The sequence below is a fragment of the Amblyomma americanum genome, chromosome 6, assembly GCF_052857255.1.
Source record: "Amblyomma americanum isolate KBUSLIRL-KWMA chromosome 6, ASM5285725v1, whole genome shotgun sequence".
NCBI classification, from domain to species: Eukaryota; Metazoa; Arthropoda; class Arachnida; order Ixodida; family Ixodidae; genus Amblyomma; species Amblyomma americanum.
In genome coordinates this window covers 94334590-94477612 of record NC_135502.1, presented here as the reverse complement: position 1 = coordinate 94477612, position 143023 = coordinate 94334590, and the positions used below count along the sequence as shown (strand labels likewise).

The following is a 143023-nucleotide window of genomic DNA, read 5'->3' as shown; positions in this document are numbered from 1 at the left end:
AATTTTCTAGTTCGCTTTCTCCATTTCGTGTCAACATTCTTTATATACAGGTACCTGAAAACTTTCCTAGCCCACCGCTTTTCCTCCATCCTTCTCAATCGTTCCTCAAATGCTATCTTACTGCTAGCCTCTCTGCTCTCCAAAGACGCCCATCCCATATCACCCTGTACACCCTGATTTGGTGTATTGCCATGTGCTCCCAAAGCTAACCTCCCTACTCCCCGTTGCCTAATTTCCAGCCTTGCTTGAACATCTGGCCTCATACACAGGACCGCATTCCCGAAGGTCAGGCTAGGGACCATCACCCCTTTCCAGATCCCTCTTACCACCTCATACCTATTGTAATTCCACAGTGCCCTATTTTTCATGGCAGCTGCATTCCTACTAGCTTTATTCATTACATATTTTTCATGCTCTGTCAGATACTCAACACTGTTATTTATCCACACCCCAAGATACTTGTACTCATTCACTACCTTTAGCACGAACTCCTGTATTCTATGCTCGCCGCCCTCTTCATTAAATGTCATGACTGCAGATTTTTCCTTACTATACTTGAAGCCTAATCTATCTCCCTCTGTACTGCATATGTCTAACAACTTCTGCAGGTCTTCCTTGTTGCCAGCCATTATCACTATATCGTCCGCATATATTAGTCCCGGTAATGTCTGTTTAATCAATTCCCCTTGCTTGGAAAAAGATAGGTTGAAGCCTAGTCCGCTCCTTTCTAGCTTGGCCTCCAAACCTTGCAGGTACAACATGAACAACAAAGGGGACAGAGGACATCCTTGTCTAAGCCCCTGCTGTATCTCTACAGGCCCTGATACATTTTTTTCCCATTTTATGAGCACTCTGTTACCTCTATATATATCTTTTAAAACATTAATTACTCCATTTTCCACATCGAATGTGCCCAATATGTCCCACAAATGCTCCTGAGTAACGTTGTCAGAGGCTCCCCTAATATCCAGAAATGCTAGCAATAAGGGCCTATGTTCCTTTTCCGCAATTTCTATACACTGTGTCAATGAAAATAGATTGTCCTCCAACCTCCTTTGTTTCCGGAACCCATTCTTTAGTTTTCCTAACACCCCCTCGTTCTCCACCCAAGCCTGCAGTCTATTCTTTATAATTTGCATCACCACCCTGTAATCCACAGATGTCACTGTTATGGGGCGATAGTTACTTACGTCTGCTTTGTCCCCCTTTCCTTTATATATCATGTTCATTCTACTTAATCGCCATTCATCGGGGACTTTCTCATCCACTATCATTTTGTTCACTACCTGTATTAATGTTTGCTTGGATTTTGGTCCTAACTTCTTTATCAACATAATCGGGATACCATCTGGTCCTGTTGATGTGCCACTAGGAACCTTCTTCTCTGCCCTTTCCCACTCTCCTTGCTCAAGTGAAGCTATTGCTGTAACCGGTCTATCCTCCTTCGATAAATTATGTACCACGTGCTTTGCTGAAACTTTTTCCGTCATCCTTGTTCCTATGTGTTTTATTGCTTCATCCCCTTCTAGTCGAATACCCTCATCTGTAACAATAAACCTTTGTTCTAGCCTAGTTTTATTACTCATTGCATTTAGATGTTTCCAGAATTTTTGGGCTGCTTTTCTATCCTTTTTATTTACTTTTGACATCCATTGGGCACCATTTCTTCTAATTTTCTCATTAATCAAATAGGATGCGTTCCTTCTACACTTTATGAAGGTATCCCATTTTCTGTCTACTTCGGGTTTTGGTTCCACCCTCTTCTTGGAATATCTGTGTTCGCTGGATGCTTCCTTGCGCTTTTCTATTGCCCTCTTGACCTCCTCATCCCACCAACTCTTGGGTTTGCATCTTTTCCCTTTTAGCTTTACTCGCACCTTAGCTAGCTCTAGCTCCAGTAATCGAGTTAATTTGGTATAAGTCCATTCTGTTTCACTATCCTCAAAAATTACTTTCTCGATTTGTTTGGCTGCTACTTCCAATTGCTTTTCTGAGTAAAAATTTCCCCCTGATTGTTTATCTTGCTTCAGTCCTACATTGCTTTTTCTTCTGAAGCTCAACTTGATACGCTTGTGGTCACTACCTAGACTTCTGGAACCATCTTCATCTATGCTCATTACCCCTAATCTGTTATACATCCTCTGTGACATTAGTGCATAATCTATCGTCGAGTGCAGACTCCCCGCCTCCCATGTTATGAGCCCTTCACACTTCTCGGTGCTGTTGCATACAACTAAATCATGCCTGTCACACATGTCCTGCAGCATGCATCCTGTCGAATCCGTGTACCCATCCAGGTCTTCTATGTGTGCATTCATGTCGCCTAACATAATTATCTCGCCCTGTCCTCCTAGCTCATCAATGTCGCTTGCAATACATTCTAACATTTTCCTGTTTTCCTCTTTGGCATTAACCCCTGTCCACAGGTATACAAAGCCAAGGAGTGTTTGCTTGCCTGCCACTGTTCCTTTTAGCCATAAATGTTCCCTGCATCCCAGTCTAACCCTTTGAAAATTCATACTTTTATGAATGAATGCCCCAATTCCACCTCCCTTTCCGCTACCCTCTGTTCTATTGCAATATTCCCATGCGTAGTCTGGGTTACAGGGTGGTTGCTCCATGTCTCTAAGATGTGTTTCCACTAAACCATATACCATTAATTCCTCCTGCCTTAACTGTTCTTCTATTTCCTCCCATTTCAGTCTATTCCTGCCACCTTGCATGTTAATGAAACCTATATCTGAATTAACTTGGCCCTGGCGCTTGCGTCTCTTTCTTCCGCTATGGTTCCATTGTCCCTTTGATCTTAATTCTTCCTTTTCTACACTGGTTCCTTCAGAGCTCTGGGTCCCCCCAAAAAAGCTGTTGCCTGGCGACCTATCCTACTACCCACCCTCTTGCCAGTGGCACCACCGTAGTGGATGCCATCCTGGGTAGAAGGGTGGGGCCTAACCTCGTACACTTCCCTGTTGACTTCCATCACCCCGTATCTTAGTAGTCGACTCAATAGCCTAATTACACGGTTCGCCTCAACGACCCCCTCCTTTCCGCTTCGCGAGCCTGCCTCTGGACCTCTGGGATTGTACATATGGTCACATGCACACTCTCAGAGGCCTCTCTAAGCCTACGCATCCCCACCTCCAACTGCGTCTCAAGATTCTGGCTCCTCCCCTGCAGCACATCATTGAGACCAGCATGGATGACGACAAGGTGTTCGCCATCCATGCTGCCCACCACCACCTCCCGGGCTCTGGCCATTGCATCCACCATGCACTTCCCCGACTGAGCCTCCACCTGCACTCACCTGTCTGCCTTCACTGCCGTCAGAACGCCTCCCTCAACCCTCGCTACGTTCGAGTCTCTGACCACCAGAACCCTCCTGCGCCCTAACCGTTCGCTTCCTAACTCCATCTGTTGGCCTCCGGGTCGCTCTAGCTGACTCTCCTGCCGCTGTACGCTATTGTCGCGAGTCTCCATGCCCGCTTTAACCTCTTTCATCTCTTTCTAATTTTTCTCACTCAATGCTCGCTGCGCTAAAGCACTATAGGATCGACGAGCCTCGCCCCCCACCTGACACTTCTCCGAACTGGGGTGTCCAGCCGGCCGCGACCTGAGCGCTTCAACCTGTTTTTCTAGCTGGGTCCGCTTTTCCCGCTCTTCTTTAATCTCGCCCACCATTCGCTTCAACAGGGCGGCATTATTCTCCTCCTTTTTAATCAAATCGACGACCTGAGCTTCCAGCTTAATCCGTGCCTCTCGTTCGACCTGCCGGTCCGCATTAAGTGCATTAAACCCAGCTTCCCATTCCCCTTTTAACGCATGAACGGCGTCCCCAAACCGCTTGCACATCTTACACACGAAGCTAGCCTCATCCGCCTCGGCTAAGCTCCCGAACCCTGTCTCATCTAAGTAACACCAACGGTCGCACTCCTGGCACTGTACTAACTCCCCGTCCTTGTCCTCCTTAACTTTCCTAGCTTGCCGACCCATCGTCCGGCCGACTACGCTTTGTGAAAGCCCGCCGAAATTCCTATGCGTAAAAGCCCGCCAAGAATATTACACAAACCTTCGGCACTACGCAACGTAAAAGCCCGCCAAAATTCCTACAGAAGAAACCTTCGGCACTAGTCAACGTAAGAACCCGCTAAAACTCCTGCACAAAAACCTTCGGCACTGCGCAACGTAAAAGCCCGCCAAAATTCCTACACAAAAAACCTTCGGCAATACACAACGTAAAAGCCCACCAAAATTCCTACAAAAAACCTTCGGCACTACGCAACGTAAACGCCCGCCAAAAATCCTACACCAAAAACTTTCAGCAATACGCAAGGTAACAGCCTTCCAAAATTTCTACGCAAAAACCTTCGGCGCACCCACTTCCGCTAGCCTTTCTACCCTTAACTCGGTTTAAAACTACTGCCCGACAGCATGTACAAGCGCAAACACCAAAAAGGCACTTAGCTTCAGACGTAGTCACTGGAGCTCCGAGAAAAAGCGTCCTCCTCCGACGGTGGATGGATGGATGGATGGATACGGCTGAACCCTTTACATCGGGCGGTGGCTCAAGCCACCTAGCCATGTCTTGTGAAATTTTACTCCTGTCTTGCTTTTAGCCACCAATCAGATAACCTTCGCTTGGTTACTTCTAACCTCTTAAAATCCACTTTCCCTTCACTATCCCTAAACCCCAATGCCTTGGGTAAGTCAGCCCCGCTGCCTTCCACTGTAGGGTGAAGCCCTTTACAGAAAAGTATCAAGTGTTCAGCCGTTTCCTCCTCCTCTCCGCACGCAATGCACAAAGTGTCTTTCTCCTGGTACCTGACTCTATACTTCTTAGTCCGCAAAACTCCAGTCCTGGCCTCAAACAACAAAGAACTTCCCCTACAATTATCATAGATATTTTCTTTGACAATTTCTTGTTTAAAGGTCCGGTATGTTTCTAGTGCCGATTTCGTCAGCATCCCTGTTTTCCACAAAGCTCTCTCTGTTCCTTTAACCTTTTTCTTAACCGATAATTGCTGATTTGCCCCCTTACTGCTGTCCAGATATTTGCTTGTCAATTTTCTAGTTCGCTTTCTCCATTTCGTGTCAACATTCTTTATATACAGGTATCTGAAAACTTTCCTAGCCCACCGCTTTTCCTCCATCCTTCTCAATCGTTCCTCAAATGCTATCTTACTGCTAGCCTCTCTGCTCTCGAAAGACGCCCATCCCATATCACCCTGTACCCCCTGATTTGGTGTATTGCCATGTGCTCCCAAAGCTAACCTCCCTACTCCCCGTTGCCTAATTTCCAGCCTTGCTTGAACATCTGGCCTCATACACAGGACCGCATTCCCGAAGGTCAGGCTAGGGACCATCACCCCTTTCCAGATCCCTCTTACCACCTCATACCTATTGTAATTCCACAGTGCCCTATTTTTCATGACAGCTGCATTCCTACTAGCTTTATTCATTACATATTTTTCATGCTCTGTCAGATACTCAACACTGTTATTTATCCACACCCCAAGATACTTGTACTCATTCACTACCTTTAGCACGAACTCCTGTATTCTATGCTCGCCGCCCTCTTCATTAAATGTCATGACTGCAGATTTTTCCTTACTATACTTGAAGCCTAATCTATCTCCCTCTGTACTGCATATGTCTAACAACTTCTGCAGGTCTTCCTTGTTGTCAGCCATTATCACTATATCGTCCGCATATATTAGTCCCGGTAATGTCTGTTTAATCAATTCCCCTTGCTTGAAAAAAGACAGGTTGAAACCTAGTCCGCTCCCCTCTAGCTTGGCCTCCAAACCTTGCAGGTACAACATGAACAACAAAGGGGACAGAGGACATCCTTGTCTAAGCCCCCGCTGTATCTCTACAGGACTTACAGCGAGCGCCCCTCGCGGCAGCGGCGCGCAGCTGCAACATGGAGGATTCGCTGGCACGATCGCGACGAGCCGAGTTAGGGTCCCACTTTTCCACAGCTGGTATGACGTCACACATAGGTCACGCTAAAGGTCAACGGTGGATTCTCCGGGACGACGGCCAAGAGCGGAAACCTCGAGCATTATTGCTTTCGCAATCAAAATAAAGCAAATTTATCACCTATACTTTTGCTTATAGGTGGGGTGCGACGAAGCGATGTGCCGGTGTCCGATTTATGGCCAGTGAACGCGCTGAACAAGGCCGCAACAACGACGAATTCATTCCGAGGCGAGGGCCCTGCGTCGAAGGGCGCCGCCATGTTTTTCGCCGCGGCGGTGAACGCGGAAAATTTGGGTCCAGCCCGATCGCCCCCGTCGCGCCGCTTTCCGCCTCGCTCGGCGTCAAAAGCGGCCGAATCCGCTTCCATCGCAGGATTTTTGGACAAGTGTGAACGGGCCCTTCGTCTGCCCGCCCCTTTTGATCCAGAACACGGACTATTCGCTTTGTGTCGCCGGCGCGCTCCTCCGTCACCGGTCCTGACACGCGTGAGCCATCGGCGCCGGAATCCTGCGAGGAGCCGCGCAGCGGCGATATACGAGCGCTTCCCGTACCGCGCCTTTTGATGCAGCTCCCTTTGAGGCGGTGTTGCCTCGAGTGCTTTCGCACGTCCTACTCGGCTTAACTTTAGTTAAAACGTTAAACATTTTTTTTTACCTGCGTGATGCCTTCGAAGGAATTCTCGTCGAATCTCGACGACAGCTTTACAAATTATCTTGACGGAAAATTTATAATAGAACTAAGGTTTTAAAGACATTTGTTCGCGATTGAATGAGCTGTTTATTTAGAAAGGAAGGCGACAGGCCGCGCTTTGGAGAATTGGGGTCTTAAGGAAGGGAAAAGTAGAGTTCTATTAATACATGAAGGGGCGGCATTGGTGGTCTAGCTACGCCCTACACTGCTTTGTAGAGGCCACCTATCTTAGCATATTTGCAAATATCTTCCCAGATGCCGTTCTCCGTGGCTCTGGTCAATGCACGAAATTCCTCGCCATCGGTGGGAAAACCATGCTTGACGAGGAGGTCGTCGCGTTCCTTGCGGAAGTCTGACCAATGCCAAACTAGGTGGTGCAGGTCAGCACAAAACTTTAAGCCACAGTGCGGCCACTTTACAACTTCAATATTGCCCGCTCGAAGCCAGCGAGGGCCGGTAAGCCATTTACGGATGATGTGCGGCGTGTGGGCGGCATCGGCGACGATCTTAATAATGAAGATCTGCTCATGCCGTGGGAGAGCAGCTGAGTTATCAAGGTGACTCACAACGTGGCTCAGGAGAATGTCTCGTTCCTTCTTCAGCTGGAATACCCCGCCGTTACCGACGAACCTGCTGATATGTCAAACAACTTGGCTGTCCTAACGTGCAGACTAGAGCGTGCCAAACAGAGGAGCAGTGCACGACTTACGGCCGTTACACCACCGGGTTACCTTGTTAGCGAATAAAATCTGCTCCGCGGACTTTGAAGGAACCGCTCAGCACAATTTTTTGGGAGGTGCCCACGACAGCTCTCCTCCTCTTGCATTCGTCACTGCCAGGCTCTGGCGTTTAAAGAAATCAGAACACAGCAAGCCTCCGGTAAAGGACGTGGCTCACTGGAAAAATATGTCGTAAAGGGGACAAGTGTTCATGCTCTACCGAGAAAGTCTTGCGACGCAGACAAACAGCGACGGTCTGCAGCATGAGTAACAGATCAAGCCTTACGTGCACGCAAGCTTGCGATCCTGTCGGCTTAGAATTCAAAATGTGTTGTCACGGAGTTTTATATTTGTGTTGTATGCACGTGTTAAGCAAGTAATGTAAAATTGTTATCGAGGTTGCTACAAGCAGATCCGTTCGCAAGCTGGGCGAGGTATCTTGCCTACGATTGAAATATCGTTGCCAGATGCCGCTCCCTTCTATGCATTATCAGCAACTGAAGCTAGCCGCTGATGTCATCGCTATAAATACCTGTGTTGCGCTACTTGCTGTCTGAGAACCACCCTGCAATAGAAACACAGCGCACTTCCAGCCTGCCCTTGCCTACTGCGCGTGCAGGAGCAACAGTTCCAGATCCGGCCAGCTATCCTCGTAGCATCAGTGTTTGACGTGCTGCATCCGAGAGAAGATGTCTGAGCCTTCGTCCCATCTGGAATACTTCTTTCTTCCCGTCGATGTTTGGCTGAGCAATGTGGTTTACCTCGACGTCGAGTCACTGCAAGCCCTTCAAGAAAGCGATGTGGCCCACCGGGATGTTTGGCACGTGCCGACGCTTAGCCGAACGCTTACGTTGAGCCGTCACTCGGATGCGTCTGCCCTGATTCGCCATTTACAGCGTTGTGATGCACGTTCTGTCAGGACTCTGCGTCTCACCGGCTGCTTGATGGCTGTCCCTCAACAGGTACTCCAGGCACTCTCTGCATGCGTACACCTGCCGGAGCTGTACTGCGTGAACTGCATTCTAAGTCCCCGGCACCTTTTCGACATCCTCACCACATCGATGGCCTCGCTGGTCCGGCTAGAATGGTCGCTTTTCAATGAGCAAGCCTATCTACACAGGTTCGACAATATCGCCGCCTCAGAGAATGACGTCGTGCCGAAATTACGCCGTATGTATGTAGAAGTTGATTACCATTTTGCAACCTGTGACCTTTTCAAGAGAATCAAGAAACGCTGCGTGAACTTGGAACACCTACACGTCCACGCGCTCCACGTAAAAAAGTCTGACGCATTAGGCCCGTTTCACATGCTGCGAATTTTGCCGCACCGACGCTGCGAATTCGGTTCCGCCGCAGACGCCGCAATGCGATTGCCGCTCAGTCCTTTCACATGCAACGCAGAACCTGCGAATTCGTTCGGTTGTGACAACAGGATTGCTAGATGTCTGCTTATCCAACCTGCGAACAAATGCGGCAATAATGTAACATGGAATGTGTTTATGTTGTTGTCATGTGCACTTTCAGATACAAAGTAACATTTCGTATGTTTTATCAAAGTAAACAGTTCCGAATTATTCGAAAAGTACACGATGGCCAAAGCTAAGCCTGGCCAAAGCTGGCCAAAGCCAAGCCCGAGAGAAAGCCAAGCAGTGGATGCTCCCTATTGGTCAGTCGCAGAGCGAACACACCGACGCTGCGAATGAATTCCAACCGGACGGAAATCGTTCGCAAGCCGTCTGCGGTAAGAGTGGCGGCCCTCTCTAGCCGCAGACCGAACGAATTCGCAGTGCCGGACGGTGAAATTCGCAGCATGTGAAACGGGCCTTAGACGCTTTCAGGAACCGGGTTGATCCCGATTGGAAGCTGGAAAGCTTTCCCTTCACTAGCCAAAGGTGCTTCAAAGATGGTCAATGGTTCCCCGTGATGGCGCTGGAACTTGAAGTGCCACTGCTGGACCTGTGCCTCGCATCTACCGTTTTCGGGAGCCTCACTTATCGCATGCGCCCGATTTTCTCTTGCACGTGCGTGCACCTGAAAGACGTGATCGCATCGGCAGAGCTACCAATTCCGGAAAAGGAGCTGAGCTTCTGCGTCGAAGGCTATCCCGAAGCGCCAACGCAGCTGGCAGAAGTAGCCGGCCGACCGTGGTTGCAGAGGCTGCGGTCGCTGACGGTAGTCTTGCTCCCCTCCTTGGGGGAGTTGTACTCTGGCCGTCAGAACTATTATGTGACCCCGGCGTTCTCTTCGGCTTTGAACATGCTTCTCAACTCATGCAACAGTCTTACCGAGCTCAACTTCAGCTTGGTTCATTTCGAGCATGGAACGGAGCTGTGCCAGATATTCCCATTGCAAGCCCTTCCTCTGCTTCGAGCCATCGCCCTTCCGCAGTGTGCCCTGCAGACGAACGCGTCTCTCCAACAACTCTCCGCTTCCTGCGCAATGCTCGAAGAGCTTGACGTTGTTACGTTTCGCCTACGACGCGCGGTATAGCCGGTGCGGATGCAACGGACGCCGGGGCTTCGTTCAAAGTGGCGGTCATTTTGGGCCCGTTCAGTGCTGCCGTAACGCCTCCCGCCAAGCGCGTCCAGGCAGGTTTCAATGCCACGTGTCGTCGTGTTTGCGTGTGTGTGTGTGTGTGTGCATGTTGGTGCCCACGCTTTGCAAAGCGCGGCAGCCGGGGAGAGGAGCTCCCCAACTGGGAGGCGAGGAGGTCTGACCGGCGCCGGCCCGGCGGACGCGTCACTTCACGTCTCAACATGTCCGTGCGTCGCCGTCTAGTGCGACTCATCCCGAGCCGTTCCTTCTTGCCCTCGACTCCGTGGGTATAAAAGCAGCTGCCCCGGACGCCAAAGAGAGACTTCGTTTTCTTCCTTCGAGTAACGTGGTCGCCCTGACCGGCTGCTCTTTTGCGATGCCAGAATAAACAAGTTGTTCTGTTGCCAGTCGACTCATCCTTTGCCGGGACCTTCGGATGTTTCCAGCTGTGCCCCAGGCCGCCAGGCCAACGCTACCCTTGGGGCTTGCAACTCATTTGCAACAACTGGTTGCCAGCGGTGAGATCGCGACAACGGAGGCCAGCAGCGAAGATATGCGGTCGACTGTATGCTGAGCAGCACAACGACCATCCGGGAGCAGTGCAACGAGCCCTGTGTGATGACTGGTTGCCTGCAGCGGAACGACTGCGCTGAATTCTTGGCTGCGAGGTTTGGTGAGTGCGGGACTTTTCTTCTTCTGAGTTTTGCCAGGCTTTTGTTAGTGTCAGAAACAGAGCTGGTAATTGTGTTGCCGTTGCTGCCGGGTTAGTTTGCTGCAAGACAATAGTAGGCAGTAGAGAAAGCAGCATTCGGAGCAGCCATGGATTTGAAGTCGTTGCGCAAACCGAAATTGCTGGAGCTTGCAAGAGAGTTGGGTCTGGATGTCTCAGACAAACTCAGAAAACCAGAACTGCTAAGGGCTATTCTTGAGTTGGAGGCTGAGGATGACGAGCTGTCGGAATGCCTTGAGACCATTGAGGAGAGGGAGCAAAAAGAGAAAGACGAGCGCGAACGTAAAGAGCAAAAAGAGAAAGACGAGCGCGAACGTAAAGAGCAAAAAGAGAAAGACGAGCGCGAACGTAAAGAGCAAAAAGAGAAAGACGAGCGCGAACGTAAAGAGCAAAAAGAGAAAGACGTGCGCGAACGTAAAGAGCAAAAAGAGAAAGACGAGCGCGAACGTAAAGAGCAAAAAGAGAAAGAGAAAGAAGAGCGCGACCGTCAACACGCTTTGGAAATGAAGCGTCTCGAGGTAGAGATGGAACGCGCTCGTAATGGAAGTCAGGCACACGGTGCAGGAGAACGAGTATCGTTCAAAATGACTGACCTGATGCGGCCGTTTAAGCTTGGAGAGGACATTGGTTTGTTCCTGGTTAACTTTGAGCGAACGTGCGAGAAGCAGGGGTTCTCTCGGGAAACGTGGCCACAGCGCTTGCTCACTTTGTTACCCGGCGAGGCGGCCGACGTAGTCGCTCGCTTGAAAAGAGAGGAGGCAGAGGATTTCGACCAAGTGAAATCGAGTCTGCTAAAAAAGTACAGGCTGTCAGCGGAGGCGTTCCGTCGGAAGTTTCGGGAAAATGAAAAAGGCAGAAGTGAGTCATATACAGAGTTTGCCTACAGGCTTATGTCAAACATGCAGGAGTGGCTCAAAGAAGAGAAAGCGTTTGGTGACCCCGAGAAAATTCTGCAGTGTTACGGGCTAGAACAGTTTTATAGTCGGTTACCTGAGAACGTGCGGTACTGGGTCTTGGATAGGCCAGACGTTAGTACAGTGGCTAAAGCCGCCGAGCTAGCCGAGGAGTTTGTGACGCGTCGGGCTCGCGGAGCTAAGGACGGTCAAAAGGGTGAATTTGGCTCCAAGTCTGAGAGGCCGAAGTTCACACCCATGAGAGCAAGGGGGAACACACGTAGTGCGGTTGCGAGTGAAAGCAGTCCGACCGAACGTAAGGAGACGGCGGCAGCCGAAGCCGAACGCAGAAAGCGGTTCGAGACAAGGCAAGCGCGCGTGTGTTATACGTGCCAGAAGCCGGGTCACTTTTCGGCGCAGTGTCCAGAAACAAAAAGAAAAGTCGTGTGTTTGTCATTATGTAGCACTGACGAGAACATGAAGCCTCTCGAGCCTTACATGCGAGACTTCCTCGTGAACGGGAAAGAGTGCCGAGTGCTTCGTGATTCCGCAGCTACAATGGATGTAGTTCACCCCTCTTACGTAGAACCCGATATGTTCACGGGCGAGTGCGCATGGATCAAGCAAGCCGTGGAAGCTCATAGCGTGTGTCTGCCCGTAGCAAAAGTGCTTATTGAAGGACATTTCGGAGCACTTGAGACGGAGGCCGCGGTGTCATCTATGCTGCCCCCCCAGTACCCGTACCTATTTTCGAACAGGTCCGATCACCTCCTGCGCGAGAAGGGGCTTTTGTTTGGTGAGGCTAGCGTTCAGGCCTTAACCAGATCGAGAGTTCGGGAGCTCGCTGCAAAGGCGGTAGTTGCGGGGCCGACGTTGTCGAACAATGAAAAAGGGTCGGAGGCGCAGCAAGCTGATATTCAGAGCACGTCCGAACTGAATAAAATTGAGCCTGTAGCGTTGAAGGCACCAGGTACTGGAGAGGAAATGCCCGACACGGGAAAGTTAGAAGAGCTTCCGGTCGAGCTTACGGGACTAGGCTCAGTGACGAACAGGGAAGACACCGATCAGGACGCGCGGTATAGCTGGCGCGGATGCAATGGACGCCGGGGCTTCGTTCAATGTGGCGGTCATTTTGGGCCCGTTCAGTGCTCCCGTAACGCCTCCCGCCAAGCGCGTCCAGGCAGGTTTCAATGCCACGTGTCGTCGTGTGTGCGTGTGTGTGTGTGTGCATGTTGGTGCCCACGCTTGTCAAAGCGCGGCAGCAGGGGAGAGGAGCTCCCCAACTGGGAGGCGAGGAGGTCTGACCGGCGCCGGCCCGGCGGACGCGTCACTTCACGTCTCAACATCTCCGTGCGTCGCCGTCTAGTGCGACTCATCCCGAGCCGTTCCTTCTTGCCCTCGACTCCGTGGGTATAAAAGCAGCTGCCCCGGACGCCAAAGAGAGACTTCGTTTTCTTCCTTCGAGTAACGTGGTCGCCCTGACCGGCTGCTCTTTTGCGATGCCAGAATAAACAAGTTGTTCGGTTGCCAGTCGACTCATCCTTTGCCGGGACCTTCGGATGTTTCCAGCTGTGCCCCAGGCCGCCAGGCCAGCGCTACCCTTGGGGCTTGCAACCCATTTGCAACACCGTGCGCGGTGGAGACGGCAACAGTTTGGATAGTTCGCAATGTCCTGTGTGTTCTCTGCCCTTTTCTGGTATCAACAGACACACTTTCTCCGCTTTGCACCGTGGGACAAGGCTGCAGGCTGCGCTGTTGTTTTTCCACGGTCTGGAGTGCTACAAATTCTTGGCTGAGTGTAACTTGGTGCGCCTTCGTATAACCTGGCCAGAGAAGAGCATGACTTCCTGCGCTGGACGATCTTTCCTCGCGGGGTTCAGTTCGAGTGAGCACTTGCGTTCCCTGACCCTGTACACTTCTAACGTGGGCCTAAGTGCGATCTGCAGCGAACTCAGCACCGCAGACGTGTTGGGTCTACGGACACTATGTATCGTTTCGGGCGTCGAAGCAAGTGGCAGCGCTCGGGAATTGATTTCAGAGCTGTCAAGACGGCTACCGCTGCTTGAAACTGTCCATGCGCACTACTTGGATGAAGGTCGGCATCAGAACCGTGTGACCTGGATTCGAAGTTGGCGACACAGCAGCCCGGGTGAAGGGAACGCCTTGGAGGGTGGTGCCTTTCTTTCGAATGCACCGTGCTCACTGCGTTATGACGACGTTAATCGGATTGAAGAAACCGCGACACGTAGATGACTACACGTTTAGACAGAAAGCAGGCTGATTAACTTTACATTTGCATCCCTATCGTGAAGATTTGGACAAGTAGCACCTATATGGACCAAACAGCGAACTGCAGTGCTCTTGAGTTTCGGCAGAACTTGACGTCGTTTACGAGACATCGCTGTAGGTATTCCTATATGCCTCCAGATTGGGTCGGTGGATGAGATAATTCTGTTGTCATCGGTTTTCGTATTTTAGCGCATTCTTCTTGTACGAGGTGTGGACGTTGTATCTTTCATATTGTTAGTGGACCTTCCGATGCGCGGCGAGCGCGCGCAGCGGAAAAAGCGCAGTTGTCCGGCAACCCTGGGCGAGCAGGCGGCTAGCAACCCCGGGGAGGAAGACAAGAGACGCAAGATGGACGCTGGACCGTACGCACCCGTGTAATCGCTCTAAACGTAACCTTGTTAATAAACAGTTTGAAAAAGTAATAAGGCATCCTGCCGTTAATTCGCGCCCCAACACAAAGATAGCCTACAAATCAGAAGTGGGATTACCGCCTCCGAAAGCCTGGAGCGGATTACCGCCTCCGAAAGCCTGGAGCAACGGGAAAAAGGCAACCGCAACGACGCCGACTGCGTGAAGACGGCACCAGTGAGCCTCCTTCCAATACTCTGATTCCTCGAACTGAAGCGGTCAGCTAGCAGCAACCCCTACAGCATCGCCATGTCCCAAGACAGGGAAATAATCAAGTCGCTGACGACGCTCACCGAACAACTAGCCCACGTACAGCTGTTGGCAGCCCAAAACCAAGGCAACGCGCAAGTTACAGCAATGCCGGACTTGTCGGCATCCATTCCCGCCTTCTCGGGAACCGCCATTGCGGGGACCGGAGCGAGAGAGAGCGCAAGGGAGTGGATATCGAATGTCAAGATGGTGGCGGGGCAGGCCGGCTGGAGGGACGGTGTCGTTTTCGCTGTTGCAGCGTCGAAGCTCAGCGGCACTGCCTTGAAGTGGCACAGAGCAAGGGGGAAGCAGCTGGAGACCTGGGAGAAATGGGCGGAGGAGCTGCAGAAGGTCTTTCCCGACGACGAGAGCAACCCACTTGCCCTCTACTAAAGAATACTCCGCCGTACGCAAGGTCCACGCGAGTCCGTTGTCGACTATTTTTTCGACAAGAGTTACCTCTGCACAAAGTGCGATGTCAAGGAGGACACTTCGCAATGGAAGAATTTGATCATTGCGGGCCTGCAGAATGCAAACCACGCTGCGATACTGCGGCTTAAAGCAGCAAGCTTCACTACATCCTTGGAGCTGCTTGAGGCGGCAAAAAGCCTCGAAGCAGGGGAGGAAGCCTACCTTAGCTCCCATGGAAGCCACCGGCCACCCAGCCAGGGCGGAAGCAAGCATGTGTCGGCCACACCAGAAGGCGTGGAAACGAAGCCGAAGCAGCTCGCGCACGGTAGCGCTGAAAGGGCCGCAGAACCGAAATGTTACAGATGCCGGAAATACGGTCACGTTGTTAAAGACTGTCCGATGCCTGCTCACCGCACCAACAATGAAACCACAAAGCCGGGGGCTGGACAGCCATCACAATACGTGTCTGCGTCATCGAGTAGCGAGCTACCCAACATTAAGTACGTGAAGACTGCGGTGGTCAACCAGAAGAGCTATGATGCGCTCGTCGACACCGGAAGTTCAGTCTGCACGATCAAGGCATCCGACGCCATGGGTTGTTGCTCTTGCTTCGAGGAAGACAACCTGGAGTTGTATGGATTTGGCCAAAGCCCTGTCAAATGCCTTTCAAGATTCAGAACAACAATAGAGATAGATGGCGTAAAAGGCGAAAACGTCATGCTTCATGTCGTGCCGGATACAGCACAGCACTTCTCTCTAATCATTGGTCGCACGTGGACGGAGCTGCCTAATATCGCTTATGTCAAGGTAGACGACACCTTCAAGATCATGGACAAGAGAGACGATACATTCGGGCATCTCGAACCCTTCACCCAAAAACAAGCCTTAAAAATCACTATAAAGAACGACGTAGCCCTCGAGCCACGTTCAGTGAATTTCATCATGGCAAGTGTAGACCTTGAAGGCGAGACTGACGTCCTGTACCAGCGAAAGGGTACGATGACTGGAAGCGTGTTTCATGTTGCCAGCAAGCAGCTCAGTGTACCTGTGGCAAACACTTCCAACTGCGAGAAGCTTCTGAAGAAAGGGATGAGCCTTGGTCGAGTAGAAGAAGTAAATATAGACACGGCTAAGCTCAGTACAACAAGCGAAACAACGGAAGTGAAAACGGCAACTGCGGATCCGATTCACGAGAAGGATGTTGCAACAGGCAACGACGTGACGACGAAGGAACGACAAGACCTACTCAAACTCCTCAACCAACACCGCGAGTGCTTCGCAACGAATATTGAGGAGCTAGGCTGCACCAACCTCATTGAAATGGACATTGTCCTGAAGGAAGGAAGTATGCCGGTTTCTTCTAGACCCTACCGAACAAGCAAAGAAGAGCGTGAAACTATACAGAAAATTGTCAGCGAGTGGAAGGACGCAGGAATTGTGACGGAGTCACGGTCACCTTACGCAAGCCCTGTACTTCTCGTGCGCAAGAAAAACGGCGAACCGAGACTTGTAGTCGATTATCGGAAGCTGAATGCACAGACAGTCAAGGACAAGTACCCCTTGCCACTAATTGATGACGCTGTCGAGCAGCTCGCAGGAAGCAGGCTCTTCACAACGCTTGACCTTGCGCACGGCTTTCTTCAGATCCCTTTGAAGGAATCTGCGAAAGAGAAGACCACCTTTGTGACCCCAGACGGAACATGGAAGTTTGAAAGACTCATTTTTGGACTTTCGAATGGACCAACAGAGTTCCAGCGCCTTATGAACACAGCTCTGGGAAATCTCCGCAATACTATAGCAGTATGCTACTTGGATGACATCCTTGTACCTGCGAAAAATTTTGAAGAGATGCTAGAAAGGCTGACGAAAGTGTTCCGAGCTCTCCGCGACGCAGGACTGACACTCCGACTTTCAAAGTGTAGATTCGCAGATCACCGAGTCGAGTACCTTGGCTTCGTCATCGGTGAAGGTGGCGTGAGACCGGGAACTGACAAAGTAAGGGCAATCGATGAGTTCTCAGTGCCGAAAGACCTTCATGAAGTCAAGAGGTTTCTCGGGCTCACCAGCTTCTTCAGACGCTTTGTCCCGCGTTACGCAGCGCTGAGCGAACCGCTGAGTCGGTTAACTCGAAAAGGCGAGGCATTTCACTGGGACCAGGATCAGGAGGACGCATTTCAGGCCCTGAAGAGCGCATTGACATCACATCCTGTGCTGCAGCTCTACAATCCGAAGGCGAGAACAGAGGTGCACACCGACGCCTGTGCTAACGGGTTGGCGGGCATTCTTCTGCAAGCGGACGAGAATGACGTCCTACACCCCGTCTACTACATCAGCAAAAAGACCAGCCCAGCTGAGAGGTTCTACCATTCGAGTAAGTTGGAGCTGCTAGCAATAGTGTGGACCATCGAGAGATTGAGACCGTTCTTGATTGGAATCGAGTTCACCCTTGTGACTGACTGTCAGGCTCTCGTCTACCTGAATGCCACAAAGACGCTCAAGTCACAGATAGCCAGATGGTTTTACATGCTTCAAGAGTATACCTTCGACATACGCCATCGACCAGGTTCGAAGATGGAGCACGTTGACGCAATGAGTCGCGCTGCAGTTGAAGACCCAAGCGATCCGTGGGATAACGTCATCGCCGACAAACTGGACATGTGGATGACAATCAGTTTGCACGACCAAGCTTTGATAATTCAAAGGTCAGACAAAGAAATTCGTCGGATAGCTACAACTCTAGAGAAAAAGTCATGCGATCGAACTGCAGAAGAACGCGCCTTGGCACAGAACTTCGTGCTGAAGGAGGGACGACTGTTTCGCGAAACAGAGGCAAACGGCAAGAAAAAGTTGCTATACGTTATGCCTAATTCCATGCGAAAAAGCCTTTGTGTTAAATTTCACGACTTGGAAGGTCACTTCGGGCTTGATCGCACAATCGCAAAGATCAGCGAAACATACTGGTTCCCAGGGATGCGCAGGTACGTCCGTGAGCACATCAGACGGTGTTTTGAGTGCCTGATCTGCAAGGTGCCAAGTGGCAAGGAAAAGGGACTCCTGCACCCCATCCCTCCTGGGCGGCGACCGTTCGAGACCATTCATGCAGATCACCTGGGCCCATTTGTGAGAAGCAAAAAGGGAAACAAGTACATCCTTGTCGTCATCGACAACCTGACAAAGTACGTGAGGCTCTTCCCTTCACGAGACACATCGGCAAAAAGTGTGATAAAGTCTTGTGAGGACTTCACCTTTAGTCACGGTCTGCCGGAAAGGATAATAACCGACCGAGGAACGTGCTTCACATCAAAGGCATTTGAGGAATTCTGCAAAGCCAGGGGTATCCAGCACGTGCTGAACTCAACGAGACACCCTCGCGCGAACGGTCAAGTTGAGAGGGTCAACCGAACCCTTGTTCCGACCATCATGACCACCGTGGACGGAAACGACCAGCGAGAATGGGACATTGGATTAAAGGGTGTCGAAGCTTTCCTCAACACGTCCTACAAAAAGAGTACCGGAAGGACTCCGTTCGAGGTGCTTTATGGCTACAACCCGAAATTTCATGACGGAGCGTTGCGTGAGATTGCAGAGACAGAAGACAATGTCGGCTGGACGAATCCAGAACAACTTCAAGCTGAAGTGCGAACGCGTATACTGGATTCTCAGGCAAAGTACAAGAAAAGGTTCGACATGCGTCACTGCAGTGGAGACACGCTCAAGGCTGGCGATGTAGTCGTCATGCGATGTGCGCCTGAGCACACCGGCGAGCCAACAAAGACGCAGCCTCGCTACAAAGGGCCGCTGGTTGTCACCGAAGTTAAACCAAACGACACGTATGGAGTCGCAGCACTGAAGGGGACACGAAGCAGGTACTACGCAACAACGGCTCACATCAGTTCGCTAAAAACATGGTCCACGTCGAACAAAGACGTTGAAGACTTTGAGGAGCCTTCGGACGAAAGCGAGGGCGCTTCTGATGCCAGAATGGCCGAATGTTAGCGGACCTTCCGATGCGCGGCGAGCGCGCGCAGCGGAAAAAGCGCAGTTGTCCGGCAACCCTGGGCGAGCAGGCGGCTAGCAACCCCGGGGAGGAAGACAAGAGACGCAAGATGGACGCTGGACCGTACGCACCCGTGTAATCGCTCTAAACGTAACCTTGTTAATAAACAGTTTGAAAAAGTAATAAGGCATCCTGCCGTTAATTTGCGCCCCAACACAAAGATAGCCTACAATATGATGCCAATGGTCCGACCATATTTCACTCACGTTTTGCATGTTATATCAGGGTATTTCGTCGAACTTTGGCTGTGCTTGTTAAAGATCGCGGAGCAGATTCCAATCATACTTGGCTTCCATGAACTATGCATTTTAGAGTTGTTACGGTTTTTGCTTTTGACAAATGGGGGCGTATTCCTCCGATGTGCGATTGACGTCACTTTGCATATTTAGCGTAGCGTTAGCATGTGCTCACCTTGCATTGTAAGAGACTTGCAAGTTGTGTCAATCCGTGCACGGCTCTCTTTTTTCTGCGTGAACTGTCGATGCTCCTTGATTATTCTGGCTTTCAGTTATTCCCACATTTTATTAAAGAGTCAAAACCATGTGGCAGCAAATTTTTTCATGTTTGTTTGTTGGATTGTTTTCTTCTTCATCGCTGATATTGCACGACGTTATAAAATGTTTAGGGAAGAGAGGTTTATCATGTGTATGTGCGTACACACGATACAACGTTGCGCCGAAAGATTCAACAGTAATTTTGGGAAGGAATTGCCGAGCTTTTTAGGCCTTATATGACAGACAAACGCACGTAGCTCATTCAGTATCTTCTGGTTTGTCTTAAGATAGCATGCGCTGCCAAATATAATTCGTTATGAAAGAGAAGACTCAGTATTCATTCCACTCCAAGTGGAGTACAAAACCGCAGCCGGAACGAATGGAGGGGGAGAAATCTTTATTTTTCTCTGCAGTTTTGGGAGCATCTTGAGCGACGTTGTCTCCATGGCTGCATCCCCAGGAGTCTTCTGTGTCGAGCTTGTCCACTTTTAATCAATGGCCGGTTGCCCTCAGTCTCGGGCTCCGCCAGCCACTGCCGCCTGTTGAGTTCGCTGTACCAGACACTGTTGGTCTTCACAGGGGTCGCTGAACAGCAGAGTATCCCATTGCTCCGCACTCAGGTTTTGTATTTCGGGGACCACGTAGATGTTTTGACAGGTGCAGCAAAGTGGCTTGCCAGATAGCAGAGCAGCGTTGCAGTACTCCCTCACGAGCCTCAGCGTATGAGGAGTGCAAAAACATAGGCGCAGAAGAAACACTTCAACAAGTATTTTGTTGAATGTGTGGTTGCGTGAACAATGTGGCGGTTGGTGCAACCTGCGTTTCAAGTTCGCAACGGTCGTGGAGCCAGGCTTCTACGGGGTACCTTTTCTCGTTTAATGCTGGTCGCAAAAATATTTGTTTTGTGGTGCCGGCGGTGCCTCGCTGAGGTTCGTCCAAGTTCTGCTCGGCCAGTATTTCTCCCTCGGTGTGCGCTCAAGCCGCTGGGTTGGTCCATCGGATCACTCCGGGTTAATTTTCGACCACCTGGCGTTTCTTCACGTACAGTCGCCTGCTCTCTTAACAGGAATCACGGACAGGCTGACTCAGACAGACTCCAGCGCCACGAAGAGTTAGGCGCTGGGTGCGAGATAATGCTCTGTTTGTTTTCGGCGACTGTAAATAGGTGGCGCGCAGTTAGATTGTACTGCTTTTTACGCCGGTATTCAATTGCCGCGTAGCAAAATCCTCAAGGGGACGTTTTCCCGAGTTTCGCTCGCGGTTGAGGCTAGCGCGACCAGGGAGTGCTTTGCTGTTTTCTTATCGCGTGAACCCGATATTGCGCGCGAAGTTACCGCAGCTTGCGCGCCTTTCTTGTTTGGTCCTAAGACTGCCGATCTAGCAGACCAAATGCTATGAATAGTGCTAGGAACTCAAGGTCGGGTGGCATACCGGACTGGTTTGGCAATAATCGGTATGAAATAGGTAAATTTCAATTAGATTCATTCGTCGTTTTTTACTGGGCCGCTCTCTGCTCTAATAATGAGATGGAGAATTTGATGTTAACTCAATAACGATGATAATCCCGCGTCGAGTTGAGGACACATCGGCACCAGCTATCCGACTCGTTTTATTAATTCCTAGAGTGTTCTTGGTTTCAGTATATATATATATATATATATATATATATATATATATATATATATATATATATATATATATATATATATATATATATATATATATATATATATATATATATATATATATATATATATATATATATATATACCTTCTTCAACTCATAGATGTGGCCGAGATATGGTCTCATTAGTGCCTTGTTCAATTGGTTGCATCGTGTCACGTGCCTTTTTTTTCAACGTAACAAGTGGACATTTAGCTGCAATGAAGGTGTTCCAACACGCTCGCGAAGTTCTTTTTGTGTGTATGTTCAGTGCTGTCCAGATTAAAAATGGAATGGCAGAAAGGCTGCTTTCAAGCTGTGTGCTAGTACGCAATAAAACGTGAATCTCATTTCCTGACCGGGGTGCCTTGTCTTAAATGCTTTGAGTACGAGGTTGGTGAGACTGAAGCGGGAAACGTGGTATCACGGTTTCGCTTGGTAAAGTGTTTTTTATTGTTCATATGTTCTGGTTCAGCCGGCAATCGTGCGAGAGTAGTGCTGTGGTGTGAAACTACTAGACGGGGAATTGACGGGCCGGTACGTGCCTCTCCCTACAGTTTAGAAATGCCCGTATTTTGTGGGTTCTCATATTTTTCTGGTTCCGAAACTATGAGGTTCAAACTTAATGAAATACGTCAATTGTGAATGCAATTACACTATATTTGACAGAGATTCCTTTATCATTATCCGGAAGCTCCAAAGCAGCGCGGACAAAGAAGGAACAGACATGGACGAGCGCTTTCGAAAAATGCCAGGCGTGCATCAACTAGCCCGATTCGCCACTCTTCTGAGCTTCCATAATGTGTGTTACGTCTTGTCAAATCTGATTCGCAAAAAAAATAGTCTTTAAATAAAATTTTCACAAGAGTTACTAATATACTTGACTCCAAAAAGGAAAACATCTTAAAGAAACTTTAGAATATAAAAAAAAACTTTCGAATTTGACAGTAAACACCTCGGGAAAAAAATTAACTCTTACATCCTTTCAGCTAGAAAACTATCAGCTTAGACTGTACATCACCCTTGTTAATGCGATAGCCTTAAGGACCCCATTGGCAAGAAAATCCGGCGTTGGCGTTGTCAGCGTTATGAGCAAAATACCACGGGCATCCATTAGACAGGTGATCCCAAGTCAACCTAGGAAGCAGGTGGGCCACCTAGGTCACGTGACCTTGTGGCGTCATCACAATCTGCCTACGGTACAATGAGCTAAATGTCCACCGTGGCAGGTGGCAGTTAAATTAATGATTCGCCGCCGGGAAGAGCGACCTGGATCGATAAAATTCTACCATTGGAAGCACCTGCCATCCCACGCTACTGGTGCACCGCTTACCAACTGCGCCACAGCGCCAGGAGTGGTATGCGGACTCCAGGGTATCTGCGAACCTTAAGTAGAGAAAGACGAATTCTGCATATATGGGAACACGTTAGCTATCGCGTCATAGCCTTAAAGAGGACCGCAGGTCGCGGTAGGACGGCAAATGCCTTCACGAAGTTAGCGCACATCAGAAGGGGTGCCAGAAAGGGGGCCATACGTTGAACCATCCAGAGGTAGAATTTGCGGCGGCGTGACATCGGTTACAGAAGCGCCGTTGCGAGCGGCGACTGCGTTCATAAAGCGAGCAGGCGGGCTTATGCTCACTCACACCGATACCCCCTTTCAAACATCAAGTGCAACGCTGTAAAGGCTACGGAAGTAGTCTGCAAAAAAAAAAAACAGAGCGGTGTATCACTCCGCGCTGTTCTATGACCATGTGCTCTAATGCGTCGCTCCGGAGAATTGACATTCAACTGGGGGTGCTTGGGTTCAAATCCTGCATGGTGGAACTTTTATTTAGCACATTTTTTCATCGCAAGTTGCATTTCGCGTGACTTGGAATGAGAAATCTCGTTTGGTTCAGAGTCGCATGAATATTATGCCACGTTCTGAAATAAACTGCATGCATCTGTTCATTTGATGCATACCGCGTTAATGCGAGCTGTCCCAAATCCGTTGTCAGTGAGCTCGCACCGGCTTTTGGTCAGCAGTGGCGGTTTTCTTCCAGATTCTGCAGAATTGTGACTATACTTTTTAGATGCAAGCGAGAGATTTGCGTGAAAAGATGGCGTTCGTTCATCGTGCTTAATTAATTAAATTAGCACAGTGCTGAGTGCTCCGCCGTGGCCGGATTAACAAGTGGCCGTCTGCAACCTTCAATTTCAGCGTTGCCAAGGAACCCACTCCTTGTTGGGCCTTTCTTAAGGTACCTGACATGCTATGAATTGTTCCGTGCAACCGGTTAGCGGCGGATCCAGTCTTCGGCAAAAGAGTCTGGGACCGACTTTGGCACTGTGCTGTAGAGTAGCCCAAAGGACTTGGCGAGAGCAATTATTTTTTACTGATCGTAAAGTTCAACCGGGAGATGTCTCTTAATGCGGAAAGCTGATTTATCATACAGGAGCGCAGAAAACATATTCTAACCTTCTTAATCGCCTATTTTCTGACTGTATATATGCAACATTCTTGTGCATATCTGCAATTCTTTTGTTTTTGTTAAGATATTTTTCGTTGCAAAGCAAAGCGCGTTTTCCTTTGTCATTGAAAAGAGAGCTCTTTAACTGGGCTATTATATGCGGTAAAAGAGCAGTACATTTATACTGATGGTCAAATTATTTATACACATAACACCCCAATATGGCCTGTTTTCCCGTAAGTGTTAAATTTAGAACATAGTCTTGATTCACACAGTGACAGAAAAGGTACTGCCTCAAGAGTTTAAGATTTGTTGTCTTGCACAAATGTATATGAATGTATATGACAGAGGCAAGTCAGCTTGTCTCAATTTCTCTGCTCTCCTAGAAGAGTAGAGACTGCGCAGGCAGGATTTACATGCAGTCAGGCGAAAAGAGCTCCGAGCAGCTGGAGCGCCAAGTAAGGATGCAGTATAGTTGCACAAGGCTATGAGGGAATATTTCGAAAGAGTAAACAATAAATGAGACAGGAAAATAAAGAATGTTGACCACGCAGTGTTTCCGAGAAATGGTTTATTCTGCAAACAGCCAGTTTCATGGATCACATTGCATACAGTGAGAACCAGACCAATGTCTGGACAGGGTTCAAAAAACAGTGCATTTTCAGTCAACAAAATCAAACTCCTGGGACGTGTACAGTCCGCGTCACCCTTGTGTAAAGCGCTCGAGCAGTGCGTACCTGGTAACAAAAAGTGAAATTACAGAGCAGCCCCCGATTTCTGGGCAAAGTGGTCGTGTCTACTTTTGTTTGCGGTTGCATCTGGCACTACTTCAGCGAAAGTGTTTCCTCTGGAACCCAGCCGCTGCATCAAGATCTGGATTTGTTTGCACGGTAGTGCACCACCCGAGCACTCTACACAAAGGTGACGCAGACTGTACTAACAAAGATATGACTCGAGAAGACGAATTCACACTGAACCGAGCAAGAGCCAGCTTGAAATCATTCACACCCCCCAAAATAACATACAACATTGGGTACCTCAACACTCTCACTGCAGCATTGCATAACATGTAGATTTGTTCTTATGAAAGTCGTACTGATTCGGAGTGATAACCTTTAGGCTGTCTAAAAATGCGGAAAGCCTCCTGTAGATAAAACGTTGGACAACTTTCGAAAAAACACTTAATAGAGATATTGGCCTATAGTTATTTAGGTAATCCTCTCCTCCTTCTTTAAGTATTACTGTCACTAGTGCAACCTTTAGTTGTTCAGGGAAACAGCCGTCACTCAGAATACAATTACAATTATGAGACAAGGGTGCTGCAAGAACATCAGCTACTACTTTTATTGGCAAGGCTTTAATACCACCTGGGCCAGCTGCACCGCAGCTTTTTAATGATTCAATAATCTCATTAATTTCAGCCTCATCAGAAGGTGATAAAAGTAATGAATATTCGACATTTCTTTTTATGTATGTTGTTCGTTTAGGTGATAACCCAGCATTTGTTTGCCTATTACTACCTGCGAGAAAATATTCATTAAACTTTTCACAGAGCTGTAGCCCTGATTTAATTTCGCCACCTAAGTTTGTCAGACGAAGCAGTAGCCATCCTTCGAGCATTTAAAAGTTCATTAAGAACCCTCCAGAACTTATGTGGCTGATCAATATTTTCAAATTTACTGTTCTCATAGGGATGTTTCGCTTTCTTGATCCGGGAGTTAATTTCCTTGCGGAATTTTTTAATCCTTGAATTTTGATTGGTCTTTTGTAATCCTAATCCTAAGGTAATCCTCAAAGACCTTGTTTCTTTGTCTTATTCTATGATAAATATCCGCATTCATCCACGGCTTTCGGGCTTTTTTAGATTTCTTTCAATAGCAGAAAAGAAAACTTTTATCATATATGTCCCTAATTTTACCGAAAAATGGTAGAAAACCTTTTCTGTGCGTCGCTTTCGCAAAACACGCCAGACCAATCTGTCTCAAGAGTAAGGATATTAAAAGTGGAGAACGTACTTTGATTAATTTTCAGGGCTTTATACCCTTGAGCAGTCAGCTGTCTTGAGACACGACCTTTTAATATAAAGAATAAAGGCAGATGGGGGTTGATGACTGCAGACAGAAGTGCACCGGAGGCGGTGTTTCCTCTCTCGTAATTTGCAAAGCAGATATAAATCATAGTTTCAGAAGTGCCAGGTATTCGCGTGGGACAAGTAATAGTATTTCTGAAGCCATGATAAATCAATGTTGATAAAAAGTCACTCTGAGCATTGCTGGCACTTGTGAATCAATATTGATGTCTCCAAATACAATATCCTTTCCATAAGTTTGGGATAATTCCAATAAAATTGTTTCTAAATATTCAATGAAACAGGGTATTTTCCCTGCCGGAGGTCTGTTGACAAGTACCACAACTGCATCGTTACATCTTAAGTTATTATTTCATAATCACTGTGAAGTGTAGAGAATTCCTGTAGCACTGCAGTGCATTCGAGCCCAATCCTAACATATGCAGAAACACCACCACCTTTCTTGTCATTTCTAAAAAAAACCAAAATGGCTATAACCGTCAAAAGTATCTACATAAAATTCATTAGCAAACCAGGTCTCCGTAAAACATAAAACATCGAATTTGAGGGTAAGCTCATAAAAAAAAAAGCTTCGAGCTCTTTGCCCTTATTCCTTACACTGCGACAATTGAGGGCAAATATAGAAAGCGATTTACGTGTCCATTTGTTGTATGAAATATACTGATTAAAGTATTTATAGTCTCACTTCGTTCCGTACATAGCCCGTACAATAAGCAGCTCTTGAGAAGCAATAAAAATAACAAGCAGATAAGGCCACACGTGAAGCTATTTCTAGCTTTCTGGCCCGTGCCCGTTTCCACTTGACAGCCGAGGCTTTGCCGTCATGCTATCGATATCGCTAACATTTGCGATACGCAAGATAGGTGTTGACTCGCTTCGACGTGCAAGGATCTTTCCATTGCTGGTCCAGACAAAATTCCAGCCCACTTCTTTCTTTCGTAAGATAGCAGCGCCTAACAGTTGCTTATTCTTTCGAGTCAGGTGCTCGTTCACGAACACGTCTTGGTGTTACCTGATAGGCAAAGTTAAGCGATTTTTCATTGCCTTAGCCAAAACAGCACTGCGTTTGAAGCGGCGTGTGAAACGAACAATTACATTCTTGTTCCTGGATTTTGCTTTTTGCCTAATTCTTTCACAGCTGCAACTTCATCGCAGTCATTCGGTCATAGCAATAGGCGCAGGGTTCATTGATTGGTCAACCGCTCGCAATCAACCTTTAGTTTAACTGCCAGGGCAGCAGGGTGGGTGCGTTGCCTATCCACTGTGCGGAACGCACTCAACATTAGAGACACAAGGCCGCGTCTAGTTGCCCGATACGCCAGTTTTCGCTCTGTAACCAGGTTCAGCAGGAGTTAAACCGCAGCTAATTTTGTCTGTTTTGCTGAATATGCAAAAGCGATTTTAATTTTTTGAAGCGAAATCTTCACTACACTAGGTGAAGGTAATTTCACCTTGCGTTGCCGGTTGACATTCAAGTTAGCCAGAGGTCGTGTGTGTATAGGTCTTACCATATGTGGTACACCATGGTATCGCACCATTTGACTTTTGACCTAACGATCCACCGGTAGAGGGCGGTAGAGTAGGCCGTGTCGTTCACTGGGTGACCAACGTCTCGCGATCAACCATTAACTGGCACCTACCGGCATGGCAGTGTGGCAAGAAGGCCGCCCTGCCTATCCAGTGTGCGAAACCCTTCACGTTTCTAGTGCTCGTCTGTGTCGGCGGTTGGTTGTCGCCCCCGTAGCTGTTCTTGGACGAGCGACTCTGTAGTCCACCTGGATGGGCCATCAAGCGCCCCTGAACCATGGCGGTTGAGTAAACAAGGCTTAATTTTTGTCCAATGTATTCAGGGAGAGAGAGATGGTTAACACCTTAATTGAAGCACCAAGTAATGTGTGCAGAGCTCCGTATATATCTCTCTCCTTAATGAGACTTTTCTTCTATGTGCGGAGAAGCCTTGGTGCAGCGAGGTCCACAAGAAAGCAGCCCCACATCCGGCGAAATCCATGCCGCCAATAGTAGAAAGCAAGATGTTATGGCCTTCTCCAAAAATCGTGACACTGGTATTTGAGGCAGTCTACTTTCCCGTACACTACCTTGCAGTATAGTGATTGATTAAAGATTTACCCTAAGTTTTAACTGCAGAGAGACACTGTCGCTGCGACGTACACCTGGGTGGTTCCTATAATTGCTAGTTAAGCCATCTGAGCTTCTCTTACGTTATTCCTCAGGCAGTTTGCCTACCTTGTAATGTTGCCTTCGCGGCCAGGATCGAATCCAGGAACACGTGGTCGCCAGGTTAGGGCTACTGCAGCAGAGAAATCCAGGCAATGAAGAGCGCTGAAAAAAGCGAGCCCGACACCTTGTCGAGCGGCTGCATGTCATAAATTGAAGGAATAGGTTAGGGGGAGATGGTGGAAAAATGTGTATTGTTCCATGTGGTGAGACGGGCATCAAGCTATAAACTATGCAGAGTATTTTATGAAACGGCATAGTTTTTCTTTATGTGGTCATTCAGCGGTGAAGGAGGAAGATGCGACTCTCCTCTGGCACACCCCCAGTACGTGCAGTTCTCGTGTCAGAGAGAACGATGGGATACCGGTATTACGATTTTGTCATGCTGTCACACGGAAACAGAACTGAACCGTAAACCGTAAACGAACTTCTATATTGCCCTAAAAAGGAACCGAGCCAAGCAACTTTTAAATTTTCGAACTTTAACCGAATTAATGGTAGAAACCTTTGCTCTTGGGTTTGGTCAAAGATCCGGAGGATGTTTACTTACTCAAACCGAACATTTGGATTTTGGCCAAAGACATTATTCTCCTGTAGATCGCCAATTGATGACAGCCATTGATGACAACTGAGTACCGTTTTGAACTTAGGGCACCAAATTATTCGGCATTGGTGATAACAGGCACAGAGCGAGATCTAATTCAAAATTAGGATGGCGATTTTGACGAAGGTCCGGAGCGTTCACGTACGCTTAACGCTACTTGTTTAGTTGTGTACGATTGCGATAAAGATACAAAGGAAGGAAAGCATGGTCACATTTGCTGCTTTCACGGTTGTCGCATCATATGAATACACGGGACAAAATATATAATTATACTTCACCGGATAATCCACTCTCTTTATTTTCCGTTTCATATGACCACCGCGAAATGCGTGCTGCTTGCAGCACTGATGTGCCGCGTAGTCGGACGGAAATCGATAAAGGAGCCAAAGCCATCACTTCACAACTTAAAGGGGTTGTGAAAAGAAAATGAAGCCGCCCGGTTGTAATTTACATTGATTCAATAAATATTGTACATGCCGATTCCAAAATATTTCAGCGCAATATTGAGTCTGCATTTAATAAAGCCCGTTGGAAATCGTTGCCTTTTTGCGCTCGTGAAACGACCATGCGACCCCGGCGGCTGACAGAAGTACTACCCAACTACGTCACATTAAGACGCTTAGAAACTGATACACCTTTCAGTTTCGTTTACCCCAAAATAATAGATTAGTATGAAAGTTAGAAAGCCAAAAAAAGTGTGACAATTATTTGCACACGGAACTTTACTCGGCAAAGAACGGCACGTGATCCTAGATCAGTCATTGACCTGGGATCAGTTTCGGTTTCGGTTACGCTTCTCCGTCCTCCGTGGGGTCTTTCGTTTACATGAACTCGATAGCGGGTGGTTCTGTCAGGGCATCGAGTTGAGAAAGGCCGGCCAAACTCGACGACTCTCCGTTTACATGCGCTCAATACGAGTGAGTCAACTCTCGTGGCGCGCCCTGCGAGGTGCGACTACACGAGTTGTCAACCGGCTCCCGCTTCTGTTCTCACCTCCAAAACAAATGTTTTCGGAAACCTAAGCGTGAATGATTGTGTATTTTGCGGAGGCGGTTGCTTGTCAACGCACCCTTCGGGTGGAGTGGAAGGGTCGAGTTCAGTCCGACACGACTCGCGGCGTTTTCACGATCCCAATAGCCGGTTTGTGACCAAACAACTCAATCCAACCCAGGCCTCCGGCTGCACGCTACAGTAGCTCGCTGCTCTTTGTGTCGTGGCAGTTCCATCCAGGCTGTGGTTTTCAGCGTGTTATCCGCGTTTCAGTGCACGCCATGCCAACTGTGTGCCTTGTGAGACAGTGCCGCACGACTTACCAGAATGGAAGCAATGTGAGATTTCACAAGTTGCCCGGAGACCCGCAGCGAAGAGCCCTGTGGCTTCGAGCCATTAACCGCGATATGGGCAGTCAGACCGGGTACGTGTGCTCCGAGCACTTTCTACCGGGTGACTACGAAACGAACCTGGATGTCCTTCGAAGCCTCGGTATGGATTTGAAGAATGCTCGCATCAAGCGAGACGCCGTACCGACGCAAAACCTCTCGCCCGGCGCACCGCCAAAAAAGCGAAGAAGGTCCGAGGTAAGTTCGCGAGACGAAAATGATGAACTTTATTACAGTTTGTTGTCCTTTCTTTCGGTTGCTAACAGCGTTTCCTTTTTTAGGAACTACCCGAACCGCAGGATGTGGAAGCAATTTTGACAGCCGAAGAGGCGCAAACTTCGCCTCAAATGGTTGACAGCTGCACACAGACCCCAAGAAACACCTTCACTGTTGCCTGCCAGACTGACGGCCGTGATGTGCGAACACGATGTAAGATTTTCCTTGCAGCAGTGGCGCGTTCGTGTTCTACCCACATTCCACAAGAATAAATTGGGTCGCAATAATTTTTTCGCGGTTTAGGAAGAGGGAAGGAGCACTGTTTGATGCATTCATTGTTCACTGGTACCACTGAATGCTTGACAAATTCTGGAGGAGGCATTCGTGTTGTCAGTTCCAATCTGGGGAAGTGATGGAATAATGTATAAAATTTTTTGGGCCTCCGAAGGAAGCCATCACGTATTTCACATGCAGGTAGTGATAGCATAACTGATACCAAGTTTGCCAGTCGCATGAGTATTAGTTGATAATGAGGAATCCATAACTGTGTGATATTAACATTGTATAAACAAACAGCTCTTGGCATTGCATGAGTTTCATTTTCTTCATTAACTTTCAGATACACAGGTGAACCTCCACATTTCCGTGAGAAAGGATATCCACGTGCAGACAGATGCCGGGCAGACCACCAGCGCACACTGTGAAGCTTGCACGAATACAAGCACAGCTCCAGCCTCCACAACGCAACCTGTTTCTTCTCCTATACCACCTCCTCCCTCCCAAACAGTCCCCTCACTACCAATTGATGGTCGAGCACCGTCTCCCATCTCATTCGCTCCACGACAGTCATCCAGCCCCATAGAATCCGAAGCCTCAGACTGTGAAGAGGAGCATAACACTCTGCAGAGCTCGGAGTTTTTCCCATCACTTAACGAGACCTTCTTGGGGTAATAATTATGACTTAATACGTACCCCTTTAGCATGTGCACTGAATGCCGTTCCATTATGATGGCGTGACTAAAAATCAAATCAGTCATTTAGTAGGTAGAAGAGCACATAAGGTTGTCCTCCCTTTTCTCGGGCAGGGGCAGGTATGAGTATCGTACTGTCTGCGCTCGCATAATTTCGTTGTGGTGGTGCACATGTCCTCTCTCCAGCTGGCCAACTTCGCACCCTATGAATATTCATAAAGCAGCTCTTGATCCATTGAAATGCTTTTGCAATATTCCATGGCACAAGCAGCTGCTCATGCAGCATCAATGAGACAAAAAAATTTGCAAGCTTTGCAAACCTGTCATAACATTAATTACAAGCAAAAAAATGCACAGAATGGAAAAATGCGCACTACAACACAGAAGGCGCAGTGTCGGTGTGGGCAACCATTACATTTACTGCTCTTTAATGCTGTTAAATTCTAGCTTTCAGTTATCTCGGCAGCATCACATGACTATTTAACCATTGCAACTCACTTTACTTTGTTTCAGACTTGACTCCAGCACTGAAGAAGTCCTTCCACAGGATGATAAAAAATTTATAATATTTGAAAGTTGCCTGAAAGAACTATTCCAAGTGTGCCGCAAGTGCTTTGCCGCTTGCAAAAGTGTAAGTCATGTGTCTGGGACTTGGCTTCAAATACAGACACTGTGTGCAAACCACCACGTCCTGACATGGTCAAGCCAACCGATGATCAATGGCAAGGCGGCGGGCAACGTGCTGATGTCAGCAGCTATGTTGTTCGCTGGCACCAGTCCCACCTCAGTGCTCCGGATGTTCAACTATGTGAACGTGCAGGTGTTCACGCCACGAACATTCTACAATTACCAACGAGGCTACCTGCTTCCTGCAATCGACAAGGTAGGAGAAAGGTTGTGCATTGTAAAATGAATTGCTGAACCAATATTTCACAATTAGTTACTTCAGTTCAAGCAGTAAGTCATCCAGTAAGTCATCATTTGGAGTCAAAACACTGAGAAACTTGATCACTCTACCTTGCTTATAATATCGAACAACCTCTCATGAGCTGATCCCCCTCTCGGGTGAAGACCCTGGGTCTGCCCATGTGCCTGTCAACATCAAAAACCCCTCTCGTTTTAAGACACAAGGTTCTATCTGTATGTGCTGATGTAATATCTGGTCTGTGAGGCATGTGTTCTGGAGGGTCCACATACTATCGCAATCAAAAGTTTATTGGACACGAGTACATGGGAAAAAAAATTGTGGCTCTGTTGCGTAATCCAGTCGCCTGAAATGTGTCACGGTATGTGGGGGCAAATATGCTCTATACCCTGGCAGCAATACCACGCAGCTTCCTCACAAGACAGAGCTGGAATAAATTTTTTTTTCGAGAACACGTGTCCCATAATATTTTGATCGTGAATTTACATAAAGGGTCCATGAAATGATTTTCTGACAGAATGACCCCAAAGCAGCTTCAATTTCCAAAAGACTCAGCAACAGCTATTCATTTTCGATCCACTGCACTCACTTTTGAAGAAAACAAGGGTAGAAAATTCCAGACGCCTTTTCTCCTCGACTCTCCAATGAATGGTGCGGCCCAAACCGTCATTACAGTGACAAGTCCTGAAGTCGACAGTGCACATCTAGAACATAGGTAGCACCAGACGAGCACAATAATCAAAATAAAAGAGCAACGCTGTTAGCAACATCTGCTGCAAAACAAGTGAAGCAATTAAAGTTCTTCACGCATGCGTACAGTACTGCCCAGAGATTTCTATATGTCCCATTTTATTCAACTATGTATAACACATTAATTGCTTTTGGTTGCGAATTGCAATGGTTCTTCACCCTCATATCTTAAATAAGGAAGAGTTCTGAAAAGAGGTTCTCAAAATCATTTCATGGTACCTGTCAAGAACAGAAGAAGCAGCGTAATAGTGTTCTGCATTTGATGTGATGTTTAAAAACTGCACCTTTGTCATACCAGATCTGGCAACAACAACAGGAGGAGTTGTTTCGCCAGTTGGAAGGCTGCACTGTGGACTTGGCTGGCGATGGACGCTGCGATTCGCCAGGATTTTGTGCAAAATTTTTAACTTACTCTTTGCACATTGCCCAGCTAAACAAAATTCTTCACTTCGAGCAAGTGCAAGTCGGGGAGGTAGGTCACAGCTTTTTAATAAAATGGCTCTGTGATGTAACTTAGCTTTTTTTCCCGACAAAAGTGTGCAGATGTACAATCAAGCACCTCCATGGAGAAGTTCGCCTTTGTGAAGAGCCTCAACATGGTGAAGGAGCGGGGGCTGAAGGTGGCGTCAGTGACAACTGACCGGCACGGCCAAGTCACCAAGTATATGCGGACGCAGGAGCCCACCATCCGACACTACTATGATTGTTGGCATATCTCAAAAGGTAGAACCGAATGAACCTACGCTTCGCAGATAAGACTGTTTCCTGCATCATGTTTTGTAGAATGTGGCGAAATTTTAGACTAAATTTCATTGTTCCAAGCAGACTTTACAACAAGAAAAGCGGGGCGGACAGCAAAATTGTAGTGAATATAGTGAAGCAGTGGGAGAGGTTCCTGAATTTGAAGAGGCAAGAAGATGGGGGAAGTTTTATCTGTTTGCTGTCCTTTTTGGCTGTGGTTTATGTCAATGACTATGAGGGAAAGGCCAGCCATGCATGCACAGGTTGCGGATGGGCACTGTGGTGTGAAACCGGATTCCTTGAGTTCTGCAGGCTAGAGGAGGGAAGGTGGGTGTTTCGGGGTGGAAGCTCAAGAGCCAGGTTAACATGTAATGACTGAAGGATTAATCTTCATTATTACACCTCCATTCCAGGCATCAAGAAGAAGCTGGCTGCCCATGCAAAACGAGCTGGATGCAGTGTGCTAAAAATATGGATTCAGCCAGCCAGTAATCACCTATATTGGTGTGCAGCCCTCAGCGATGGCAGTGCAGAGCTACTGACAGACATGTGGAAAAGCATGGAGCGGCACGCTGCAAATATACACACGGGACATCCAGGCCTTTACACGCATTGTGCACACGATGAACTTGGAGAAAGGGAATGGCTAGTTCCTGGTGAGTAATGTAACTATTTGAAAGCAAGATATGCTCTCTGCAAGGAACTGAATTTGTTTCCTAAATGTTCATTTGCTTTCCACATTAGAATCATGTTCTTGTGATGAAGTATGGCATGCGACATGCTTCGTGAAACAGCGAAGTTGCGGGCATCCAGCTAATTTTGAACCTTTCCCAAAGAATTATTTGTTGTTGTCATTGGAAGTTATGCCCGCCTAAAAAGATGGAGAAGGCTTTTTTCGGAGAAGGCTTTCCTGAGAAATTGATTTGTCAATGCAGGGACAACTGCACACAACAAGTTTGTAGAGGTTGTGAGCTCACCTCGTATCCTGAAAGACATCAGGCAACTGGCTCCCTGTACACACACCTTCAGCTTGGAGGCTTTCCACAGTGTACTGATAGGCTTTGCATCAAAGTCTGTATGCTTCTCACCTGAGGGCATGCGTGCAAGGTAAGTAGTGAATGATATTATGCGAAAATTTACATCTGATGACCCGCTCGAATTATTTGTCTGGTTTTTCAGAACACAACTGGCAATACTCCATTTCAATGAGAATGCCAGCAAAGGACAGGCCACCACAGCTGAAGGACTGTCCAGATGGAAAATAAAGCACCCAAAAGCAAGGAAGGGTACAGCCGTTGCTTGTCCCGTGAAAGCGGAGCCTACATATGGTAAGCAGTTTACTTAGCATTACAAAAACAATTTTTTGTAAACTCTTTAAGGTCCAAGACCTCAAAGGGATACAAAACAAAATGTGGGCTAAGAAAACAAAAACAGAAGCAACTAAAGTGTAACTTCTAATATCGGCAATAAATTCTTTTCTTTAATATTTGAATCTATATGCTCCAAACCATTGTGAAGCCATATTATCAAGCACAGCGTGCCTAAGGATATCCATCATATATGGGCATGACTGCTCTAAGCCACCTGGTGGTGTCAGTGCAACACAATATCGCGGGTTGATGCAGCCTGGGACCAGACAACCCCCAACGACAGCAAACTTGAAAATGGCCATTGGCCACGCTACTATATAGAGTACATTACAGGCCTCGCTTTATGTATATACATTAAAATTTTACTACAATCTTTCACACGTGTACCAGCATCTAACTTTCAACTTTGTATTTAGAATATAGGCTTGGCCAGCATTTTGGTGGCATATTCATCCAACCAATCAAAGTACAACCTTTGTCCGTAACGTTTTGAGACTGATTTATTTTCTTCTCTAGAAATGATTCCTGAAAGGAAATGTTGGTGTGTATGTGCCATCTTTCCAAGCTAACCTGAGCAATTTACATGTAGGAAAATACGTTGTCACTGGTCGTCTGTGTATTCTATTGTGACGAAATGTGGAGATGGACGTCCACCTCGAACAGCGTGCAAACATTAAATTCTGAGTGAAGCTTGGCACGACAGCCACACAGACATATGAGCTCCTTCGTGACGTTTACAGCAACTAGACATTTTCACGGGCGCAAGTTTTCGAGTGGCACAAGAGATTCATTTCGGGGAGAACATCGGTGGAAGACAACACAAGGCAGGGACGGCCTTCAACCTCACGGACTGAAAACAACGTGGCTCGGATCAGGGAAATCGTACCGCGATGACGGAAGGCTGCACACTGCTCTCAGCGTGATAAAATTTCTTGCTAAGCACAGCATTACTGTACTTCCCCATCTGCCATACTCGCCTGGCCTCTCTCCATGCGATTTTTACCTGTTGCCTCCTGTGAAGAGAGCCCTAAAAGGTAACTGAATTAGGAGCGTGGAGGCCATTCAAGACGCCACGACAAAGGAGCTGACAACCCTGCCAAAAGAGGCATTTTCCAACTGTTTCCAAGACCTCAAGAAGCGTTGGGAGCTGTGTATAGACTGCAAGGGAGATTATTTCGAAGGGGTGCTGCACAAATTATTTCAATGTTAAACGCATTTTTTTTAATGGACTCATTCTCGGAACATTACGGACAAAGGTTGTATTCAATTTCAGCCACCAAGTTCTATTGTAGGCGTTTCCAAGAAAACCTAAAATATGGGTGTGTATGGGCATAAACAAAGCAGTATCTCCTATACCCTCTTTAGTACGCTTCAGCACGCTCTTTTTGTATAACTGGTTAGTGTCAGGAATGTTGGCATTAATAATGCTGATGTTATTATATGCACGCTTGTTGTTTTCCAGATTATGTTGGCCTGCTTCTGAAGGAGACAGTCCATTGCTGTGAACAGTGGCCGTCTTTCAAGGCAGCTTTTGCGGAAAACCTTTCGACTGCCCCACCCCCCATGAGTCGCTCTTTCCCGAGGCCCTCTAAGAATGAACTCGTGGCAGCAAGAAGGTCTAGGTTTGCCAGTAGCATGGGGAGCACCACTGTCTAGTACAGGTGCGTATTCCCTAAAATTACGAAATCAGTGTTGAAGGATAGGCCCATTACTTTCAAAACAAGTTGTAGAATGGTCGCATGTTAATACGCATGAATTTATGCAGGGCGTGTTGCTGGGCTAGTTGTTTTTTGATCAGACATCGTGGATTCACAACGCTTGCATACGAGGGCACAGAGCGGACATGCAAAACTGTGCAGCTGTCTGTGTGTCCTCTCTTTGTCCCCGGCTATAAGTGCTGTGATTCCATGATGTCTGCCATGAAGCATGGCAGAGGTTGAAGTGTAGGTCGTCACACACTCAGACAAAAAAAAAGAAATACTCTCCATCTCTCAAAAGCATAGGTTGGGATAGAGTGCGAAAATGCAATCAATCTGTCCCTACCTATGCCTTGTACGCAACATCAGCACATTAAAAATAATAACATGATAACAAAGTGGATGCAGATGAAACTTTATAAAAATATTATTCAGAAATGGATGGATACAAGTATAGGATTTTTAAAAGCAACCATTTCACAAAAATAATGAACACCTAGGGGGTGCTACTTCTTTCAAATGCTCCCATCTGCAGCGAAACTTTTCTCACTTTGAAGTCTCTTGTCCCAAATGTGCATTCCCCTCTTCCATACTTTTTGAATTGCATAATACAGTGATGTGCGGTTAATATGGACACTTTTGTTCCCAGAAAAAATTATTTATAATATGAGTGGTCAAAAATAACGAATGAAGGTCAAAACTCAGCTACTCAGCCAGAGTACCCTTGTTCGAACCTGACCGTGGCGGCTGCATTTCGATGGAGGTGAAACACAAAAGGCGTCAGTGTGCTGTGTGATGTCAGTGCACGTTAAAGATCCCCAGGTGGCCAAATTATTCTGGCGCCCGCCACTAAGGCACCTCTTTCTGTCTTTCTTCTGTCAGTTCCTCCTCTAACCGTTCCCTTACTGCATGGTTGGACACCTAGACATGAGACACTGCGCCATTTCCTTTCCCCAACAACCAATTTTCGACTGCATATTATACCCAATGAGCAAGGTCCCAGAGGACCAAAGCAATGTCTGCAAAACTGAGACAAAATGTATCTTTTTTTGCTTTTGGTTTCCAAATAAGCTGTCCATAGTCTACGCAGAGAGTTTATATATCACCAAGGCAGAATGGAATGGGAGGGGATCAGTCCTTGAAAATTGTCCTTATAGCAAGGTGTCCATGTTAACAAGACATGACTGCAAGTTCACAAGCATTGCTGAACAAACTTCTAGAGCCCTTGTGCATACTGGAAACCAGTGTAACCTTCCGATTGAAATCTCTCCCTTATTTGGCATACAGCACAAGCAGGGAGGACCTTCCGGTGATGTCTGCCCAGGCGTCCCCAAAGCCAGTGTGCAAGCTGGCTGTAGCTGATGTAGCGGTACCTCCTGTTGACAAGAGAAAAACAAGAGTCACTATTTTTTTCAGCATAGCAAAATGAAAGTTCAGTTTCAGGCTTTTACAATGCTGAAAGCTAATCATGTTATCAGTGTCTGTACAGTTAGTTCCAACGTCATTGTTTGCAAGTTAAATCATGTGATTGTCACTGTGTGTTCTTCCTGGCAGCATTGTGAACTCTGAATTCTATTGCAACATTTTGAAGTTACTGACAGAGAATGGTAGACAGCAAAAATGCAACAGTGGCATGACCCCAATTTCGTGGCAGCATTGAAACTTTTTATTCATGGTGCCACGGTTCTCCACAGGCAGCACAGGCAAATGTTGCTGAACTACTATATTGGCGCGTGCTCATGGGAGCGCGCCGATGATGAAGACGAAGTGTGCGTGTGCCGGTGGACAAAGACGAAGTGTGTGTGTGGTTCAGACAGCCATCTTGTGAGTTCCCTGCTGTGCGTTGGACTTCGCTGAGACTGTGATCTGTGCCGGTCCTGTCTTCGTTACATTTTTGGTGGAGGTGCTGGGTACTTTCCAACATCTACGTGCCCCGAAGGCTCTCAATGAACACGGATTTGACTCCGATTCATCGCAGTACGAGCCACCGAATCTAAGGTCAGTCACCAGAGTACGGTCCGTTATCCCCTAGGACCAGGGCTCCAGCTGCGACGCGCAGGACTGACGCGGCACCTATGGCTAGCAACGGAGACGCAGCAGCTATGGCTGACAACGGGAACTCAGCTGCTCATTTCCTGGTCCTCCAGCCGCGAACGCCGCCGACCTTCCATGGCGAAGTGTTTGAGGACGCGGAGGACTGGCTTGACCAGTTCGAGCGCTTTGCCAGGTACAACGGCTGGGATGCGGAGCGGAAGCTGCACAATGTTTACTTCGCTCTTGACGACTCGGCGCGGACGTGGTACGAGAACCACGAGACAACGTTTCCTTCTTGGGAACGGTTCCGTAGCCAGTTGCTGGCGACCTACGTCAACACCGACCGTCGGGAACGAGCTGAGTCGGCGCTGCAGTCAAGGAACCAGCGACCCAATGAGAGCGTCGCAATGTATTATGAGGACATGACACGACTGTTCAGAAGGGCGGATCCAAACATGGCCGAGGACAAGAAAGTGCGCCACCTGATGCGCGGGATAAAAGAAGAACTGTTTGCTGGGCTTGTGCGAAACCCACCTAACACCACTTCGGAGTTTCTATCGGAGGCCACTACCGTCGAAAAGACCCTGCAACAACGCGCCCGCTATTACAATCGCGCCGTGAACATCGTATCAACTGCCGACTTTGCGCCAGCCTCCAGCGACTCCGCTGACACCCTTCGGGAGCTGGTTCGATCTATTGTCAAAGAAGAGCTGCACAAAATGCGCCTCTCTGCCCAGTCGCAGCCGCAGTGTCCATCGTTAGCACAAATTATCTGAGAGGAAGTGCAGCAGGTGGTTCCTGAACCTGTTGCCCCTGCTGCCCTTACACCGACGCCCCCGCGCCAGACGTACGCGTCGGTACTCCGACAGAACTGCGACCTCGCCCCTTGGAGCACCAGCCCATCTGCATCTGCTTTCCAGCCGCGGCCCCCGCCTGTCCCTGTGTTGCCCGAAGCCAGGCTGCGGAAGACGGACGTGTGGCGGGCACCTGACCAGCGGCCCCTTTGCTACCACTGCGGTGAGGCTGGCCATATCTTGCGGTGGTGCCCTTATCGTCGAGCTGGAATTCGCGGATTTCATCCACGAGTCCCCTATCCGCCCAATGGCGAACGGTCCCGCGAAATTGAGGAGCACCTGTCAACGCGCCGGGATCATACTCACACTGATTTCCCTCGCCCTGACTACCGCCCACCAACCTCTACCCGCTATCGTTCGCCGAGTCCCCGTCCTCCGACAAGCCGTTTCAGCCGCTCACTGAGTCCTCGCCGGGGAAACTAGACCCAGCGGCCTGCGGAGGTAAGGCCGCTGACGAGCGAACAGCCGAACATCCTCCATCGCGTTCCCGACCAGACGAGGACACGTGACGATCACAAAGGATGTGCAGCTTCGAACTTACCGGTCGATATCGACGATTTAGCGGTTACGGCATTGGTTGATACGGGAGCGGACTATTCGGTTATGAGCAACGAGCTAGCAAAAGAACTGAGGAAAGTTTTAACCGCGTGGACTGGGCCTCAGATTCGCACAGCTTACAATCGACGGATTTATTTACGTTTGTGACTTTGTTGTCCTACCTCACTGTTCGCGCGATGTCATTCTCGGCCTGGACTTTTTACAAGCTAACGGCGCCGTTATCAATTTACAAGAGCCGCGCGTGACGTTTTCGCCGACGCAAGCAATTGAAATAGCCGACCCAGACGACTCCAGGATACCCGCCCTGCGTATTGCTGCTGATGACGTGACGGTGCCTCCGCGGTGCAGCATGATGGTCCGTGTGCAAAGTGACTCGCCCGGTGATCGAGACGTTATGGCAGAGAGAAACGTCAGCCTTCTACTCGAGAAAGGAATCTGCGCTGCAAGAGGGCTTGTTCGCTTACGGGATCGCTCTGCGACGCTCTTGATCACCAACTTCGGAACAGAGTTCCAGCCTATTGCGAAAGGAACGGCCGTCGCATACGTTACCGACTTCGTTGAGCCCGCAGAAATATGTGCTCTGGAGCTACCGTCGCCGGACGGACGCGATGCAGCAACCGTTCTGTCTACCGTGGACATTAATCCCGGCTTGTCGGTGAGTCAGAAGCAGCGCTTGTTAGAGCTCCTTCACGATTTCGCAGAGTGCTTCGCCACGACATCAAAGGTAGGGCGCACCCCGGTAGCCAAACACCGCATCATCATCAACGAGGAGACTAGCCCCATATCCCAACACCCGTACAGAGTGTCGCCGGTGGGACGGGAGGCTATACGATCCCAAGTGCAAGAAATGGGACGGCTTGCGAGATGGAGCCTTCGCCTCCAGGAATACGACATCACGGTAGTGTACAAGTCCGGCCGTAAGCACAATGACGCCGATTGCTTGTCACGTGCACCTGCCGACGTTGCTCCGGCCGAAACGGAGGACGACTTCCCGTTTCTTGCTCTCGTCACGTCGTCCGATATGGCCCGGCGTCAACGGGCTGACTCAGAGTTGCGTCCGCTCATCGAGCATCTGGAGGGCCTTAAGACGTTAAGCTGTTCCGCGGCTTTTCGTTCGGGGTTTGGGTTCCTACAGTCTCCGAGATAGCGTCCTTTACAAGAGGAACTTCGCCCATAACACGGAAACCTTTCTTCTGGTTGTGCCATCCGAACTCTGTCCAGAAATCTTGCACGCCTGCCACGAAGAGCCATCGGCTGGCCATTTGGGTGTTACGCGGACGTATGCCCGCATTCGTGCGAAGTATTACTGGCCAAAGTTGCTCTCATCAGTCCAGCAATATGTGAGGACCTGCCGTGACTGCCAGCGACGAAAGACACCACCAGTTAAACCCGCAGGGCTTCTCCAGCCCATCCCACCGCCTACAACACCTTTCCAACAAGTGGGCATGGACTTGCTGGGCCCATTCCCATTGTCTTCCTCTGGGAACAAATGGATTGTTGTGGTGACGGACTACTTAACGCGGTACGCCGAGACACAGGCGCTCCCCCACGCTAGTGCTCCAGAAGTGGCTCAGTTTTTTATGACATCAATCGTCTTGCGTCACGGTGCGCCATCAGTCGTCATCACGGACCGTGGAACCGCCTTTACGGCGGCATTAATGCAATCTCTCTTCGAACTCATCCACACCAGTCACCGGAAGACAACAGCCTATCATCCCCAAACAAACGGCTTGACTGAACGCCTCAACCGGACGCTTGCAGATATGCTTGCTATGTATGTCGATGTTGAGCATCGTACGTGGGACGAAGTTCTTCCTTATGCAACCTTCGCCTACAATACGGCAGAACAGGAGACTACCCGTCTTACACCTTTCCAGCTGGTCTACGGACGGTGTGTCACTACCATGCTGGATGCTATGCTACCCGCTGCTCACAACGACGGAGACATCGGCCCCTACGCTGACGTTGACACATTCGTCCAGCGGGCTGAAGAAGCCCGCCAACTCGCGCAAGGTGCCGGATTCGACATCAACAACAACTCGACGCTGGTCGCTACAACCTCCGCCACCGATGCGTTCGGTACGAGCCCGGCGACTCTGTATGGGTATGGACACCTGTGCGCCGCCGCGGACTCTCCGAAAAGCTCCTCCGACGCTGCTTCGGTCCGTACGAGGTGGTTCGTCGTATAAGTGATGTCACATACGAAGTTTTTCCGCGGGACACAACCTCCTCACCACGTCGGCGCCATCCGACCGAGACTGTCCACGTGGCGCGCATGAAGCCCTACCATGACAGGCTGCAACCCGCCGCTTTACCAGCTTAACAGCTCTCTGTATTCTCTGCCGTCCACCGTCTATACCGAACATTACCTTTGCTGTCCGTGTTCGTTTCCGGCGTTGGGCCGCCGCCTTGATGGAGGGGGTAATGGCGCGTGCTCATGGGAGCGCGCCGACGATGAAGACGAAGCGTGCGTGTGCCGGTGGACAAAGACGAAGTGTGTGTGTGGTTCGGACAGCCATCTTGTGAGTTCCCTGCTGTGCGCTGGACTTCGCTGAGACTGTGATCTGTGCCGGTCCTGTCTTCGTTACAATATTCATACGAAGTTGCGAGAGCAGGAAAGCATTTATTTACAAGGCCAAAGCGGGGATTGGGCACGTCACTGAACAGTCAGTGGCGAGCACCATAGCTCATTTTTGCGCCCACCGAGTCTGTCGTCATTTTCTCACTGCACTATAGCGCGGCTTAGCATTTCGCCCCAGGTCAGTTGAAGCTTGTCCTCAAGCAATTTAGACAGCATTGTGATGGCAGCATTTGAGGGAGGCTATGTGAGTCCATTCGGCCGTTCGGCCAGTCCATTCGGCCTTAGACACGCACCAAGGCTTCTGTCTGATGGGCAGAGCAGTACCAGTGTTAATCTATAGTGTTGCATGCCATAAATTGGCAGCGGAGAGGAAGTGGCTGGCTGAGCAAAATCAAACACTGACACATACTGGCTAAGAACAGCCTGTAATGCAAGCAGTTCGGACGACAAAAGCGACTTGTTAATCATGCGATCGATATTGACGGTGAAGTCTGTGGCTCGACTGGAATGCTCACACTTAGATATGGATCTGATAGTATGAATGTCATAAGCATCAAATCAAGCGAGTTTAAGCCCCAACAGGATCAGAACAGGTTCTGATGAGGCATTCACTGTCCACACTTGTGCGCAACCGTCATCTACGATAAGAACGACCTGTGGCACGAGAACATTCTGTTTCGCAGTGTTGTTCACATCTGGCTCAAAAAGCAAGGCTCAAAGCACTTTTTGTGCGGTGTTCAATGCAAAGCTATTTGTGTAATTAAATAATTCTGTTTTTGTGATACCACCTCTTCTGTCACGCTGGTCGGCCCTACCACTTTACAACTTTAGAGCTGGTGGGTGGAGCTGCGGAACAGCTGGGAGTTTCAAAGAGGTATGCCTTGCACCGTCAGCACATGCAAGATGCCAGTGTCGACACGTTTAAGACAGCTTTACTGTGTGACTGCTGAAGATGCGGATTTTATACACCATGCTGTGGCACAAGCATCCACACATTAGTAGAAGTGATGATGGATGCAATGAAGTCTATCAGCAAATTCTTTTTAATTGAAACGATTTGTATGGCACACTATAGAATGTTACCACCTAATGCACGTTGCCAAAAAATGATGGCAATGAGGACAGCGTTGGAATGGTGATTGTTCTGGCAGTGAGTGGGGCTAGGTTACTTTGCTATGAAATTCCATTTTGTACAGTCTCCTGCGAAATAAAGGATTGATTGTTTTGTGCTGATTTTACTGCAGTTCTCACAATCCTTTCCATTGCAATCGGCTTCTCTAGTGCTGCACCTGTTAAAGATGTAAACTCAGCCAATAAAACAGAAATGTGTCTGGCCAGCATCCTTACAACTATGTGCATGATCTTCAACTGCATTATCCAAGTTCACACATGCCAGAAGACACATCTCATCTGCTTGCACGTTTACTCGAGAATATTTTACCGCCTGAGTAGCAAAACATCGTGATCGTCCACGCATATGAAAAAAGACCACCGATGTTGTGTTCGCACTCGCGTGCCGCGATGTGTATACACACCGTGGCACCTAGTGCAAACACATCGGCGCATTTACGCATTTTCCTAGGGAGCGATGTCATCCCAGAAGTTATCGCTAGGTTGAAGTCTTTGATGAGCACTGGCTCCCCGTTTGATTACAGCGCTTCGCATGTGAGAAAAGAGCAAAAAAAGGCGGTCGCTTGTTCATGCTGCGTCTCCCTTTGAGCATTGTTCTTACCCTGTGTGCTCGACGCGTAGCCCATGATCCAAAAGCATTTGCAGTGCCACCGTAAGCACCACCTCGTCGAGGCACAGGGTGTAAAAGTGGGGGTGCTCCGTGATGCACCCGGACGGCTGCTTCACAGTCGCTGCAGGGATCTCGCGGCAGCAGGTGCTCTCGAGTGCAGTGGGCATCGACACGCACCGCCCGCAGAAACACCTATTCGAATGCTTCAGTTAGCGATTGCACTCTCTCGAAAACTGCTCAGCGTAAGCAACAAGATTCGGACATACCAGTGTGTATTCCCGACACGACCGGGTTCGGGAGGCTCACGGTCGGGGCTTCCGAAAGTAGCGGTTGTGCCGCGGGCTACGACCGCTAGTTGCTGGCCGCACGCTCCGTCTTCGCAGCCATTGTCACTGCCACCGCTGTCGTCCTCTGACGACGGCTGATCTGGCACCCGCAAAGGTGTGTCGCCGTACGGCTCAAACCCCAACAGCCGACTCCTTTCCAGCAAGCGACGCTGCAGCTCGGGAAGATCGGCCATTTTTAAATAACCTTCTGCGCGGGATGCAGCGTGACGTCATTTTGACGCCCCATTTGAGTACATATAGTGCTCTGACCTCGGTCAACTATGGGCCAGCAGGCCTCGCTAAGCCGCCATGTTGTGTCGGCGACAGAAGCCTCGGATTGGCTACTTATGATGACGTTTCCTGTAGAGTTGAGGAGGACGCGTGCCGGGAAATCGAAATTAACTTTTTTTCGCTATTCGATCAACCCGGACGATGAAACGAATCACTGTACGCTATAGAATGAAGGGTCAGAATTCCAAATATACACGTCGTCCAAAATTTTCGGAAAACACTTCACGACCCCTTTAAGGTGTCGGCTGAAAGAAGATGCATACCCATCACTAATATGGTGCGTTGCTATCCTCTCCTATTGCTGATATGCCGCAAACTCTGAGAAAAAGAGAAAGAAATGCATGGAGAGTTCGATTTCGAAGCAAAGCATGGGTTAAGAAGAAGGTCTGGTTTAGTCTCATTGCACCACAGGAAAGCCACGTTCTGAGTTCTCCTGAGTAATGACGTCTGCGGACCGCAGAGCACAGACGGGCCTCACACGAGCTTCGTACATACGAGCTCGACGTTGCGGGTCGACTTCGGCCGCACCAGATGTGGGAAAAAATCGCATAGAGGCATGATTGGACTGACTCTTAAGAGGCCGGCCCTCACAAACATTTGGAGGCGTTCCTAGTATGGGACCCCAGTGGCGTCGGCCGCTGTGGAGGGCACGCTCAATCAGGGCCTTTTGGGCCTGTAGGTCAGAGCAGCCGAACAGGGTCAGCTCCCAGTCCTCTCCGGAGGGGTTAGGGTGAGGGGGCATAGAAGAGCTGTAGGGGCAGGCCCACACCTTGTGGTAGATGTCCGAAGATTTCTCCAGATAGGCTGACCTAGCGTCGACCCTACCGCGTTTATATAAACCGGTTTTCTGTCAGGCAGAGATAGCCGCTACTCCTAGCGTCCAACAAGCAAACCACTCGCAGACGCTAGAAGAGGAGGAGGAACGCCAGGGCTTGCGCAGCGCCGCCAGACCACAGAGGAGGGGCTAAGCCGAGGCGGCAGCGTATACATTCTTCCTCCATCCAGCTCGGGACGATTTTACTCACCCCCTGCGGTCGGGCTGACCCAGCTGAACTCGACGGTCACCTAGCTCGATCGCCTAGCGTATGCCTGAGCCCGACAACCGGTTTTCAGCGCGACTGATTACTGGACCCTTCTTCTGTCAGGCTCATGTAAACCCAGAGATGAATCCAGCGCCTTGGCCGGCTGTGTGAATTTCGCCGCCTGTAGGTAAATTGTCGGCGCCAGATCACCTGGGATACGGTATTATAGGTGACCGCGACCCATAGAGGTCTCTGCTAGAGGGAGAGAATCGGTTGTCTTCTGAAATTAGCTTGGGCTTAGCCTTGGGCACGGGCCAAGCATCGCAGGTGGTTAACGATAAAATATACACCAGGGTGAGTGGGCGACGAAATAAAGTAAAATGAAACCAACTGCCAGAAATAGTGCCTCCATGTTTGTAGTGGGCTAGGCCAGAGGGAAAGGGGGGTGGCTAAAATATTTGACCAGCGTGGTGCCTTCATAGCACTTCTCCCCAAATAAACTTTGTAGATAAGCTGACAGAAATCTGAATGCACGTGTGAGGCATTTCTTATGGAATAAAATTCATTGTTAACCATGCAAGGAAGCACCGGGCAGATTTTTGATTAGCTCTCCGCGGTGACCAGCCGCTCGCGCCGAAGGAAATCTGCACGCCAGATGCCTGCGGTAAAGCGGCTTCGCTGGCCGGAAGAAAAATTCGGTTTCAAGAAAACACGCGTCGATGCTGTTTCATGACAGCCGACCGAAGCGGAGACGAAACGGTCTGCAGCATGAGCAACATATTCCGCCTTCCGCGTTCGCATGCGTGCGACTGGTTCTGTTGCTTTAGCTTTCCACAAACGTGTTGTCACTGTGTTTTATATTACGAGTGCAGAAAACACACTTCGATAAGCGAGCGACGTCAACGTACGTTATCGACGCTGCCACCAGCGGATCCTTCGCAAATAGGGACGACGATGTACGCAGTTTTTCAAAGATCATCGTTGCCAGATTATGAGGCCACTCCCTTCTGGGAAACTATCAGCAACACATGCTAGCCGCTGATGTCCCCACCCTAAATACCGGTATTGCGCTACTTGCTGACAGAGAAGTGCCATGCAGTCTAAGCACGTAGTCCAACATACTTAGAGCGTTCCAAAGGGTGGCTGCGGGCGCAGGCGACAAAGATTCGTAACCGGAAAGCTATTCGAGTCACATCTGGTTTGAAGTGCTGCTTCTGGGAGAAGATGACTGAGACTTCGTCGCAGCCGGAATACTTGTTTTTGCCCACCGATGTTTGGCTGATAATTGTGGCTTTCCTCGACGTCGAGTCACTGCAAGCCCTTCAAGAGAGCGATGTGGTTCCTTGGGATATTTGGGTCATGCCGAATCTTAGCCGAACGGTTACGTTGAGCCGTCACTCGGATGCATCTGCCCTGCTTCGCTACCTGCTGTGTTGTGATCCACGTTCTGTCAGGAGTCTGCGTCTTACAGGCTGCTCGATGGCTGACCCTCAAAAGGTATTCCAGGCACTATCTGCGTGCGTACACCTGTCGGAACTATACTGCGTGAACTGCATTCTAAGCCCTCGGCGCCTGTTCATCATCCTCACCACATCGTTGTCCGACCTGATCCGGCTAGAATGGTCGCTTTTTGATCAGCAAGCCTACGGGGAGCGATTTGACGAGATCGCTGCCTCCGAGCAACCTGTCGTGCCGAAGTTACGCCACATGTACGTAGAAATCGGTGAGGACTGGGCAAGCTGTGACCTCCTAAAGAGAATTCAGAGACGTTGCATAAGGCTGCAACACCTACACGTCCACGCGATCCACGAAGACAACTCGGACACCATAGCTGCTTGCTGTAACCTGCTTAATTGCGACCTTAAGCTGGAAAGCTTCTCCTACACGAGCCAGGGGTTCCGGAGAAATTACGAAAGGTTCCTTGCGATGGCGAGGGAACTTCGTGCGCCGTTGCCAACCGTCTGTCGGGCCTCTGCAGTTTTCCGCAACGTCACTTATCGCATGTACCCGGTTGTCTCTTGCACATGCGTGAGCCTGAAGACAGCTATCTCTTCTGCAAAGCCAGCAATTCCGGAAGATCAGCTGATCTTCTGCGCCGAATGCTGCCGCGACGCGCCAAAGCAGCTGGTAGAAGTGGCTGGTCGACCGTGGTTGCAGCGGCTGCAGTCGCTGACGTTCGTTTTGCTTCCTTCGTCGACGTGGGTGGACGCAACCCATCCGAGTCATTACGTCAGCCCGGCGTGCTCTTCGCCTTTGAGCATGTTTCTCCGCTCATGCAGCAACCTGACCGAGCTCAACCTGAACCTTGTTCATTTCGAGCCTGGAACAGAGTTGAGCCAGATATTACCAACGCAAACCCTTTGTCTGCTGCGAGCCATTGCCCTTCCGCAGTGCGGCCTGCAGACAAACGCGTCTTTCTACCACCTCGCGGCTTCCTGCGCAATGCTGGAAGAGCTTGATGTGCGCGGCGGAGATGACATGAGCTCCCCTGACATGGAATGTCCTCTATGTTCCATGAACTTTACTGCTATCAACAGAGACACGGTATCCGCTTTGCATCGAGGGACAAGGCTCCAGAGGCTTACGCTGGTTTCTTTCTACGGCCTCCGGTGCTACAGATTCTTGAATGAGTGTAACTTGGTGCGCCTTCGCCTGTCCTGGCGAGAGAAGCGCTTGACTTGCTGCGATGGACGATCGTTCATAGCATGGTTCAGTACGAGTGAGCACTTGCGGTCACTGACCCTGTATATTCCCAACGTGGACCTGAGGTCGATCTGCAGCGACCTCGGCTGCGCAGGCGTACTGCGTCTGCAAACCTTGCGTATAGTTTCCGGCGTCGAGCCAAGTGAATGCGCTCAGGTGTCGATTACTGAGCTCTCAAGGCGGCTTCCACTGCTAGAAACTGTCCACGCGCACTATCGGGATGAAGACGACTGTGAGCGCCGTGTGACTTGGATTCGATGGCGGCAACTCAGCTGCCCAAGTGAAGGGCAAGACATCGAGGATGGCGCCTTTGTTCCAAATGTACCGTGCTCACCCGATTGCTCTATGACGATGTTTATCGGATTGAAAAAGCCGCGCCACTAAAAAACAGCACTCTTTGGCAGTGGTGCCGTACTGGGGCAAGAAACAGGTTGAGCTACTTGTGCAGCTATACTGTGCAGATTTGCATACGCATGTAACTGCGAACAGCGGTGCGGTTTACTTTCTGCGCAATTGGCGGCGCTGACATGATATGGCTGTAGCGGTTCCTATATGTCTTAAGCTTTACTCTGTGGAATGAGGGATTTCGGTTGCCACCGCTGTTCCGATGTTAGTGCATTCTTTTTGCACAATGTGTAGTTGTATTGCTGGCGTCAAAATTTTGATACCATGTCAGTGGGCGCCCCTTGTTCCACTCATTTTTTCCATGTGATCTCTTAGTGCTTCGTCCGACTTTCGCCTTGGTTGTTAAACATCGCCGAGCATATTTCTATCATATGTTGCTTTTATGTACAATGCTTTTGCAAGCTCTTGTGGTTTTAGTTTTTGACGAAGGGGGGAGGGGTATTCCTCCGGTTTGCGAACTTCATGCTATTTCTTCGTTTCATATTTAGCTCAGTGTCAGCATTTGTTCTCCTGGCATGCTTTTCCAGTGTACTGTATTCTACCGCTTAGAGACAACCTGGCTCGAGCATTGCACAGCGGTTTTTGCTGTGTGAGCGGTCGTACTGCTTTACTTCGTCGGTTGTAATTTTATTCCTCATTCTATTAAAGACACAATGTATACTGAAACGAGCTTAGTTGTTTCTTTTATAGATGGTGTGCTTTTTGGTTGCTGACAATGCAAGGGCTTATCGTCAGTTTGTTCCCCGGCAGGATCGATCTGTCTTTCTCATGGGCGTACAGACAATACTGCACAAAGATTGAAGAGTGCTTGCGGGCAGCCATTTCAGAGCTGTTTGCGGATAACCTAGCAGATTAACCCACCTAGCTCATTCAGTATCTTCCGAGGAGTATTAAAATAGAGTCCGCTGCCAAAAATCATTTCTAGTGATATTGAATAGGCAGTATTTATTTCGCTGTTAGTGGATGAGAAAACCTCAACGGTAATGTATGGAGGCAGTGAGTGCAGCAAAGTTGAGCCCCGTGTGCATTTCAACGTGCAGTAAATGGGAAATGCGCCAACTGTAGCGCAGAAGTGCTTTATGGTTTATTGGGGTTTAACATCCAAAAACGCCTCAGGCTATGAGGAACGTAGAAGTGAAGGGCTCCGGAAATTTCGACCACCTGGGGTTCTTTAACGTGCACTGGCATCGCACAGTACACGGGCCTCTAAAATTTCGCCTTCATCGAAATTCTGCCGCCGCGGCCTGGAAATGTTTCAAGGTGTATTTTTTGAGTGTGTGTTTGCGCGAAGGATGCGGCGCCTATTGCTACGTGTATTTAAAGGTCGCGCCGGCCGAGATGCCCGGCGTGAACTTGGCCCGTTTGCTCGTCTACTGTTGGCCGCAACTATGTCTGCACTGTGGCTCCGGCGGTGCCTTGCTGAGGCTCGTTTAATCCCTGCTCGGGCTATGATTCCCACGCTGCAAGACCTGCGCCTTGTTATATGGGGATACTTGTCTGACCAGTCAGCATCTGACGGCGAGACGTGGTTTCTGCGGCGCTGCCACACACGGTTTTCGTCATAGCAGACGGCAGGCTTGAAATGACGTGGTTACCGTCGTATCCTGACACCCCTCCTCCTGGTCTAGTGTTCTTAGAGCAGTGTGATGCTTTGAGCGTTTGAGGGTTACTTTAGATTCACTTGTGCAATTTGTGCTGGGTGACTTGGTTGTCGAGAGGCAATTTTGATCACAAAGTGAACAAGGGAGGAAAAACTGACGGAACGAGGTAGGCCTCCGCCCCCTTCTTTCATTGGCATATGTAGCTTTGTTCTCTCTACCGGGGAATTGAGAGACAATATTGTGCTCTTTCAGTCCTGTCTCTCCCCACTGAGATGATTTGCTTTCTTTTTCGAATCTTCGAATCGCCATTGCTTACACGGTTGTACTTCAGTGTGTAAGAGAGTAATAATTTTGCTGCATGTGTACTGGACTGTTCGGGTTTTTTTAGACACCTTGCAGTTTCTTGACGTACTGCCGCCACCACACTTAGAAAGAATGACGGACAGCCTCGCTGAGACAGTTTTAGCCGCGGGCTGCGAGACAATCATCTGTGTATGTGTGCGGCGGCTGTAAATATCTCGTGTGCAGTTCGATTTGACTGCTTTTTGAGCATGTACCCGACCGCTGCGAAAGACGCGGGTTCGATCCCGGCCGCGGCGGTCGAATTTCGATGGAGGCGAAATTCTAGAGGCCCGTGTACTGTGCGATGTCAGTGCACGTTAAAGAACCCCAGGTGGTCGAAATTTCCGGAGCCCTTCACTACTGCGTCTCTCATAGCCTGAGTCGCTTTGGGACGTTAATCCCCCATAAACCATAACAGCGTGCTCGTGAAGGAGGCCTTTTTTAAGGCGAAAGGCTTCGATAGCTCATGGTTGTCCGTTCGTCTTTCCGCGAAATATTTTATACTATATCTTATTCAGATAACATTAACTCGATAACAAAATTAATCCTTGTGCACGGCGCGACTCGAACGACTGTCCTTCCGTTCTGCAGCCAAGCTTGCTAACGACTACGCTACTTCCTGCCAACGGATATGTAGTTCTCTTTAGTGGCGTGGGCAGAGATACTTTAGTTTTCATTCTTTTTACAGTCCCACAATAACTTTTGTCTAGCGCAAGGATGATGGAGAGTTTTTTCGGAAAGGCGCCGAATCATACGGATGCCTCCCGAACGCCCTCCAGTGTCTCCAGCATTTAAGGTCTGCAAACAATTGTGTACTTAATCAACATCTTAACCACACATGAGTCACACAAGCAGCAACACCGCTCTAAAGGCCTTCGCCTCACCACACTTTAGGCCAACAAAGTTCCTCCTGAATATTTTCACGTTTCGCTCGCGGTTGGGTCCAATGCAAACTGTTGTAGTTTTCTGATTACGTGAACCTTGTTTTGTGCGCAATGTTGCCGCAGCTCGCGCACCTTTCTAATTTGGCGACAAGGCTAGCAATATGATAAATTTTGTGTGTTGTGTTGTGTTTAGTGGCACATACGCAACTAAGGCCGTCATACGCCAAGCTCAAGGCATGTACAAAATAAGTGATTTGCACAGTGCTAGGAGCACGAGCTCAGGTGGCGAATATGGCAACGGCTTAGAAGAAATTGGTCTAAAATACGTAATTTTCAGTTAGACTCATCGGTGCTTCTTTACTGGGATGCTCTCCGATAATCAAAAGCAGCGTCTAATAATGAGATTAGGAACGAGATCTTAACGTAATGATGATGTTGATCACACGTCGAGTTAACCGATAATGCAGCAATTTCGGTAATGACAGGTCGAATTAAGCTATTGTTATTGATACGGCTGTGAACACGCTTTGATAATGAGGAGCCAATCAAACAAGGAGAAGGACGCGAAGAGACGCGTACACCCCGACGGCTGTTTTTTGTCCACCAGACGTCGTGGTGTACGTCTCTCCTCTCGTCCTTCTCATTTTTTCATGGGTTCTCCTCTTCATAATGTGCCAGGCGGCCCAGATATGCACTCTTCTTCGTTTATATACTTAGGCATCTCAGGCCGTGAAAATAAATTAGTTTGAAGAAACATCAACAGGTAACGTAACGTTTTAATAGGTATGTATGCAACCGGTTTTCTTTGGCCCTCCGACCCACGGGGATACTCATACACGACAGCGCTATTACAACAGCCAAACAGAAGCAGAGGCTTCACTTCATCATCTTGTGTTTACCGAAACAATTTCTACAAGTTTTATTGTCATTGAGTTCCTTTGCCTGCTACATCTCCATTTTTCCAGTAGGAATTTACTGCACACAGTGAACAATTTGCCTCTTGCGCTCCTGGTGGTGCGAGACAGGGCCGGGCACGGGTCGGGCCTCAAGCCCGGCTTGGAGGGAGGTTGGGTGCATGTTTTCATGCGGTTGATGATTACTCGTTTTTATACTTCAGTCTTTAGATCTACGCCATGCCATTATGTTTTTGCGCTATCAGCGATATATATGTCGGCTATGAACTGCCTCTACACACCAAGTTATTCTATACTCCGTTTTATACATCAGGTTCAACGCTCTAATTGAGGCGAAATTCCTTTGCGCTGTCTACATCCTCGATCAAAAAGTAGTGCATTTCTTGGGGTTGGTGGTGCATTTCTTATTTCTCTTTTGCCATATTCTACAATATTATCAGCATGAACATCACCGTTATCCATCCCCAGCGAAAGGACTTGTGAAAGTAGTCCAACACGTGCTCCTCTTACTTTAGGCGAATAGTCTTTTATGTCCAGCTATAATGAAACTGAGAGGTTTAAGGTCTATCTTAGTGAATACAACCTGCTTGTCAGACACTGAATGAAGTGCTTGGCAGATTTTTGAGAAGATGACCTCCATCACCGCTTGCCTCCCCTTGCCGTCATCACTGGCAGCTGCGGGCACCGAAACGAATTAGTACAGAGGGTACCCGATGTAAAGCATGTTGGATCACTGGACGGCAACAGTGGCTTTAAGCGCACGCGTGTTCATGGTCCACCGAGAAAGCAGTGCGAAGGAGACAGAATACGACGGTCTGCGCTACGAGCCACATATCCCGCCTTGCGTGGTCGCATGCTTGCGACCTTGCCGCGTTAGTTTTCAAAATGAGCTGTCATGGAGTTTATTTCCGTCATGTATGCATGCAGTAAGCAAGCGCCGTCAGATTATGTTATCAAGGCTTCTGCAAACAGATCTTTACGCAAGAAGGACACGGGATCTTCGTTGTGACCGAAAAATTATTGTTGTCCGATTAAGGGCCACTCCCTTCTATGCATTATCAGCGACCGAGAAAAGCCATTGACGTCCTCGCCATAAATACACGTGTTGGGCTACTCTCTGTCTGATAACCACCCTGCATTCGAAACATAGGGCACTTACAATGTTCAACAGCCAGTTGCCGGCGCAGGCGGTAAAGTTCGAGATTCAGATACAACTCGAGATACAGTTCGATACAGATACAGTTCGAAATACAACTCTGTTTGACGGGCTGCTTTTGGGCAAATATGGCTGAACCTTTGTCCGAGACCGAATGCTTCTTTCTTCCCTTCGATGTGTGGCTGAGCATTGTGGTTTACCTCGACGTCGAGTCACTCCAAGCCCTACAAGAGAGCGATGTGGTCCACTGGGATGTCTGGCTCATGCCGACTGTTAGCCGAACACTTACGTTGAGCCGTCACTCGGATGCGTCTGCCCTGCTACAACACATACAGCGTTATGATGCACGTTCTGTCAGGATTCTGCGTCTCACCGGTTGCTTGATGGCTGCCCCTGAAAAGGTATTCCATGCAGTATCTGTATGCGTACACCTTGTGGAACTGTACTGCGTGAACTGCATTGTAAGTCCCCGGCGCCTTTTCGACATCCTGACTGCATCGAAGCCCCGGCTCATCCGGCTGGAGTGGTCACTTTTTGATGATGGAACATACGGAGAAGGGTTCGACGACATCGGCGTCTCGAAGACTGACGTCGTGCCGACATTACGACGTATGTACGTAGAAGTCGTCGACGACTTTGCAAGCTGTTACCTTCTCAGGAGATTCCAGAAACGCTGCGTGAATCTGGAACACCTACATGTCCACGCACTCTACGGAGACAAGTATGACGCACTAGCCGCCTGCTGGAGCCTGAATGATCCGCTCTGCATGCTGGAATGTTGCGCCTATTCTGGACAGGGGTTCTCGGAAAATGCAGATTGGTGGCTTGCTACGGCGCTGGATTTTCAAGTTCCTCTGCCAGCCCTCTGGATGATTTCTGTCCTTTTCGGGAACGTCACTTATCGCATGCATCCGGTCGTCTCCTGCACGCGTGTACTCCTGAAGGACGTTATTGCTTCGGAAGAGCTAGCAGTTCCGGAAGAGGAGGTGGTCTTCTGCGCCGAATGTGTCCGCAACGAAATAACGCAGCTAGCAGAAGTAGCCGATCGATCGTGGTTGCAGCGGCTGCGGTCGCTGACGTTCGTCCTGATCACCCCATTGGACCGATTGTGTGTTGGCCTTCGCAGGCATTACGTCAGCCCGGCGTGCTCTTCGCATTCGAACATATTTCTGCGCTCATGCAACAACCTGACTGAGCTTAACCTGAGCTTGGTTCATTTCGAGTGTGGAACGGAGTTAAGGCAGATATTCCCATCGGAAGCCCTTCCTCTGCTGAAAGCCATCGCCCTTGCGCAGTGCAGCCTGCAGACGGACGCGTCTCTCCAACACCTTGCCGCTTCCTGCGCGATGCTTGAAGAGCTAGATGTGCGCGCCTGTGACGGCAAGATCTCTCCTTTTATGGAGTGCCCTGTGTGTTCTCTGCCCTTTACTGCCATAAACAGAAACACGGTCTCCGCTTTGCACCGTGGAACAAGGCTGCAGAGGCTTACGCTGTATTCTTATTACGGTCTGCGGTGCTACAGATTCTTGCAGGAGTGTAACTTGGTGCGTATGCGTCTGTCCTTGCCTGGAAGAAGCATGACTTGCTCCCATGGCCGATCGTTCATCGCATGGCTCAGTTCAAGTGAGAACTTGTGTTCACTGACCCTCTGGGCTCCAAACGTACCCCTGAGTGCGATCTGCAGCGAACTCGGCACCGCAGACGTGTTGCGTCTACGGACGCTGTGCATCGTTTCCGACGTCGACGCAAGTGGCTGCGCTCAAGAATCGATTTCAGAGCTGTCAAGGCGGCTGCCGTTGCTAGAAACTGTGCATGCGCACTACTTGGATGATCACTATAAGCGCCGTGTGACTTGGATTCGATGTTGGCGACACAGCTGGCCGGGTGAAAGGCGGCACGTTGAGGCCGATGACTTTGTTCCAAATGCACCATGCTCACCAGACTGCACTATGACGACGTTCATCGGATTGAAAAAGCCGCGTCACTAAAGAAATAGAACGCGCTTTGACAGCGCAGCCGCATAGGGGGAAAAAGAGGTTGAACTACATGTGCAGCCCTATCATGCAGATTTGCATACGTAGCACCAATCTGCGTGTAACTGCGAACAGCGGTGCGCTTTAGTTTCGGCACAACTTGACGTCTTTCACCAGCCATGGCTGCAGGGACTCCTATGTGCCTTCACCTTCGCTCTCTGCATGAGCTATTTCGCCTGTCAGCGGTGTTCGGATTTTATTGCGCTCCTTTTGTACGATGTGTGGTTGTTGTATCATTAGCATCAGCATCTTTGATACTGAGCTTGTGGCGGGAGCATGTTTTATTTATTTACCTCATGTCATTCCATGGGACATCATCCAGCGTAGACCCTGGTGGTTTAATATTGCCGAGTAGATATCCATCATACGTGGCTTTTACCAACTACGCTGTTTGAAGATGCTGTTATTTTAGTTTTTGACGAGGGGCCTGTTCCTCTGATGTGCGAATGATGTCATTTCTTCTTTCCATATTTTGTGCAGTGTCAGCATGTGCTCAGCTTGAACGCGTTACCGCTGTACTGCGTTTTATCGCCAAGAGAAATGGAAGCTATCTCGAGGCTTGCACAGTGGTTTTTACTGTGAACTGTTGATACTGCTTTACCTTGTGTGTCTTCATTTTATTCCTCAATGTATTAAAACGACAAACTATTCAGCAGCGAGCCTTGTTGTCTCTTTTTTAGGTCTTGTACTTTTTTGGTCGCTTGCATTGCAGGGCCTATGGGCGTACAGACGATACCGCTCAAGTTTACTAGAATCCTTTCGAGCAGGCATTTCTAGGCTATTCGAGGTTTATGTGCGGATAAACATGCCTAGCTCATTCAGTATCTTCCAAGGCGTGTTAAAAATAGCATGCGCTGGTAATAATCATTCCTTATGAAAAGGAAGAGGCAGTATTTGTGTTGATCTTTGTGTACGACCAAACCACACCTGGGTCGGATGAAGGGAGTGAGTGCAACATGGTTGAGGCCCATGAGGCAGTACAGCAGCGTTGCTTCACAGCAGCGTACACCAAATTAGCAGTGCCCAAACTGTGGTGTGCAAGGAAGTCTTCAACATGTGTTTTAGTGTGTGTTTGCTCGAACAATGAGGCGGCTCTTCCAAAATGAGTTTCAGGTTCGCGCTAACCGTGAAACCGGGTCTCAACGTGAGCACTTTCCTGTTCTGTTCTTGGCCCGAGCTATGTAGAGTGGCGGCGGCAGTGCCTCACTGAGGCTCGTCGAATCCCTGCTCGGGCTATGATTCCGACGCTCTAGGGTCTGCGTGTTGTTATATGGGGAAATGACGCGTTTGTCGTAGCATTTTGACCCCTCGGCCTTCCTGCCGTTGTGCTCAAAGAGCAGTGTGACGCTTTGGGCCTTTTAGTGTTGCTTTAGCTTGTTCCAGATGATTTGGATGTCACGAGCCAGTTTTGTCTCTTTTGTTTTTTCTTGTCCCATTGAGATTATCTGTATTGTATTGTCCCAAGTCTTAAACGTATGTATTTGAGTGTGTCAGAGAGTAAGAAACTTGTTCTGGTACGCAGTAGATTGCTCCTCGTGATTTTACAACGTACAGCTGCATGCACATTTAAGACGAATGAGGGACAGCGCTGCTCAGACAGGCTGCAACGCCATAATGTGTTAGGCGGGGTTTGCGAGATAATGACATGAGTAATTTTGCAGCTGCTATAAATAGCTGGCGGGCACTTAGATTTCACAACTTTTTGCGCCTGCACTCGATCGCTGCGTAGACAGCGTGCTCGTGAAGGCGCGTTTTCTGACGTTTCGCTCGGATTTGGGCTTTCGCGCGCCCAGGCGCCGCGTTGCAGTTTTATTATCGCGTGAACCGAAGTTTTTGGGTGAATTTTCCACAGCTCGCCCGCGTTTCAAAGTTTATCTCACAGCTTGTGCGATCATGCGCCAAGCTCAAGGCATGTAAAAAACAAATGCTTTGAACTGTGCTCAGAGCACCAGGTCCGGTGGCGAATGCGCAAATGGTTTCGAAGCAACTGGTCCCAAGTAGGTCATTTCCAGTTAGACTCGGTGCTTCTTCTCTGGCTTGCTCTCCGCTAATCGAAATTTGCATTTCATAATGACATGGGCAACGAGATGTTCAGAGAATCTTGATGGTAACGATGATTCGAGTTAACCGGTCATCTGCATCTGCCCTTCAACTGTAGCCAATGTTGCTGATACGGCTGCGAGCAGGTTTCAATAATGAAGAGGAGAACGAGACAACAAAGGACGAGTATGGAGAGGTACACCACAGGGACTGTTTCTTTTTTCACGCCAGTATTCGTGGTGCGCGTCTCCTCTCGTCCCAGTCATTTTTCGACTGACTCTTTTCTTGATGACCCAACTGACCCAGATTTCCACTATTCAAAGTTTTGATGCTTAGGCAACGCAGTCCATGAAAATAAATTACTCTGAATAGTGAACTACGGTTAATGCAAATTATTTTATTTCGTGCGTGTGCAATCCAATAAATCGAGCTCTGACCTTACAGCTGATCTTCTGCGCTGAATTCTGCCGCGACGCATGAACGCGGCAGGCAGATGTGGCCGCTCGGCCGTGGTTGCGCCGGCTGCGGTCGTTGACGTTCACGTTGCTCCAGCGCTCGGCCGGTCGGACGATGGCCGTCGGAGCTATTACGTAAGTCCGGTGTACTCTCCGCCTGTGAACATGGTTCTCCGCTCATACAACAACCTGACCGAGCTCAACTTGAGTTTGGTTCATTTCGAGTTTGGAACGGAGTTGTGCCAGATATTCTCTTCGGAAGCGCTTCCTCTGCTGGGAGCCATCACCCTTTCGCAGTGCATCCTACAGACTAACGCGTCTTTTCGCTACCTTGCGGCTTCCTGCTCAATGCTGGAAGAGCTTTACGTGCACTGTGGAGACGGCACGAGCTCTGCTAGTTCAGAATCTCCTGTGTGTTCTCTGCCCTCTACTGCTATCAACAGAGACACGGTCTCCGCTTTGCACTGTGAGACAAGGCTGCAGAGGCTTACAATATTGTCTTTTTGCGGGCTGCGGTGCTACAGATTCTTGGCTGAGTGTAACTTGGTGCGTCTGCGTTTGTCGTGGCCAGAGAGAACCATGATTTGCTGTGATGCACGACCGTTCATCGGCTGGTTCCGTTCGAATGAGAAGTTGCGGTCACTGACTACGTGTAGTCCCAACGTGGCTCTGAGGGCGATCTGCAGAGAACTCTGCTTTACAGGCATGTTGCGTCTGCGGACCCTGTGTCTCGTTTCAGGCGGCGAGCCAAGTGAATGCGCTGAGGCGTCGATTTCTGAGCTCTCCCTTCTAGAAACTGTTCACGCGCTCTACTTGGATCAAGATCGCTATCAGCGCCATGTGACATTGATTCGATATTGGCCACTCAGCTGCCCGCGTCAAAAACGGGACATCGAGGACGGTGCCTTTGTTTCAATTGCACCGTGCTCTCCAGATTGCTATATGACGACGTTCATCGGATTGAAAACGCCGCGCCCCTAAAAAACAAGACGCTTTGACATTGCAGCCGTACTGGCGGAAAAGAACAGGTTTGAACTATTTCTGCATATATATCGTGCAGAGTTTTATATGCATGTAAGTGCAAACAGCGGTTGCTAGAGGTGTGCCTTCACCTTCGGTCGGTGCATAAGGGATTTCGGTTGTCCCCGCTGTTCGAATTTTAGCGCATTCTTCTTTTGCGAGGTGTGGTAGTCGTTGTATCTTTAGTGTCACCATCTTTCATACCATTCGAGTGTCTGGATCATGTTTGCTTCATTTTTCGCATCTCATCTTTGGGTAGTTCTTCCAACTCAGGCTCTGGTTGTTAAACATCGCCGGGCACTTTTACGTCATACGTGACTTTTATGAACCACGTGTTGGAAGCTCTTGTGGGTTTAGTCTTTGAAGAAGAGGGGCGTATTCCTCGGGTTGGCGAACTTCATGCCATCTCTTCATATATTTTGCTCAGCTTCAACATGTGCTCTCCCTACATGCTTTGTCGGTGCACTGTACTTTATCGCCGATATGTTTTGTTGTGTGAATTGTCGTACTGCTTTACTTCGTCGTTTTTAATTTTATTCCTCATTCTATTAAAGATTAACGCTATATTGCAACCATCTTCGTCATTTCTTTTATAGATCTTGTGCTTATTTTGGTTGCTGACAATACACGCCTTCATCGTCAGTTTGTAATCCTCGACGTGCAATCGGTCTGGCGTGTAACGGTACAGACAATACGGCCCAAAGATTCTAGAGTGCTTGCTAGAAACATTTCTGGGCTGTTCGGGGCTTATATCGCTGATTAACGTGCCGAGCTCATTCAATATTTTTCGAGGCGTTTTAAAATAGCGTACGCCGCCAATAATCACTCCTGACATTAGGGAATACGCAGTAATTATTTCGCGTTCTGTGGACGACAAAACCACAGCGGTAACGGATGCAGAGAGTTGGTGCAGCAAAGCTGATGCCTGTGAGAGTGTAAAGCAAATTTTGTGCGCTCCAGCGTACAGTAAATGAGCAATTCGCCGACTGTGGCGCCCAAGAAACGTTTGAACGTGTGTTCTTTGAGTGTGTGTTGGCGCGACCGATGTGGCGGCTACTGCATCGTATACGTCAAGTTTGTGTCGGTCGACGTGCCTGGCGTCAACGCGGCTTGTTTGCTCGTCTAGTGTTGTCCGGAACTATGTCTGTCGTGGGTCCAGCGATGCCTCGCTGAGGTATTCGAATCGCTGCTCGGGCTATGTATCCGGCGCTGCCCAACCTGCGCCTCGTCATCTGGGGATATTTATTTTACCAGTTAGGAAAAGATGGCATGGTTTCTGCGGCGCTGCCACACAGACTTTGTTTTCATAACGCACGGCAAGCTCCAAATGACCTCATTGCCGTCGTACCCTGACCCCTCCCTCGTCCTGCTCTAGTGTTCTAATAGCAGTGTTACGCTTTGAGGGTCAGTGCTCCTTTAGTTTTCTTGTACGATTTGTGCAGAATGGTTTGTGTGTCAAGGACGAATTTTGATCACAAAGTTTGTTTATGGGCTTTAACGTCCCAAAGCGACTCAGGGTACGAGGGACGCTGTAGGAAAGGGATCCGGAAATTTCGACCACCTGGGGTTCTTTAACATGCACGCGCATCGCACAGTACTGTTTAAAAAGTGAACAAGGGAGGGAAAACCTCAGGGTAGTTGCCAACTAAAGTGGAAAAGGAAGGTGAAACCTCAAGGTGCTTGCCAACAAAGTGAAAAATTGAGGGAAACTATCGGGGTGCGTGCCAGCTACGTGAAGGGCGGGAAAAGCAAGTAAACAAGGGCGGGAAAAGAAAGTGAACCAGGAAGAGAAAACAAAGTGAACAAGGGAGTTAAAAGTGACGGAACAAGGTAAGCCTCCCTCCAATCTTTCATTTCCACACGCAGTTTTGATTTTGGTACCATACACTCCAGAGACAATTCGGGGCTGTTTCAGTCCTCTCTTGTCTCATTGAGATGATTTGTATTGTTTTTATCGAATCTACATTGCTTACGCGATTGTACTTAAGGGCGTCAAAGACTAATAAACTTCCTGTGTGTGTAGTGGATTGCTCCAGGTTATTTTAGACCCTCTGGGGTTTCCTAACCTACAGACGCCTGCACGCTCAACGCGACTGACGGAGAACCTGGCTTAGGCACACTCCAAGGCCACGAACCGTTAGCCGCGGGGCGCGAGATAATCACCTAAGTATGTGTGCGGCGGCTGTAAATAGCCTGTGTGCAGTTCAATTTGACTGCTTTTTGCGCCTGTACCGGATCGCTGCGTAGATAGCGCGCTCCTGAAAGAAGCGCTTTTTGCATTGTATGCCACGCTGGCCGAGGTTGAGCAGTTTCGCGTGGATCCTGGACAGCCGTGCTGCGCCTGCGCGAGGAGCAGTGACGTTGATGGCACAGAGCTGGCAGGCCGGAGGTGCTGCCGCCGCGCGCGCCTCGCCGGAAACCGCACCACGTGACGCATCCTTTTTGAAACCGCAGCACGTGACCAACCGCGTGACAAACCACTTGACCAGCCGCAGCGCTGTGCCGCCGGCAGGTGCTCCACACCAGGTGACCGACAACGTGGCCAACCAGGTGGTCAAATCCCCCACCCCCCACACTCACCGAATAAAAAAAAATTGACAGTGGTTTAGCTCGGCTATGCCATGATATACGTAACGTGAGCTACGCAGCAATTTCGCTCTCCTCCATGGCTATACCGCACTGACAAATGCCCCGCTATATGTATACAACCACATATTCCTCTGCGCATGCGCACAAAAAGAGAGGCGCTATCAAGCGGCTCCAGCGCAGCGTCAGACTTGGCTACTGCGCAACGGAGGCGCACAGCTGCGCACGCGCCGGCGCCAGTGCGTCTGCCGCGGCTATGAAGTCACTCCTCTGGAATGCCCAGACCGGCGAGGCGCGCGCGGCGGCGGCGGCTCCGGCGCGCCAGCTGTGCGCCGTGTGACGTCACTGCTCCTCGCGCATGCGCAGAACTGCTTTCTAGGAGACACGACATACTTCTCAACCTCGGCAAGTGTAGCTGACCCAAAAACCCTGTGTCGAGGCTGTGAATTGAGCCAGGCCCTTTGGCGTTTGAGGTGGAGACGCTACCACGATGGCTCAAGGTTTATCCGTGAATAAAGGCGCATGTAGTGAATGCGCGCCTTTCATATATCAACTCCTTCGAACCAGATGTCACCGCGCTTTCGCCACGTATATCCTGGCCTAACAGAGCTAGGCCATCATCAAATATTTTTTTTCCACCTTTCGATAGCCGTTGGGGTCTCGAGCCCCATGCAACGCGTTGCAGTTTTTTTTATCGCGTCAACCCGACTTCGCGCGAAGCTATGGCAGCTCACGCGCCTTTCTAGTCTGGCGCGAGGCTGCCCATCTAACAAAATAAATGTTGCGTGTCGTGTTAGGTTTATGGCGTATAAGTAACTAAGGCTGTTATGTCTGTCTGTCTGTCTGTCTGTCTGTCTGTCTTGTCTTGTCTTGTCTTGTCTTGTCTTGTCTTGTCTGTCTGTCTGTCTGTCTGTCTGTCTGTCTGTCTGTCTGTCTGTCTGTCTGTCTGTCTGTCTGTCTGTCTGTCTGCCAGGAAGAAAGAAAAGGAGAGCGCATAGGCCTGCTCACTGGCCCAAGCTGAGCCACAATCACTACCACGTGCAGATAGTAGAGTTGAAAGATGGGATAGAAAGAGAGGATAGTAAGAACGCGCTAAAGACACGCCGATCCCGGAGGTAGTGCAATACCGGGCCAATCGGTGGAGGGAGTGAAGCATCTTTCAAACTCCCCGCCACATTCCCAAAAATAAGTCCAATTGGACCCGTAACAGATACTCTACGGGGTCCGGACATAAGTACCTGAGCTTGTGATTGCTTAGTTAAAATGCAAGACTCGGACTAATCAGTACTGTACCATCTCAACTTAAGTGGCTTACTTGCTCTCTCAAGCATAATGCCTGAAACAATTGTTGGCTCAAATAACTACGGGATGAAAGACAGTTTTTTAGTGAACGATAGCCAGAAACAAGTACAGCTGTGCGTGTTTTTAAAAATGCTGTGAGCATTACACTGAATGAATAACTGAATCAGCGAGCGGTACGCGTTTTGGGCATTTTAGACGACTGTACAGTGAAGCCAACCCTATTTGTGGCAATTGAAGATGATAGGCGTAAATTAATGTGCAGGATATACAAATCCATTGACACACGGAGCCGGTTGTGCGCCTTTCCTTTCGTGAAAATGAACGGTCTTTGCAAAGTTGTACCCGCCGCGGTGGCTCAGTGGTTAGGGCGCTTGGCTACTGATCCGGAGTTCCCGGGTTCGAACCCGACCGCGGCGGCTGCGTTTTTATGGAGGAAAAACGCTAAGGCGCCTGTGTGCTGTGCGATGTCAGTGCACGTTAAAGATCCCCAGGTGGTCGAAATTATTCCGGAGCCCTCCACTACGGCACCCCTTTCTTCCTTTCGTCTTTCACTCCCTCCCTTATCCCTTCCCTTACGGCGCGGTTCAGGTGTCCAACGATATATGAGACAGATACTGCGCCATTTCCTTTCCCCCAAAACCACTTATTATTATTATTATTATTATTATTATTATTGCAAAGTTGTTAACGCCAAAGAATTCTATGAACGCTGTCGGCTCACTTGTTTTGATTGGTTTTTGAGGAAAGGAAATGGCACAGTAACCGTCTCACATATCTCGGTAGACACCTGAGCCGCGCCGTAAAGGAAGGGATAAAGGAGGGAGGGAAAGAGAAAATTGAAAGTTGGAATTTGAGGAAAGGCGCGGTGCTGCGCAGAGGCAAAACACCTGTGGCCCGGTGCTACTAGTGGCGCATGCGCAGTAGTTACCAGGGAGAGAGAGAGAGAGAGAATAAAATTTGCTGATGGCCTAGCTCTGTTAGGCCATAGCGAAAGCGCGGATACTTCTGCATCGGAAGAGTGCATTCACTAGATGCGCCTTTATTCATGGCTCAAGGTTGAGCCGCCGTGGCGGAGTGGTAGCTTTCGATTCCGAGCCTCGGCACAGGTTTTCTTTTTTTTTTACTCAGTGTGCGGGGGGGTTTCAGTGGATCCCATAGATGCCGCCACCGAATATGTTGGTTAGCGGTCAAGCGCAAGTTCTGTTAAGGCGCGTTTATACTCCGACCTAACGCTCACGCGCGCGCTGCACGGCGACGTCATGTTGGCCAAAGCGAGACCGTCTATATCCCAACTGCGCTTGACCGCCCACGCGTTCGGCGGCTTTGACGCACTCTTACCACATTGTCGGAGACGGAGCACGTCTCTATTTCGTCCCAAGTGCGCCAGCCGCCGCTGGCCCGGCCAGACCGGTTCGCCTCCGCGGCGAGGCGCGCGTTGTGACGTCATGTCCCTCCTCGGCGCACCGCCACGGCGAACACGCGTCCCCGGCCAGCCAACCTTTCGCTTTAAAATAGGCAGTGGTTCATCAAAAACGACTGATCCACAAAGAGACCTCACAAAATCAGCCCCTGATAACTTTATTTTCAATCCCATTGTCCCTGCCAGAGGAAACTAAGAAAGAGGAGCCGGAGCAACACAGGAAAAAATTAATAATTGGTTTTTGAGGAAAGGAAATGGCGCAGTATCTGTCTCATATATCTTTGGACACCTGAACCGCGCCGTAAGGGAAGGGATAAAGGAAAGAGTGAAAGAAGAAAGGAAGAAAGAGGCGCCGTAGTGGAGGGCTCCGAAATAATTTCGACCACCAGAGGATCTTTAACGTGCACTGACATTGCACAGCACACAGGCGCCTAAGCGTTTTGCCTCCATAAAAACACAGCCGCCGCGGTCTGGTTCGAACCCGGGAACTCCGGATCAGTAGCGGAGCGCCCTAACCACTGAGCCACCGCGGCGGGTAGGAAAAAAAATTGAAAACTGGTTTTGAGGAAAGGAAATGGCGCAGTAAGAGTCTCGCATGTCTCGAAGGGCACCCGAATCGCGAGGTAAGCGAAGGGAGGAAGTTTGGAGTAAAACAGGGAAGAGAGAAAGAGGTGCCGTAGCGGAGAGCTCCGGAATAATATTAACCATCTGGGGATCTTTGACTTGCACTGACATCGCACAGGACACGGGCGCCTTAGTCTTTCGCCACCATCGAAACGCGGCCACCGCGGTCGGGAGAGAACCCCTTACTCGCTTCGGCGGAACCGTCTGCTCCGGTTGCTAAGAGACGCTTGCTTGTTGTCTCACTATTAGTCATCGGGCAAGGCAATAGATATGCTCTTGATATGTTCTAATGGTAATTGTTTTCGTTTGTTTCATTTTGCCGTGATCGTGATTCTTCGCTCTTTTCCTTTTATGTAAAACCTGCATTTTGTAATCTAAAAAGTGCACGTCCCGGAGTGACTCTTAAACTGCGGAAGAGACCGGCTTGAGTTCTGGAGAGCGTCGGAATGAGACGCTGCGTAGAAGACGTGCTGAGGATACGAAGCTTTCGCAATTCAACTAGGGTTAACCACAGCTAAACCACAGCCATTTTTTATGGCACTCCACACCACTATCCCGCTGCTAACGCTCCGCCGCAAAGTAGGACAACGGACGCAACTACGCCAGCAAGCACCTGTTAAACAGCTGCTCCAGCTCAGACTTCTTCGCATACTCAAGTGAGTACCCTCGCGCCATTACCGGCTGAGGTACCACTCGCCGAGCACTCTATCTCTCGACTTGTTCTTCGGCCTGTGGATCACCAACGCCTCCCTCGCACAGTTCGTTGGCACCTCCGTCCCTGCCTCCGACGTGGCCCGCTATGCCTCCTGCCGCCAGTGACGCACACTAAACGCTTCTCAGTTCCGGCGGGTAACCTCCTTCAACTGCGCCACACCGCTGGCTATAGACCGGAGGAGGAGGAAAGAACATTTATTGAGCTTTCAAATTCGTTTTTGACGGCTGCGTTTTTATGGAGGAAAAACGCTAAGGCGCCCGTGTGCTGTGCGATGTCAGTGCACGTTAAAGATCCCCAGGTGGTCGAAATTAATCCGGAGCCCTCCACTACGGTACCTAATTCTTCCTTTCTTCTTTCACTCCCTCTCTTATCCCTTCCCTTACGGCGCGGTTCAGGTGTCCAACGATATATGAGACAGATACTGCGCCATTTCCTTTCCCCAAAAAAAACAATTATTATTATTATTATTATTCAGATGGTGTCTTCCTTCCTCGGTTGACACTACATCTTGTTACCGGGTTGGAGCCCTAATCTAAGGCTCCACTGAGTATGGCTGCGCCTCGCACTCTGTCTATCAGACCCTTTTGAGTCTCCAGGTCGCCGCAACTACTTGTGCCTCCGTGACAGCCTCGTCAACCACGGCAGCCCCTGCTCTCCGCCAGGCATCGAGACACCGCCGTGTGTCGCATTCACAGCAGCCGGTGGCGCCTGCACCTTCCCTACTAGCCGATTGTGGTCATGCCGTCCTATTATTATTACTTTGACTTCACTGACTGCGCTGCGGTCCGCAGTGTCAGCTCTCATCACTGCGGCCAGCCCTGATAAGTCACTTACCCCAGCTCCGTCTCCGCTGCTTCCGGCACCTTAGTGCCTAACAGCCCGTGAGAGTAGCGGCAAGCCGCACGCCCAGTGACATGAGCCGCTGTTTCTGCGTCACCGGTACCGCAGCCCGCTCACAAAAATGTTCAGAGCTTTCGGCCAGCTAGCCGTGTGGTGGTGGTAGTGGTTTTATTAAGAATAATAGTAAAATGGAAGCAAAAGATTTTTGCTAGCCCCGGCATCTGCCATCGATACTGAAGCACCTGAGCTGGGGCAGCGGAAATAAAGGACAGCAGGCAGAATGGAGAAATGAAATGAAAGAGGTGAGGGGACAGGAATAGAGGATAGGGGGAGAAGTGGTATGTACAAACTATTTACACAATAAGAAATGTGTCCAGGTTGTGCGCGTGATTAGTTCATTTTAGAGGAATTAAATCACACACGCGCACAGCACTGTGTTGGTTACAACTGGAGTGGGGCGTCCAGTTATTAATCGTTCAAGGTAGAACTCGCGGAGCGTTCGGTCACTGCGTGTAACTACCTGACGGAGAACAGACGGGACGTCAAGCCCGTGTGTTCGAGGAATGTACAGAGGCTCACCAACGTTCGCTCACGAGTGCGCGCACTGCCCTGCGGCCACAATAGCGTCTTGATGGAGTCTGGTAGTATGCCCTGCGCCCTATAGGCCGCGAGCATATCGCGACGAGCATCGGCGAACGCGGAACAGCGAAGGAGCAGGTGTTCTAGTGTTTCCACTGCACCGCATCCGTCACACACATCACTCGTCGCGATTCCGTGACGCACCCGTCGTTCCCCGGGCCACACGCAGCCAATGCGCGCGCGGAGGATCATTGCACGTTGTGACCGTGTAAGTGCGCGACAGCCGGTGACACTGTCGATGCGCTCACCTCCCGCGATGCGTGGGTCGGGGTGCTGCTTTCGGAGATGGTCGTGGATGGCCGCACGCTAGCCGTGTCGCATTCGACTTTCGCGCTGTATGCGCAGCTTTTCAACGCAAGGATGCTGCCGTTCTCGTGGACGGTTGTCAACCTGCTCCGCCTAAGAGACCGCATCGAGCCCATTGCCAGGTCAGCCCAGATCTACACTTCGGCATAGTGTATGTTCCAGCCGGCTTTCTGTGAGTGACGTTTCCTACTTGGGGCCTTCGGCTACACCCCGACGTCATGACAGCGGTCGCCCGCTGAGAAACTGCCAGGCTCGCCCTCCTGAACTTGCACCGCCCACCCGACGGTTGCGCGTAGAACCAGTGATCTGAACTTGACCGGCCTTTCATACCTGGTCCTTTTCATTTAAGTGTGCATTCTTCTCTCTTGTGCATTCTTCCTCAAGTGCGTCTCATCTCGCGCAAGCTTCTTGTTCGCGCTGCGCGGGGACCCCTGTAGCGCCACCTTGTAGCACCCTGTAGCGCCACGCGCGATGAGAACGAAGAACCTTGATCGCGAGCCGGTGAGAACGCTGCAGACGCCTTGCTGGCACGGCAGCCTACGCTGCACTTTTATCATCTGTCCACATTACCCAGCAGAATCTCACGGAATGTCAAGCAGCCACCAGCATCGGCACCAGGAAAAAACACGAACCAGATCCGTTGCTGCTGCCATTCCGCAGTTCTCAATGAACGTTGAGGTCGGCGCCCAGGCTCTGCGAGGAAGGGAGGGTTCGAGGCCTTCTCGTGAACGTGCTGGTGGTCATTTCAAGGTACAGAAGGGCCCGGGTAAGCCACTCGACGTCACGCCCGATGTAACGCACACTTGCCGCGCGTTCGATGCGTTATCCATGGCGTGCGTTCGATGTGCTGCTGTCTTGGAACCTGCGCAACACTGTCGATCGTTTAGCGCGACACAATAAACGCTGGACAGCTCCTGCCGGCATTTCGCGCAAGCCCTGTCATAACAACGCGCACTTCGACGGCATCATTCGCCACCAGAGCACCGAAAACTCCCGCAGGTCTTCCGGAAGGTAAGAAGGCACTGAAAACGTGAGCTTCCGCAGTGAAGACACCTTTTGCAACATGTGCACGAAAGGATATATATGACAGGAAGCTCTAAATCACTACTCTTTTCCGTTCTCCGTACAGCACAGCCCCCAGCTATGGTTCGAAAAGGTAGGTACGCAAGCCAGGACTGCCAGCTGCTGGACTTACTTGATACAGGAGAGGACGTCGCCAGCGTCCATGCCTCATCGATGGTGATGTGAAATCAAGACAGCTCAAAGAGGTCAGCGCCGTCGCGCTGTCCAGTGCTGGATGGTGATGTGAAATCAAGACAGCTCTAAACTGATCAGCGACGTCGCGCTGTCCAGTGCTCTATGGTGAAGTGAAATGCACTTCCAGCTTGCATAAAATTTATTTTCGCTTGAAACGGTCAAAACTACGTTGACATGGAATGTAGATTGTATCGCCCCCGTGCGGAGCGACGCCAAGCAGCAAGCTGCGGCGTGCAGGCCGCAAGGAAGATCGTGCATGAGCAGAATGGGGCGAAGGCGGCGATGGCAGAACACGCTGAGCAGGTCGAGCCTGGTGCTGCCGCCAGCCAACCGAGGCGGAACGAAGAGGCGTTCGCAACATGGAGCAAATGATATCACTCACGTAACGAGCGTTGTCTTTTAGGGCCAGTATATGTTATCGAAGTCCAGCCTTACGAGTGGTGGGTTAGCTGCACTCGGTGCTGACCCTGATTATAGCGCCATTTCGGGCTCCGCAGGAGAAAACGCGCTTTCATGCTCGAATATAAAGAGCGATCTTTCCGCCGGTGCGCCTGCGCTTCGAAATGTCAAGTAGGAGCACCGGAGTGACGCAGAGCCATCTAATTTATGCGCCGTGATTGCTGTTATCTGTTTGCCGTGATCTACTAGATGTTTAATTTATGACGACAAATTTTTACTTGGCGTGGTCTTAAGTTGCATGGGTTAGAAACAATTCTATGGAAACGTCTTACGAGGTGCATTTCAGACAAGTCGCTAAGCAAACGTCTTACTGCAGACGTTTAAGATTAGTCTCAGGGGAAAGTTCTTGTTGTCGACATCTGTGAGACGTTTCAATGCAGCGCAAGACGTCTGCAGTCATTCGGAGCTGTTTCAAGATATCTTTAAGATTATGATGATAATAATAACAATAATAATTTATTTATTTATTTATTTATTTATTTATTTATTTATACATACTGCTAATCACATTTGGGATTGTTGCAGGAGGGCAAAATAGGGTTACTAATAACAGTTCAAAAAATACACCATTTTGGTGAAGATCGTAAAATAGGCAACTAATAGTAAGGGTAAAGCAAAAGCACTGGAATTAACTATGGAAATACGATCAAAAATACAACAACGCAGAAGAACAATACAAGAAACTGTATCATAACCATATCGAAACAAGGTAAATTAATCTCACAATAGGAGTCATGGCAGAAGTTACATCGCAATAGTTCCGAAAACAGTACTGGTAGTCTGTGTATACCAGAACAAAGTTAACATTAAAAAGGCACACAGAATTGGAAGCAATATTAGCAACACAGAAAACACACACACAAAAATATTTGCCAATTAAGTACCGAGCTCTCGATAGCAGCGCTAAACTTTCCTAACGATGAGCTGCTAGTTATTGAAGGGTTTAGACTGTTCCATTCACGAGTGGCAAACGGAAAAAATGAGTATTTGAAGCAGTCAGTATGGAAAGGGTACTCGTTAAGTGTATTAGAATGTTTGTGATGCATCGATCTTGCTTTAGAAAAGGAAATATATTTAGTAACGCCAAGTTTTAATTGCTGGTGAATTAGTTGATACATCATCTTGTGTCGCGCGAGTTTGCTACGTATTTGGAGTGTTTGTATCCCCTTACGTTTTCTTATTTCTGTTGGTGAGTCAGTTGTTTGGTATTTGTTAAATATAAATCTGACAGATTTTCTTTGAACTGCTTCGAGTTTGGCAATATTTTATAAGTATGAGGCAACCAAACGACGTTACCATATTCTAAGACAGATCTAACCAAAGTGTTGTATGCTAATAGTTTAGTTTGGGCAGGGGCTAGTCGCAGACGTCGTCTAATAAAAAAGAGTCGTCTTAGAGCTGTTGATGTAATTATGTCCACGTGGGCGTTCCACCGGAGGCCATCAGTTATTAGTAGACCGAGATATTTATGTTCCGTGACTGTAGTGAGTGGTATGTTATTTATGGTGTACGGAAAATTTGATTTATGCTTCTTCCTTGTTATTGTCATACAACCTGATTTAGTAGCGTTAAGGGTCATCTGCCAGTCCGTGCACCATTTTGTTATAGATTTAAGCGCATTGTTAAGAGTTTGATTGTCATCAACTGAGTTGATTTCCTTATAAATGATGCAATCGTCTGCAAAAAGTCGTAAGTTGACATTAGCATTAGCGGCTAAATCATTGATGAAGATTAAAAAGAGGATGGGGGCCAAGACACTGCCCTGGGGAACACCGGATACAACTTGGGTACCTGGATACAACAACAACAACAACAATAATAATAATAATAATAATAATAATAATAATAATAATAATAATAATAATAATAATAATAATAATAATAATAATAATAATAATAATAATAATGATTGGTTTTCGGGGAAGAAAATGGCGCAGTATCTGTCAAGACTTTTTGTGTTTCGTGGGATGTCATCAGCTTAGTAGACGAAAGCTCGCATCCCTGCGTTGCCGGCGTTTGCACGCTTAATACTAATTAGCCAACACAGGAGCAAGAAGGGAGTGAGCAGTCCTCTAGTGCTGCCCGGATCATGGGGTGTATTTCATTCACCAAAACTACGGAATACTTAAGGCTGGAAGCGGAAACAAATTCGCCCTTCGAAAGATGCCAGTGAGTGAGTAGATGTTCGTTGAGGGGGATGGCGGCTGCAGCGCATGCGGGTGGGCCCTCAGTCCAGAGCTCCGGAGGCTTCTGTCGACCCTCTTACGAGTAGAAGGAGTGCTGAGTGGTCGTGAAAGCGTGCGCTGGTCAGCTTCACTTACCGCAGCTCCAGGGACATGTCCTGTGATATGTGTTAGGGTTGCGGTGTCGCCACACCATGGATATTTGTCTTCGAAAACTCTGGGGGGTAGGCGATCTAAATGGTGTAGTTTGGAAGAAGTGTTTTTTTTTTTAAGATGCCATAGGAGGAAGGAGTCTTCAGAGGAGAGGGAGGGATGAGGGAGAGGGTAGAGGCGCCTTTTAAGGCGTTGAGTTTCAAGATGGCTGGCGATGTGGGAGCATAGGGGGCCTAGGGCAGAAGGGAATGGCCCCGCTCGGTGAGTATATTCTCGACCTAAGGTGTCGGCCCTAACGTGTCCATCAAGACCCTCGTTGCCGAGGGCCCAGGGGATGGCGTGGTTTTGAGGAAGAGTGTGTCCCAGGAGGCGTAACCCCTGTCGGGGGACACGGCCGCTTGTGTACGCTCGACAGGCGGCTTGGGAGTCTGTGAATATGTGAGTGGTCTTGGAGTGGGTGTCTCATTTTTATGCCGAGGGCGATGCAAAGTGCTAGCAGTTGCGAAAACTGTTCGCGCCGCAGATGCAATACGGCGATGTGCAATGCACAGCGCGATAGCGTGTTGCGCGAAGCGTGACCGGCTGCGGCGATAGCTTAGTGCTCTCGCGCAGCGGCCTGGGAAGCTGATTTGTTCACGCTGCCGCGGGTTGGACTCCCAGTCGCGGATATTTATTTAATTTATTTTTCCGTAGGTATGTACGTAGGTGACATGATTCTTGGCCGGTCTTGGAGAACGTACCAGTGCTTTTGCACTATTACCTTGCGGTCTGGCGGCAACTGCAGACAAACTGCAACATCTCACACTGCCGGCTTCATCTCTGCCACATTACCTCGACCCTCCCACTCATCTCGACAAGAGGGGCGGCCAAGGCCACCCTCATACATTACCTGTGAGAAAGGCCCCTGCCCATGGCAGCACCTGTCATACCCAAACCATTCCCCTCCTCGTGGGAGGCTGTTCTACCGAGTTGCTCAACCAGTTGACCAAACACGGCTGGTGGACAAAGTTCTCCTTGAAGGCCCGGTCCATGGACTGTTGGACAAGAGCTCACCGTTAAGGAACGTCTTTTCCTTTTTATTTCAAAATAAAGTTGTTACAGTCTCCAACAGCACTTTTACTCGGTGGACACTGCAACCGCGCATTGGGGGAAGCAAGAGCAGAAAAGAGATCATGCTCTCGGAGGACGAGCCGGACAGGTGGTGTGACAGCTCTCCGTTTGGCGGACGGAGAGTGTGACGTCGTCACCTGCACTAGTGTCAGCTTCGCACGCTTTCACACTATCAAAGATGCACGCCAGTCTGCAGCTGGCCTCCGGATCCAGGTCCAGGTCCTTCGCGGAAGCTTACAGCGGCGGAAAAGGGCGCTGAGCAAAAGGCTGCTGAGCACAAGCGGCCGTCTCGTCAGAACGCAGGCGGTCGCGAGCACGAAGTAGTGGCGCGCCGGAAGAGGCGACAGCGTTACCTGACAGTGAGTGATAAGAACATCGACCACATACGACTGAAGCACAAAGCAGACTCGGTAACTGCATGTGGCAACTTGAAGCGGAGGCGGAGCGTGCCAAACCTGCGGCCGAGAAAATCCGGCGCAAGACAAAGTTTCACACAGCGACGAAAATCTTCCAGCGGGCAAATCACGCGAAAAACCTCAGAAACATTGGTTAAAGGCGCGAAACACACACAGACACAAGGAAGGTAGACGATAGTGAGCGCCACTCACAATTAACTGCTTTTATCCGGAGGCAAAACGCATAAATATATAGCCGTCGCTTCGGGTTTGATATGATAACGAACGGGTGAAGTAGTTGTTCTCGGCCTTATACAAAGATATGGACGTGTCGCTGGCGCACGAGCTTCCTTTCTTTCCGATAAAAAACGAAAGAAAGGTTGGGAAAGATAAAGTGGGCTCCAACTTGCCCAAGAATATAAGGTCCTGCCCATCACGCTCTTGTGCTCTTGTAAGTCATTTTTGCCGGAGAGCGGATTCTGTCAAGTAAAAGCACCGAAGCTAGAAAATAATTGCAGCATTTTTTACCAAAAGGAAAGGAAGCATGTGCGTCAGCGACACGTTCATATCCTTGCATAAGGCCTAGAACAACTATTTCACCCATTCGCTGTCATATCAAACCGGAACCATGATGTCGTTTCTTGCGTGTCCGATGACTATATATGTGTGAGTTTTTCCTCCGAATAAAGCTGTTGTGAGTGTCGCTCAGGCCCGTCCTTCTGTGCCTAACTAAAGATTGAGTATTATCTACTAGCTCAACAAGACGTTCTTTTAAACCTCACCAAATAACACTAAACGCCGAAAAAAGAGAAGCAGGAAATTAAATTAACGCCGTGCACTCCCTGGTATGCCGGGTGCTCAGCGTCTCCCGAATTTTTTTTTACCTATTTACAGCAGTTCCACAAAGCACACGACAGCCTACCCGGCTGGTTTTATATGGTATGTTGTGCTCAGGTCTTTAGCTGGAGAATGTGGCTATCTGGTTGGTGGCCAGTCAGTTGGTCACTGAGAAGTGTTGCCGAGCCGCTCGCAGCAGAAAGTGTGACCGATGCCCTCTCGCAGCGCTTCCGGTAGCGATGGCGATGAGGCCACTGCCACTCATCACTTCTGGCTGTGACGGAGATTCCCCGGCAGGTCAAGCGGACTCCGCTGGAACCGGGCGTAGAGCCGGGTCGGCTTGGAGCACCGTTTTTATGACGGTCACCGCCTCAGTCGCCACTGTCAGTACAGGCAATATCGCAGTCCCCGCCTTGTCTGTATGTCGGAATTCGGAGCCTTGCCCACCCCTATTGCCTGACTCAACCGTCAGGGCACAAGAGCGTGAGCGTGAAAATCCAGCTGGTGATCTCCGATGAAGCCAACCTCGAATTGCAAATGTATTTAAGGTAATGAAGCAGTACGCTAATGGCTAAAATTTATAAAAGCTAATTGCTCTTCTGATACACAGACGAAAAAAAATAAAAGAGCAGTGGCGATGGTCCTGTCTCGTTTTTTTTCCTTTACGGATTGACACTGGTGCTTCATTCGGTCCTTTAGGGTACCTCGATGCGGTGTTTATAACGTTGCTCCGAGCGATGTAAAGGAACGCTTATTCATGGCACCCTAAAGGTCACCCTACGATCGTTTTAGAGGCGCATGAGGATGCGTCCTTACTACTCCTGGCATGGGCCGAACACCTGGCAGACGGAGAGCGCATCAAGTTGGTGAATTTCCACTTTTGCCCGCATGTAGAGATGCGATCGACGACCGCTTTGAAGCTACTAGCTGCAATCTACGCGACATGCCAGACCCCTACACCTCGTTTTTACCTGTGCAAAGATGGCCGTTCGTGAAGCGGAGTGAGAAGCGAGGCCTATAGATGGTGGTGGGCATACCGCGAAACATAAAAAATATTGGCCGCATATTGTTATTACGGACGTTCCGAGCTGCTGTGAACTTCCTCAGATGCAACAACGAGAAGCGACAATTTCCATCAAGTTGAGCTTTCTTATCGCGTGTAATAAGTTGACGGGGTGGCCTTCAGACCTTGGCAAGACGTATGCAGTGGCGGAGTCATAAAGTGTTTATTTGGAGCCGTTTGTGGTTGTTGCAAGTGAGTGTCCTTAATTCTCGCAAGTACCTTCCCGAACGGCAGCGAGAGGCAAGTCGCCTTTGTGAATTCCCTGCTCTTAAACTATGTTTCACAGGACAGCGACAAAGGTGAGCGCAGTGAAAGTGATTACGGTCGGATACAGTGCTCTTTCACCGGAATCATTGAAATCGCCTGCAAGTGTACATTACGTTTACAAAGCCCACTCCACACGCCTTGTTTTCCGAATGCTGAACTGAACTTTAAGCTTTACAGCTAGTCACATTCGTTCATTTGGCTGCAGCGATCGCGAGCGCACGACATGGTTCCTGCGACTTATCCAACACCGATATTAATCGTGGTTTCTTTATGTACTACGTTTGGGAATTGCTATGAGTGTAACGTGGCCTTTCTGAAATCTGTGTCTTGCGCACGCGAAACTATCTCGGCTGTACGGTCGTCGAACTGTTTCCTACCGCGACTACAGAGTCATCACCATCATTTTGCTGCTTGGTGGTTCATGAAGGGCATTTTGCTAAGACTGCCAGCCGGATCACGATAGTGTCAGTGAACTTGCTTCTAAACATTCACAACTACTGGCTTTTCTGTCATATTTTTTATTTTCCTTCTTTTTTGTTTGTATTCGTTGTGATTTCCTTAAATATGAGAAGTGGGGCGAATGTACTAGTTGGTGCACGGATTTTTTGCACCATATCGTTTTTTTTAAAAGGTCGTGCTGCTGTCCTTAATAGCGTATTATCATTCCTAAGCAAGCATACGTTAGGATGTGTTTTTTATGCAGATAGTACTCGTTAACAACAGACTATATGTATATATTGCTTTCGTGTATGTTAAGGAAACTGAGGGAAAATATGACTCAAAAAGCGCACAAAAAATACGAAGTCTCAGAAAGACAGAGAAAGAGTACCATCATTTCCAACTAATATAACTGTGCTAATTCAGATTGCCCAGCTAGCCCAACTCAACTAACTTCCGACTAAACGAAACGCTTCATGTCTGGAATTGTATGAAATGCTGTTTTCAAAGTTAGAACTTTGTGACTGTACATGTACTTAACTGCTGTAACGACCACCCCTTCGATTTGCTGCCTTTAGTACGTTAGATAAGAGTACGTGCAGATAAGATTACAGATAAGATTATGCTGATATGAGTATTTGCTAGCATTTTAAAAACATCGCAACAAATTTATTTGTTCATTCATGCATTCATTCATTCAACGCTTGGTGGACAGGTCGTGCTCGTACTGTACATAGTCGTCACAGCTTCAGGCAGAAAGGGTTCCCGCAGGGACCGTGGCAGCACGTGGACGCCTTGGACTTGCAGTTGAGCTGCAGGCAGGTGAGGTTGTTGCGGTGGCCCTCACAGCCGTCGGGCGGGGAAGCGAACGTCGGACACCGAAAGGTGGCGCGCCGGAATCGCGGGAGTCCTCCCGCATCTGGATGACAGTGGAAGAAGTCATTATTTCGCTCCACCGCTCGAACGCACCTTCTTTTAAAGTTTACGCAGTAGAAAACAACAATTGTGTCGACTCCTCAATAAGAAAATATATGACAGACACCTCAAGAACTGTTCTCACCCCTGACACATCCACCCCCACGAGTCAAGTTTTCTGGAAAATTTCAGCTCTAATTTTGTTTTGGTTGCTACCCTTTTCGTTTAGATATCTAGTGGCCTCTTTCACATGAGACCTCGGGGGCACGTGCAGGTTGAGGGAGGTCCACAACAGACTTAGACATATCAAGTTGTTACTTCTACGAGGACTAGTGGCCGTAACTGCCAAAGTAGCCAGCGGTGAAGAAAACGCCGCTCTTCTTCCCGAATTTGGCACTATCATGAGCTAGAACCTAGTCAAGCTGCTCGTAGCGGCTTTTTTTGCTCTTATCCTAGAATTTCTTTTGTTCTTATCCTACTATTTCTTTTGTTATACACAGAAGTATGCTAAATAATCTGATTTGATTTTCCTTGCTTTTAAGGAAAATTCATTCTGCCTTTTGCTGAAATCGCAAAAGTCCTACTGCAATGCAAAATAATGAATGAGGAAACTACTGCGCACAAGACAAGACCAAGGAAGAGAAAGAGAAAATGCGCAGGGGCAGCTGGTTACCTCATGTGTTAGCAATCCGATACCACTAGAAGCGGTTGATACATCTAGCGGGTGTGACGTCACTTCTTGTCTGGTAACGGCACTTCCGTCCAACCAGACTCGCTCTGCTGACGTGATTTCCCTCCATTTCATGGATACATCAGTTCTGGTGAGTTTACTTCCCTTCAACCAATTGGTGAATTTTATGACCGACGACACATTCTTTATGTAATGAGGGTTTTGTTGCCGCAATAATCTAAGCTAAGTAAAAGTACATAACATCAACATCACCATTATCATCATCAGCCAGACTACTCCCAGTGCATGGCAAAGACCTCTCCCATATCTCTCCAATTAACCCTGTCCTGTGCCAGCTTTTCCTTGGGACACACTTTTGCTGTGACCGGTTCCTCCAAAATGTGATTTGACCCGATTTTTTTCTCTCTGTCATAAAGCACTTGTGAAACAGCTGTTCTCAAATCCGGTTTATTGTATCCTAGTCGCACACGCTACTCCAGAAAATGTGCTGCCTATGAGCCCTTGCGCTTATCCCTGCAACATTCCACTTCTCTTTTTCCATTTTTTTTTTCGTCAGCGGTGACTTGATAGTTTCAACATCGGGCTAACCAGCGTTATAGGAATTGACGCACGGGGCCCAGGGAAGTTCTGGCAAATGATGTCAACAAATCACTGCAGTTGATTGCTGCAATGGCAGAAACCGAAAGTACAGAGCTACAAGTTATTCTTGTATCCTAGTGCACAAGGCGTTTTGTCAAAAAATAATGCAACTTGGAAGATTTACACTACTTATAGACTTAGGCTTGGGCATAGTTTTTGAGCTCTAAATACCCCAAAATAAGTACCACGTGTTGTGTATAGCCATAATCTGAGATGCCTGGTCGTCCCTGTGTTGGGTGTTTATGTGTTCCGTGTAACACCCACCTATGTCATCCAGGCAGAAGTGGCTGTTGCACGGTGCTCTGCAGCACACGGATCCCCTGTCTTCACACCGCAGTTGCTGGCAGGTGATGTTGCCCACACTGCCGCCGCAGCCACCCCGCTGAGGCAAGATTAGCGGACAATTCCTCTGAGGACGGCGTGGCGCGCTGGCAACTCCTGTGTGGCAGTAAAGTGCGACTTGATTGGTGCTATTGCTGGAGCACAGGTAGAGGGTGGGAGGGGGGGGGGGATAATGGGATCTAGAGAAAGAATACAGGAGGAGTGGAGAGCACAATCCCTATTTGTCGCACAAGCATGTACATGTGCCTTTCTGCTTTCTTTTGCTCTCTCTCTAGAACATGAAAGCTGCTAGCAGGGCGAGCATTCCTACACACATTAAAAGCTGTTAGGCTTTCGATGTCAAAAGTGTTAAAACCATGCGCATCGCTAGTCGTCAAAAAGGTAAGCAAGTAATTTGTAATTCAATATTCAATCATAAAGAGAGGTAAGAGCCAGACAAGGCCACTGAAAAAAAAAATCCAGGATGACAGAATAAGAAATATCTGGAGTGGGTCTGTCTTCAACTGCCAATCGCATTACGTTGCAATGTTTTCAGGCAAAGTGGTAACAAACACTGGTTGCGCAAAAATAGCTCCAAAAAATCGAATATGGCCAGACATATCAAAGTTCGCGGTTTGGCCCAGAGCGACAGAAAAGCGGTTATATTCTAAACAAACAACGATAGGTCGCTACTCGCCGTACTTGTTTTTTCTGCACGTGCCACACGAGCCGGCAGTGACACTGCTGGAGTGCGCGATGCGCATATATATAGTTCGCTTTCTTGTCCTGACTTTAGGGATCTGATTTGTTGACCGCAATTATGGAGATATTCTTTTCGAAGTAATTAACCCAATCTGTTGAGCTATCACTGAAGAAAGTAAAGCAGAAACCATCGATGTAAGGGCGAGCAAACACTGCCGGAGACTCGCGAAGAGGTGCGCTAGAAGGCGGAAAGCTCATTTCAAAAATGCTCATTTCAGAAAATCAAGCTGTAAGAAAAGACACAGCCAAGAAATTTAAAAGTGCGGGAAAAGAAATTGTACAATGGTTTTTTTTACATTATAGTTTCTCGGATCAACATTTCGTATATTCACTACTCAATTACAACTTCAGCCAAGATGCGGTGAGACCAAAGTTGATCTTAGCTAAACCCTGGGTGTCGCTCGCGCGCGTCGCCCTTTCGTACGACCCACATCTTCTAAGAGGCAGTCAATACCCGTACCTTTGACGCACCAAGACCCGCCGCAGGGCTTGGGGCAGCACTCGAGACCACGGGCCGCGCAGCTTTCCAGAGTGCAGGTGGTGTATGCGCAGTTGCTGTACACTCCCCTGTTGCTGGGGCAGGCCGCCTCAGACAAGGACATCACGCACAGGACCAGTGTGAGGACAGCGAGAGCAGGACATGGTGCGGAGGAGGACTTCATGTCTGCAGAGAGCGCGTCTATCCTAACAAAGGCGCTGTGAGCTAAAGTCCACGTCCTCCTAGGTTTGATTCCGGCGCGCGACACTCGTAGACGCGTCGTAGAGCGTAAGCGGGCACGCCGACTTCAGAAGCAGCACACTTGTATATAACGCAGTTAAGCACTGCCCTTACTTTGGAGGTGCGAAGGGTAAGGAAAAAGAAAAGGAGGATGGCTCGAACACATCCCCTTTCTTAGCACGCGTATTCTCCGGACGCAAACGCGCTCGCCGTCGCCTCGCTACCTCTTTCCGCGGGTCGTGATTTTGTCTGCATGCCATCCAGTCTTGCGCTTTTGTTTTTGTCCGTCCGATAGCTGTTGCCATATTGTTTCAGCATTTGTGCGCCTGTGTGTACAGTTCTGTCGGCATCCCCTGTCGTAGCCCTTTCCCCCGCTGTCTAGTCTCACGGCAAGGAAACCAAACGCACGTGTCGACGCCCATCTGCCAGGGGCAGGAAATCCGGCCCCCGCTTGCTTCCGTCGGTGGCGACAGTGCGGTTCTGTCGGGAGCGAGCCACGCACTTCTGCCTTTCGTATGTGCAACACGCACGTATATACGAATGTGAGCCCAAGAAATGTTAATCGATGCGCGGAAGTGTTGCGGCCGTCAGCCGCAGAGCTGATAACTGCACCTGCAAAAAAAAACAATACCCCATACGTCGCACATCTACAGCATGCCGTTGTTTTGTTGACGTATATCCTAGAGAGGTTCTTGTTTCCGACAGCACTGGTGTCTCTGCTGGAAGGTATTAGCATGCCTGACTTTCGAGCTGCTTTAGTAATTATCGGCTAAACAATTGTTTTGCTTCAGAAACTTCTCGCTTGCTTTTCGACGCTTTCGCTTTTAACACCACAGCAAATGCGTAAACCCAAAAGTACATTCAGTGACCACGCATAACCTTTTGACGAATAGACGATTTTCGAGATGGGGTGGTCAAGAGTTTAAGCCATATATAAATAATCTTTTGAAATTTGTCTCGTATAGGACGTACTCGGCTGACACCTGCGAACGACAGTACAAGGTGGGGAAACCAGGGACATTTTAGAGGCCACACAAATACCAGCGGCTCTGCGTCGCTAGCGTTGATGACGTCCTTGAAAGCGGCCGGCAATGACGCCAACGACGTCAGAGGCCCCGCCTTCTACCACCGCGAGCAACGATCAACAGAAGGAAGTAGCAGCAGTCGGAATCCCATCACAAGCACCGTCGACGTCCAGAGGGGCAGCAAAGTAAAAAGAATTTCTCACATTTGAAACGTCAAGACCTCGCGTGCCGCTGTGGGCCGGTGCGGCACGCAGTCACGAGTGGCGCCTGTAATACGGGGCACTGATAAGTATCGAGCCTTACCCAGCAACAAATGAGATACGACACTGAAACTGCCACACTATTTTACACACTCTCCCAGGATGTCAGTGCACTTGCGAGGTCTCTCCTGCACCCTTTTAAGTCTTTGCACTTGTAAACGAGGCTGCGGGCTCTAGTCAAGTACCTTGCCTTTTACCCGTAGTCTCCTCAATCACTGATGGAAAAAAGAAGTTATTGTTATTAATAGTAGTAGGCGCACTCCAGGAGTCAAATTTATCTCCATTGCTCTTTAATTTATATACAAGTGACTTGAGTTCGATAGCATCCAAGTGCTCAATTTTCCAATGCGCAGATGACACAGTTTTGTTAGCAAAGCACATTAATTTTGAGACCGCGGTGAATTTGTTGCAGGAGAACATGAATAATGTGATGAAATAGTTTGCTGACAACGGAATTTCAGTGAACACGAAGAAAACAAAGATCACGCGTTTCAGAAATCTTTTGAAAACATCACTTATAGATAAGCTGGTATTTTTGCATCAGCATGTTTCAGGTCACTGTCAACCGGTGGAATATGTAAACTCGTACAAATATCTGGTCTTCGTGGTCTTCGACGGCTGCTTATCATAGCATGAACACTTCTCTTGCGTATGTTGGAAGCTTCGTAATGTTTCATGGTTACTTTATAATGTGAAATCTTTGGCGCCTTTGGCCGTGAGAAAAATTATTACTCATACGTTCGCGTATAGTGTCCTTAGGTATGGCATCACTGTTTATGCTTCGTGTCTTTCCCGTTGGCATAACCGTGTGAATACGCTCTTGAAAAACATGTTAAGCACTATTGCATATAATTCCCCTCTGCCATACGGCTCTAACGTTTTGAATGCCTCAGTCTTTCATCATTTCGCTCTTTATTTGTGCAAACAGTCGTTCGTCGCCATTTTTTGGAATTCCCACTTTTTAGTGCTGAATGTTCCGAGTAGAAAGATGCGGAAGTCGACTCGTTATTTTGTACGGCGGAGTTCAAAGCGGTATGGTAGATCAAAACGCTGTGCTTATGTGCCTGAAATCTTTAATGAACTGCCTGATGAACTTTTATAGGTGACCTCTTTGCGGAACATGAAGGTGCACGTACTTGAAAGCTCTGTGTTGACCGCGGTCGCTCTTTGTTTATCACGAAGATGCACGTGATTCTGTTTTGTTCTATTACCTTTTTGCATACTCCTTGTCTTGGAGCTCTATTCGTGAATTTTGTAATAAGTTAACTTTAGTGTTCTGCGTAGCGATTGGTGTTTTCTATTGATCTCCTGCCATTTTCTCGCTTTGCATTTACTGCCGGGCCCAGTCCGGCAAGCCTCTTGTTGGCTTGGCGGGCCTGACCCTCATTTGTACTCTATACAAAGTGGCAATAAAGATTATTATTATTATTATTAATATTATTATTATTATTATTATTATTATTATTATTATTATTATTATTATTATTATTATTATTATTATTATTATTATTATTATTATTATTATTATTATTATTATTATTATTATTATTATTATTATTATTATTATTATACATCTGTCTGATATTCGGTGGTCCCTCTTGATCATGTCATGAATGGCTTTCACATTTGAAGGCAAAGATGCGGCGACAGAATTTCGGTTTCAGGCCTGCACGTACTAAAACATCACCTTCACTTATTATTCATAAGTATCAACAAACATATATAGTATAAATCTTCGGTATCTTTCAGGTATCCCGCTAAGTATATGTGAAACGCCCAGTGGAGTCTGAACACATCAAAATTTTATGATTTTTAAATAGTTCGCATTTTGCCTCGACCTCTGGGCCAAAATGCGGCCCTGCACGGAGCAAAATGAGACGCCCTTTCAAAATTTAGATATTATGCAGTCTTGCAGTGAATGCCCGAGAAATTGACTCTATGGTCCCTAACACAATCTTTCTGTGTCTGTCAGCAGAATAAACACTGTATCTAGACAACGGCAGAGGCCGCACTGTTTGGCTGCATGACCAGCCACAAAATGCTGCTTGTTTTATTGGCAGGCTATGCGTGTAATCTGGCTACGTGATCATTTTTAATTTCCTACCTTTTTCGCAAACATTCAGTTTCAGTGTCACGGTTGTTAATCTTTCGCCTCGAGCAGAACCGATAACGGCGCAAGTTGATGAAGGTTAACCATTTTTTGAACACTGCCGAGCAAGAAAGAGACACACGCAGCGCTGACCATCAACTGAATGTAAATCATGAAAACCAGAAAATGAAACAAAATATTTCAAGGAATTGGAGCCAAAACACCTTCATACTCTCATGAGGCTACAAGAGCTCTACCAACATAATTCAGGTCGATCGGGTGTTACGCGACCGAAGGCTTAGCAACACATGAGATGCGCGATCTGGCACTGAGATACACTTCAGCTCTTGCACGACAAAGCTGATTTTTCTTATTGTGGGCCACGTCAGCGAGCCCCAACTCTGGAGCCCGCTTGGAGCCCGCCTCCTTTACCGAAATATGCGCAAAGATAAGAACCACGCTTAAGCCAAGATTCAGGTCCCTCGACGCTTGTTAAAGATTCTCTAGCTATATCATGTCTTGGATCGGCAATAAAAAACTTTCCCACACCTGGTAGAGGCAAGCTTCGTGGCACAGGCTTCAAAGCATAAGGAGGCTGGGTGGCATCAAGCCTCGCACTTCCGGCGCAAAGGGTTTTGGTGGAGGTGAAGAATCCGGATTGCCGAGGAGCCCAGGGAAGACGCGTGTTACGAAGAAAAATTTTTTCTATTTTGTATCGACACGGTGTCTCCCATCGTATCAAGAAATTTGCGGCCAGATTTGACATGCAAGTAGTTTTTAGTTCTGAACATAAGGTCATTGGAATCCGTGCCACGGTCAGAAAAAAGCTGGACGGGCCCAGGCCCAATGGAGCATTCTGATCTTAGAAGCACATCTACAAATACGTGCCGTGCAATGCAGGGGTTGTGTGCAAAGTACCGCTCTCACGTGGAAAAGTCTGCTATGGAGCAGGCTGGAAGGTGCCTCAAGTTCGTTCAAGACAACAAGAAAGATCGCTGGAGGCCACGACCTCCTCTTCCAGTATTGCCATCCATTGCCGCGACTGCCGAAAAGACAGTAATACCAAGTATTCTCCGTAGTTACGAATCGCCGACGTTTTAAAAAAACTTTCCGTTAAATAACAGAAGCGTATCTGATCACCAGATGACGCACCCATGCATGCGTTCGGCCGCGCTACACCCAACCGAAGTTCAGCTTCGTGAGGGTATGCAGGTTTTGGTTTCAATTCCTTCGAATATTTTGCTTCGGTTTCCCGCTTTTATGCTTGCTGCGGCTGCACGTGATTGATTTCATGGCTTTTCTTGTAAATTTAGAAGAGGCCGGTCTCGTCAGCCTTAAGTTCAGTTCCAGAAAATCTGAGGCGCGTCATGTCAAATAAGCATCCATTTATTATGGTTACACCTTTAATAATACAGGTGTCGCTATGCATCAAAATGTCGTGTTTTTGCTCATGGCGGGTTTTGCTTCACTTTTCCTTACCTTCTACCAGGCTATTTTTCACATCGGTGAAAGCTGTGATGTAAGAAAAGACAAAGAACGTAAACCATTCAAAAGCTGATCATGTGTAATAACCGGCACCGAGTTTAGTGCATACGTAAACCTTTGTAGACTTGTAGCTGCCTTTTAGCTGCAGCTGTAGCTGTAGCCTTCTAGCGGTAGCTACATAAACCTTTGCAGCTGCGCTTGGGTGGATGCCAATGAGTAATTATTCCGATCATGTACTTCGTGCATGAGTTCACTAAATTGCGCTCACAAAAAGTTTCCCGCTCAAAAATGCTTTTGCCGAGAATTGTTGCATATGCAAAATGTCTAAGCCCTTTTCGTGAGTCGCTGCACGCCGGGATTTGTTACTTGCTATTGTGGCGCGCAGCGGTGTGCGATGGAGTTGACGCAATATTCATTGCTGCGGGTGTCCAGCCTTGGACGAAGGTGGTGTGGAAAGGAACTGGAGCAGTTGACTCCCGATCGAGCCTTACACCTTTTCGCGCATGCAGAAGCGGTTACGCTACACTATTCTTATAGACGCAAAAAAGCGAGAAGCAGCAACGTTATCTGAAATCCTTAGACCCAGCTGGCCGCAAAACAGAGGTTTGCGGGCCGTGTGCGCCCCGCAGTCCCCGTGCTTCAGGCCCATGTTGCACACACTAGTAAGAGGTTCACATAAAACAGAAGCAAGTGTGTGTCTATTACTACACCACCTGCACCCCTACACATTGCTTACTAAACTCTGAACCGTCAACTAGCCGAAACATTTACATTACAGCAACCAAGCCGCTAGCCGCTTGAGTGTAAGCTCCGTCATTCCAGAGAATGCAGGATGGGTGTTCTTAAAGCAAATACTACAGCACTGGCGTCTTTCAATGTCTTCGCCTCTTCCTCGCGTATATCAAGACGATGGGATCACGTCCCAGCGGCGGCACGCCTCATCCTGCCACTGTTCGTCGTTTGTGTCTTTCTGTGGCCGCCACTGGCTACAGTACACGGCGGGGCGGATTTCCTGCTGCGCCTCTGCTCTGAGCGACAAATTCACAAATGTCCACGCGTCGCGTAAGAAAGTGATGCACATACCTCTTTTATTTAACTTTCATCCCCATGTCATAAGCAGTGGCAGCTTTGACATGGCCCGTTTCGAATTGGGAACCGTTGTACCGCGAAATATGTCTTGAATATCATGAGACAGGTACTGGGCATTTGTAGAACAGTAAAATGCACGCAAGGTATGAATGCGTCTGTATCAAGACTGATCTTAAAGTCGTACAGAACGCAGGCGAATTCATGTAGAATGCGGTGGACAAGTACTGCACCAATTAATATCACTACGTGGCCTAGTTGGCTATTCATCATTGAACGTGGCAGCACACATGAAACGAAGACAATAGCTAAGGGCACAACACAGTGTATGTCTTGCACTCGCAAATGCAGGGCACTCACAAAGAAGATGAGCGATGGTCTCCTCACAACCACAGCTTTCACAGGCAGGGCTGTCGGCCATCCCCATCCGGAAAGCATAGTGGTTGGTAAAAGCAACGCCGATCCATAAAAGGCATAACAATGTTGCGTCGCGACGTGCTAAGTTACGTGGAAGACGAAGGCGCAGTCCAGGGTCCAGTGAATTGAGGCGGAGGTTGCAAAACTCTCCCGTGTTCCACGCTAAATGTGTGAGCTCCAGCGCCAAAGGGTGAAGGCCACACGCTGCGTCAGGTCTTGACATTGGGATCCTCACTGGAAGTCCGTCGTTGTGAGCCGAACGCGCAGCCGCATCGGCCTGGTAATTACCGTTAATACCACAGTGTCCTGGCAGCCATTGAAAAATGATGTCATGACCTTTGAAAACGGTGCCGTGGTACAGTAGACGGATCTCAGCAACAAGTTGTTCCTGCGACCCGCGGCATAGCGCAGCTTGCAGGGCTTGAAGGGCTGCTTTATAGTCGGTGAAAACCGTCCAGTCATGTGGAGGTTCCTGACTGATGAACTCTACCGCAGCCCGTAAGGCTGCGAGTTCCGCACCAGTTGAAGATGTTGGATATGTCGTCTTCACTTTCATGAAGATGGATCGGGCCGGTATCACCACCGACCCCGCAGAACTGGTAGAGTGAACTGATCCATCTGTGTAAACATGTATGCGGTGACTGTGGTAAGAATGCAGGTGATTCAATGTCAGTTGTTTGAAAGCGGGTAGTGATACACCAGCTTTCTTCGTAATTCCAGGAATATAGAGGTGAACTTGAGATTCATGAAGCCTCCATAAGGGTGAGCACGGTCTTGACGCAGGGGTGAACTCCGATGGAAGATATGCTCGATAGGCTTCAATGACTTTGGCGAATGCAGTACGCGGCCTAATTATTGACAGTGTTGTGAGGTGATGACAGGGAACCCGTGTGAGGTGCCGAATATGTGTTCTCATGGTGTCAACAGCAATGTAGGTAGTAACAGGATGTTCCAGGGCAACAAGAACAGTTTCTGCTGTTGATGCACATTTAGGCAGTCCAAGGCAGATACGGAGAGCTTGCGCTTGCACACTTTGAAGAGTCTTGATATTTGTCTTTCTAATGGAACTGAATATCGGAAGACTGTACCGCATGTAGCCCAGAAATAGGGAACAGTACCGTTGCAGCATAGAGCGCACTGATGCGCCCCAGGACTTTCCCCCGAGGAAGGAGAGGACGTGGACAATCGCAATTAGTCTCTTTCTCATGTCGTAGACATGTGGACTCCAGAAGAGGTTCCTGTCGATGACAACACCAAGGAATCTGTGGCTTCTCTCATAGGGAATGGCTTCACCATTGATGCGAATGGTGTAGCGTGACATTATTTTGCGTGTGAACGCCACAAGTGAACACTTTTCGGTCGAAATGTTCAGGCCCTGCAAGCGAAGATAAGATGTCAATATCGATGCCGCCTTTTGAAGTCTTGCACGAACTTGAGGACGGGTCACCCCTGATGCCCAAATACAGATGTCGTCTGCATATACCGAAATCTGAGCAGATTGTGGCAATACGTCGACCAGGCCGATGAGAGCAAGGTTGAAGAGAACTGGTCTCAGCACTCCACCCTGAGTGACTCCGCGCGAATTTCGGTGTAAGGACGTTGGTCCGTCCGCAGTCAGGACAAAAAACGACCTCTCTGATAAATAGCGGCATATGCAGCTGAACGTGCGGCCTCCGATCTCAGCAGCTTCCATTGCGTCCAAAATGGCCTGATGCGTTACGTTGTCGTACGCGCCCTTGATATCCAAAAACAATGCCACAGTCAATCTTTTCAAACTTTTGCTGTGGTGCACCGACGTTACAAGGTCAGCTACGGACAACAGCTAAGAAACATAGACCACAGCACAGGAACTTCAGCGCCTGTGTTGTGGTCTATATATGTTTAGAAGGACAGAATGCTGGGCAAGTTGATTACGATCGAGCGTATAACAGCTCGCAGAACAAGGACGAACGAAAAACTGGTTCCTTGTTCGTCCTGGCATCCCGCGTTGCTGTTGTTGTTGTGTCTGAGCGATGGCACATACCCACGGTGGGGGATTGGCCAGGGTTTTAAGCAGATCCAAACCCGCATTGTTATACTATGAGTCTATGTTTCTTCAAGGGTGACCTTCAAGGGTGACTGCATACCATCGTACGTGAAGGTTGGACATTTTCGTCATCCAGTTCGACCTTTTGTGCCTAAGCTCCTTCAATGCAGGAAGTGCATGAGGATCGGCCACGTGAGCGGCGTCTGCATCAACTCCATCGTATGCCCGCGATGCTCCGAGTCACACAGCGGTGACGTTTGCCGCGCGACTACCTTGAAGTGCGCCAACTGCCACGGCCCTCATGACTCTTCCTCGAAATACTGCCCCCGTCTAAAGACCGAGAGGGCGGTACTGAAGCAAATGGTGCGAGAACATTCTAGGCACAAAGAAGCCACCGCAAAGGTGCGACGACGTCGTTCGCGCCGCCGAAGGTCGTCAAAGAAAGCAGTCACATTTGAGAAGGATGCCCCAAACGCAACTGCAGCTTCTCTGCTTCCACCATAAACCGTACCAAATCAAGGGAGCCCGGCACTTGGTGAAGCTGGACCTGCTGCCTCAGATGCAACTTGGCCACCACTGCCAAAGGCTTCTACGCCTACTGTGTCAGGGATGTTGGCGCACTCAGGGCAGTGTGCAGCGCCTACGACTGATCCAGCCAACAGGCCCGATCAAGGCCATGGCCCAGATATGCAAGTGATTGCAATGCTAACGTCACAAATGAATGCCATGCGTGCTCTGCTTTCCAGCCTACGCACGCCAGCAGCTACATCCAGTTCTTGCGGCTCTACAGTAAAAGGCATCATGGCTCCTTCGGACCTGTCTTTTCAAAAGAAATTCAAGCAAGCTTTCATTTTCCAATGGAATGCTCGTGGACTCCACTCCCGGATTTCTGATTTACGGCAGTACGTATACTAGAATCACTTCCCCATTCTTGTGATTAGTGAACCGGAGACCCCGGCAATTTTGCGAAGATCCGGTTGTGAGGCATTTGCACCACCCACGCGCAACAGATACAGCCAAGTCATCGTCTACATTCGACATGAACTTACATATGTGCAACATTCAGTTCCTAGCTCCGAACGAAGACAATAAGTACGTTTGCCTGACAGTGAAGAGCCGAGACCTGAGGTTTACGCTACTGGCGGTGTACTTGGCGCCATCAAGTCGTTTCGACGCCAGAAGGTTGAGTGGTTTAATGGCAGCTACACCTGCTCCGTGGGTCATTATGGGTGACTTCAATTCTCATCACACCATGTGGGGAGGCGTTAGGATGGACGTTAGGGGAAGACAGCTTGTGTCCTTCGCCTCTCACCATGACCTCCAGTGTTTTAATGACGGAAGCCCGACCTATATCCGGGGGATGACTTATAGCAGCTGCTTGGACTTGACTTTCGTTTCACAGTGCCTTACCAACAGCGTCCGGTGGTTTTAGGATGTAGAAACCCATGGCAGCGACCATATCATAACCTATCTGATTATTACCGGCCATTCCACATTTTTCCCAGCCACGTGTAGGCAGCGCATTGACTGGACAGTTTTTAAATTACTTATGGAGGCTGCTTGCACATAGGGCTTCTCTACCGGTCTTGAACAAAAAAATTAAGGAGGCCATGGAACACGCCACCTGCCCCTTTAACCACCCTTGCCTTTAACCCTGTCGTTAACTACACCGATTTTGACTTCAAATTGCAGCGACTGCGATCACAACGGCGCAGGGCAGAGCGCAGATACCGACGCACAAAGTCGCGCCTAGACCCAAAAGATGCTAGGCGCATACAGAAGAAGATTCAGCGCAGAATTCAGGCACTGCAAACACAACGCTGGAGGACATTTTGCCAAACACTTGATCCACGGAAGCCTTTGTCACGCGTTTGGAGTGTAATTCGGGGTCTTCGCAAGTCCCCTCAACAGCGCTACCCGTTCAAATTCGTAGCGCTCCACCAAAGGCGCAGTGTGGTTGAGGTAGCCGAAGATTTCTGCGCAACAATAACAGGCCCTCCGAATCCAGGCGCAACGCTGCACTGCAACAATGTTCCACCCTTACGTGATTCTCGGATGGATGTACTATTTTCAATGGAAGAACTTGATGCTGCATTGGCTTGTTATAGAAGGTCATCATCACCAGGGTCCGATGGTGTGACGTACTCCGCACTTTTGCCAACCTTGGCCAAGAAGCTCGACGGGCTCTTTTGGACACTTATAACAATTAGTCATGGACTGCCGGCATAGTTCTTCATGATTGGAAGACCAGTCGTCTGGTTCCCCTTCTTAAACCGGGGAAATCACCAGTCGACCTTTCATCATACCGTCCAACTGCACTCTCCAGCTGCGTCGGCAAAGTCATGAAAAGAATGCTACTCACGCGTAGAATGGTACTTGGAGCGGTATCAGATTTATCCAACCTTCATGTCTGGGTTACGACGGGGCCGCTCTTCTATCGACCACGTGGTTGACCTTGTAACGTCGGTGCAACACAGCAAAAGTTTGAAAAGATTGACCATGGCATTGTTTTTGGATATCAAGGGCGCTTACGACAACGCAACGCATCAGGCCATTTTGGACGCAATGGAAGCTGCTGAGATCGGAGGCCGCACGTTCAGCTGGATACGCAGCTATTCATCAGAGAGGTCGTTTTTGTCTTGACTGCGGACGGACCAACGTCCTTACACCGAAATTCGCGCGGAGTCCCTTCGGGTGGAGTGCTGAGCCCAGTTTTCTTCAACCTTGCTCTCATCGGCCTGGTCCACGTAGGGCCACAATCTGCTCAGATCTCTGTATATGCAGATGATATGTTTATTTGGGCATCAGGTGTGACCCGTCCTCAAGTTCGTGCAAGACTTCAAAAGGCGGCATTGATATGGACATCTTATCTTCACTTGCAGGGCCTGAACATTTCGACCGAAAAATGTTCACTTGTGGCGTTCACACGAAAATAATGTCGCGTTACACCATTCGCATAAATGGCGAAGCCATTCCCTATGAGAGAAGCCACAGATTCCTTGGTGTTGTCATCGACAGGAACCTCTCGTGGAGTCCACATATCTACGACATGAGAAAGAGACTAATTGCGATTGTCCACGTCCTCTCCTTCCTCGGGGAAAAGTCCTGGGGCGCATCAGTGCGCTCGATGCTACAAATGTACCGTTCCCTATTTCTGGGCTACATGCAGTACAGTCTTCCGATATTCAGTTCCATTAGAAAGACAAATATCAGGACTCTTCAAAGTGTGCAAGCGCAAGCTCTCCGTATCTGCCTTGGACTGCCTAAATGTGCATCAACAGCGGAAACTGTTCTTGTTGCCCTGGAACATCCTGTTACTACCTACATTGCTGTTGACACCATGAGAACACATATTCGGCACCTCACACGGGTTCCCTGTCATCACCTCACAACACTGTCAATAATTAGGCCGCGTACTGCATTCGCCAAAGTCATTGAAGCCTATCGAGCATATCTTCCATCGGAGTTCACCCCTGCGTCAAGACCATGCTCACCCTTATGGTGTCTTCATGAACCTCGGGTTCACCTCTATATTCCTGGCATTACGAAGAAAGCTGGTATATCACTGCCCGCTCTCAAACAACTGACATTGAATCACCTGCATTTTTACCACAGTCACCGCATACATGTTTACACAGATGGATCAGTTCACTCGACCAGTTCTGCGGGGTCGGTGGTGATACCGGCCAGATCCATCTTCATGAAAGTGAAGACGACCTATCCAACATCTTCAACTGGTGCAGAAATCGCAGCCTTACGGGCTGCGGTAGAGTTCATCAGTCAGGAACCTCCACATGACTGGACGGTTTTCACCGACTCTAAAGCAGCACTTCAAGCCCGGGAAGCTGCGCTACGCCGCGGGTCGCAGGAACAACTTGTTGCTGAGATCCGTCTACTGTACCACGGCACCGTATCCAAAGGTCATGACGTCATTTTTCAATGGCTGCCAGGACACTGTGGTATTAGCGGCAATCACCAGGCTGATGCGGCTGCGCGTTCGGCTCACAACGACGGACTTCCAGTGAGGATCCCAATATCAAGACCTGACGCTGCGTGTGGGCTTCGCCCTTTGGCGCTGGAGCTCACACTTTCAGCGTAGAACACGGGAGAGTTTTGCAACCTCCGCCTCAAAGCACTGGACCCTGGACTGCGCCTTTGTCTTCCACATAACTTGACATTTTCAGAAGCGCTAAAACACCGAGGACGCAGAGGGAACAGACAGGGACGAGCGCCCGATCCGCTACCCTTCTCCACATAACTTAGCACGCCGCGAAGCAACATTGTTGTGCCGTTTATGGATCGGTGTTGCTTTTACCAACCACTATGCTTTCCAGATGGGGATGGCCGACAGTCTTTCCTGTGAAAGCTGTGGTTGTGAGGAGACCATCGCTCATCTTTTCTGTGAGTGCCCTGCATTTGCGAGTGCAAGACATACACTGTGTTGTGTCCTGGACCGCCTCGATCCTCGTCCATTAACAGAGCAAAAGATCCTCGGTCCGTGGCCACAGCAGTCGACTGCCCTCAAGGCCTACAATACATGCTTTGCCTACTTGAGAGCGACTGGAATTCACATTGTTTGTAACCCTGCGCTGCAGGTTTACACACAGACTATTTTTTTCGACCGGTTGATATTTATGACGGACCCGGAAGTCACCTCGGTACACTTGGCAGGTACGCAATCACAACGCAATCTACCTCTACGCCCATGCGCTTTGAGATATGTGGTTTCCACGGCTGGAAACAGGCCAGTGCTAATTGAAGAACAGCGGGAAATGACTTTAATTCACAGTGAATGTAACTTGCCTGAAATTGGCGACAATGGCGAGCATACATAGGCGTCACATGATGGGGCAAGTTATGCCTCACATGCTTTGTGGATTTCGGAGTACTTGATTTGGCAAGATTTGATTCGCTGAAACTAGCTGTTGGTACGAACAAGCCATTACAATGGCGCTAGCTTGTTCGTGCCCGAGAATGTGGAATAGAATGCATGCCTGTCACCGTGTGGCCGTTATCACCCTGTATACAGCTCACTGTGCCGGTAGCGAAGTGTAACTTAATTTTGTATTCAATGTCTCTCATGCGGCTGGTTATACAAGGATTATACATGTACGAACCAGAGTTAGCACTTACTTGTAAATACATGAGAAAACGCTCGATATCAAATAGAATCCTTACGTACACGAGAGGCCTTCGCAAGGCACTGATGTTGGCTTTCGCTGATACTTCCTTGACCACAGAGCGAAAACGGCCATATTTTTTGTACTACATCTTTGACACTCATTTCATCCTGTGCACGGTGCATGACCTCATGGCAGGTCACGGACTCGTAGCAACCAATACGCGTTCTGGGCTGATCAGTACGAAAAGAAGAAAAAATAGAAACTTTCTTACTTTTCGCTAAGCTGGCCTATGCACCCTACTCCACTCCGCGATCGCCGCGTTTATGTTCATTCCGAAAGCAACCACTTTTATTTACAACAATATAGGCAGTACAAGGGTGAAACGACCGCGAATAAAATCTAAAATCCTTAACATTCGTGCTTATATATAGGAAGACAAGTAAAATTATAATTGCGGGAGCGGTGATGTCAAAGGGATGGGGGTATGGCCGAATGGAAGTTTTGTCCCGTAGACAGGGAGGAAAGTTTCACCGCAAACCTGGTAATGGAGTAAATACAGGGAAGTTGGAGGGAAAGCTCGAGTATTGAACTCAAAGAAATATACAAATTATTGCAGGATTAAGGTCAGCACAAAAATTCTGTCGTGGACGGGAAAGAAAAATTGGCGGTGGTTTAGCTCTGGTTAAACTTGGAGTGACACGATAGCTACAGCTGGCTAAGCGGAACTTGGTCACGTGACCAACCACGTGACGAACCACGTGGTCAGCCACGGCGCCACGCCGCCGGCAGCTGCTCTGCATCACGTGGCCAACCCCGTGACTGCGTGGTGGCGCCGCCATGCCGAAAGTTCGAAATGCTACCGTAATGTAGCTATCGCTACAAAATAAAGTTCAAAAGATAGAAATGGGACAAAAGACGGCATCAGTTAGAGTATACCTCATCTTTAAGCGCTAAATAGCGACAAATGTACTGATCACCGGACAACCCAGTTAAATGCTGACGCACTTAATTCATGCGTTCAGTAGGCTATTTAGTTTCTGCCATTCCTATATATATCAATCAGCGGACGGCAAGCAGAGCGTGTTGGCGAAACGTAGCAACGCTTAGGAAGACAGAAAGCTGGCCAGGTTGGTTACGGACTGTGGTATCACAGCGCGGAAAACGAGGGCGAAAGAACCACACAGCGCTCATGTCTGGTGCTTCGTTCACACCCATTTTCAGCGCTTTTATAATATGGTAACAACGCTCTTGGTGACATGCCGGTGGACTGCGGCGGGGATTCTCAGAGCGTTGTGGGAACGCCGCTGCCAGCCCAAACAAATGTTTGGCAGGCATGATTATGAAACGCTCGACCACTATATCAGCATCACCGTAATGCTAAGATAGTCTATACATAATTTCCCATTCAACACAGTTTCTTCATGCTCAGAAAACAACAAAAAAGTGCACGACAGCAATCATTTATATAGAAACAAGTTCGGCGCATCTCTGACGCAGGTGACTACCTATTGTAAACTAGATGTGAAAGATCAATAAGAAAAAATGATGATTAACGTCAATGTGGACATAAAGGAATCAAATAAAGTCGTTTCTTTTCATAACAGAAAAGGGGGGGGGGGGGGGGGACGCCCCGATCAAAAAGTAAACGGAGAGAAGCTCGCCGTCAAGAACGTAATTTAAACAAAAACCACGTATCTGTTCAAAATGGCCGCAACAGCCACGGTAGCAGCTCCGATGGCAACCTGCCAGGGAACGCTAGAAGCAGTCCACGAACTACTGCCTTTAAGGTGAAAGGCATCTTGCTCTTCCTTTGCTTCGGTGGATGGTTCCACTGTAGTGGGACCTGGTTCGCTTTTACCGAAATGCGGTTCTCTTTTGGTGGTTCCTGAATTGTTATTACTGGTGGTTAATCCCATTTTAGTGGTGCTCAGTTCCTTTTTCGTGGTGGCCGCTGCCTTTTTTCCATACACAGATTCCTTTATGGTGGTTCCTGAATCGTTTTTTCCGGTTGTCGGTCCGAGTTTTCCAGTGCTAGATTCTGTTTTGTTGACGTTCGATTCCTCTTCAGTGATGCTTGATGTCACTTTCTGAGAAACAGATTTCTCTGTGTTGGTGCCTGAACTAGTTTTATCGACAACCGATCCTTTTTTCATGGCACTAGATTCATTTTGGTCAGCAGTAGATTTCATTTGGTCGGTGCTCGCGCTCGATCCCTTTTCTTCGGAACGCACTTCCTCTGTGGTGGTGCTCGAATCGTTTTTTCCAGCTATCGATGTTATTCTGGTGGTGCTCGATTTCATTCTATTAATGCTATTATCCTTGGTGGTGCTGGATCCTTTTTCTTCAGAAATCGCGCCATCTTTAACACTGCTCGTATCATTTTTGCCAGCAATCGATGTCATTCCGGTGGTGCTCGATTCCGTTTTATTGACGCTATATTCCTTGTTGGTGCTTATGGATTCTTTTTCTTCAGAAATAGCGCGATCTTTAGCACTGCTCGAATCGGTTTTGCCGACAGTCGATGTCATTACAGTGGAGCTGGATTCCGTTTTATTGTTGCGAGACTCCTTCTTCGTGGTGGTGGATCCTTTTTCTTCGGAAGTCGACTTTTGTGTAGCACTGCTCGAACTGTTTTTGCCAGCAGTCGATGTCATTTTGGTGCTTGATTCCGTTGTATTGATCATAGATTCCTTGTTGGTGGTGTCTGATCCATTTTCTTTGGGAACCCCTTGCTTTTCAGAACTGCTCGAATCGCCTTGACGGCTGGCCGATTGAATTGTTGTAGTGGTCGCTTCCGTATTGGTGGTGTTTGACCCTTGTTCTCTAGGGCCCGACCTCTTTTTGTTCGTGCCCGAGTCTTGCTCACCGGCAGCAATACCGCACAGGCCGAAAGCGCTGTCACAGACGGTTCCGTTCGGGCAGGCAGAACAAGCCGGGCCTTCCTGGTACAGCGGCCTTCTGAAGACGTTTCCCATGACCGCGTAGTTGCACACGTAGAGTTGCATGTGCGTCAGTTTGACGGCTCCGATGATGCTGTACTCCACAAAGCCACAGCCGACGTAGCTGGTCTTGGCCCACACAAGTTGGGTGAAGTGCCCTATCATAGGCTTCGAGTGGGCCGGAACTCGGAACTCGAGGCGTTGCTCCAGCGGGTAGTCTTCGTACTCTATGAACCACTCCTTGATGCGACTCGGCCAGTCTGGGCTTGTGAAAGGGAAGTTTCTGCCACGAACGGCAAGGTTCTGCCCTGTTCCATTGAACCTGGTCGTGAAGCGGTCGCGCCAGTCGTCGTGGTTGACTTCTCCATGGGCGGAGGTACATTGCTCGGCTTTCGCTTGCGCTACGGAAGCGAGCTCTTCGTCCCAGACAAGCCGAGCCATATTAGCGGCTGGAGGGAAGCCATGCAGTTTTCCCAGGGCCACCATGCTCCGGTAGTCGTTGTGGGTCTTCAGTATGAGGAGGCGCTCCTCCGGGCTGATCCTTCTTTTCTTGATGATGCATTTCTTGTTTGGAGGCTTGCAGGCCGTGTGCGTGGGACGCCTCTTGCGGTACTCTTCCTTGCACTCCTGGAGAGCCGGAACTGCGAGGGACGAAAAGCACAAGACTGCGAGCAGAGCCCGACGCGCTTCCATGTCTTCTCGTCTTCTTCCTCTGTCTATGACACCTGCTCGCAGATATCATACTGTACTGAAAAGCGTTTTTCGCCTTCTTCCACGCGCCAGCATACAAAACAAAAACCCTGAGTAGCCGTATTATTGGCTCGTATTGTAACTGGCTTAAACAAGCACTTTGCACGCTGAAGAAAGGAGGAAAAAAGAAATTTAAAGACTGCGCCCGTGCTGTCGTTTTCCGTTCTGCGTCTCCTATCCTGTCTGCTTCATGCAGCCTTACCTTTTTATAGAAATGAACCAGTTAGCTCGCAAGGTCTTTCAACTACAGGTCGGCAGCTTCTCGAACCAGGACCAGTTCATCCTCCGTTGGGAAGGGCTCATGCCAGGCCCACCAGGAGACAGGGAGAACGTCGGGATAATGAGGGGACTGACACAAGCAAAAAGTCCGTCTTACGGTTATCATAATGGAAGGGACCGTTGGGACAAGACGGAACAAGACGGAAGTGGTGCCGGTAGTTACGCGCCGGAGCAATGAGGATATCTGTTTTCAAGTTATATAGGACGTGGGATTCAAAGAAAGAGAGGGAAAGATGTGGTGACGCGAGACAGGTCATATTACCCCGAAGCTGCCTGTAGTAGCGCTTCAAGTAAGTCGCGCTTGTATATAGTCTCCTCGTCACTTGTCGTTGGACTTAGCAGTGGATTGCCGGTGCCCGGTTGTACATATCGTGGGCCATCTGCATGATAAACCAGTTCATTACCAGCAGCCCCTTAGTGACAGTACTTCATCTCACAAGTTGTTTGCAGCACTGCGTAAGGTAGAACTTTCTGATGCAATCATTATAAAGCAGTTTTTTCTTACGTGCATACCACCTTTGTTTTTCGTAGCTATTGTATTATTTCTTATGCATTTCGCTTTTATTTGTATATAACTACTGCAGAACTTATCTACATGAATTTTGTGTACACAACAAAATTGTCTCGTTACAATTATTTTCGTATTTCCAGCATGAGCCCAAGTCTAGCCGAGAAGGCTAAGGGCCCGGATGATTCGTTTATAATAGCCGTGTAAATAAAACTGATTTTGTTTAATTTTGAGTTGAAGACTACAAATAGCCGCTCAAATATTTGAACAGTTTTGGGATTATCTTTAAGACAGTTATTTCAGTATTTGAAGATGCTATTCATAATTATGTTTTGAAAGTAAAGCGAGCGTTTCATTCACTTGCTAAATTAGAAGAGAAAGCACGAACGAAGCACTGCGCAGTCCTGCTGAGAAGTGGTGCATCGCCCTTCATAAACATGGCATACGCCGAGTGGGCCGAGCTTCCTTCGCGCAGCAGCTGGACATTGGTGCTCTTCCCTTCCCGGGAATCGAGTCATCGGCCACGGAGTTGATACGGTGCGGAGGAACACGTTTTTCAGAGCATGCCATCCTGATCGGCTCAGATCACCGCAGCTTTCACAACGCTGCAAAAGACTTGCGAGATGGAGTACAGGTATCTTGCCCACAGCAGCCATGGCGGGACGTATTGTTAAAAGGACACCATCCGGATCATCTCGGAGGTATTGAGGGATGTTGCGATTTAGAATGCAGCGTGTGGCTGGCCGAGAGTCAGCCAGTAGTTTGGAGAGTAGTTTTATATACGTGGTAGTTGTGTAAAAGTGTGTGCGGCGTGGACGATGGGGCTGATCTCGAGTGTGCGGTCGATAATAATCATGAAGGCGGATCATTCTCCCGTATGAAGTCACTCGGGCCTATAGACGCTTTACAGCGCCGTATCATGGGGGCTGCCATCTTTGGTCACGTGAGCACGCCGCCATTGCACGCCTCCTGACTGGTCCGAGCGCGCCTCGTCGCGACGGCTGCCGCGTCTGATGGTTCGGTTCCAACAGGCTGTGTTTCGACTGATACGGTTGTAAAATAGTGGGAAGGAGACAGTATGGTTTGTCCAAAGATTCGAAGGACACGTGAGAACTCTAATTTGATCTCTTGTGGTCTTGAAAACGGTGTCCTGTTTCATAGCCAGCCAATGGATGGATTTCCTGATACTTGTCTTTGCGTCCGCAGAAGGCTTTGCTGAATGTTTTTTTATTGTTATTATCTTAAACGGCAAGGTTTAATGCTTCTGCGGCACCGCAGGTCGTTGTAGTATTCTGTACATGCACGCAGACACCGCTCTAAAACGCTCGCATGCACATCGTACGCATTTGTTTGCAACCTGTTAACGGTGCTTAGGAAACCGAAAATATTTTCTATTTTTTGTTAAGCACACAAAGGTGACAAAAATAAATAGACACACAAATGTTAACTACCATGTATAGCAGTACCATTCATCAAGCAGCCTTCACAATCTGGCGCGCAATCGTTTCGAAGGATTCCGCGATATAATTGTTATAACGCGCACAGCAACGCATTCACACTACACGAAGTTCATAATTATGTCAGTCTCACATATGAAATTGCGGTACGCTCCACTCTCGATATGCGGACATGAAAATGCTCGAGGTCTCGTTGGTGGTAAGTAATCAGCTTCTCTCTGAGCGCTGGCCTGGGGGTAACTTTTAGTGGCTGTCTCGCATGGACCGCGAGGAAGTGGCAATCATCCAGCCCAGCAGCCGTAACGCAAATGCTGTATTCCGAATCTGGTCCACGAAAAGCGCTCTACTTGGAGCGAAGTTCAAGAGTAGCACCAAGACGGCATACAATACACGGACGGTAAGCGTTGTCCGTTCGTACGGCTGTGCAGCGCACGATCTACAGTAGCGGCATGTAGGAGCATAAGTCGTCCTTCTTTTCCGTACCTGATCTGGCTTCCGGCGCTGCTGTTACTACAATTGCCGAACACCTTAACTTACGAGCAATGGGGCCTCACTACACACGTAGGCGCAACTGCACAGCAACTGAAAGCACGAAGTGACGGTTTCGGTGGCGGAACACTTTGATCATGAAGCAATGTTGCGCACTTACCCTCGCAGATTTTCCAAGATCGTAACCTTTCTTTCTATATTGGCCATCTAGCACTGGCGGACGTGTTTGTCGCGTTCGCCCGTTCGGAAATGATGCATGGCAAACGGGCGCGAACAGGGGCAGTACTTCCTTGTGCAGTTCGGTTCCGTGAGGCTCGCAAACGATCGCATCCTGCACCTTTAACTCTCTGTCGCAATTCTTGCAATCCACAATAAAGCACGTATTTCCTCTGCATTTCCCCATCTTCGCAGAAAAAACACTTCGGCAGCCACCCGCGATATTTCCATTACTGCATCGAGGCGTACACTCCGGTGACTTGCGAGGTCCGTAATAGCGCCGTGTTCCGAGCGCGTCTGTGGCGCCATCTGGTCTCAAACGGAAGAACTGCACGCTGTAAACGGTCTATAGAGCTTCATATGTTGCAGGAGCATTTCTTCGTCGAGTGAATTCTGGTGCTCCCAAGTTATAACTGCTTAACGTGATCGCTTCCATATCCTCGGACAAGATAGTCCTGGATGGCGATTTAAAGCTACTGCGGTACTCTTTTCCGACAGAGCATGTTAAAAGCACATCTGGCGGCTACTAAGTTCTAATGCCAAATTGATATTTTCACATAAAATGGAGCTTGCATAAGCTAAAAAAGGTAAAAAAATGAGCTACGGATGCCGCCAACCCAGCCGCATTCTAAAGCATTGGTGACGCCAAGAGATTTTAATTTAAGCACGTGGATCCGAGAGGCTAGTCCAATCTCTCTGATATTTAGTTGTGGACAGAGTGGCCCGCGAAGATGGCAGATAAAGTCCCCTGGTTGAGCTGTCCTCCACGCGATAATTCTTCGAAACCTGTTAGGAGGGTAAGAACTGGCGCCTTCGTGAAGAAGCAGTAACTCTCGACTCGCTTCCTCTCATTCTTTCGTCCGTCCGTCCGTCCGTCCGTCCGTCCGTTCGTTCGTTCGTTCGTTCGTTCGTTCGTTCGTTCGTTCGTTCGTTCGTTCGTTCGTTCGTTCGTTCGTTCGTTCTTGCGTTCGTGCGTTCGTCCGTTCGTCCGTCCGTCCGTCCGTTCGTTCGCTCGTTCGTTCGTTCGTTCGTTCGTTCGTTCGTTCGTTCGTTCGTGCGTGCGTTCGTGCGTTCATGCGTTCGTTCGTTCGTTCGCCGACGCCCCTTGCGACCGTCATTGCTCGCCCAGTGAGCACAACGCGCGGAGACGTGAGCGGGAATGAGTGAGCGGAAAGCAGTGAGCGACCAGCTCACGTTCCTCTCCCCCTTCTTTCCCTCCTGGAGAAAAAAAAATTTCCTGCTAATGTGTGGCATGGTGGCGCGGAACTGGGACCCCCTGTTCATACGCCAACAACCTAAGACCGCGCGGTAGCATCCGGTTTTTATGCAACGAGATATTTCATCTGCTTAGTTGAGTTCTATTGGGTTTAGTGGCTCATAAGCATCTAAGGCTATTATGCGCCAAGCTCAACGTATAGAAATAACCGTGGTGTGGAGGGCCTAAAAAGTTAGTTCGTACTAGCTAATTATCGATAGCGAGAAAAGCAGCTTTGAAAATGGCTAATAGTACCAACTTTTAAAGGAAGTCGGGTAACCTCAGCGACCATCCTTGGCTGGGCAACGATCTGGAGACTCCCAACAAACCCCTAGTAAAGACTTCAGCCTTCTTATCAGGAATGAGAAGGTGACTGAGTTGTATCATAAAATCTAGCAAGGCATGGGGTCAGAATTTACAGTTTCTCAAGAAAACTTTGTCTTCTTTTAGAAAGCTAAATATATCGCTTTTTTTAGTTTATAAGGATTCAAGCCTATGTATATCTCTGAAAAATTGTCCATGCTTTATTTGGCTTTTTTTATTCTCTTCAATATTTGTTATACCAAACCTTGTGTTTTTTGTCGCACCAGTCCCGAAGACTGAGGAACCGCCAGGCGTACAGCAGTAACAATACAGGTTGTGAATATTTCGTTGGGTTCATCGACACACCGTCCGAGAACATCGAAACATTTCCCGAGAAAAATTCCTCCACAGTGGCACTTTCTCGAAACAGCGCCCAGACAGCCGTGTGGATCATCCAACGACGTGGTTTGCTTTAAATGATTGCTGGTGGGGATAACTTAATTGCCACTACCACAGGAAGGTGATCGCTTCTGCAGGGATTCTTAAAAACATCTAATTTAAAATACATATAAAAACAAAAACAGAGGTTGAACTAAAAGGTCTATGCAGCTCAGTTTTCCAGAGCTTGAAGAGTGGTACGTGGGTTTCCTTGCATTGAGCAGGCAGACATCACTGCACAGAATAAAACCTTGTAAAGTGCGACCTCTAGTGACAGTTTGTTCACTTCACCAAGAACCAGAGTGTTCATTAGAATTTTCGACTACCAGATATAGCTCTGATAGCTGCCTAAAAATTTGAGAGAAAACTTAAGCATCGCATTAAGGGTATGACACGATAACGTATTGGGTTAATTGTCACATAGCAGAAGGTCATTTTCTCCTTTACATTCTTAGATCCCTGGAAGTCCTCATGCCCCTTCTCTGCGCAGCGGTGCAACAATCAGGCGATGCGCCAGTGCCCTGCGATGGCAGGAGCTCCCAGAGGTGGGTCTAGTGCGGCCCAGGTTGCTCTTCCCGAGCGACCAATCACTCACTCATCTGCCGCCTGCCCCGGTGGGCAGTTCGCTCACTATCCAGTGGGCAGGTTGTGGTGTCGCCGCAAGGTCACGTCACCTATGTGGCCCACCCGCCTCCTGGGTTGCTCTCTGGGCACCGCCTGCAAGAGTCATGCTCGTGATTTTCCCTCATAACGCTGACAACGGATTTTATTGGTAATGGTGCCTTTAAAGCTATCGCGTTAACATGTGCGTATTTGTCGGCCACGGTGCCAGCCGCCCACAGCAGAGCCCAACGTGGGGATAAGACAGGAACCTGAAAGCAAGTCATGTGCATGCCAGCTGTGCACGCCAACTATAACATATTATGGTGTAACTAAAAGGCAGTGCGCCACACACGGTTAACCTCAGCTACCAATGAAAAGCAAAAAAAAACAAGAAGGTAGAAGAAGCCAGAAAAGTTGTGAGAAAGAGGACGGGAAAGTGAAAGGTGGATGGGCGGATAGGAAAAGGCGACTGCCGATTTCCCCCGTTCGGTTTCGGCCGGAGGTGCCGTCTACAGGAAGCAGGGGCCAAAGTAGAGTGTTGCCTCTGCCGAGGGGCCTTAAAGGTCGAAACACTCTGCATCGGCTCAACCACCAGGATCTCCTTTTCCCCGAACATGGGCTGAGTAACGCACGGCTAAGCGTGGGTGCTCGGGTCCGTGGTGGCGCACTGCTCACCAACATTCGCCTGCTGGGATATCCCTGCGGATGCTCGGGAAACCGTGGTGACGCAACTCACCATTAACTGCATGTTGCAAATGCCCCTGCGGTGAGAGATAACAATACAGGTTGTCGCACCGGGCCGTTGCCTGAACTTTAATGGCATGCCCGAGATACATTCTATGCGCTAAAGTCTACGACATTCACGTGGTATACAGCAGCTTGATCAACGTTACGGCGAATGTTTGTATCTCTAATCAAACGCTCTCTTACGAGAGCCTTAATCTAGGATCCTCCTTCATGCGTGGCCAAGGATTGGCACCCACAGAGTTCTGAATCAGTTCATCTGGCCCCCTATGTGTACAAACATGGAATCGAAGACATTACAACATGTGTCTCAGGTTCAAGTGCCAGGTAGCAGCCAGCCAGGTTATCTTTGAACCACACGTTCAAAATCTACCACACGTTATTTACGCATTTAGCAGACTATTAGAATTTTGTTTCTGCCATTCTCAGAGAGCAATCGGCGGACAGCGAGCAGACCGTGCAGGCGAAACGTAGCAACGTTCTTGGCGACATGCCGGTGGAGCTTCATATATAGAGAGCACAGCCAACCAAAAAGACAGTGCAAGAAGCGACTCCTAGAGTGTTGTGGGAGCGCCAATGCCAGTTCCGGACAAAAGTTTGGCATGCATATTTAAGAAACGTTCGACCACTACGTCAGCATCAACGTAATGAAGAGACAGTGGAGATAGCGGTACGTAATTTCGTTTTCATCACCATCTCTTTACGCTCTGACAACAAAAAATAATCCCACGGCAAAAATAATTTATATGGGAACAAATTCGACGCATTTGTCAAAGGCGGGCAACAATCTGTTGCAAGCAAAATGCTAACGGTTAGTTAGTAAAAATGGTAACAAAGGTAAAGATTGACGTCACCGAATCTCATGCTGAAGAAAGAAACGCGCCGCGAAGTACACAATTTAAACAACAAACGCGTATCTCCTCAGAGTGGCCACAAGGACAACGGTTGCAGCTCCAAATGCTGCCTGCCAGGAAACGTTGGAAGCAGTCCATGAACTGCTGCCTTTAAGGTGAGCGGCATGTTGCCCTTCCTTTGATTCGGTAGTCTGTGCCCCAGTAGTGGGACCTGATTCACTTTTCCCGAAATCCGCTTCCTTATTGGTCGTTTCTGAATTGCTATTACTGGTAGCAGATCCCATTTTAGGGGTGCTCAATTCCATTTTGGTAGTGATAGCTTCCTCTTTCCCAGAATCTGATTCCTGTCTGGTGGTCTCTGAATCGTGCTTACCGACGATCGTTCCCATTTTTTCAGTGCTCGATTCCGCTTTATTAACGGTCGATTCCTCTTTACTGATGCTTGGTGTCTCTTTATCAAGAACATATTTATCTGTGTTGGTGCCTGTAATGGTTTCACCGGCTATCGATCCCTCGTTCGTGGCACTCGATTCATGTTTGCCAACAATCGATTCCTTCTGGGCAGTGCTCGATCTCTTTTCTTCGGATCGCGCTTCCTCTGCAGTTGTTCTTGAATCCTTTTTATCTGCAGTCGTCCTCGTATTGATGGTATTCGATTCCGTTCTATTCATGCCAGACTTCTTGGTGGTGCTGGATCCTTTTCCTTCTGAAATCGTTTCCTTTTTAATACTGCTCGAATCGCTTTTACCGGCAATCGATGTCATTTTGGTGGCTGTCGATTCCGTATTGGTGATGCTTGACCTCTGTTCGCCGGTGCCCGAGTTCTTTCTCGTTGTCCCCGATTCTTGTTCCTCGGCAGTAATACCACACAGACCGAAAGCCTTGTCACACACGGTTCCATTTGGGCAGGCAGAACAGGCCGGGCCTTCCTGGTACAGCGGCCTCCTGAAGACGTTTCCGGTGACCGCGTAGTTGCACACGTAGAACTGCATCTCCGTCAGGTTGACCGCTCCGATGATGCTGTACTCCACGAAGCCGCAGCCGACGTAGCTGGTCTTGGCCCACACAAGTTGGGTGAAGTGCCCTATCATAGGCTTCGAGTGGGCCGGAAGTCGGAACTCGTGGCGTTGCTCCGACGGGTAGTCTTCGTACTCTATGAACCACTCCTTGATGCGACCAGGCCAGTCGCTGCTCGTGAAACGGAAGTTTCTACCACGGAAGGCAAGGTTCTGTCCCGTCGCATTGAACTTGGTCGTGAAGCGGTCGTGCCAGTCGTCGTGGCTGTACTCTCCCTTGGCGGATGTACACTGCTCGGCTTTCGCTTGCGCCACGGAAGCGAGCTCTTTGTCCCAGACAAGCCGAGCCATATTAGCGGCTGGAGGGAAGCCCTGCAATTTTCCCAGGGCCACCATGCTCCGGTAGTCGTTGTGTGTCTTCACTATGAGAAGGCGCTCCTCCGGGCTGATCCTTCTTTTCTTGATGATGCAGTTCCTGTTTGGAGGCTTGCAGGCCGTGTGCGTGGGACGCCGCTTGAGGTATTCTTCCTTGCACTCCTGGAGAGCCGGAACTGCGAGGGAAGAAAAACACAAGACAGCGAGCAGAGCTCGATGCGCTTCCATGTCTTTTCGTCTTCTTTCTTTGACTGGCACGTGCTCGGAGATATTGGAGTGTACTGAAAAGCGCTCTTCGCCTTCTTCCACACGCGAGTATACAGTAAACAAACCAAGATGACGAAGTGTTCCTGCTAAAGTGGCTGCACATCGCTCCAGTGAAAAATCTCACCATCCGCGTAATTACGTTCCTTATACCAAGAGTGCTGTCTTTACACCATCTGAGGAAGCTCCCGAAGCTCAAGCGCCGTCTGACTGGGTGGCAGTAAGCAAATGTCCTTCAGTCATCGCGGCAGCTGGACTGGGCCCGAGGCTATGCCTAGGGCCACCGGTGACGCGCTGGCAGAGGTGGCTTCGCCGGCGTCGGTCACCACGGCTTCCGCAACACCTCTTTTGACAACTGAGCCTGGGTCCCAGCTCTTGGCTCCTGCTCCCGGTCCATCAGCGGCAGCGCACATCCCGCCTTCTCCAAATGCACCTCAGCCCGTGAGCGATCTGCCCTCTGGGCGGAACTCGGCAATGGCGGCCCAGCCTCCACTGCTGGATGGGGCTTCAACCGTGCAGCGTGAGGAGGAGAGCTCTCCAATGGACCTGTCTTCGGCACCTCCATCCATGCCGCCGGCTTCCCGCAGTTCTCAAAAGCGCCCATCAGGGAACACTGCACAGGATTCGTCTTCTGCCAACTCCAGCTCACAAGGCAAGCGTTCCTGCCCAGCGTATGCCAACCAGGTGGCTGTGCCGACATCGGGATCGGTATCGTATAAAGTGGCCATTAAAGCTCTGGCAGCCAAAAGTCTGATAGACATTCCGAACAGGATTCTTCAGGCGAACCTGGACGCGTGTCTTGGGACCAAAGGTTTTCGGGACTTCACGTCTAGAACGAAATCTAATACAATCGCTGTGTAGCTCCCGACTTTGGCTGCTGTCGAGCGTCTGCAAACGCTCAAGTGCATATCGATTACAAGCGAGATCTCGGTGCCGGTCCAAGTGTACCTAGTAGAAGGTTCGGACCTACAACGCTATGTTGTTTACAGCGTCGACGTTGCCGAAGACCAGACGACCCTCCAGCGTGAGCTGTACTGTCCAACCCACCGTGTCATCCAAGCGCGGTATATGGGAAAGGGGCCCTCGTGCATCGTCACACTACAGGGCCCACCAACTCTCCCAGAACGACTTTACTACTATGGTTGTATTCTGCGGCCTCGCCCTTACAAACCGAGTGCTGTCTATTGCTACAGCTGTTTTAGACCTGGGAACATGCGCCGATCATGCCCTTTTGCAATGCAAGATGAGGCTCGGCCACAAGGCACACCGTCTTACAGGTGCGGACTTTGCAAGACTGACGACCACGAGATCACCTCTCCAACTTTCCCCACAAAACAGAAAGCAACTGAGAAGGTTCGGCGTGGGATCCGTAAGCAAGATCCTCCGAATGAAAACAGCACTCCGATACAGACATACAAGAAGTTTGCGGCTCTTCAGTGGGATGACGACGACTGGCCGGAGCTTTCTGAGCCCAATCCACCTGGAGCCCCTGCCCAACAGTCATACAGTGATAAAGTGCGGAAGGATCGCCGTCGCCTTTAAGCCACACAAAAGCACAGCATACTGGAACCTCTGCGTGAGGACATGGCAGCAGATGACGACCGAATTGCACGCCTTTTAGCCGAGGTCTGTAAGCTACGGCAACGCCGTGAACTGTTTGCTCGCCGTAGACAACCAGCGGAATCCCACTCCACGCCAATCAATGCTGCAGCGCCTTCTACTACGTCCAGCCCTCATGCGCTTTTCTGCAAACTCTACCAGGTCTTCTGCAACACTGCAGGATAACTCAACAACGTCCTAGCTCTGATTTATGGTAAGCCAGTTATCTAACCTGACATCAGTTCTATTACAACGCTTCGAAGCCTAATCGAAAATGGCGGGTACACGTTGTTGCGGTGTGCTCCAATAGAACTGCAGAGGCCTCTCCACAAAGCTGGGAGAGCTCAAATCTCGACTTCGCATGAACAAGCTCCAGATGTGGGCCCTGCTACTGCAGGAGACCAATGCCTTGCCATCCATTCCGGGCTTTAGTGGATACATGTCTCCTTCAATGAACGACCGTCGTGTGCACACTGCTTTCCCTCCGGGAAAGGCGGCGGCGGTGTACGTTGATGCGCGTTTTCCTCAAGTTCGCCTCTCGCTTGAAAACTGGTGCACCTCATATCAAGAGGTAGTCGCAGTGGATGTGAGGCTTCCCAAGGCAACTTTTGGTCTTGTCATACTATGTAAGACCCGCCGGTGGAGCTCCCTCCCGCCTTAATCTGGCCTTCATTGTCATTCGCACCGACGCCCTTCACGTCACACGCCTACTACGACGAGTCAATCACACCCCAGAAATCTGCCAAGACATCCATTGTCTAGCGCACGCATCCCGCAGCAAATCTGTATTGAGTGGATCCCGCGTGACCTCCTGAGCGCACAAAGCCGCGCAGATTCTGCGACCCGCCTTTCGACGCCAACCTCGTCTTTGCCTCGAGTCCTCACTCTGGACGACACCACCCTCCTTTAAACAAGAAAAACACCTCAGGTGCCGCACACGTGCTCTAATCCCTCCGTGTGCGGTAACCCTCCCCCGTAGTCTTACCCGTGCAGAGGAGGTTGCACTTCGGAGGATACGCGCCGGGGTTTGCTTAACTCCAGCTGTGACACGCAAGTGGCCTCATTTCAAAGATTTATATCCCCGCCCCGGGTGTCCAGTCTGCAAGATCAGAGAAGGTGAGGTGGATATCCGCCACCTGTTGTGAGACTGCCCGGCACTGAAGCTGACGGGAAATCGGCACCTGGCGGCAGCGGGTCTCTCACCGGACAATCCGGATTCATATATTGCCTGGACACAGGGTTCATATCATCGTTCACTTCTTGATTTCATCAGATCAGCCTAGCTTTCTTCATTTTTTTAAGCACCTTACTCATCTCTCATTTCATAGTTGTTATGCTCTGAGGCAATAATCATCGCTTCAAAAAAAAAGCCGTATTATTGGCTTGAAATGTAACTGGCTTAAACAAGCACTTTGCGCCCTTCAAGAAGGAAGAAACAAACAGGAACTTCTGATGTTACCTTTAATGCCATCAAAACAAAAATTACTTTTGCACCTGCTCTAGCTCTGTATGAAAATGACAAACTTCTGGGCTGCCTTGCCATGAGGAGAGGGGGGGGGGGGGCTTTTATTTAGGTGATCAATTCGCAGGAGCCAGGTGGTCGGGACCTCTAGTCCAGGGCTCCGCTGGTGGCAGCTGACTTGCGGACTAGCTGGATTATGCAGGCATGCTGGTCAACGCTGTCGCTGGTCAGGGCCTCCTCCCACTGCTCGTGTGTCGGGTGTAGCATTATTAATTTTTTTTCTCTGGAGCAGCGTCACAGTTCTATCAGCGTCAAATGAAACTTGAACGTGATCAGTGACATCCATGCTCAACGGTGCAAAAATATTGGCTGCTGAAAGGAACATACAGAATAATTTCAGTAACAGTTCTAAAGAGCGCTTATAATGCTCTCAAAATTAAAGTATGATGCACCGATATTGAGAGTTTGTCCAACAAGATTATCTGATTTTGCTGCTCACGTTCGACAAGTATTATTCGCGGTTCATTCGAGACTTACTGCACATTAAACATGGGGCAGCCGTGACGCACTTCATCTTCGCGTTGTTTTCACTACAAAAACAAGGTCGCCGCACAGCACCCTATGGATAAAAAAGCCAACAATAGAAACGTGTACTATAGCATAGGGAGTTTTTTTTTTGTATACTTACTTTTCGGAAGAGCACTAGTGCATTCGTGGGAGAATGATTGCGTAAATTTCTCACGAAATGTTAATTAACGGAGTTGCAGAGTATCGTTCCGCAACGTTTCCACATCTTTTTGGACCATGCTACTGCATATCATGCTGGTGTGTCCTTTCGATTGTATAGAACTTAATCGTCATCCCCTCATGTGAATGAAATCTTACACATGAATCTAACGTTGTCAGAAAAGTCCTCACTTCGAAGAAAGAGCCGCATCTATAGGATGAAAAAAAGCAGCAGGAACTTGATCAAACGCACTTCGTATAGGGGAGGAGGAGCCCGAACGGAGCTGGCAAGACGTCTTGTACAATCAGTGCTTCAGCCTAGGGTACTCTACAAAACCATGCACTAACGACTGACAAGGCGATAATGAGCGGAGTTGGCAGCAGTAAATAGGAGCGCAATGCGCACCAGCACGGCCTTGCCATAACTAACCCCCCATTCCTATATTGCAGGGATTTCCACAGCTTAATACACTGACCGTACTATTTGATCAGCAAGAGGCAACAAGAAATCTGAAGCGAAAGTACCTTATGCTCGCAGCATCCTTCTACAATGTGGTGACAGTGCAAACCCCTACAATGGCTGACTCCCCTTCATGGGAATTCACGACTATTACGACAAACAAGACGATTAAACTTCACCGTAACAAGAAGCCGAGAACTCGATCTTTGTTAGATGTATGCCCAGGAGCATGTATTGCTAAAACATACATCATTAATACATACATCATGAATACATCATGAATACGTATCAGACCATACGAATCTGCTTTTGACGGAACTTTATGCAATCCTCGATGCTATGGAGGCCATAAATAAAAGAGAATCTATAACAGAAGCCCATATATATACAGATATAAGTATACCAGTGCAGCACAGCAAAGGACACATTGAAGGCACGTGGACACACAAGCGCTGAACTTCCAACTGACATTTAATGGGTGAAACACTACATATATGCCAATTCTCCGATTCCCCCCCCCCCCCACACGAAAAAAAATATCAAAAATCCTAGCGGGGTTACTTTCAAAAAATGCAATTCTGCATTTGTCAGAGCGATGGAAGGCTCACTATATGCAGTTTTGACGCAGCGTGGCCATCTCGGCAGCCTCCACAATCTCGCGCACCATTTGATCCCAGTTCCTGCTGATTACAAACAAGCTGGCAAGGTCTGGGGCGCACTGTTCTTCTTCCCGGAAGCTTGATCTTTAATCTTGCAATTGCGACGATGCAGCGCCAGATTCCCTGTGCCTGTCTCGTAGGTCTCGTATCGGTGCTCTTTCAGGCATCTACCCGTCTGGCCGACGTAAACCTTACCGCATGAAACGGGAATGGAATACACCACGCACTCCATGCACTCAACGAAGGGGTTCTGGTGCGCCTTGTTGCACCGCCGACGCTCGACGTCCTCCCTGTTTACGCGTGCGCACAGCGTACGCAACTTCACAGGGGCCGAGAAGACGATGTTAACGTCACTGCGGCGAACAGTCATCTTCAGGCGGTGCGACACGTTGTGAACATATGGTACAACGCCACTCTCCTTCTTTGCGGTGGTTCCTCAACCATGTTTTTTGGCACGCGCTTCTTGTTTCTCTTTCTTCAAAAGGCGTTCAGCCACAGAAGTGACAATGGTTGGAGGGTAATCTGCATCGGGAAGACGGGCCACCTGATCTTGAAAACTTTCTTCCATGGAATGAGCGCAAGATTTGTGAGTCGCGTTCTCCAGACATAGGATGGCGATTCCTCTCTTAGCTTGGAACGGGCTGATCGAAACGGAAGCAGCTGCTTGCAACTCCTAGGTTCATATTTCCAGCAAGAATGCCATTCTGAAGACTTGAGCCGTAGATCTAAAAACCGGAACGAACCTTCTGATGGGACCTCGTGTGTTACTTGTAGTGGCTTCCGGCATTGCATGAAGATTTCGACCGTATCCAAGACCAAGGTCTCAACTTCTGTTTTTGTCCTGTGGTCGAAAAGCACTAAGTAGTCGTCCATAAAACGAAAATCCTGCATTGGCTGCGTGTGGCCCGGGGAACGACGGGAGCGTCACAGAAGCGCGACGAGTAATGTGTATGACGGATGCGGGCAGCGGAAACACTAGAGCACCTGCTCCTTCACTGTGCCGCGTACGCCGATGCTCGTAGCGATATGCTTGCGGCCTATAGGGCGCTGGGCATACTACCAGACTCCCTCAAGAAGTTATTGTGGCTGCAATGCAGTGCGCGCACCCGTGAGCGAATCTTGATGAGACTCCCTGCGTTCCTCGAACAGACGGGCTTGACATCCCGTCTGTCCTCCGCCAGGCAGTTACACGCAGTGACCGAACGCTCCGCGAGTTCTACCTTAAACGATTAACAACTAGACGCCCCACTCCAGTTGTAGTCAACATAGTGCTGTGCGTGTGTGTTTTATTGCTCCATCATGAACAAATCACGCGCACAACCTGAACACATTTCTTAATGTGTAAATAGTTTGTGTATTGTGTAAATAGTTTGTGTATAATACCTCTCCATACTATCCTCTCGTCCTGTCCCCTCACTTCTTTCATTTCATTTCTCCATTCTGCCTGCTAAACTTTATTTCCGTTGCCCCAACTCAGGTGTTTCAGTATCGATGGCAGAGGCCGGGGCTAGCAAAAATTTTTTCCTTCCTTTTTATGATTATTTTAATAAAAACCACTTACTACTACTACTTGACGACAGAAGGGCCTGCTAAATGGGATACCAAGCTTCTGTCTGTGTGGGCTATAAATAGGTGGCTGAGATCCGGGGCGATGCAAGATCAATCAATCAATCAATCAATCAATCATTCTTTATTTTTCCCAGAAAGAACTGGAATCCGATGCAGATCCCGCTTTTTTGCGCGTACAGGTTCCCTTGCCACTGCGCACTAGTTGATTCGAGGTACAAAGCAAGCAACTCAAGGAAGCCCCCCACGGACGTACCTGCAGCATTCTGAAAACCAACTGAGCCGTAAGCTTCGATGCTCTCTTCCTCGCAGGCGAGGAAATGATCCCGAGGAATTGAATAGTACATGCTTTTGACATGAATTGAACACGCCGAACCACTTTTGTGAGACAGAGCAAATGTCTCTGCCTCAATAACATGGGTCCGTACCAACTCGCCCAATTTTCCACCCTTTCGCGTTATAACTACTGTACGTAATCGCTTCCAAATTGTCAGAAGAGATAGTCCTGGCTGGCGATATGAAGCTACTGCACGCAGTATGGTTCGACGGAGCATGCTTAAAAACACATCTGGAGGTATCGAGAACTCAGCAATAAAAAATGAAGCCCTTTTTTTTCCTGCAGGCAAGACGCACGGTTCAAGTAAACTAAAAAAGACAGAAAATGATGATAAATTTCAAAATACGCGATTGTAATAGTAAGGCAAAAATTTTTCAGTTTACTTTAATGTGCGGCACTGGCAGTTAGTTATTGTGCCTTTTGCCGCGGACAGTAGATTCAAGTGGGTAAAGTGGATACAGCGCGCATAAAAATTAATTTCTCTCTTCAAGTTTCTATACAAATCTCGCAAAGAAATAGAAACAGCATCCATGGATTTGACTAGAAAATTCATCCACATTCAAAAACTTATTTGGTGTTGAACCCATTCGAACCAGTTCAAACTGGGCGGCGACTATAGCCGAGCTACCTTATACGTCAAAACGGTGGCCGCTGTGGCTTGAGAACAAGCTGCCTATGCACTCTGCGCAGCAAAGAAAAAAAAACGGCTAAAGTAAGAACCAGCTTGCCCCAAGGCCACATTTTAGGCCATTTTTCGTTTGATATGCGCCATGTACTAGGCGCAATATAAAGGAACACTGGAACTGATAGCCCAATGGAAAGGAACACTTAACCCACTTTTTGTGATATGCCCTTGTTTGGTATGGAAGGTAAGAATTGATAAGGCTGCTGCTGGCCCGGACCTCGCCCCTTCTGTTTCGGGCTCGGGAAGCCTGTTCGGCATTTTGAAAATCAACTACTTAGCGCTCAAAATAGGTGACAATTGGAGAACAATAAATTCGGTTCTACGCGCTTAAAGTGTGGATCAAATGATATGACGCCAGTTCGATTGTGCTGGCGTTTTCCAGTTTTGAGCAGGGTTTTGCTCAAGATTGAGCCCCAGCGGCCTATAATTTTTATATTCAACTGCTCCCCGCATCGTGCTCCCCGCATTGTCACTGAGCGACCTTAATCAAAGTTTGCTTCAGAGCATGACCGCTTTGTACTTAGAGCATGACCACTTCATCTCCACCAATGTGTCATCCTCAGCTGCATCAACGTTCGGTATGTGTGCAGTTGCTGCTTGTTTGTTTCCTTCGTGACTGCTTCCGGATACATTGTACGACTCGTTTTGGGTGCGCCGCGTTTCGTATTCAGACATACGGAAATCAGTAAATGTAGGGCGTAGAGTTCTGGCTTGGAGAGCCGTGGCTCAGCTGCGATTTACGGTGCACAGAGGATTACATGGTTGTTCGAATCGGCCCTTTTTTGAATACTCAGGAAGCCGCTGAATCGTTCTTGTCTGTTGGTTTTTCGCTTAGTATTTAATACGAAGGAGGCGCTTAAGCCGCATGCAACCTTCCATTGAGCTGGAAGCAGAAAGTAAGGCTCGTGTGTCGCTGTATTAGATTCTACGCATTTACGAGCAGTAAATAGTCAAGGGCAGAATGACAGGGACGACACACACGCTAGACTTCAACTGAATAGTTCCTGAAAACCCGGTAGTAGGCTTGAGAGGAACACGCGAAGACCAATTAATTTTTTTTCTGGAACTCTAAACAGAAAGGAGTAAAGAGGGTGTAAGCTGTCGTCTAGCGCACTCTAGCGCTAGTGGACAGCTTACACCCTCTTTACTCCCATTCAGGCGTACTCGTGTTTAGAGTGTACCCCGTTCGTTCTTTATTTTTTTCTTTTCTAGCAAAATTTACGACAGAAGAGGGTACCACTCAATGAAACCCGAATCAGTAGTAAGGAAGCAATCTTACATCTTGCCACGTATTTTTGTTTACTGCGGTTCTTTCTTTACTGTTTTTAGAGGGAACATTACAAAATTTAGACTATTAAGCCTGTTTCTAATTACATGCGTAAAAAATACGAGTCTCATAAGCATTCACCTTCTTTACTCGTACACATAGTCAGTGCTACTCGGCTTTTTGTGCTTTGATATAAACGACACTCATTCAATACTATAAAAAAAAATACATTCAAGTATTCGCACTAAATTTAGCGGTCTACGGCGTAACGGCCTCAAGTCCAACGTCGTTTTTTTTTCGCCGCCGTATCTCAATTGGCATTTAAAGCAACTGCCATGTTCTGATGCCTTACTGAATTTTTAACAATTGAATAAAGCCCAACGCTCCCGCGTTCCATCCTCTCAAGAGCGACGATTATTACGGAATGGCACGCTTGCCAAGGGGATGGACGAGGAATGCCATCATATTCGATGGCACGCTGAGAGCGCAGGCAGATTGCTGTGTTGAAGATGAATCCAGCATGCTTCATTTTCATTTTCCAGACATAACTTGGGAAAAGAACAACGTGTCAATGATAGAACTAACCCACGATTTCATTCGCGTACAAAGTATGGTGCATGCTGAGGATTGGGATGGCTGTTCGCTCTCCGACTCCAGCCACATTTTGCAGACTATCACATTAACAATGATAAGTCATAATACCATAAAACGTCGTGCATTTGATTCAAAAGTCCTACTTAAAGTGCAGTCGACATTAAAAAACGCCTCATCAACAGCTTGTATAGAAGCAGCCCTCCCTCAGTTGAGTTCCTCCCTTCAGGTGGTGATGAGAGGAAACACCTGAAGGGAGAAACTCAACTGGCGCAGTCGACAGGATCGCAACTGGCGCAGTCGACAGAGGATCGCAACTTCTTTCTACTCGAGGCATTGGACGGAAGGTGAGAAGAACAAGTCGGTGGACAAGCTGTTTGTCCTAAGTCCTAAGGGAGAAAACGTGAAGCTGCGTCGAAAGACTGACGTCGAGAGCTTCAGGATCACGGGTCGAGTTTGAGATGACGTCGGAGGCTCAAGTCAGCTAGGAGCTGAAGGAGCCGGGCAACAACAGGCCATCGAGGGTTCGAGTCAGCGAGAACCAGGCGTCCACCTCGAAAGGGTTCGAGTCAGCGAGCTGCTGAAAAGTAACCAGGCGACCAAGTGAAGCGAGGCAGAAGTCAGCGAGCGGCTGAGAGATCCAGGGCTCAAGTTGTCTGCATCTAGGAGCCTGTCGTCATCGCTGAGGACTACGAGATCACCGTGGCAGAGAGCAACGAGTGAGGTAGGAGACCTTTCTGCTTTCTCCGAATTCACCATGTCGGTGTAGTGTTTACGTGCTATTAACGATAGCACGGAAAACGGAGATGGCTGCCGTACGGTATGATCAGGAGGGCAGGATGCGACGTGTTGAGCAGGAGGAGGCTGAATTCGTCTGATCAAAGGTTTAGTCATGTATATAGTTTTCTCCTTGCTTTGTTTCTTCTTGATTTATTTATGTAGTAAATAAATAGTTAACCTTCTCCTTTCCTCGAGCAACGTGAATTTTTGTGAGTTAGAACCACCGGGTCATCAAGAAAACCCGATTTCATCATCAACAAGGTGTTTCCTCTCATCGCCACCTGAAGGGGGAAACTCAACTCCCTCCATGACAAAATAGTGCCTCCATGCATTTGAGGCATACTGCATTGCAGTTCCCCTTCCGTTCTGTTAGATAAACCACAGGGGTTCCCTCCGTGGACAATTTTTTGTCTTAATTTTTGTCAGCCGTCACGTCAACGACAAGCCACCTAAATTTAAGGTATTTGCTTATGGTTCTATTTTGCATAAAGAAGTTAGCACTCAAAACAAGTAGGATCTTATAAATTTGTCGGCATCTAAATTGAATGTCAGTGTTTCGAGTGGTTGTTTAAAGTATCTGAGAACACAGCTGTATCTATGACTACTGCATCAAAATTCACTCCCTTAGGTTTTCAATACGCCATAAATGGTAGTTTCGTTTAGACATCACGATCACATCTGATTTTAGCTGAAACGCACTTGTTACCTGCATTCAAAAGAAAGTGATGAGGAAACTTGGTTACCTATAAATCTGTTCCTAGCTGCGACATTCTACATTAGAAATAAATTTAGGCTAACTGAATATAAAACATTGATTTCACCTGGCATTGGATATGTTTCCACCGTGCTGAACCCGCCTACTGAAGATGAGATAAGCAAATTCGAAAGCGTCCAAGGAAAATGAGTAAAGTTCTTCTTTAGATCATAATTCGCGCACATCACTGACCAAGCTTCAAGAAAAAATCTTACTTCATGACAGTCATTAGAAGACGCCACAGTAATAGACTACAATAATATGCATTCAAATGCATCATAGTCGCCTGCCTATCACAAAGGAGTTGTACGTAGTTATCCACGTCGCGCACAGGGAATCTCTAAAAAGTGACCAAAATTCACGTGCCACCCCACAGGAACTTTGCACCTCAAAGAAAACTTTGTTTGCCGAAGCTTTCTCTAACGCAGAGGTAAGACTTTTTTTCAATTATTAGTTCAACGTTTTCCCTCGTGAACGCTGTATAACATGACGCCACATGCCAGATTCGTGGCAAGCGATGCGCGTTCGGCGTAAAAGCAGAGGTCAGAAACCTTTCTCTTCACTTCTATGTAACGAGAAACTGGCTGTCCTTCCCGAACAGAGCACTACCTATTACGGTATAGTGAGCCCCGTTTGATTTCTTTGCATTTCAACTAGATCGTTTCGAAGGAAAGCTGCTTTGTAGAAACTCATCTGCATGGAAACGCAGCCTGCAGTGTAGCCGATTATTCTGAAGTGCTTAGCGATACGTCCACCTCGAGGAATAGCCCGAAAGACGCTGCGATAAAACAAACAGGGAAAACGCAGCTGTATGTTTTTTGTTCTCGCAGTGTATTATGTGCCATTCGAAAAGCTGCACGTGTTGCACAGCTACGTATGCTGCTTCATACAGCGCTGCGATGAAAACGCATATCAGTGGTTTTAAACGATGCAAACCAAACCTTTCTTTCTAGATTTTTTGCCAGCCGGCAAGTGGTTCGCTTTCATTTCGCATTAGATATTCGTGAATGTCTTTCTCTCAACGAAAGCAGGAATTAATTGCAGAAATAATTTATTGAACTGGTACACAATGACGCTCAGGACACGCTCAGTGTCATTAGATAGAGCCTTCACCTCCAGGCACCTGGTAGCAGTAGTTGTTCTTGCAGCTGTTGCGGCAACAAGTCATGCCCAGCTTGGTGCAGCCGAGTTCTTCGCAGGTCGCATTGGTCCTCGCGACGGCGCAGTTCTTGCTTGGAGGAAAGGGCGCCGGGCAAATCTCCGGGTATTCAGACGGGGTACCGATTCCTGCAAATTGAACGAAACATTATGTAGGAAGCGTGGGGTGGAAAACATCTCGAGGCTCATCTGCTCGCGCGTGTGATGTTAGCAGATGAGATGGGCACAGGACGCTGCATCTCACAAGCACATGCTCATAGTCTCGTTCATTCGGCCACTGGGGTTCTTTTCAGGCTGAACGACTGTTTCGTCTACGCAGTCATGATATATATATATATATATATATATATATATATATATATATATATATATATATATATATATATATATATATATATATATATATAGATTTAAGAGAAGTGGGCACTTCTACAAAGACACTTTTATTTATCAACGTTTCTTCAGGACTTCTTCAGGACTGAAGAAGACCGCACCGCGGTCGAAACGTTGATAAATAAAAGTGTCTTTGTAGAAGTGCCCACTTCTCTTAAATCTTTATTCTGCGGAGCCAACGCAACCTACGTTCGTAACATTATATATATATATATATATATATATATATATATATATATATATATATATATATATATATATATATATATATATATATATATATATATATATATATATATATATAGTAAAAAAGACTTCTTGGCACGGTCAGTAGTAGTGAATAAACAGAGACCAACGTTTGAAACAATGTTATTTGACGTTTCGGCCGTGGAACGGCCTTCATCAGAATAACCATATAATATATATATATATACATATATATATATATATATATATATATATATATATATATATATATATATATATATATATATATATATATATATGCAGACACGCTAGCGATGGACGAAAATGCGGTCGTGGAAGCCGGTTAAAATATGGCTGAGAAGCCATACAATGCACTCCTGCAGTAAAAGTAGCAATACGGACGCTGTATAGTTAAAGGAGTGACGTAGCAGTAAGCGATTCCTACGTTTAGTTCATTGTAGTTACGTTGAAAGGAATCGTCAAGTTTTGTTGTGGTGCTAAACGCGAAAATATATTTCTAAAGCCACGCCACCAGATCGAAGAACAAAACATAACTGTTTCACACAGAAAAGGCAGAAAATTTGCACTGCAGTGCCAAACTAGACAACACGCCTTGTCGAATGGTGGCGAAATGATCCTGCATGTTTCCGTGCAAGTTTGTGGCTTCTGTAATGCAATCTCCGCCCTAAAAGAGACTCGGGTAATTAGGAGTGCCCGCCAAGCCTTCTTCCGCACTATAGTCTCGAACTGTCTTCTTGAGTTCCACGTTTGAGAGCCGTGCTTACAAATTCTTTTACCAATAATCATCATCAGAGCTAAGCCCGCCGCATACCAAACGTGTTTTTTTTTTCAGCAGTCTCCACCTGAGCCCTCTGGCACGCAACCACGTACGGGTCCCAGAAAGTTTCCACACACCATCACGACACCGCATTCTCTTACGTCCCCATAAGTCTCTTACTTGATTTGGATCCTTTCCTACGAGCTTGACCTTCCAATGGACTCCCGGCTTACTGTTCTGGCCAACTTCGTCCCCTTAGTTTCATTCAGAATCACCGATTCGCGTTTGTTCCGCATGCCTCGCATGACCGTACGTGCCATGTATATTCAAATACAGCACCGTACCTTTGACACACCAGCTTCCTCCGCATGGCTTGGGACAGCACTCGAGACCCTGGGCTGCGCACTGCTTAGGGGTGCACACGGTGTAGGAGCAGACGCTGTACGAACCGGACCGCACTGGGGGACACCTTCCGAACGCTCCTTCCGTCATGACGAGCATCACCAGCGCCAGGACGCCGGCGAACGAGAAGTAGCGGCCTACACATCTGTGATTGACAGGTATCATCGTGCTGACGGTATGAACGGCCGGTTTCGCAGACGTTCAAAGTGAATCGTAGGCCGCGCTGTACCCCGTTATATACTTTCGCCACCCTGTCCTCACCATAATGAAAAGGAGGGGCCTGAGCCTGACGTCACTGATATCTTGGCTGCAGCTACGCGCGCTCCAAGATTCTCTGGCGACGTATACACGGTGTGTGTACGTGCCCCCTTGCTATGACCAGTGTAACTATTGCTATCGCGCTCTGTCACTGTGCAGGGAAAGAACCGGCCGAGCAGCTAACTTCCTTGAAGACGGAAAACGAAAACATAAAAAAAAAGCAGATGTAGTGCGCTTTAACTGTCCCAATCATTACATGGCCGGCCGCACATTGGAAGAAAATTCCGGCCTTAACCGAGCAGATAAGGCGTCTTTTGCACTTTCTAGTCTTTTTTTTAGTTTTACCTTCTTTGGTCTTACAATTTCTTCTATATGCTGCAAACCCAAGTGTACGGACGATGGTATACCGTTAAAAAAAAAAAAACGCGCCTACGAACCGGGAAGCACGTCGCAAGTTCAAACGCAATCATTCTAACCCTTTCAGATGCTGGCTGCTATTTTTGTAGAATAAAAGCATCTTTTTTTTATAAATAGTGTCTATAGTTATAACAAAAGCTTTTCTTTTATTTCTTCCTCGGACGTTTACCTAACAGAGGGCTGAGTCTTTTATTTCGACCTTTTTTAACAGGATTTTTCTTATCTGTCTGGAACAGTGGGACTAAACAAGTTTGTGTTTCGTCTTTGTGGATTTTGTAACCGTATTTTTCGTTTTAGCTCCTGTATTTGGCTTTATTTTTTCATAATATTTCTGCTCTTTACATATCTGGCATGCGTGCTTATAGCATTTAACGTATTTTTGTGCTTGTTGTTTGAATATCTGCCATTTCTTCTGTGAGTATCTAGTATTTATAGTGACAAAGCATATAACCTAAAAGGGAATGAGGTTCTAGGAAGGTATGACACATAGAAGAAGACAGAACACATAAGCAGCATAATACCCAACGTCAAGGGTAGATTTCGCTTCTTCAGGAAACCGAAACCAGGTCATAAAAGATGACCAAGTCAGCAAATACACATGTACGAATCTAGACATTAATGAGGTGGAAATGTGCATTACAGACACTAGGAGAGAAGCACTCGTTGTTCAAAAATGTTCTATAGCATTCAAGAATAGAGGGTATTTTAAGGAGATGAATAAGCAGCATCGCTAAAGTAAAGGAATTTCCTAGAGTTGCTTTTCATAGTGCGTGTGGTGTCATTGCATTTTCTATGGCTATCTGTTCGCTAGAGCGTTTTGGCAGTCTGGAAGGATAGTGTGTGGCAACTGTAACTTGTCCCACCTACTGGCATTCTTTGTTTGGGATCCCTGATAGCGTACGCCCTCAATCTCTCTATGGGCACTTCCTTTGCAGTAACAAGCCTGCATGTGTACCTATTTTCTATGGGGATGCAAACAATCGTGCTCAAAGTGCCTTGGTGGTCACGGGCTTGTGATAAAGAGCTTAAAATAAGAGTCGAACTGATCACCTTACTGTTCCCGGCCTGCAAGGTATTAACCAAGGTAATGGCTAATAGAGTAAGGACAAGCTTAGACTTCAATCAACCAAAGGACTATGTAGGCTTTCGTAAAGGCTACACTACAATAGACCATATTCACACTGTTAAACAGATCATAGAGAAATGCACAAAAAATAGACAACCGCCATATATGTGTAACCTTCATAGGAAACGAGAAAGCAGTATACTCAGTTGAAATCTCAGCCGTCATGCAGGCATTGCGAAATAAAGGTTTCGAAGAGCGTATGTAAAAATACTGGCAGGTTCTTAAAGCGGCTGCACAGGCATCATAATTTTCCATAGAGAAATAATAAAATGCCATAAAGGAAGCATGTCAGGTAAGGAGACATGATCTGTCCAAAGTTATTCACCGTGTGTTTGCAAGAGGTAGTCAGAGACCTGGATTGGGAACTGCTGAGGATAAGAGTTAATGGAGAATATTCCAAAATCTGCGACTCGCTAATGACATTGCCTTGCTAGGTATTCGCTATAAGGTCGAATTGCCATGCATGATCATTATTGAAAGGCTCAAAGAATAACGGTATATCTAAGAATTATTGTGCACAAATCTGAAGTCGCTCAACAGCCTCAAAGGGAACAGCATTTTACGATACGTAGCAATGTGCAGGACGTGGTAAGGGAATACGTGTACTTAAGGAAAGGTAGTAACCGGAGATCTTGATCACTAGAGTGAAACAACTAGAAGAATGACAATGGGGTGGAAAGCACTTTTTTTTTATTATTCGAGAAGTGTGCCATGAGGCATAAGTTGAAAAAGGAAAGGGGGGGAAGGAATGCACGGGATTGAAAGTTAAAAGAAGGAGTGAAGAACCGTTGCGCTGAGGTAGTCGCAGAGGTTGTTAATGAAACGGTTGTCCATTGTCCACTTCACGAAGTCACTTTCGCGGTTCCACCGCAGGTCCACCTCCCTGAGGAGCCGTTTTCTGATAGCAGCCGTCGCTGGGCACGTCCACAACAAGTGCCGCACATCACATATGTCCGGTGCAGCGCTACAGTGAGGGCACCTGTCAGGTAGTGGCAGATCTTTGGCACGCCACCGATGACGGACAGATGGTGTCAGAGCCGCCCCTGCCCGAATCCGGCGCACGGATACCTCCTCCTGCCGAGTAAGACTACGGGGGAGAGGGTGCGAACACGGAGGAATTAGAGCGCGTGTTCGCTGGCGCAGAACTTCGGAATCGGAAACGTGGGACAGGAACGGATCTGGGGGAAGAGGGGAAGGTGGCGGATCGTCTAATGTATGAAGATGAGTCATAGCATCCGCTTGAATGTTATGTGGATCCTGGGCATGGCCGCGAATCCAGTGTATGCGCACAGGACATGGATACTTTGCGCAGAGCACATGAATAGATTGTGAAATCTGGAACGTTCGACGAACAGCCTTAAGCTGTTTAAGGGCGGCGCGGGAGTCGGTGTAAATGTGAACTGTATTGAATGTTGGAACGAGCGGAAGGAAAGCAATGGCATTGTAAATGGCTTGAAGTTCCAATGCCAGGGGAGTGCACGTATCCGCAGTATACGTCGCGCGAGAGTTGAGATGCGGATGAGATGGACTATACACAGCAGTAACTCCCCTCTCTGCAGAATGAGATGCATCCGTGTATAATATGCACCCTTCAGGCAGATACGCTGCTGATACCGACGGGGAAACAGTGGGGCGATTGTCAGTGAGCTGGCAATAGTACCACGGTGGAAGTGTCTTTAAACGATGAAGTTTGAGAGACTGTTTTCGAGCTCTATTTGCCACCCGTTGGTCGATGATTTCACTGAGTGTATTAAGTTGGGCGAACTCCTGTAGCACAAATATGGGTGTTAAACGAGGCAGATATGTTATGACGCGCATAGCCTCACGATTGATAGCTTCAAGGGAGTCCCACTGTCTGCGGGTGAGACGTTGAAATTGAGCCTGATATACTATCCGTGGCTGAAGGATAGAGCGCACAAGCTGGCGGGCCGTATGAGCACGTGCGCCACCAGAGCGCATAGCTATGCGACGAATCAGACCTAGAGTAGCGTGAGCCGATTTACGGGTGGCTGTCAGCCACGGGGTGCCAGTCCCAGATGTATGGAGGAGAAGACCAAGAATGCGAACAGTTTCTACCTGAGGAATCAGAGAATTATGCACCGTAAAATTTAAAGGGGGAGCTTTCCGTAAGGCGGCTTTATTTCCAATTCGAATGAAACATGATTTAGTAGGAGAGAGTGTTAGACCGAGAGGTGGGAGGCGAGATGTCAATACATCTAGCGCGTGTTGAAGGACCGACTGATGAATAGACGCATCTGGATGACAGCACCACAAGGTGATATCATCGGCATATGCAAGCACGCGGATAGAAGGGATGGTCTCTAGGGCTCGAACAAGAAGAATTAAAGCCACATTAAATTATGTGGGGGCGAGAACGGAGCACTGCGGCACTCCTCTATTGGAAGCGAAATTACCAAAGGGCTTTCCGTGGACACGCACGCTGAAGGTTCGATTTGCTAAAAAGGCGTGAATGGAGAGGAGGAACCGGTGAGGGAGACCAAGAGTTTGAAGGAAGGCAAGAATGGCAGAGTGAAAAATGTTATCATATGCCTTTGTTATGTCTGTAGCGATTACGGTTCTTACAAGGTGACTCTGTGGAGAGTGGTCAAGCACGTCAGCAGCCAAAGTAGCAAGGCCGTCCTCCGTTCTAATTTGTGGGCGGAAACCAATTTGGGAATCTGGGTAACAATCATGGGATTCCAGCCACCATGATAAGCGTGCGGCTAGAATGTTTTCATAAAGCTTGCAGATGGTAGGGGTAAGGGAAATTGGACGAAGAGCCGAGGGAGATACTGGAGGCTGACCTGACTTGGGTATTGGAACCACAATAGAATGCTTCCAGTCTCCCGGCATGACGCCAGAAAGCCACACTTCGTTAAAAGTATCAAGTAGGGTTTCCAAAACCCTCCCTTCCAAGTTACGGAATAAGGAGTTAGGTATGCCGTCGTGCCCGGGAGTAGTAGTAGTTTTTAAACGGTCAATGGAGGCCAGCAGCTCTGCCATGGTGAGGTCAGAAGTAATCCCATCGGGGGGCTCTGTTACCGATAAGTCAGGTGGAGACGTAGCGGTGCAGTCATGGTTTGGAAAAAAAATTGACGGGCCGCTTGTTGTGCAAATGTGTCCTCATCCACATTGAGCGCGAGGCGAATGCTCTCTGTGTAATCTGCAACCTGAGAAGGGCGCTCCATGGCGTGAAACACTCTCCAAAGATGTCGATTGCCCTGCGTAGAGGACAGGCGGGCACACCATGCAGCCCAGCGTTGCCTGCCTAGCCGCTTTGCATAGCGCCGCGCCCGTGCGGTAGCGCGGTGAAGAGTAGGAAGAGCCGAAGGGTCATCGGGGTGACGAGCAGCGTAAAGATCCGCCTGGCGACGAAGAGCCCACAGATTCAAGAGATGTATGTCTGGGTTTGGGTCGTCTTCATTTACAGTAGTGGTGAGTAGCGAGAACAGCAGATAGAGTAGACAATGCTGAAGAGGGGTTGAATGTAGATAAATGATTGTCTGCGCGTACAGAGTCCCATGATGTTATTCGTACAGTGCGGCGCATTTTCCGTATACGCGTAGGCGTGCGTGAGGGAGATAAAAATAGGGCTGTGATCGCTACCCCAAGTATCAGAATCAACAGCCCAACGATGGTTACCGGGGCCTAACCACCAAGTCAAATCAGGTGAATACGGGCCACCTCGTGGGCGGGTAGAAGTATTCGGGTGGTTTAAAAGTTGAAAGGAATGATCTGAAAAGCTCCCTTGGATGTGTGAACCCCTTGAGGAATCCGATGGGTAACCCCACGCAGTGTGTGCGCCGTTGAAGTCACCACCAACTAGAATAGGGATACCCGAGTGGGTAGAACGTAGAAAACGAACCCATCCCAGATTGGGAGATGCGGAGCCAGGACGACTATAAAAAGAAACTAGAATAAGGGGTGTGCGTGCAGGTTTTACGAGAAGGGCGACAACCTCTTGACGTGTGTTGCACCACCGTGAAAGGTCGAGCGGTGTGTGCGGAACTGAACTGTGAATATAAATTGCAGATTTACCTGGGCTGAGAGAGGAGGCGGTGCAACGGCGATCAGGGATAGATGGTGAATGGTATGCGCAGAAACCTGAAAGGCGTGGGAGTGCATTATGCTCTTGCAGTAGGAACGCCCATGCCCTCAGCTTTCCGTCGCGAAGGCGGATGTTCACTTCAGAGGCCTTATTAGCGAATCCTCGACAGTTCCACTGCACCACCACCGATGATGATGCGCTATCCATGACGAGGCCGAAGAGCTTCCACGATGAGGGATGTCACCTGCTTCATCAGCGCTAATATCTTATCCACTGTCAGGGTAGTCACGGCTAACAGGTGGTCAGCACCTGATTGTGGGCCAGTGCTTACCCTAGGTGATTCCTCTGATGATTGCTCCCGAGTTATGAGAATTCTTCGAGAGGATTGAGAACGACGCTGTTCCCGGCGCTGGGTGAGTTCGTCTAGTCGGCGGCGAGCCTCCGCGATTGCATTGTCTAAAGCTGTGTCTTCATCTGTGGTATCCACATGTGATGGATGCACTGGACGTTTTGGCGTACCATTTTATCCGGGAAGGTGAGCCGCTTGTGCATATGTACGCTGGCGAGGAGACGTATGGTGAGCAGCAGGCTCAGATAAAGGAAGTTCAGGGAAGTCGTTGTCGTCACATGCGAGAGCTGCAAAGCGATTACTTGTAGGAACATCCATTTTTGCAGGCGACTTGTGAAACTTCTTCGCTTGCTTCTTCTTTGGACAAGCGGGGGAGCGAATGTCATGGTCCGGCGATTTGCACAGGGCACAATGAGCTGTTGGTTCATTCATGTCGGCCACAGCTGCTGGATTAGGGCAGGTATTTTGCATATGTCCTTCTTTGTGGCAGTGATAGCAAAAAATACGACGAGGTCGGAAGGCCTGTGGTTTGATGATCTCACCGTAGTAGGTAAGGTACTTCGGGAGAGTCAACGGGCCTTGCAGGATGAGCAGGTATGAGCCCCGGCGACCCATAGGCCGTGCTTGCAGTACAACATGAGTTGAGCAGCGAATATTTGCGCGCACCTCCTCGGGAGGGCTCGTGCTGTCGACATGATAAACCATGCAGCGGAGTGTGTCAGGACCAGATGCAAAATATATTTGCACCGGGACATGCTTGCTGTCATCCAGGGGGATCCGCGTAACTGCGCGAAGTTTCTGGGCGTCCATCAAGGATGACAAGTTTACCGTGATGGTGTTCGATGGGCGATGGACGACAAACCCGCAGTAGTTCGAAGAGCCAAGGGCATGGTCAATTGTGGCTTGAACATTCCGGGCAGGGATGGCAGTCATATCAAAGCGCAATGTAGGCTTGATGGTAACGCGGAACGAGTTCGCAGCAGGCGGAAGAGAGCCTTGACTCACGGGAGGCATCTGTGGAGGAGGCTCAGACGCTGGTGACGGCCCTTGGTGGGAATACTGAACTGGCGCGACGGGCACAGTTTCTTGAGGGAGTGCCACGGGCACGGAGGCGGTAGAGCAGTCCATGTCACAGGCCAAAGTCGTAGCATCGGAAGACGGCGCAGGCTGGATGCCCAGAGGCGCTGACGATTGCGTGGACGTGGAGGCTGCGTCAGGTGGCAACACAGCGGGCATCCGCGTAGCCGTCGTCGACAACGCAGAATCCATGCAGACGCGTAGCGCGGCCTCGCTCGGCAGCGCCGAGCTAAGCCTAGCTTGCCCCTGAGGGTTCCGGTTGGGTTTTCTCACTTGAGAATGCGCCCGCCGTGCCGGGAATTTCTCTGCAGGGGCGTCGTCAGCATTCGGTCTCACGGAGGGCACTGTCCGACCCACGCCACACGCGAGAAGACAGCGAAGAGCGAAAACACAGACCTAGAAGCAGACACGTAGCCACCCACTCAAGCACTTGGCAGCTTCTCTCTGCAATTTTGCTAGCATCCCTCAAGAAAAAAGTATATAACAGCTGGTTGTTAACACTACTCATTTAGAGGCATAAGCATAGAGGCCAACAAATAGGGTTCAGCTTAAATTGAGGACAGTTCAGCGAGCTATTGAAAAAAAAATGGAGGGGACATCTTGAAAAATAAAAGGGGGGGGGGGGGGTGGATACTGCGCTAAAAAACACACGGAAGAAAGAAGTAAACAGGACGCGCGCAGCCTCACAAATAAAATTTATTTGGCTAAAGATGACATATCTATACTGAACAAAAAGACATCAGGTTCTGAGGTCATCTAAAAACACAGTAAAGCTGCCGTCAGAACCTTTATGTTATGTTGTATGCTACGAATAGAGCGATATTCCAAAGCTTGTTGTGTATAATATCTCTAACCACACTGGCCGACTACATATGTTTAATTAAACTAGTCATTAAAGGGCAACTCCGGTGTTTTTGTACCCCAAGGATTTCACTAAGTTCACGAGGGTAAGCTCACCACTGTTTCCTGACCATTTGTGCTAAATTTCGCAGCCGAGCGCCGTCTTCATGCAGCGCAAATGAATTCTAAATATTTCAATTTCGTGGCTTCAATCATAGCGATTTCTACGGGCAATCTTGCGTGTTGACGTCACAGGTGGAACGCGTAGCAGGGGGTATACGGGACCTTTGAGAGCTCGGCAAGAGCGCAGTTCTCGCCTCAGGAACTGTGGCACCTAGTTTTCCTCCTGAGTTGTGTTGCGGTGACGTCGCATAGGTGAGATGGAACGGCGTATCGGCGAGGGTGAACGGTGTCTATAGAGGGCCGAACGTTCCGGGGGAAGGGACGACTCGACGGCCGACCCAGCAGGTCCGGAGTACTGACTCGTGGAAGGCCAGTACGCGGGAGCTTGAGGAGGTGGCGCGTAGACTGGGAGACGACGCCGGCAAAGCCGTGCCACATGACCAGGCAAGCCGCAAGTGCAGCAAACAGGCCTGTTGTCGGAGCTACGCCAGGGATTGCTGACTCACGAAGACGATCGAAGATAAGCAGCCGCCGCTCGCACAGGTACTGGAGGCAAAGGGTGATGAGGTCCGGCGACGACGTTAGCGTACGTCGGCGGAGCGGCGTCAGGTGGCGACGGACGGGAGATGACGTCGGTGTAGGTCAGCGGAACCGCGACGGGGGGTGGCGGACTGGCGGTCGGAAGAGCCTCGGCAACCTGCTCCCAATGGCATGTCGGAGAGCCGGAGACAAATAGGGTGGTGACTTTGAAGGGCTCAGTATAGATGGGAAAGCTGACACGCCAGAAGTCTTTTATCTCTTGCAGCTGCGAGGAGGAATCAGCTACAAGCATCAGCTCAGCAAGCGACTCAACCTGCCTGGGGTGATGACCAGTCAAGATCCGCTGCTTGCGCAGTTCTTCGAAGCTCTGGCACAGAGTGACGACTTCGGCAACGATGCGGAAGTCGCGCACTAGCAGCATCTGAAAGGCGTGGTCGTCGATGCCCTTCAGATGTGTTTTATTTTGTCAGCTTCCAACATGTGGAGGTTTACAAGTTTGCATAAGTCGACGGCTTCTTCGATACAACTGGTAAAGCTTTCGCTTACCTGCTGCGACTTTTCGTGCAAGCGTTGTTCGGCGCGGAGCTTCCTGATTGCCGGACGACCAAAGACTTCTGAGAAATCCGTATTGAAGGCAGACCAAGTACGGACGTCCACCTCATGGTTCCGATACCACAGATTAGCAACGCCAGTAAGATAAAAGATGGCGTTATTGACTTTGGTCGCATCGTCCCATTTGGAGACTCACCCGTTCATATGTCAGCCAGTCTTCTACATCATGGTTGTATCGCGGCCCGAAGGATAAGGGCGCGAGAATAAGAGAAGACACCGGGCAGGGAGCCCAACCTCCAATCACGGCGAACAAAACCAAAAAGAAGCGTTTATTTGAGGTAAGCGGCTTATATACCCTCCGCCAGGGGGGCACACAATGTTATTTGCACAGAATGAGTTCAACAGGTTGCCAACACGCAACACGGAAAAAGCTATACCTTAGAACACCACAATAGTCATCGGTCCCGTTGAAGATGACCGCGTCTGTTGGCGAAGGGAGCCGGCACAGACAGCAGCGGGGTCCGCTTGCACGGCTTGATGTTGAACATTCTCAGGCATCGCAGGTGTCGAGAGAGTGCGGCTGCGAGGTTCCGGGGCTGTTACACGGCACCTCCCCCAAGTGCAAGACGGGGGTTTATTTAAAAGTGCTGTGACTAAGGGAGCAGCGGCGAAAACAGTCAGAGGTCAGCCAGGTCGAGCACAGACGCACGCGGCGATGGCAATGCCACTGAACCGCAGGCTCATCTTCGTCCTTCGCACGAATGTGCTTCTTTACGAAACAAAAAGATGCACGTGCGCGCTTTCTTTCGTCCTGCTAGAGGTCACCTTGAAAACCAAGAAACAAAAATACAAACAGAAAAATTCAGTGTTGAGCCCTCCTCTGTGTACGGTGGGTAACCAGAGAAACCACGTATGGCTAATGACGCGTGCTCGTACATGTACGCGACAAACAAAGCGATATTCCATACCTTGGGGTACATAACATATTTAACCGCACGAGTCACCTACGTATTTTTAATTAAACAACACATTAAAACGCATAAAAGGCTGCCACCTTTGTGACAGGCGTAAAAACGCATTCGATTGTGTAATGGACGCCTGAATGAGAGGATTCTGACCAAATGGTTTCATGTAGCCTGAGCGTGGTGCTGAGCATTTAGCAGCTGAATGAGAAGGTTACTAGCGTAAATATTCAACCCCTGCGCATGCAGACTTTGTCGAGGCAGTGGCAGATATCACACCGTATATATCGTATTATACGATGCTGACAGGCCGCCGCGGTGGCTCAGTGGTTATGGCGTTAGGCTGCTGACCCGAAAGACGCGGGATCGATCCCAGCCACGGCGGTCGAATTTCGATGGAGGCGAAATTCTAGAGGCCCGTGTACTGTGCCACGTTGTTGCTTGTTTTCGCACCACACCAGTCATACACACCACTCCAATCGCTTGATATACACCCTTTTCCACGTCGCGAATGTGATTCATTTTAAAAGGTTTCGTACCTCTGGTAATGTTTCACTTCTCTGGAAAACCTTGGACATCATTTATCGGTTAATATCCTACGGCTATGAGTAGCCGAACGCCACTGATAGACGCCTTCCTTTCCGGCTCACAACCACGGCTGCGGGGGAGCTTTCCTGACGGGGACGCGGAATCGGCCACGCGGCTGCGCTGACCGCAAGCCCATAGTTAGGGGCGGTGAAGGGAAAGTAGATTTTAAGCGGGTCGAAGTAACCAAGCGAAGGTTACCTGATTGGTGGCTAAAATCAAGACAAGAGTAAAATTTCAGAAGCCATGGCTAGGTGGCTTGAGCCACCGCCCGATTTAAAGGGTTCATCCTTATCCATTCATTCATTCATTCATTCATTCATTCATCCATCCATCCATCCATCCATCCATCCATCCATCCATCCATCCATCCATCCATCCATCCATCCATCCATCCATCCATCCATCCATCCATCCATCCATAGTGGAAGCCTTGCGGAGGCTTAGCGCGCGGCCATCGTCTTGCTGCTCATAACACGCTACACAACATCCCAATACCACGGGATGCTGCGCCGACACTCAAGTTGCGTACCGTCAATATCAGCAAAATGATTCGCACCAACCGCCCAACGCATTCTCGCATCAGGGCACACGCTTACCCAAGAGATAGCCTTCACGTGGGTTCCTGGGCATGTCTCGACCACTGGTAATCAAAGCGTTCATGCGCTGGCCCAAGAACTATCCTTCCGGGCCTCGGAAGATTTGACACTAGAACCCACGCAATAAACATTGTGGGTTCTACTCACATACCATCAAATCACCATTTATCACAAAAAAACTTCGGAAAATGTTTACTACATTCCGATCAGTGCGGGAGCATGGATTTCTGCTGCGTAGAAGACGAGCGGGCAGTGCCGCGGTACGGAGCGCTCGCGTTAGGACAACTGCGAAGGCAACCCGAACAGACAACGGACAATTTTGCTTGCGGTTGGTGCCCATCGTGTTAGTGCTTACGCACTAAAGTAGGCGCTTCACCCACCCACCGCCTCACTGTACATTGGATCGAAAATACAGTGCGGTCTGGCGGCAACTACAGACAAACTGCTACATTTCGCCCAAGCTCCTTCATCGCTGCCACGTACCCTACCTTTACACCCTCCTACTTTGCTCAACATGTGGGGAGGCCAAAGCCACCCTCATACACTACCTGTGGGATTGCCCGAACGCATGGCAGTTCCTCCCTTGCCCAACCCATCCCCACCTCATGAGAGACCGCTCTGCGAGTTGCTCACCCACCCCCCACCCCCTCCCTCATGAAAGGACCCCCCTCTGGCCAATGGCATCGGCCGATTCTCATGACTCTGCAATATTTTGACAAACCAACCAGGGAGTGGTAGATGAAAGAGGAAAATCCCTTCCATCTATGGTCTTCATTGTGGCGCCGCTCCCTGGCTGGAAGAGGGCCTTTGACGGGGAAAAGCTGCTGCGTTCTTGAGTTGTATCCAACTATAGTGGACAGAGCTCTCCGTTAAGGACATTTTATTCTTTTGTTACAATAAATTCGTAAAATAAATAAACCAGCGCTACCGCATCGTTTGTGTGCGCGATTTCGGCGGTTGAGGAGAGTTAATGAACAAGTTTTAGCGAGTGCAAATGGTCATTGAGTTCAGATTTGACAACACTGACCTGACATCAACCATTGTTGACGTCGCAGAATGCGCATACAACGAACGGGAAGGGCCGGTGTGACCCAGAATGTCGATAAATGCTTTAGGCATCCAGAAGCCATCGTCCCGTCCCTAGTGGTTAACAAATTAGGCCGTTTCAAGGAAAGAATACTCTCACCGGACATACTTCTGGATAAAGTGATTTAAAATCAGGTATCTGCCATCATCATCATCATCATGACTGTCTAAGTATGCAGTGACAGTGACCCGAGTATCATGATGTTTCACAGGTGAGCGATCGCATCGGCGCTTCCTGCAGAGTGGTCGCACTGAGTAAACAAGCGCGGGTACAACCGGTAGAGGAGAGAAGATATTATTCAAAATAAGTAAGCGCATATTGCTTTTTATGGCATGCAAACGACCACTAGCCGTTCGTACACAGCAATGTAAACAGTACCGGAGTGCAGTCGTCCTCATCGGCGTGCTCCTGGGGAAATTTGTCGCCTACGCGGCACAACCTCAAAGCTGTACTTTCATCTTCAAGCACTCGTTAAATCTGAGTACACGAGATAATTTCTAAACAAGCAGCACAGAAAAGCGAGCAGCGGATGTCGGTATCAACAGCCACAGTTGAGGTCGAGGTTATTTTTAGCTACTTGTCGGATTATAGCCATGCAAACGTCCTGCCGTCAACAGTGCCGAAGCAGTAGCGTGGCACAAAGTGGGCGTGGCGAAGCGACGGCGACGGCGATTGGTCGGTACAGACTGCGTTCGTGCTTGGAAGGCATTCCAAAATCACGTATGTCTCCGAGGAGTCGCGACTCGAATGTCATTTTTACGAACTTGTTACTTTCATCATTCATGAAAAAATTATATGCTTTGCATAGGCTGACTAGAATGATTGCTGACACTTTCAAAAGCATGGCAGTATGTTGGTTCATTCGTTCATGCATTCACTCCACGTGAAATGGGGCGGTCGCGCGCAGCAGTGTCACAGCTTCAGGCAGAAAGGGTTGCCGCAGGGCCCGTGGCAGCACGTGGACGCCTTGAACTTGCAGTTGAGCTGCACGCAGGTGACGTTGTTGCGGTGACCCTCACAGCCGTCTGGCGAGGGAACGAACGTCGGGCATCGAAAGGTGGCTCGCCGAAACCGCTGGAGGCCTCCTGCATCTGTGTGATAGGCGACCAGATCATTTACTTGGAACTCAAGTGACCAAAGTCTTTAAAAGTCTTATCAATTTTTAAGCCATCATAGTGCAGTCACACTGACTCCAAGGAAGTCGACGTCAAGTGGTCTCCAGTGATCCCCGCCCTATATGGCTCCTGCCTTCTTTCTGACGTCAACTGTTTCTTTTCTTTTTCTTCTATTTTAAGCAAGATACCCTCTTGGTTTCTGTATTATTGGTTCACATTTTTATCAGCGTTTTTCATCTGCGATATTTGTGAGGTTTAATTTAGCCAAATCACAGTTGCAGCCCACAACCACAACGCTGGTTTCGGGCTTCATTGCACCGAGTAAGGGTAAAAAAGTGTTTTTTTTTCTGTTGCCGTGGCGTAAGAAATGGTGGACGTCAGAAAACAGGTACGACGTGCCATGTAAGCTGGTTCACTAGATCGTAGCAGTCAAGTTTTGCTATTTAAATTTAATTTATTTGTGCCGAATATCAGGAAATAAAAGGACTTTTTTTCATTAATTCATTATTGTTATTTGTCATCGCGGTGGCTGCGCTATCATTTTTCTGACATGGCTTATATGCTGACCCTCCGAATTGGGCGCTTTATGAATATGCGTCAGCAGCGGACACGGAAATGACACGTCAGCTATAATCACGCAGGCCATAACTGGATGCGCACGTCGCCCACAGCGTTGCGCCAAACATGAAAGGTCGTATATAGTTGCATACAACTCAAGACCGAAGCGGCAGATGTCCTTCAAGGGAAGCCCTCCCGCTAACGGCACCAACCTATTTTCATGGCTCTATGGTTAATTCGATTAAGCTGTGGTTAGTCCTCTTTGGTCTGCCACATCCTGTGTTGTCACGCTATAAGCAGGTCCAATGCCATGCAGGTCTAAGGGGATTAACTACAATGTCATGAGAATCAGTCGACGCCATTGGTTGGATGGCATTTGCTGCTTCGTTCTGGAGTTGTTTCTTACTAGAGTACAGGTTTCTTCGGACATGTCTATAGTCGGATACAACTCAAGAACGGGGCGACTTTTCCCTGTCTAAGAAGCCCCTTCCAGCCAATGGCGTCGGCCGATTCTCATGACCCTGCTAGTGTGACATTGCAGTGAGTAGCAGGGTCATGATAACCGGGCGACACCATTGGCTGGAGGGCAATCCATTGACAGGGAAAAGTCGCTTCGTTCTTGAGTTGTATCCTACTATAGCTGTCGCTACCTCGCTCGTGACACCCACCTAAGTCATCCAGGCAGAAGCGTGTCCTGCAGGGCGCTCGGCAGCACACAGAACCCCTCTCCTCACAGCGTAGTTGCTGGCAGGTGACGTTCCCCAGCTGGCCACCGCAGCCTCCTACTTGAGGCAAGAATGGCGGGCAGTTCCCGCGGGGACGGCTTGGGGCTCCGGCAACACCTGCGCGCGGCAGGTGCGAAGTGCGACTTGGTTACTACGGCAGATTGAGCTCGGAAGAAGCATTAGAATACGCAATCTTTCCTGCAGTCCAGCTTTTATTCTCACGTCTAACCATTAATGGTAATTACTTTGTTGCAGCAAAGGGGTATGTAAATAATTTTAATAAAAACAATCAGCACAACAAAATTAGAGGTAGCCCCTTTCAAAGCTAGTCGATCGAAAAATATACCACCGACGTTAGAGCCACTGACATACCATTCAGAATAACTCGGCCTTGTGTGAAGAGACTGTATAGATAGGCGGATTATTGCAATGTGTGGACGATTAATAACAAGAGGATGCTAATTATATAGCATGTTTTTATGTAGAACTTGCGAAACACGGGCGAATAGTGGCGGTTTTGGTGCGCCGTCTTCGCCCGTGGTTAACATTGCGGTCCTGGCATTGACGGTCTAATTCGCTAAGAAAATATGAAAAAACTTCGTTTCCAAAACAAAATACGCAACTCAACATGCCGGCGTCCCACTCAACAAAACTTGAGCAGTTGCCTTCGTATGGGTGTCCAAACCAAATACAGCCGAGGATCCACGCATAGATGTAGACTAAAAAGGCCTCGAATTTCATCTCAAGAAAGCATACTAGCGGGCAGGGGCGTAGCCAGAGGGGGGGGGGGGGGGGGGGGGGGGGGGGGGGGGGACATAAATTTTTTCGAACTGTCACGCACCGCTGGCCAAAACAACCACCGGCGCCGGAAGTCATTCTGGGTTTTGTCACCCACAGTGTCTTTTTCAGACTAGAAAAGGCATTTTGGCGCGAACATTGCTAACTCGGGTTGGACTTCGTGGCAACGCCCATGCACCTGGAGTCATGTAACGCAAGGGGCCCCATCCTAGCACAAACTTTCAAGGGCCTATTGATGGCTCGCTGTTGCGACTAAAATTTCGGTGCAATTACTCGCAATACATGACTGGTGACAGCTGCTGCTGCACAGTACACTTGAACGAAGGACAGCGTCATTGAGGTTTTTCCCTGGCCGTTGCATGCGTACAAAAATGCAAAGGTTCTTGAACGACAAACATTCATTAAAATATTTGTCCTCTGCTTGCTAATTTCATGACCTTTACGTTTTTCATATCATCGGCATGCACTGCTTTGCTGGTTCCGGACCGATATAGTTGTGGACTTCGTGTGATATTTTCTTTACTTAATTAATGCGCAAAAACATGGAAGCATTGGTATAAGTTATGTCTGCCACGAGTGAACGATAAGTGGATAGTCGGTATGACTTGATTAAAAGACATAAAACTGAGCAGGAGACAAGACACAGAAGAGAAGCAAACAGGACGAGCGCGTCCTGTTTCCTTCTGTGTCTTGTCCCCTGCTCAGTTTTATGTTTTGTAATCATGTCTGCCACGATATTTAAGACATACGAATACACTGTTTTATTTTAAAAATACATATTTCACTTGTCTAGACAGTACGTAGTGTTATCTAATACATAATGGCATTGTCAATGGCAATGGCAATGCAGTTATTATTGTTGCTCTTGATCCGTCCACAAAATCTATGAGGAGGCAGCGCTGCAACATGAGCCCCCTCCCTCGCCCCTCCTCCTCCGAACAAAATTTCTGGCTACGTCACTGCTAGCGGGTCATATAGTGCGGAAGGCACAGGCGAAAAAATTGGAGACAAATCATAGCCAGTTGTCACTCTGGCTTATTGCTTATTTTCGAGTTGTCACGGCCTAAGCTGCGCGTATTCACAGCTTAATCATGTCGAAGAGACCAAAGTTGAGATTGGCTAAACCCTGGGTCTCGAACATCGTCCTCTCGTACGATACACAGCTAATAAGAGGCATTCGATACCCGTACCTTTGACGCACCAAGACCCTCCGCAGGGCTTGGGGCAGCACTCGAGACCACGGGCCGCGCAGCTTTCCGGAGTACAGGTGGTGTATGCGCAGTTGCTGTACACTCCTCGGTTGCTGGGGCACGCCGCCTCAGACAAGGACATCGCGCACAGGACCAGTGTGAGGACAGCGAGAGCGGGACGTGGTGCGGAGAAGGACGACTTCATGTCTGCAGCAAGCTTGTAAGAGACTGCAAGCCGGACTCCCGGTTCTCCTATACAGCTTTGATTTAGGCGCGTGAGGCTCTATGGTGGGGTCTCAAGCGTAACACCGGCTTCAGAAGCAAGGCACTGTTTATACAACCCAGCTATGTGCTCCCCTGACTCGGCAGACGCCAAAGATACGGGAAAAAAAAAAAGAGGATGGATCGAACACACCTCCTTCCTTATCGCGTGTGCTTTCCGGATGCAAACGCGCTCGCCGTCGCCCAGCTACCTCTTTCCGCAGGTGGTTTTGCCGTCAACACAATCTTGTGCTTTTGTTTTCGTTCATCTCATATCTGTTGCCGCATTGTTTCATCGTTCGCACGTCTGCACGTGTCATTTTGTCACCTTTGGCAGTATTTTTTTTTTCTATGATGCTTTTCTGACGTCTGCCCACAGTGCGTTCTCGTAGTCCTATCTTACCCCCACTGTCTCGTCTGACGGCTCGGCGACCGAGCACGTGTCGGCGCCCATTTGCGAGGGGCAGGAAATCTCCAGCTTGCTTCCGTCAGAGGCGGGGGGGGGGGGGGGGGGGGGCACTTTTATCGGAACTGAAGCACGCGCTTTGGTTTTCCCTGCGTTCGGTATGAACGTGTGTATGACGCCGAGAATTGAGGCACTGACGAGTATCAATAGTCCCTAACATCGCGGTTGATTTCACTTTTGAAAAAAAATTCTCGGTGTTTCACAGGCGCAGCATATACCGCTGTTCAATCCACACAAAGCAGACGAACACTTCTGCTCGGTAGTAATCATGGGTGTGCTCAAATATATTCAGAAGCCTGAAACTGGTGCTGTCAAGATCTGCTCAATGATTGACTAGATTTGAGATCATATTGGAACATATTGGCGCCCGAAACCACCCATGGAGACTGTTTGGCGTCGTACAATGATCACGTCTTCTGGGGAAGGCTGGCGCGAAGCTCTAGCCACACATGCATGGCTCTGAGTGTTTACCCACGTAGACAACAGTTTCCGCTGCCAGCAATGCGTCCGTAGCAGTGATGACGTTCTTGATAGCTGCCGGCAATGACGCCATGCAGTGACGTCGGAGGATCCGCCTGCGACTACCGCGAGTAAAAATCAACAGAAGGGCGAGGAAATACCTAGTGGTGGTCGGAATTCCGTCACTTGCTGTGGCCGTTGCAAGCGTCTTCGACGTCGGGAGTGGCAACAAAGTGGAAAAAAATGAACACGTTTCGAACACCAACAAAAAAAAATTGCTGGTGGTTTAGCATTGCTAAGCAATATTGCATGAAAGCGCAGTTTTTTGTACGTAGACACCACCGCCACGTACCTTAAAGCGCGATTGAGGTGTCCACTGGCGTAGTGAGTCAGTGATGCGCGTCTTGAACTTTTTCGTCGTCAAAGCCAATTTGCCCAATGTACGCCGGCGGCCTATGCTCCGGTGCAGAGTTTCTGCAGCAATGTTGCCAACGCCAACGCGTATCGCTCTAGTGCCTTGCTTCTGCCACAGCGTTGTCCACGCCAACGCATGCAGCGCACATCCCTCTGTCACTATGCCGCCACAAAGCTCAAATCGCTAATATTAGTTTGATAGAGGATTTAATTGATGAAGACGACGATGTTCATTGCATAGCGCGAGAGTGTGTTGCAGTTTAACACTTGGTGTGATGGGCTGCGTCGATAGCGTAGTGCTCCTCTAGTGGCAAAGAAGCTTATCTTTTTTTTTTTGAAGCAATGTTAATTGCCTCAGGGCATAACAACTATAAAATGAGAGATGAGTAAGATTCTTAAATAAATGAAAAAGAATGGTTGATCTGATGAAATCAAGAAGTTAACGATGATATGGACCCTGTGTCCAGGCAATATAGCAATCCGGATTGTCCGGTGAGAGTCTCACTGCCGCCAGGTGCCGAATTCTCGTCGGCTTCAGCGCCGGGCAGTCCCACAACAGGTGGTGGATATCCGCCTCACAGTATCTGTTCTTGCAGACTGGACACCCGGGGCGGGGATGTAAATCTTTGAAATGCGGCCACTTGCGTGTCACAGCTGGAGTTAAGGCAACCCCGACAGCGAAGCCTATCTGTTCGCGCCACTGCGTTTTCGAATCCCAGTCGCGGCAATATTTATTTATTTATTTATTTATTTATTTATTTATTTATTTATTTATTTGTTCATTTATTCATTTATTTATTTGTCCAATGTCACCCTCAGGGTCATGCATCCCACAAACCGGTGAGCAGGTTTGACCTCTCGTAGTAGTGCTTCCGCACTAAATGTTGCGCCCGGTGTGGCGTGCATTGCCAAATGGCACTTGTGTTTTATGGATAGTTTCTCTGACAGGCAGCAAGTGCTTGAAATAAAGCGCAATATTACTGCACGACCCACCGTTGAATGGTCAGCCAAGTGCAAGAAAAGCGTACACTATGATTGGACTCGTAGAACAATACATGGGCTCCCTGCATAGCGTGCACTATCCTTAACATAAACGGCGCGCAACACTGGGAGAACAGAGGTCTGGAATCGAACCGAACGCGCCTTAATCACGTGCCACATGGTTTCAGCTGAAGCCCCTACAGTGCAAACAAATTACTGACGCGCGTTCTCCTCCCATGGACAGACGTCAGCCAAAGGAAGGGGATCATTTTCACCACTGAGATTCGAACCTGCGTCACCACGAACAAATCAGCTTCTCTGGTCATTGCACTATCTGCACTACAGGCTACCGCCGCAGCCGATCATCCCTCGTGGTCAACTGCAACACGCTCTCGAGCTGTGCATTGCACATCATCGTCTTCTTCAAGTAATACCGCTATCGAACTAATATATACATTGTCGCGCACTGTGCAATGCGCATCTTCGTCTATCAACTAATACTGCTGTCAAATTAATATTGTCGCCAGACATGCCGCCGACCTAGCAAAGCAGAACAATGAGCCTACAGAGCATGAGAAACCTACACAGCTGCGCTGAAACTTCGCATTAGGGAGTATCATAATCGTCCTTAGAATTTTTTAGTACGTAATTTGTTGTGTGTCGGTTTGACGTGCTTGATTTTACTAAATATAATTTCGGTTCCAAATTTGCGTAAACCACTGACCATCTCTTTCTCAATGTAGGCACAACTTCCGCGTAAAAAAAAAATGTTGAGCTCAACTATGCATCATGCGTCATTACCAGCAGTGCCTGCGCCTTCAATTCATAAAGTTTGATTCGGTCAATATACATCTCTCTCACGTATACTTTGCAACGACATCGTAATGATGCAGTTCGATAGTCGTTGTCGTAAATTCTCGTAGAAACAAGTGGGTTCGAGAAGTGCATTTGTTTTACTAGTTCATACAACTCAGTTCACTAAACGGTGAACCTTTAACTAACCGAAATCTCTACTCAATATTATACTACAGCCGGTACTTAGCCGAACAAGTTGCTGAATTTCTAAGCACGACTTGAGTTTTCATGATTGAAAACAAAGCTCGGCCATGTATGTGTTTTGACTTGCCAGTCTCGGCCTCTTCCTCCCATGAATCAAGACAACAAGATCAGTGGCCCGACGGCGACACAACTCATCCTGCCTCTGTTTCTCGTTTGTGTCCTCCTGTTTCCGTATTGACGTCAGAGCTGCGACTGTACAGGACACTGCCATACGGAAGTCGGCGGCGGATTTCCTGCATCGCTGCCACTGAGAGCAGCAACTTCACAAGCGTCAACGCATCGAATAAAATACCGACTTCGTTACCTCGTTTATTTACTTTTCGCTCAGCTGTTACTGCCCGCATTAGTGGCCAGAGCTGCTGTGCGTCCTGTTTTCAACAGGGGGTCATCGCAGCTAATACTCAGCACTCGAAGAAAAGGCAAAGACACACGAGGCTTGATAGCGTTTGTATGAAGGCGGCATTTTGTGTCGAATAGAACACAGGTAAAATTATATGGCTTGTGATAGACAAGTACCGTCATTTTGACCAACCAGTTAACGTTCTGGTAAAAGAGCGTGTTTTTATGACTGCACAGTGTGCTTTTGTAAGGTGGTTGCGATGCACTCACTGGCACGTGGAAATGTTCAGCGGGACCATAAAGCAGCGCAGGTCTGATTTTAATGCCCTCGACGATCTCTTCTTTTTTTATTTTTTAGCCGCTGGATATTTACGCTAGCAACGAATTTGGAACCAAGTGCCTACGGCGCATTAGACGGATTCTGTACCCTAATGTCAACCTCAACGCCCAAACACTTTGCTGGGATATGATGACCGTGTCCGGAGCCTTTTTGCCATGCAAGGGATACAACCTGTGTGATTATTATTATTATTATTATTATTATTATTATTATTATTATTATTATTATTATTATTATTATTATTATTATTATTATTATTATTATTATTATTATTATTATTATTATTATTATTATTATTATTATTATTATTATTATTATTATTATAGTGTCGTTGATGACGATAACATGGGCTTTAGAAAGCGTGGTAAATTGTGCATCTCGCGCTTTGCGAATTTCTCGGAAACCGATTCAGCAGGTTTTGATTGGCTGCAAAAAACTATTGGCTCAAACAAACGATTTCGGCCACGATAAATTGCACGTGCTTGAGATGGCAAAATGTAAGGCACGCCCGTCACACCCTGCTGTTATTGCCGAGTGTACCGCTCGCTACACCTGTGGCACAGTGCACACTCTAAACGCAAATACGCCTGCATGGGAGTAAAAAAAGGAGTAAGCTGTCCCCTAGCGCACACCCTTTCATAGAAGGTAGTGCGCTATGGAGGACAGCTTATTCTCCTTTTTACTCCTTTCTGTTTATATTGCAATTAGATCACGTTATGGAAGACAGCCATGAAGATCACCACATAAGGATTGTGCATTTTATTTATTTATTTATTTATTTATTTATTTATTTATTTATTTATTTATTTACTACATACTGCAGACCATTGGGTCCAAGCAGAGGGGCATTAGAATATATACAAATAATGAACAAAACAGGAACAAACAAATACAAATTATACAATTTTTAGTCAGCCTTTATTTTAGTCTATAAACCATCATTCTAGTCCGATATTGTCAGAGGAAAAAAGGAAAATGTAAACGTATCAGTTCGAGCATAATAGGGTGTGAGTGAGTCAGGATGATTTTCTTGTGTGGCGCGTTAATGCAGGCGTTATATAAGGTGATTTATTCATTTCAAGCTTGTTGTTAAGAAGGAGGAAAATGAATTCAAGTCTCAACTGCTTTCGACGTGATTCAAGGGTAGGTATACGATTGTATGCCATAATTTTAGAGGGAGAGTGAAGCCGTGCGGATTTATTAAATATAAACCTAACTGCGCTTTTCTTGGTATTCTTTCAATGTGACTGATATTTGACTTACTGTCAGGATCCCATGAAATACGTGCATACTCGAGCTTTGGTCTAACAAATGAAAAGTAACACAGTAATTTCAAATTAGTAGTGGCGTTTTTTTAGTTTGTGTCTCAAAAAGCACAGTTTGCGGAAATCAGAAGAACAAATATTTAATATGTGTGCTTCACGACAATGTTGGTGTCAACGTAACACCCAAATATTTGTAGTTGATAGTTTCGCGTAGGGGAGAAGAACCTAATGTATAAGAAAAAATAAGTGTATTTTAAGGGCGTCCCGGAGACAGTGGGACTCCCTTGAAGCTATCAATCGTGAGGCTATGCGCGTCATAGCATATCTGCCTCGTTTAAAACCCATACCTGTGCTACAAGAGTTCGCACAACTTAATACACTCAGTGACATCATCGACCAACGGGTGGCAAATAGAACTCGAAAACAGTCTCTCAAACTTCATCGTTTAAAGACACTTCCACCGTGGTCCTATTGCCAGCTCACTGACAATCGCCCCACTGTTTCCCCGTCGGTATCAG

At 48.6% G+C, this 143023-nt stretch overlaps 6 protein-coding genes across 9 annotated transcripts; 1 reads left to right on the top strand and 5 right to left on the bottom strand.

The window, feature by feature from the left end:
- Nucleotides 1-31771: 31771 nt before the first annotated feature.
- Nucleotides 31772-34591, top strand: LOC144095385 (uncharacterized). Its single transcript, XM_077629142.1, has 5 exons — nucleotides 31772-31947; nucleotides 33038-33211; nucleotides 33276-33462; nucleotides 33894-34136; nucleotides 34416-34591. Exons 1-5 carry the CDS (start codon nucleotides 31777-31779, stop codon nucleotides 34589-34591), a joined length of 951 nt encoding a protein of 316 aa, XP_077485268.1. The 5' UTR covers nucleotides 31772-31776.
- Nucleotides 34592-36950: 2359 nt separating this feature from the next.
- On the bottom strand, nucleotides 36951-44840 carry LOC144094838 (uncharacterized). The gene is made up of 3 exons (XM_077628723.1): nucleotides 44582-44840; nucleotides 44307-44507; nucleotides 36951-37923 (listed from the first exon to the last, which is right to left on the bottom strand). The coding sequence occupies exons 1-3, from the start codon at nucleotides 44833-44835 to the stop codon at nucleotides 37764-37766; spliced, it is 615 nt and encodes a 204-aa protein (XP_077484849.1). The 5' UTR covers nucleotides 44836-44840; the 3' UTR covers nucleotides 36951-37763.
- A 31916-nt stretch (nucleotides 44841-76756) lies between these two features.
- Nucleotides 76757-137385, bottom strand: LOC144093864 (uncharacterized). Of its 3 annotated transcripts, none has more exons than XM_077627598.1 (3): nucleotides 79890-80494; nucleotides 78611-78784; nucleotides 76757-77020 (listed from the first exon to the last, which is right to left on the bottom strand). In XM_077627598.1, exons 1-3 carry the CDS (start codon nucleotides 80089-80091, stop codon nucleotides 76842-76844), a joined length of 555 nt encoding a protein of 184 aa, XP_077483724.1. In that variant the 5' UTR covers nucleotides 80092-80494; the 3' UTR covers nucleotides 76757-76841. The 3 variants fall into 3 exon arrangements, with proteins under 3 accessions (XP_077483724.1, XP_077483723.1, XP_077483722.1); XM_077627597.1 differs by lacking the exon at nucleotides 79890-80494 and adding an exon at nucleotides 136922-137385 and having other exon boundaries at nucleotides 76760-77020; XM_077627596.1 differs by lacking the exons at nucleotides 76757-77020; nucleotides 78611-78784; nucleotides 79890-80494 and adding exons at nucleotides 132312-133626; nucleotides 134877-135050; nucleotides 136922-137293.
- LOC144094394 (CRISP/Allergen/PR-1-like) lies at nucleotides 80706-98790 on the bottom strand. Its single transcript, XM_077628359.1, has 4 exons — nucleotides 98778-98790; nucleotides 96525-97238; nucleotides 81120-81130; nucleotides 80706-80759 (listed from the first exon to the last, which is right to left on the bottom strand). Exons 1-4 carry the CDS (start codon nucleotides 98788-98790, stop codon nucleotides 80706-80708), a joined length of 792 nt encoding a protein of 263 aa, XP_077484485.1.
- Nucleotides 104538-106112, bottom strand: LOC144094393 (uncharacterized). The gene has a single exon (XM_077628358.1). The coding sequence runs from the start codon at nucleotides 106110-106112 to the stop codon at nucleotides 104538-104540; it is 1575 nt and encodes a 524-aa protein (XP_077484484.1).
- On the bottom strand, nucleotides 118079-129521 carry LOC144093865 (uncharacterized). 2 transcript variants are annotated; one of them, XM_077627600.1, is made up of 3 exons: nucleotides 129499-129521; nucleotides 119915-120117; nucleotides 118081-118321 (listed from the first exon to the last, which is right to left on the bottom strand). In XM_077627600.1, exons 1-3 carry the CDS (start codon nucleotides 129504-129506, stop codon nucleotides 118131-118133), a joined length of 402 nt encoding a protein of 133 aa, XP_077483726.1. In that variant the 5' UTR covers nucleotides 129507-129521; the 3' UTR covers nucleotides 118081-118130. The 2 variants fall into 2 exon arrangements, with proteins under 2 accessions (XP_077483725.1, XP_077483726.1); XM_077627599.1 differs by lacking the exon at nucleotides 129499-129521 and having other exon boundaries at nucleotides 118079-118321; nucleotides 119915-122318.
- Nucleotides 137386-143023: the final 5638 nt, after the last annotated feature.

What these genes read in the sequence shown, in the direction of transcription:
- LOC144094393 (XM_077628358.1), bottom strand. Translation starts at nt 106,112, where the DNA reads ATGGAAGCGCATCGAGCTCTGCTCGCTGTCTTGTGTTTTTCTTCCCTC.
- LOC144093864 (XM_077627597.1), bottom strand. Translation starts at nt 137,126, where the DNA reads ATGAAGTCGTCCTTCTCCGCACCACGTCCCGCTCTCGCTGTCCTCACA. An exon ending in AGGGTCTTGGTGCGTCAAAG is followed by an intron (nt 78,785 to 136,921) that starts GTACGGGTATCG and finishes ACTGCCACACAG; the next exon opens with GAGTTGCCAGCGCGCCACGC. An exon ending in CTTCTGCCTGGATGACATAG is followed by an intron (nt 77,021 to 78,610) that starts GTGGGTGTTACA and finishes ACTGTCATCCAG; the next exon opens with ATGCGGGAGGACTCCCGCGA.
- LOC144093865 (XM_077627599.1), bottom strand. Translation starts at nt 120,137, where the DNA reads ATGATACCTGTCAATCACAGATGTGTAGGCCGCTACTTCTCGTTCGCC. An exon ending in AGGAAGCTGGTGTGTCAAAG is followed by an intron (nt 118,322 to 119,914) that starts GTACGGTGCTGT and finishes TTCAATTTGCAG; the next exon opens with GAATCGGTACCCCGTCTGAA.
- LOC144094838 (XM_077628723.1), bottom strand. Translation starts at nt 44,835, where the DNA reads ATGGCCGATCTTCCCGAGCTGCAGCGTCGCTTGCTGGAAAGGAGTCGG. An exon ending in CGTGTCGGGAATACACACTG is followed by an intron (nt 44,508 to 44,581) that starts GTATGTCCGAAT and finishes GCATTCGAATAG; the next exon opens with GTGTTTCTGCGGGCGGTGCG. An exon ending in CTACGCGTCGAGCACACAGG is followed by an intron (nt 37,924 to 44,306) that starts GTAAGAACAATG and finishes TCTTGTCAACAG; the next exon opens with GAGGTACCGCTACATCAGCT.
- LOC144095385 (XM_077629142.1), top strand. Translation starts at nt 31,777, where the DNA reads ATGATCAATGGCAAGGCGGCGGGCAACGTGCTGATGTCAGCAGCTATG. An exon ending in TGCTTCCTGCAATCGACAAG is followed by an intron (nt 31,948 to 33,037) that starts GTAGGAGAAAGG and finishes TTGTCATACCAG; the next exon opens with ATCTGGCAACAACAACAGGA. An exon ending in AAGGGAATGGCTAGTTCCTG is followed by an intron (nt 34,137 to 34,415) that starts GTGAGTAATGTA and finishes TTGTCAATGCAG; the next exon opens with GGACAACTGCACACAACAAG.